The sequence below is a fragment of the Adiantum capillus-veneris genome, chromosome 24, assembly GCF_014529385.1.
Source record: "Adiantum capillus-veneris isolate H3 chromosome 24, ASM1452938v2, whole genome shotgun sequence".
NCBI classification, from domain to species: Eukaryota; Viridiplantae; Streptophyta; class Polypodiopsida; order Polypodiales; family Pteridaceae; genus Adiantum; species Adiantum capillus-veneris.
In genome coordinates, this window is record NC_140954.1 from 1,577,534 (window position 1) to 1,693,618 (window position 116,085).

The following is a 116,085-nucleotide window of genomic DNA, read 5'->3' on the forward strand; positions in this document are numbered from 1 at the left end:
TTGGGTAGGTCGATTTCAGTCTCCAAAGCACTCTATTCCTTAGGGCGTGCTCTATCTATCCCTATGGTCAAAAATTAGTTTAGATGCATGTATGGTGCGTATGGAGTGAAAATAGCTCATAGATGGGCAAGTTTAATAACACACCTCATCACGAGAAACTTACGTAAAAAGAGAGAGCTTTCACTACGAGCGTGTTGGTATGCTCGGTTTCACAATGCAACAGTGCACGCGGGAGACATGAGCAATCGAATGAAACAAAGAACTCACAGTACTCGGCTACAACGTACACTCAGCTTCATTATCCAAAGAACTTGGGTCAAAAGTTATAAAAAATGGTTTTTATACCTTAGCCAAGGTATAAACATGGATTCCTAGCTAAGTGGGCTCAATGATAAGGCCCAAAAATTGCACATAATTACAAATTTGCAAGCCCTTGGCCCCTTCACACTCTTTGATATTCAATGATAATACAACAGCTTTGGACTTTTACGAGATTTCTCATTAATACAGGAAGTTGTGATACAATCTGTGGGACGGGTGTCTAACCTCACTCCTATCTTATTGCAGACGTAGTGAGAACCACGAATAAATTGTCAATCCATGGGATGAAGCTGACTCGACTAGTGCATAGAGGCTACAAGAGGTTGTCAATCTCTCAAAAAACAACAAATAACTCGCATCTAACTCAAGCTACACTCAAGTGACTGAAATCACCAAAAGCTAGTCGCTCATCGACAAGAAAATCACATCCATTACAACATCAAATGACACCCAAACGATACGAAACTTCTAAGACAAGTATATAAGACCTAAGCACACATGCTTATGGTCTCAAATCCCACTTTAGATCAAGTGTAAAAATCGCAATTATTAACAGTAGTGGATTTTTGACCTAGTCGTTTTTGACCCAGAATGCACCTAAATGCTTAGCAATGATGCGCCAATACCCCACCTATACTTAGTTTTTGATTTTGAAGTCTGAATTCCTACTTATGAAGAGATTAGGCCACGGGTCGACGACGCCAAAAGCTACGAAATACTGTGAACTGCTTACGTCAATGTGTAGAGCTCTTACCTGTGGTTGCAATGCAACAAACAATACTGCAATGCGACAACCGGAGAGGGAGTAGAAAGCACGAGAAGGAGAGAAGTGAGCACCGTTAGCTCACGCTGTGTATTTCATTATCCAAAAACTTGGAATTAACTTACAAAAATTGGCTTTTATACCTTAGCCAAGGTTTTTGGTGGTCAAAACTAATAATCTGGGAGCTCTAAGTAAAGATGGGTATTGACAGGTTGATACAATCTGGAAGCTTGTAGCCCCGGCTCATCAATTACAAAGTATATCCAGAAAATAAGAGTTACAATATTCTCGATTCATCAAAATAATAAGTGTTTTTGCAAAGAGAGCTCCAAAAAATGGTATCCTGGTTATCCGGGTTAGCTTGCTACTAACATTCCCCCCTTCCTTGCCTGTGTTGTCCCTTGACATAATTTTATGGACTGAAATAGTCTTTGGGTTGACGGTTGGCAAGGTGGTCTTTAAGTGCCTGTAAAGCCTTTTCGTATCTGATCTTTCTCTCTTTATCTGGCACCTACAAAAATTGCATAGTGACTCTCTTTTTAAGCTCAACTGTGGAGTAGCCTACAAATCTTGAAGTCAGGTTGCTGATCACTGGCCCAAATATCTTTGTTTGCCAAGTGAAGAACCCTGTGTAGAATGCTTCCTCAAACGCCAACATATTATGTGAAGGTAAGAACATGCATCGGGCGTAGAAGCCATAGAGGACTTCTTCGGAAGGTTGACCACTGAGATCGTAGCATAAACCTTTATTGCCCTCGAGGAATGACATCCACGGGGCGCTTGCTTGCTCTGGCTCATGAAATACTTCAATGCAGGTGAGCAGCATTCTGTAGATCTTGCATAGCATAGCACATGAAAGATCAGGTAGACTTTTGAAGAATGACATGGTGCCCGTTAGGGTTTTCACCATGTATTCTTCTAATTGCGATTCCTTTTCTGGAGCTGGCAATCTTGGGTGGTTAGCCAGGTTGGCCGCTTCTTTGTTATTGCTTCATGTGCTTACCAAGTCCTTACTCTTGGTACAGGACAAAAAGTGGGATCCTTTTGAAGTGCCACAGGTGCTCTTGTGAACAGAATCAGGTATCTTGGATTCTTGTTCAACCAGCTCAGTCTCCACTTGGGGTGGTCTTCATCTGCGCCTTCTACTTGCATGTCTTTGTAAAGCCTCTCTTTGACTTGGAGCAACTCCACCTTTATCAAAGGATATGGCAGGGATTGCCGATGCCATTGCACATTGATTTGATTGGGAGTGAGTTGAGTAACATTGATAGAGTGAAGAACTCTCAACTCCCAATCCATCGTTGCTTTCTACAACTCATCTGTCGCTTGTGTAATCTTTTCTTTGATTGGTACTTCATCTGCTTCGGTTAATGGTACTTTGAAATCCTCTTTGCCACCTAGCCCTTCTACTGGCTGTGTTTCCATCTTAGCAAAAGAAACTGAGGGAATATCTATCTGTGGTTGTTCTAAAGATCCTGCTTCTTCATGCATTTTTGGCCGTCCATCTCTCAGCAGATGGTTGACTCTTTTAAGCTCGGCTATTTTTTTAACAGCTCTTCTTCTCCTTGCACCCACGTTAAAGCCAGTTCTCTGCGTTGAGACTGCTCCAGCTTTAGCTCTAGCTCGAGGTCTTTGTTCTTTTTCTCAAGTGCTTTGTACACTTCATCTGTATCTCTGATCGAGGCAACTGCGGGATTTTCTCTAATCTATCGCAAGAAGGTTGCCTGATCATTGATCCTCTTCTCTAAATATTATAGGGAGGCGTTTACTACATCTAACTGCACTTGAATCTTCTAAACTAATAGAGTAGGTACACTCCTAGAAAACAAAGTGACTATCCTCCATTGCTTCTTTATCAACCAAATCCGAATATGTCGCTGTAGCTCTCACATCTTGAAAATCTTTATGGCTTTCTAAACTCCTCCATGAGATTCAACTTTCCTATCCTATATTAGAAGATTTCATCCTCCTCTACTGTGATAACTAATTTGTGATAAATCTTGTGATAAATCTTTATGGCTTTCTAAACTCCTCCATGAGATTCAACTTTCCTATCCTATATTAGAAGATTTCATCCTCCTCTACTGTGATAACTAATTTGTGATAAATCTTGCTGCTTCCTCAAGCTTCTCCACCAAACTCAAGCAGTAGTTTTGTGTAGTCAAGATAAGCTACCACTCTCTTAAGGGGTTGGTGGCAAACAAATTTCTAAAGATGAAATATGTTCCTTTTACTCAAAATTGGGCACATTTTCTTATTAAATCGGTCTCTGTGCAACACAAATAGCCTCATGTCATCATTTGTCCCTTGTACCAAATACCTCATCGAAGGGGCATTCTCAATAATGTTATGTTCTTCAATGTGTCGTGCACCGTTAAGGGGGGATGTGAAATGTTTTATCCTTTTCAGTACAATTGTGAATGACCCTACCAACTAGCCTCGATCATGGGTCAATGATTCAAGACTCCCCAAACACCACCTCCTACCTCCTATTGTATAAATAGCCCTCATAACAATTCATTCCATATGTACAAGTTTTTCTCTCATTAGTATTGAGTTGCAGTTTTATTCTCCTGGATTCAAGATCTCGGCCAGATTATTATAGATATATCTTTTTGTTAAGGAGGTCTTCAGAGAATTATGGCGGATCAGTAAAGAGTTGAACTCAACTCACTTCATCCTTAACAGGGTTTCGAACCTATCAGCAGCTCGTTGTGCTTCAGCCTTTTCTTCCTGCATGGTCTGCATCTCAGACTCTACCTTGGCTAGCTTATTTTGTAACTGTTGAATGGTCCTATCTGAGTGAGCTTCAAGGAGAGAGTGGTGCAAGTTTTGGGCTGCTCTCCCTTGCTCCAACTTTTCAATGTGCTCCTCAGTCTCCCTCAATTTAGCTTTTACCTTAATTATTTCATCTTCTGACCCTGTAACATTCAGCATTTGTCCCATACAATTGATAATAGTATTCCATGATGACTGAATGAATATTGAACAATTATCATTAATTGTTGCTGGGTCAAGATCAATTGTCTCATAGGCTGTGACAGGAGCCATATAAGGTAATGCAGCATAATCAGATTTCTGTAAATGGGAGACGTCCCTTGAGTGGATGAGTTTGCAGCTGCTGTAACCTGTCTTTCTTGGTCAAGTTCAAGGCTTCTTCACCATATGGGATGGAAACTCGGCCCAGTGGATTTGGAGAAGCTGGGCCTTTGCCCTTATCAACTTGGTCTGCTGATTTCTCAGGACTAGCCTTTTTTGTCTGATCTTGGCCAATACTGGTGGTTACTGAAATCTACCCTGCTGATTGGTTGATTCCGCAAGTGGTTTGGTCAGTTTGTTGTTCAGTCTGGCTAACTAGAGTCTTTTCAGTAGACATTGTTTTGACTTGACTTTCCAGCTGCTTCAAGAGAGCACTGCTCTTAGTCAGTGTCGTCCTTGGCTTCTTTGAACTGCCAGGTTCATCTTGTTTAGTCTTCCTTTTCAGTCCAGTAGGAGTTAACTGGCTTTCTGGCTCTTCATCATCAGATGACAAGTCGATATTTTTTGATAGTGGAAACAGCTTCTGACTCCAAGCCATTCTCACCTGATCATGGGTGTCTGGAGCAGTTGCCCAGTACAGAAACTGCCAAACATACCAAGCCTTGAATACACTTTGAGATTTCAGCTTGGCAGTTTGCTGAAGCACATTGTGCGACAATATCTGGCAAAGGTTGATAGAAACTTTGGAATCCAGTCTTTTTGCTAAAAGCATGGAAAACAGTTTCTCTGACACGTATGTCGGGTTATTCTTTAAACTCATAGCTTTAGCCACAAATTGATAAGTAGCGGGAGCTTCCAGTCCTGTAAATTGGAATCCCTTGCGCACTGGCTTTCCTTTTCCTCTTAGCAGCATCATCATCCTTCAAAACTGCACTGATCTGCTGTGTAGTTGCCACAGAGGGTTTAGGCCCGTTTGGCATACGAAATCCAAAAGCAATGCTTTTTGGTGTGACAGACACCTTCTGGCCATAAATCACAGCACTGCCATCTTCAACATTGAAAGAGTCCAAGACTTGCCTTATGATGGCTGTGTCGAACTCAATCCTTGTGGCTTGCAGAACCACACGCAAGTCCCACAGTTGGAGTAGAGCCATAGCTTACTCAGTAAACACATAACACTGAATTTTGTTGTACGGGATGAGTGGAAGAGTTGCCTTTGTAGCCGTAATAAGAGCTTGGGTTTCATCGATAGTGTCCTGCATCTTTTCTGACAGTTTTCTCCTACCCATGCACCGTGAAGATGATGAAACTGTTGGGGTATAAAGCCCAATGTGGTCGCCCAGGTAAGTGGGCGGGCCGCCAGGTATGTACACATGTTCTTTTGTAAAAACCTAATAAGAACTCACTATGCTCTACACATTACAGTAGAGCGAGTTCACCATATCATCGTGCTCTTCTTCTCGCACTCTCTCTCGCGTCGCACTTCCGCTCGTACTCCTTCAACTGGTATTAGAGCTCAGATCGAGGCTCGGGGCAGCACTACAGGAGGCTAGAGTCACAAGCTCAGATTGGAGTGAAATTCGACAGACGAAGACACGACCCCAAATCTTGTGGGGTCATCTGAGGTCATCTCGGCCACCGTTTGGCTTTGACAATGGTCTGCGCAGGCCATTTTCGACTACGTGGTCTCAGCGGGTGTAGATCCGACTCTGCAAATTTGGGGTTTTTGGCCTACGACTGCAGGTGCTGAGGATATCGACACTCCCAGAGTGTTGATTTGTGGCTGTCTACACATCGAAGGACGGCTCACAGTTCTTGGAGGCGTGTCACATACGACACGGGTGCATCTACACACAGACTGTAGGCGACATCCACTAGTTCATCAGGTAGCTTGTGTTTGCTGCTTGATATTCCAGATTTCATCCTGACATTGCAGGTACTTCCACATGGGATGTATTGTCAGAGATGATGTATGTCTGTTGAGGGTTTGCTGGCTGTGAGTCACGCAGCAAACAACCGCCGCAGCGGTTACAGCATACAGTGGGAAATTTGTGGATGTATGACTTTGTGGGAAGTCTATGTACTGTCACATTTACTGCAGCCTTTGTTGAGGGTCGAGTGAGGTTTTATTGAGCTGGGGGATTCTCGAATGTTGAGATCCTTTCGGTGATACAGGTCTTGGAGCGATCCCTCGAGCACCCTTAGATAGGCAGCTAGGATGTATTGACTGTGAGTTAGACAGTTGGGATTGCATCTTTGCTTTACTGCCGTTGAGGCATTGTCGCAGTCTATGCTTACAGGACAGTGACAGGACAGTCAGAGACAGTACAGGTGCAGGACAGGTTTACCCGCAGCTTATAGTGTCAGAGAGACAATGTTTTTTGAGCTGTTTTTTGGTCTGTTTTTAGTACACCAGAGCCATTTTACAAAGGAGACTCTGCCAAAATTTCTGCAGAATCTGAAGCTTTTTTGGTTCATTTGACAGGTTGATATTGGTTCAGAGGTCAATTTACAGGGGAAACTCTGCCGAATTTTTCCCAGAAAAGTAAACTACTGTGAAGCGTAGCTATGGCTGGATCACAGGACACTGCTCTTTACAATATCAAGAAGCTGGATGGAACCAATTTCCCATTGTGGAAGAAGCAGATTTGGCACGTGTTGGTACAAAAGAAGCAGATAAAACCTATAAAGCTCAAGGGGATAAAACCAGAAGATATGGACGAAGATGAATGGAGCGAAATGGATGAATTGGCACTTTCTACCATTATGCTGACTTTGGCAGAAAGCGTTTACTTCAATGTAGCAGACGAGATGTCGTCTTATCAAGCATGGTTAAAGCTGAGTGATCTTTATGAGAAGCAGAGTGCAGCTTCACAGGTATACTGGCTTAAGAAGCTTGTTGACTTGAAGATGAAAGAAGGGACACCTATGTCCAATCATCTGAATGAATTCAACACAATCTATAGTCAGTTGTCAGCTCAAGGTGTCAAGTTTGATGAACCTGTTAGAGCTATGTTCCTGTTGATCACACTGCCGGAAAGTTCGGACACTTTTCGCACAGCTTTGAGTAATTCTGCACCTCCAGATGGTTTGAACATAGCAGGTGTAGAAGGAAGTCTGCTTACTGAAGAAACCAATAGAAAGACAATGGAAAAAGGCAAAGGAACAGCCTTAGTTGTCAGGGGAAGGACCAAAGAAAAGTACAAAGGTGGAAAGAGGAATCAGTCTCGTAGCAAGTCCCGCAGTGCTAAAGGCAAGAGTGACATAGAATGCTACCATTGTGGCAAGAAGGGTCACATGAAAAGAGACTGCAGAGAATGGAAAGCAGAAAAAGGCAAAGAGAAAGCTGAAGACCATAGTGAGAAGAACAAGTCCTCAGTGAAGATTCATGAAATAAATGTGACAAACATTGTTGCAGAGGATGACAGTCTAGTGTCAGGAGACATCTACTTCTTGAAGAATACAATGGACTCAGCTCTTCTTACAGCATCTGATGGAAATGCACTAAGTGACTGGATTATAGACTCAGGGGCATCACTTCATGTGTCTCAGAACAAGGAGTGGTTTACCTCTTATGTGACCACTAAAGATCATGTTCGGCTAGGCAATGGGCAGACATGTGAGATCTTAGGTGTTGGAGATGTTCAATTGAAGTTTCAGAATGGCTCTTCTTTCACGCTGAAGAATGTGAGACATGTTCCCGCAATTACAAAGAGCTTGATCAGCACAGGTTTACTTGATGATGCTGGCTACGTCACCACTTTTGGACAGAACATGTGGAAGATATCCAAGGGTTCTATGACAGTAGCACATGGAGTAAAGTCTGGAGGATTTTACATGATTTCTGTATCAAATGTCTCTAAAAATGTAATCAATGTAACCGAGAAGCCGAACGTTTCTTTGTGGCATAGCCGGTTAGGACATATGTCCAAGAAGGGAATGGAAATCTTGTCTCGTTCTGGTTATTTGCCTGGCTTTTCATTTAATGATTTTGAATTCTGTGAACATTGTCTGTATGGTAAGCAAACACAACAGCCACATAAGCATAGAAGCAGTAGAAGAGATACACAGTTGGCACTTGTTCATAGTGATTTGTGTGGACCTATGCCTAACCTATCTCTAGGGGGAGCTTCTTACTTTATGACATTTATAGATGATTACTCGAGGAAAGTATGGGTTTACTTTCTCAAGCACAAGGATGAAGCGTTTAGTGTTTTCAAAACGTTTGTGACACTTGTGGAGAATCAGAGTGGCAAGAAGCTTAAATGCTTACGCACTGACAATGGTGGAGAGTATGTTTCAAAGGCCTTTCAGGACTTTTGTGAGTCAAAAGGTATAAAACGTGAACTTACTGCTCCTTACAATCCTCCTCAAAATGGTGTTGCTGAGAGGATGAATAGGACCATACAAGAGAAGGTCAGAAGTATGTTGTCTAATGCACAGCTGCCAAATGGGTTTTGGGCTGAAGCTGTATCAATAGCTGTTCATCTTGTAAATAGATCTCCTAGCAAGGTTTTGCAGAAGGATTCAGTGCCAGAGATGGTATGGTCAGGCAAAATGCCCTCATACAAGCATCTCAGAGTCTTTGGCTGTGAGGCATATACTCACGTTCCAAAGGAATTTAGGAACAAACTTGAGCCAAAGAGTAGAAAGTGCATCTTTCTAGGCTATGGTAATTCTGGTGAGATGGGGTACAGACTTTGGGATCCCGAATCTAGAAAGGTTGTCCGCAGCAATGATGTTCACTTTAATGAATCCAAATATCATTCTAAACCAGAGAGGGTTGAGGAGATTAGAAGAGTTGTCTTCCAAGAAGATGGACCTGCACGTGCAAGTCATAATGTCAAGGCTCAAGAGGAGCAAGGACAGGATAGAGTGGAACCACAGGTTGTGGCTGAGCCTGAGCCACCTATTGTGCGTAGATCTGGACGTGTCACGTGACCTCCTGATAGGTTTGTTCCATCTATGAACTATGTCATGTTGACTGATTGCAATGAGCCTTCATGTTACAAGGAAGCAGTGCAAATGAAGGACTCCGGGAATTGGCAATTGGCCATGCAGTCAGAGATGACAGCTCTACATAAAAACCAGACATGGAAGCTAGTTAAATTACCACGGGGCAAAAAGGCTCTACCTCGTAAATGGGTTTACAGGTATAAGATCACCGCTCATGATAGTCAGCCAAAGTACAAAGCAAGGCTTGTTGCCAAGGGCTTTAAGCAAGAACAAGGCATTGACTTTGATGAAGTCTTCTCTCCGGTGGTCAAGATGACTACATTGAGATGCTTTCTTGCATTGGTTGCCATATTAGATTTGGTGTTGCACCAAATGGATGTCAAGACATCGTTCTTGCATGGTGATTTAGATGTGGAAATTTACATGCAGCAGCCAGAAGGGTTTGTTGAGAAAGGCAAGGAAGATTGGGTATGCCAGTTGTTAAAGAGTCTTTATGGCTTAAAACAATCACCGAGGGCATGGTACCATAAATTCCACAAGTTTATGCTTTCTCAAGGCTACAAACGTAGTGAGTTCGATCACTCTCTATATACAAAGAAGGCTAAGGATGGCAGTTGGCTGATCCTTATTTTGTATGTGGATGACATGTTGATTGCTGGCAAGCACTTGGAAGAAATTTCAGCTTTGAAGTCAAAGATGGCAAAATCGTTTGACATGAAAGACATGGGTGAGGCAAGTCATATACTTGGTATGCGCATTGAGAGAGACAGATCAAAGAAGTTGATTTGGTTATCTCAAACAGAGTATATTGACAAGGTTTTGCAACGTTTCAATATGGAGAAGGGAAAGGCATTGAGTGTTCCATTGCAACCATATGTGAAACTTAGCAAACAAGATTGTCCTGTGTCTAAGGAAGAACAGGCTGAAATGGATAAGATTCCATATGCGTTTGCAGTGGGTAGTTTGATGTATGCAATGATTGCTACTCGCCCAGACATTGCATTTGCAGTGGGAGTAGTAAGTCGATACATGTCAAACCCAGGCAAGAAACATTGGGAGGCAGTGAAAGGAATATTGAGATACCTGAAAGCTACAAAGAGTATGCGTATATGCTATGGGAGTCAGGAGCTAAGTGTAAAGGGTTTTACAGACTCAGATTATGCAGGTGACTTAGACAACCGAAGGTCTACGTCAGGGTATGTCTTTACATTGGCTGGTGGAGCAGTATCATGGCGTTCTAGATTACAAGATTGTGTTACTCAGTCTACTACAGAGGCTGAATATGTTGCAGCATCAGAGGCATGCAAAGAATCAATTTGGCTTAATCGACTAGTAACAGATTTGGGAATCAAAGAAGAGATGCCTGTGTTATATTGTGATAGTCAAAGTGCTATACAATTGGCTCGCAATCCAGTTTATCACTCAAAGACAAAGCATGTGGATGTGAAGTATCATTTCATCAGGGAAATGCTCAAGGATAAGCAACTTCAGCTTGTCAAAGTTCACACCACAGAAAATCCTGTTGATCTACTTACAAAAGGACTTCCCTCAGAGAGCTTTGCGCATTTTCGCAAGCAGTTAGGTGTAGGGTAGTACATCACTTCTCTACATCTCTTGTACATTAGCTTGTGTAGTAGCTTCTCTCACACTTAAAGTACCACATTGGACTTTAAGTGGGAGGTTGTTGGGGTATAAAGCCCAATGTGGTCGCCCAGGTAAGTGGGCGGGCCGCCAGGTATGTACACATGTTCTTTTGTAAAAACCTAATAAGAACTCACTATGCTCTACACATTACAGTAGAGCGAGTTCACCATATCATCGTGCTCTTCTTCTCGCACTCTCTCTCGCGTCGCACTTCCGCTCGTACTCCTTCAGAAACAGGTGAAGAAGAAGATGACTTACTTGATTCTTCAAAACCGTACCAAGGTGTGGCTGACAAAGCCATACGACAATCCATGGTCTCCTCAGAGGATGAGGTTTGCGGCTGCAATGAAGATAATTCAGAGCTTGGCGATGGCGAGTGGACAACAGGAGGTAATCATCGTGCAGGAGATTTGCAAGGAAAAATGCCTACTCGCCTTATTGTTATACGTGTTCGCACCATAAAAGCTCCACCACTTACCGTTCCTAGACTTCTGTGCATCGCAACTGACGTGGCAAACATGCATTGGACAAGACTTTCACCCGTCATTGAAATGATTTCCACTGATATTCCATCTGACCATTGGTCCCTGAAATCAGATAACTGTGTCCCCATTGTTCTGGTCCTGGTATAAGTCTGGCTTGGTCGCGCTGATACTGGTCTGAAACTGGTTCTGAAACTGGAACTGGCTGCACATGAAAAAGCCCCAAGATAGCTGATTCTGGAATTGCTTGGTCTTCAGCGCCCAGATCCTCAGTACTCTGTTCCTGGCAAGGCTCTCTAACTTCTGAATAGTAGAGCTTGATTTTAGCTCCACTATACACCCCTGGCAATAGTAATCCAGATAGGTCTTTCAGTCTTACCGTGCCATTGGAGAAAACCCAGTCCACTTGAAATGGTCCTGCCCAGGCTATCTTTAGATTCAGCTTCTTAGGACCCAATCTGGACTAATATAGGAGTACCAGATTCCCTTTCTGAAATTCTCAGACCTTAATCATTTGGTCATGCCAGTGTTTCCTTCTTTGCTGAACAATCTCCTATTCCAGCATAGCCCGTTGTCTGAGTTCATCTAACTGGGTAAGCTCCTCCAGTTGCTTCTTAAGATTGTGATTAAAATCTAACCCATATTCTATAGCCATTCTGAGACTCGGAATAACAAACTCCATAGGGACAACAGCTTCAGTGCCATATACCATTCGGAATGGTGTTAATCCTGTAGTGTCCAGTATGCCCATAAAGCAGTCTGAAGCTTCAAATCCCACCAGTCCGGCTTTTTCCGCACAATTTTAATGAGAATAGTCTTGTTACTGCTTTCGGCCTGTACATTGCATCTAGGATAATAAGGTGTGGATTTCCAATGCTTGATTGAAAGCATATCCAGAAGGATCTCGATAGTGTCATTGATGAAGTGTGTCCCTTGGTTCGACACAATCTCCACAGGACATCCATAGCGACAGACAATATTCTCAAATAAAAATCTTGCAGTGGATTTGGTTGTGTTGTTAGGAAGAGCCTTAGCTTCTACCCACTTGGTTACATAGCAGGTAGCCATCACTATATACCTATTTTTCCTGGGAGTAACCTTCTTGAAAGGTCCCATAAAAACCCCATTTCATGAAAACACCCAGTGGCTATACTGGTGTTAAGGGAGTCATGTCTGCAGTTGTGGGTCTACCCATTCTTTGGCATATGTCACAAGTTTTACAAAAGCTTCTGACATCAGATATCAATGTTTGCCACCATAAACCAGCCTGCAAAATCTTCTTGTAAGTAACATTAGTAGAAAAGTGCCCATCAGACTCTCCATTATGCGCCTCTGAGATAACTTGCATTCTCCCCTCCATAGACACACATCGGCGAAGAATACCATCAACACCTAATCGGTAGAGTGAGCCCCCGATGATGGTGAACTTTAAGCTTTTGATGACGAGAGCCTTCTTCTGGTGTTGCTTCTAGTCATCTGGGAAGCCACCCTGAGAAAGAAACTGATATACTTCATATAATTCAGGATCAACTGGTTCTGCCGCTTCCAGCTGAAATAATTCAGCATCCACTGGTTCGTCTCTTGAAAACACTTCAGAAAAGCCCTCCATACTCCTAGAGAGAAAATCAGTGCCACAGTGATTCTTACCAGGTTTATGGAAAATCCAAAATTCAAATTCCATAAGGAACATCATCCACCGTATTAATCTGCCTTGAATAACGACTTTATTAATCAAGAATAAGAGAGCCCGATGATTCACATAGAAATGAAACAATTTGCCTAGAAAATAATGCCTGAATTTTGTAGCACTGAAAACCATCCCTAGAGCTTCTTGTTCAGTGGTTGTATAACCTTGTTCAACCTGACTGAATCTACGATTGGCGAAGTAGACAGGATAGTCAGTCCTTCCATCTAGCTGGGCTAGTATCGCCCCCATCGCCAGCCCCGAAGCATCCACATGTACATGGAAGATAACATCCCAATTTGGTTGCCGAAGGACGGGTTTACTGATAATGGCATTTTTTAAGTTCTGAAAACTTTCCTCACACTCAGCAATCCAATTAAACTTGCCGGTTTTCTTTGTGAGCTCATACAGTGGTAAAGCTTGGGAGGCAAATTTATGCACAAAACTTCTGTAAAAATTAATATATCCCAAGAAAGAACTTAACTCAGATGCATTCCTGGGCGCCTTGGCCTGCTGAACACAGTGGATCTTGCCGTTGGCCATTTCTATTCCATTGCGGGATACTACATGTCCCAGTAGCTGTCCTTTCCAGACTAGGAAAACATATTTAAATGGATTTAGACAAATCCGCTTCTCCTGACAGCGCTTAAAAACCATTTCCAGGAATAGTAAATGATGTTCCTCATCTGAATATACAATGAAATCGTCCATGAATATGGCGAAGAACCGATGAAGAAACTCATTGAATTTCTCCATCATACATTGTCGAAAAGTGGCTGGTGCATTGCATAGGCCAAATGGCATTACCAAATACATAAATGCTCCCCACTCTGTAATGAAAGTGGTCTTCCCCCGGTTCTTAGGAGCAATTTGTAATTGGTTGTAGCCACTATATCCATCCATAAAACTGTACATCTCATACCCTGCAATCTCATCAAGCAACATATCTGTGAAAGGTAATGGAAATGGATCCTTGATGGTTTGAGCATTAAGTTTCCTATAATCCACACATACTCTCAAGTTCCCATTCTTTTTAAGAACAAATACAATAGGAAACAACAAATCGCTACTGGCTACTTCAGTGATGAACCCAACTTTGAGAAGGTTGTCAATCTCTTCCTTGAACTTCTTAGCATAATTGGGATTCATTCGGTACTGCTGCAGTCTTACTGGCCTAGCATCTGGCTTCAGTGGTATCCTGTGCTGATAGACCTCTGGATCCACCCCTTTCAGATCGGTGTGTTCCCAGGCAAAAACATCTTTGTAATGCTGGAACCTTTTGCGTGCTTTCTCCTTCATTGTTGGGTTGAGATGTTTGATAACTTTGATAATTCTTGGGTTGTCTTCAGAGCCTAAATTCCATTCCTCGATCTCTTGGTCATCTGGGAGTAACCAGTTAGGCCCGCCGCCTTTTCTCTTAGTTGGCTCTTCAGCATAAGCCCAAGACGGCCCCTTGAATTCCAAATCACTGTTCTGATTTGTCGTGTCCTGCCCAGAATGTGCTGGCTCATCTAGCGTATTGGATTCAATTGATCCTTCCGGCCGTCCAGTTAACTGAACTGATTGTTCTCCTGAATTGAGTTCAGTAAACTAGTCTGGAAACTGCTTCTTCTGTTTGTCAGCTTGCTCCTTGTTCAGTAGAACTGCATTGAGATCAATTTCTGCTAAGGGAAAAATATTTAGAGCTGCTAACATCCTTTCAATCTTCTTGATCTTATACTTCTGGCATAGTTCTTTAGGTCTCAGCTCCTTTCTCCAGCTTCTAGTATTGTTTTTCTGAATCTGGATTCTGCCCACTGGCCCCTTGTAGAGTTAGAGTTTGATAAGCATAGTCGTGAACAGCTTGTGCCGTTCGCAACCATGGGCACCCTAGTAGCATTCCATATGCCCCTTGCACATCGAGAACTAGGAAACTGGTTTTGAACTTCTCCTTGCCCAATCGTATCGGCATATTTTTTATCATACCAATAGCTTGCACTACTCGATGATTTGCCATCCGCACTTTGAAAGGTGTTGGCTTCAAATTTGTATTGCCCATCCTCTGCTGAAGATGTACGCCCATGATGTTTACTCCTGCTCCTCCATCGAAGATGACACTCGAAAGTGGTTCCCATTGTTTTTGAACTTTGTAATCTATCTGAATTAGCGGCACTTCATCATCTCGGACAGCCGTCAAGTCAACTGTCCTGGCCTCTGCCTCAGCCTTCCTTCACTGTCTGATGAATTTCGTTGCTTCAGGCAAAGTTCTTCTAATTTCTTCCAACTCCACAATGAGTTTCTGGATTCTATCACAGATTTTGACATGAATTTCCTCTTTCTCCTGGTCAGAGTGGTTGTCGGAGCGCGAAGAACTGGTCATATCTTCACAATGCCATTCCTTCATTGTAGTGCTTTTAGTTCCTCTATCAACCCCCAACTCTTCAATCATCCCTTGTACTGCAACCAGCATGGTCTTAGGTATGCGAGGCTTTGATTGATCTGTCTCAGTAGATTGGGCGGGTATCTTTTGAATGACTCGTGCTTCAGAACTTTCTTGCTGCTCTGGCAGCTTCTTGGCTAAATCCTCTGTGATTTTCGCCGCTAGTTCTCTCTGCTCCTGCCATTCATCAACCACCATTTCTTTACCCTTGGCCTTCCATACCTCTCTCTATTGAGTCCATTTGCTGCTTTCAGTCGTTTGAATGGTTTTTCAGGAATCTCTAGGATTTCCTCAATCACTACTCCTTTGCTTCGTGTAACTGCTCGTACTGGAACTGGCTCTGTTACCTTCTTCTCAATAGCCGCAGTCCCAGGTGTGTCTGGACATTGAGCCACAAAATGCCCATACTTTCCACAAGTATAGAAATTCAGACTTCGGCTCTGGAAGTTACCACGCCCTCGGCCCCGGCCAGTACCCGCTTGGTATCTACCGCGCCCTGGACCAGTACCACTCTTACTGGTTCGGCATTGATATATGCCACTACTGACAAATCTTTGCCCTTTTTGAAATGATGAATCCTAATGCCACAATTATTCCATAAATGGCCATAGGCTTTACAATAAGTACACTGTGGACACTCGTTGGAAACATGGTCCTTAGATTTACATTTTGAACACCAAGTCTCCATTCATCTCACTGGTTGTTTGGTTTGGCTAATCTCAGCAATTTGCCGAGCCATCTCTTCAATCTTTCTAGCCCAAGACCCTTTTTAGGCTTATCCTTGGTATTCTCATTGGAGCTACTCTCAGAACTACTAGAAACTCCACTTGAATCAGAGTTATCAGTAGAAGAATTGCTACTACTGGACCTCCTCTTCTTATGACCTTTTTCCTTCTTAGCTTGTTGTTCTAGCTTCAGGGCTCCCTGCACCAAATCATTGAATTTCTTCGTCGGTGCTGGCACCTCTTGCTCCCTAAGCTTCTTGCTGTGAAATCCATTCAAGAACCATGCTCGCAGTTGCTTTTCTGATGGTGGTTCCTACAGCTGCCTTGCCCGCTCCTTGATTTTCTCAACATAGCTTCAGACTGACAATTTCCTCTGCTTAATCTTATCCAGCTCACAAAGAATATCCTCATCACCTCTGTTGTCAGAATATTCCAGTGTGAAGGCTTTAAGTAGTTTATTATAGGATCTAAGCTGGCAAGCCGGGTAATGGTAGTACCACTTCCTCGCTGCCTCCTTCAGCGTTTGCGGAAAGTATTCACCACAGTCATCCTCATCAATATTTTTCAGCTCTGCATACTGCTCAAAAGCTTGGATATGAACATCCGGATTATCCTTCTTACCTCCTTTGAATACTGGAAAAGAGATTTTCAACAAGGATGTGTAATCATGCCGATCACCGTTGGTCCTTCCGCTTCTCATCTTAGAGTCTGGATGCTGCTTTGGAGTTTTCTTACAGTTGTCAGTATCTGCATCCCATTTAATATCTGCTTCTGTCGCCGTTTCTGTGTCCTCCTTGGCTTGTCTACTGGAAGTATGGCGACTGCCTTTGGCACCCTCGTCCCCCTACCTAGACTAAGAACTTTTAGCCTTGCGTGCTTCCCTTTCTGCCCTTCTGCGTCTGGACTGACTGGAATGCTGTGAGTCATGTGCCTCATCAGCCTGATTGTGCTCCTCCTCAGCCTCAATGTCAGTCACCAGCTCATGCTTGGGGTCAGAGTCTCTTTCTGACTCCTCAGGAATAGGGTGAACACGGTAGGATGGTTTCCGGCCACGACTGGTTTTGGGTGCCATTGCTGCAGCTGAGAACTTCCAACTGGGAGATGAGTTTTCTAGTCAACGAGCAATAGCTCTAGCCACCGTGATCGCCAAAATGGAATTGGAACTGATCTCTTTAGTTAGCTGATTCCAGTGCTAGAAGTTTACAGCTACTGGTGATGTGTTAGTTCAAATACTAGACTGGACAAGGAAATAGAAACTGAACTGGAATACATCTACTGAAATGAGAACCAGACTGAAGTACTGAGAATGATGTTCAGATTCAGATTCAGACTCAGAGAGAATGAGTACAAAGTATGTATGACTGGAATATACTATACTGCTGTATTTGGGATTACAGATGAAAGATTATAATGAAGAGGATGTAGCTCAAGAACAACTTAGGGCTAAGGATTATGAATCAAAAGCTTAACAGAGGTACAGCCGACAAATGACTCAATTCATTCCCGCAACGTATGCCAACCCGATTACAATGTAATAGGTCCTATTTATATGCTTTGGAAATTACTGTGGTAACTACCGTGGTATTTACTGACTGATCCACTGTTCATCTCACAGAAACCGGTTCCCACCCAATGAGACTGTCTCAGCCATTACAGAGAGTGCAACGACACACTCAGCAAAGGGTATGCAATTTTGGCAATGCTTGATCATCAAACTCACCAAACAAATTTGCAAGAGACCCATACATAGGGGCAGATTTTTGATACATTAGCCACACCCACTATGAAATATAAGACAATTGTTTGAGCATTGAGACTCACAACCTTAGGGTGGACATATATTGAGAGGCCATAAGTTATGAAACACCACCCACGCTAGTGGAGTCCTTATTCTAAATGTATGGTTCATTCAACACACATGGCTTTGATATTGAACAACTACCACCTTTCCAATATGATCGTGACATGCTTCATTCAAATAATGAGACTAATTTGTTTTTTTACAAGATCTCTAACATATTTACATCAAAGAGACATGGATTGCCCCGAAATAGCATTTCATGTCAATGTCGTACTACAATGATCACTTTTGAAGGAATCTATGAAATAATCCCATACAAAGACTAGGCTACATGGATGTATAAAAGCCACATGGTGGTAAACTAGCGATTGGATAACTCAGAGTGTCACCAGGAATGTCACCAGATGGATTAGAGATTGAGCATATCCGAGTAGCTAGGAATTGAAGATATGAGAGGATTTGTGGAGCATGTGCATCAAAGGCAAAGATTGACGAGAACTATTTATGAAGAAGGACAACTTATGAAAGAATACAAAGATGATACTCTAATTTTTTCACAAGTCCACCTACATTAAAAGAGCTAATGGAGTGAATGGATTGTTAGGAAATAAGACGTAGCTAAATAGATAATTGGGTAGATTACTTAATGGAGAGAGACAGATTTATATACACGAGATTATAGAGTAGAGAGAGAGAGAGAGAGAGAGAGTACACACGATATACGTGGTTCACCCAATGTGGGCTACGTCCACGGGAAAGCAGCCACTCAATGGCTTTAGTACTTCAAAAGAAGAAGTAGTTTACAAAGGGATTATACCCTTAATGGAGCTCTCGCCTTGCTTCACTCTCACCACCTCACACTCACCTTGTTGCATCAACTTCACACTATATGAAATGTGTGTAGAAATGGCCTCTTTTTATAGGCCAAAAGGGCTGCCCTCTCTTATGAGAGAGAGCCATGTGTAGCCGCCCTTGTGCGAATAAGTCCAAATCGGACCCTCCAATCCGCCCATGTGTGGCCGCCCTTGAAAAGACAAGTCCGCTTTTGAATTCGGCCACCGGCCATTGACTTCCGACCACCAGCCACCGGCCATTGACTTCCGACCACTGGCCATCGGCCATTGACTACCGGCCACCGGCCAACCGACCGGTTGTTTTCCGACCACTTTCCGGCCGCCGTCCGGCCATAATATTCCGGCGAAAAAAAAAGTCTCGGGGGTCTCCGCCCCCGAGGCCTTTAAAGTTGCCCATGATTCTTGTCTGTGAAAATTTTGGTTTCCGGTGAGTGATTTTCCTTCACGCACGATGGCTTCTCCTTATAATGGGGGCCTTACAAATGTGCGCTTTTACCACAGAAAATTACAAGGGTAAATCAGGCTCCATACTTAACAATCTCCCACTTGGAGACTGATCTCCAAACCAAACATGTGACTGCTTTCCATTCTGGCTTCTTATCCTTGAATGCTGATTGAAGATGAGCAAAAGCTCAACTTCTCCTTGTTCACCACCTTTGTAAACATGTCTGCAGGATTTTCACTTGTATGCACCTTTCCTAGCTTTAGTTGTCCCTCTTCCAAAAGAGTGCGTATGAAGTGATATCTCACCTCAATGTGCTTTGTCCTTGAATGAAAGGCTGAGTTCTTCGCAAGATGGATAGCGCTTTGGCTATCACTGTACAAGACACAATTGTCTTGTTTGAATCCAAGCTCTTCTAAGAATCTGAGAAGCCACAGAATTTCTTTGCTTGCCTCCATCATTGCTACATACTCTGCTTCCATGGTAGAAAGTGAAACCACTTTTTGCAGCTTTGAAGCCCAGCTTACTGTTGTGCCTCCAACCGTGAAAACTTAGCCAGTAGTGCTCCTTCGAGTATCTTTGTCACCTGCCATATCTGCATCAGCATACCCTTCTAGAAAAATATCAGTTCCTCCAAAATACAAAGCATTTGTTGTTGTCCCTTTTAGATACCTAAGTATCCACTTCACAGCTTGCCAATGCTCTTTACCTGGGTTGTCCATGAACCTACTCACAACTCCCACTGCATGTGCAATGTCTGGCCTTGTCCAGACCATAGCATACATTAGAGAACCTACCGCTGCAGCATATGGAACTTTAGACATATAGGCTATCTCCTCTTGTGTCTTTGGACACATATCCTTCGTTAGTTTAAAATGACCAGCCAAAGGTGTAGAAACTGGTTTTGCATTTTGCATTGCAAACCTTTCTAGTACCTTCTTGATGTAATCTTCTTGAGATAGCTTTATTGTCTTCTTCGTCCTGTCCCTTGATATTTTCATACCAAGTATCCTCTTTGCAGCACCTAAATCTTTCATTGAAAAAAATTTGGACAGCTCCTCTTTTAGGTCTTTGATGTCCTACATGTTAGCACTTGCAATCAACATGTCATCAACATACAACATTAGGATGATGAATTTCCCATCTCCCAAATTCACCGTGTAGACGTAGTGATCCGAGTTGCATCTTGTGAATCCATGATCCAACATCCATTGATCAAACTTCAAGTACCATTGTCTTGATGCTTGCTTTAAACCATACAAGCTCTTCTTTAATCTGCAAACCATTTTCTCCTTACCTTTTACTTCATACCCCTTTGGTTGAAGCATGTAGATTTTCTCCTCTAAGTCACCGTGAGGGAATGCCGTATTTACATCCATTTACTCGAGATTTAGATCATGAGCAGCCACAAGGCTTAAGACAAGCCTAATTGAGTTCATTTTTACAACAGGAGAAAATATTTCATTGAAGTCAATACCTTTCTTTTGAGAAAAACCTTTTACCACAAGCCTAGACTTGTACCTTTTCTTCCCACCTTCTTCTTCCTTTAGCTTGTACACCCATTTGTTTTGAAGTGCCCGCTTACCTTTAGGCAACTCAACCAACTCCCATGTTTGGTTGCGATGTAGTGAGTCCATCTCCACTTGCATGCTCTTCGTCCATTGTTCTTTGGATTCATGTTGCATAGCTTCTTCGTATGATTCCGGCTCTCCAGAATCTGAGATCAAGAGATGGTTGAAGGAAGGAACAAACCTTTCTGGAGGTCTACTTGCTCTTGTAGATCTTCGGGGAATAGGTTGAGGCTCCTCATTTGGTTGACGTTGTTGCACATTGTCACCGTTTGCAGTCCTTGAGTCTTCACCGTCCTCAAGCTCCATGTACTCATCACCTATTTCTTTTGTTTGTTTTCTTTCCAAGTAATCTTTGTACATATTTTGTTCGTTAAAAATTACATCCCTACTCCTTAAGATTTTACCATCTTCAGGATTCCATAGGCGATACCCAAAGTCTCCTTCTCCATAGCCAATGAAGAAACACTTTTTGGACTTTGCATCTAGCTTTGATCTTAGGCTTCTATCTATGTGCATGAAAGCCTCACACCCAAACACTTTGAGAAATGCATAATTCACCGGTTTACCTGTCCATGCCTCTTCTGGAACAATGCCGTTGAGGGTGACCGATTGATTAAGTACACAGACGTACTTACAGCTTCCGCCCAAAGCTCAAGCGGTAGGCCTGCATGTAGCCGCATGCTTCGTGCTCGTTCCATGATTGTCCTGTTCATCCTTTCCGAAATCCCATTTTGTTGAGGTGTCCTTGGGGTTGTCCTTTGCCTCCGAATGCCATTGCTAGCACAAAAGCTTTGAAAAGCTTGGCTGCAATATTCGCCTCCATTGTCGGATCTAAGGCATTTAACCTTGGTACCTGTTTCATTTTCCACAAAGGCTTTCCACCTTTGAAATATGGAAAATACATCGGATTTATTCTTCATGACATAAACCCATGTTTTTCTAGTCGCATCGTCTATGAATGTTACATAGTACAATGAGCCACCAAGTGATGGTGTACTTGCAGGACCCCAAACATCAGAATGAACCAACTCAAGTTTTTTATTTTTTCTTTCATTTCCTGATTTTTGAAATTTTACCCTCTTTTGTTTACCATAAACACAATCTTCACAGAACTCTAAGTCCACTTCTTTCAAACCTGGTAGAAGCTTCTTTGTTTGAAGGATTTGCATTCCTTTGGCACTCATATGCCCAAGTCGGTAGTGCCACACCGCACTGTCAACTTCTGTAGTTGCTGCACAAGCTGAAGGTTGCGTGCTAACAGTACACAAGTAAAGTGTACCGACTTTTTCACCCTTGGCAACCACCAAAGATCCCTTTGAGATCTTCCACCGTTTGTTTCCGAATGGAATGTTGTGACCTTCATCGTCCAATTGTCCTGTAGAGATAAAATTTTTGCGAAGAGAAGGAACATGCCTAACATCTTTAAGCTTCCATTCATTTCCGTTAGTAGTTTTGACAGAAACTGTACCTTTGCCGACAATCTCACAAGCTTCATCATCTCCCAAGTATACATACCCAAAATTACCTTTGGTGTAGTTTTGGAAATGTTGCTTGTGTGGTGTCGCATGGAATGAAGCCCTGGAATCTACTATCCAGGAATTAGACACATTGTCTAATGAGAGAATTAGAGCATCTTGCTCTACTTTACCTGCCACATTGGCCTCCGATGTTGGCTTGTTGTCTTGAGACTCTGTCTCCTTCTTCTTCTTGGACCAGCAATCCTTCTTGACGTGGCCCTTCTTGCCGCAGTTCCAACATTCAAGAACTGACTTTGTGTGTGACTTGCTCCGCCTTGAGCGATCACGACCCTTTTGGTTTTTGAACCTCTCCTTAAGCCTTCCTCTTGTTTCCACTGATAGTGCAGCACTTGATGATTCTCCTGTGCTTCTCCTTCGCATTTCCTCGCTTAGGAGAACACCCACAACATCATCAAACTTAAGAGTATTTGTGCCAGAGATAGAATTACTTACAGCCATCACAAGGTTGTCCCAACTATCCGGTAGAGATGATAGTATAAGGAGAGCTCGCACTTTGTCATCAAAATTGATTTTCACTGATCAAAGTTGACTTATGTTTGTGTTAAAGTCATTTAGGTGTTCTGCAACGGAACCATTCTCTGCCATCTTTAGATTGAACAAGCGCTTCATAAGAAATACCTTATTGGATGTCGATGGTTTCTCGTAGAAGTCGTCAAGTGACTTCATGAAGTCCTCCGTGGTATTCATCTCCGAAACATTGAAGGCCACCGTTGATGCCAAGCTTAACCGGATTGTTCCTAGTGCCTTTCGATCAAGGACAATCCATGCTTCATCTGCCATTGTTGCGGGCTTCTTCGCAAGACCGCCTAGTGGCAAATAGAGGTCCTTCTGGTAGAGATAGTTTTCAATCTGCATCTTCCAATGTTGGTAGTTTTTTCGTTGAACTTCTCAATCTTGAGCTTCCCTTCCTCCGCCATAACTCCCACTCAATTCAAGGAATCCTTTCCTTGAGATAATTTAGCTACGAGCAAACCTTGCTCTGATACCAGTTGTTAGGAAATAAGACGTAGCTAAATAGATAATTGAGTAGATTACTTAATGGAGAGAGACAGATTTATATACACGAGATTATAGAGTAGAGAGAGAGAGAGAGAGTACACACGATATACGTGGTTCACCCAATGTGGGCTACGTCCACGGGAAAGCAGCCACTCAATGGCTTTAGTACTTCAAAAGAAGAAGTAGTTTACAAAGGGATTATACCCTTAATGGAGCTCCCGCCTTGCTTCACTCCACCACCTCACACTCACCTTGTTGCATCAACTTCACACTATATGAAATGTGTGTAGAAATGGCCTCCTTTTATAGGCCAAAAGGGCTGCCCTCTCTTATGAGAGAGAGCCATGTGTAGCCGCCCTTGTGCGAATAAGTCCAAATCGGACCCTCCAATCCACCCATGTGTGGCCGCCCTTGAGAAGACAAGTCCGCTTTTGAATTCGGCCACCGGCCATTGAATTCAACCACCGGCCACCGGCCATTGACTTCCGACCACCGGCCATCGGCCATTGACTACCGGCCACCGGCCAACCGACCGGTTGTTTTCGGACCACTTTCCGGCCGCCGTCCGGCCATAATATTCCGGCGAAAAAGAATATTCCAGTGAAAAAAAAAGTCTCGGGGGCGGCCTTTAAAGTTACCCCTGATTCTTGTTCGTGAAAATTTTGGTTTCCGGTGAGTGATTTTCCTTCACGCACGATGGCTTCTCCTCATAATGGGGGCCTTACAAATGTGTGCTTTTACCACAGAAAATTACAAGGGTAAATCAGGCTCCATACTTAACATGGATCAGAGGCAATTTGGCCTCTTTCTACTCGAGATATAAAGACAAAGAGAGTCGCTCCTCTGGCCACCCATTACTTCAAGTAGAGGACGGCACTTTTAGCTCACACACTGATTTTATAGAGCCATTCTTGCACTCCCTCCCACTACTAAGAGATGCCATCCCCGAGGAGGAAAGGAAGGTATCATGCAAAAATCTCTCTCCCCCCTCCCCCCCCCCCCCGCCACCCTACAAGGCTTGGAGAGCCTAGAAAGACACAACCAAGAAGAGTACTCTCAACCTACAGTTGCACAATGAGATGCAATTTTATGCACGCTAGTTGGGGATCCTATCTTTCAAGATGAGGACCTCACACAAATATAGATAGAGCATAGATGGTCATGCATGCTACAAGTCCTACATGACCACAAAGAAGAAAAGGTCTATTTACAAGGATGGACAGATAATCATTGCCCAGGGAATCGGCCATGAAAAACTTATTGTACCAGGTAAAAACAAAGAAGGGGAGTTATTCGACAATTTAGATAAGCGTATAAGTTAGGGTAGGCCCCAAATAGTTATCCCTTCTAAACTTATAAGAAGGGGGAGTGGGTATAAGTATCACTTGAGGGGTGAGAGAGAAAGGGGAAGAAAAAGCGGTAGAGACATATTGGAAGGAGATGAAAATATATTTTTCCTATGAAATCTATTACTAACAATAACATAAATCTCATTTGCATATACAGATAGATATTTTTATGAATATATAAAATGCTTCCATTGCTAGAAAAATTCTTGTAATCTCCATCTAAGTGATCAATAGGAAGTTAGTCTTTCATATTAAAAGACCTAAACCCATTTCACATTAATCAATCAAGTTTACCCATACTCACATGCTACCATCATAGATTACATAACGAGTAATTCTTCTTTTTTGTTCTCTCATATGTTGTTAGGGTTGTTTAAGTATCAGGTATAAGGGGAATCTCAATATATTGACATAAACTATGCTACAAAAAACACAAAAGAGATACTAGACCACACATTTAGGCATAGCGTGTTTTCAAAGAGCCATCCAAAGCACTATATGTAAGATAGGGGTCTAATAAATTTTTTTGATGTAACTCTCATAAGCATAAGGAGGGGGTTGATAATGTAAATCAGGGTTTTCTAAGACTCTCCGCTCGCAAGTGACATGCCTTTTTCTATAAAGATTGGTTCCCTCGAGCATCATTGATGGCTAGCCCATGGACTAGCGGTTTGGGGCCTATGGGACACACACTAGCCAAGCGGCAAAGATACATATTATAGTCTAGAGTTACAAGGGATCATTATCGCCACAAAGTAGACGATTAGAGCATGCGATGGAGGGGAGGGACATCATATTATCAACAAACACACTAAAATATGGAGAGAAGTGTACCTTGAGTGGAGGGTTACCAGTGGGAGTCAGCATACCGAAGGACTACACATTTGTAAGCGCATTTTGAGAACCCCATTTTTGCACATATTGTACATATGAGAGTGATATGAAATGATATAAAAGGTTGTGGGACTTCTTTTGTTGGTCTTTTTAGGTTGCTGTAGCAAGCACATACATGTGCAAGGCAAGGTGTCAGCTAGTTGGTTACTTTATATTCCCAAATATGTGTTTTTGAGGTGCTTCTTGTATATAAGTAAAATTTAAATTATAAGGGAGTGGGCGGCCTATATTATGGCTAGGTTTCTCAGGTTTCTACTTGTTGGGTCTCCCTCGTGCTTTCTCATTCCAACTTTTTTCCTGGACTAGTCTTCTCTATGCGTATTCGCTCTACGGTAGCCTTCTCTTCATGCTAATTTTGCATATAGTTGCATGAAATTTTGAATTTATTCATTATCAACACTTTTGTTGGAGAGATTGTAGAGGTAGTTTCAAGATTTAAATCACCCCTTTTGGACTTGTGATCTAGAAGATATGCTATGTTTCCCACAATATATAGGATATGGTAGCATGCAAGTAATTTGGTGTAGACAAAGTTGTGCAAAGCCTACATGTTTTGTTGGGTATGTACAACTTGAAATTGTGGTTTAAAAGAGGAGATTGATGAAGGCAAAATCTCCCTTCCTCAAGTAAATTGGTTGGCGTGTGTCGTAATTCTATGTCTTTACATGTGCTCCCTAGTTTCTATGGTCTTTTGGGTGGAGGTTTGTCAGTAAATACCTAGATGATCATTGGTATTTGGTGTTGTGGGTTGTTGAAAGTTCTTTTGATGTGTTCTTGGTGTTGAGTTGATGTGTTGATCACTCTTGGGGAGACATTGTTGTAGAGGTGTCCCAGCTTTTGTTTGCCTAACAAAGTTAGAGCACTTCGAGAGGGTCTAGTGGATTGGGAATACTTTTTTTGGTGAGAGCTCCAGGGACACCTTAGAGTAGTGTATCAGGACCTAGAGGCTAGAGACATATGGATTCGTATATAGCTCACACATGATATGATCATTTACATGCCCTTATGTTACCTCTTATGCCAGCACAAAGGAGAGTCCACATGAGGAGGAGGTGATGAGAACATCACTATATGCATGTCTGTGAAATGTGATATGTATTACGCTACATTATGAGAGGTCTTCCTTGTAGGGGGCTTCAACACCCACACACAAATCCGAGGCTGCAAAGATGCTAAGCCTGCAGAGCCAGCATATGTGGGGATAATTTGCACATCAAAGGACTAAGGTCCAAACATGTCCCACTATGGAGATTACTTACTAGAGCTAGGATCATGTAAGAGTCTTAGTATTTGTAATGGGATGACACAGTAGCCTAATTCATGGGGACTAGAAGAGTCTTAGTATTTGTAATGGGATGACACAATAGCCTAATTCATTGGGATTGGCATGCTTCCCACATGGCCCCATCGGTAGCGATTATCCACTATGGAGATTACTTACTAGAGCTAGGATCATGTAAGAGTCTTAGTATTTGTAATGGGATGACACAATGGCCTAATTCATGGGGACTGACATGCTTCCCACATGGAGGAAATATACAGACAAGAGGCACAATGGTGGATTATCTTATAGGTTCATTAGAGGCATCACACATACTAACCTCATTCTCTATTACCCCATGTCCCATTGGTATCGACTATACACACTTGACTTTCTCACTGGGTGGCACACAATGACACCAACACCTCATACATCAAGCACACACACTACCATCTACTTCACACATGACATGACTATCATATACACTAGAAACTTACATGATGGACTTCTACTCATGGACCCATTGGCACCTACGGTCACCACACAAGTGGCCTTAATGCTCCATATACCTGCAATGCATACCTTCCACCATTGAGGCCATTCTAGGGAGCCTACTAGATCTATTACTATGCCCATAACAAATGCTATGACAATGAGTGTAGAGCCCTACACTCATGCCTCTGCATACAAAGAGCTTTGGGATTATCATAAAGAGGGGGGAAGGAAAGAGATGGGGACACTCACCCATAACAAATGCTATGACAATGAGTATAGAGCCCTACACTCATGCCTCCGCCTACAAAGAGTTTTGGGGATTATCATAGAGAGGGGGGAAGGAAAGAGATGGGGACACTCACCCACTATCGGAGGACTTTTGCAAAGACACAAGCGCTGGAGATATATCACTTGTTCTTGAATAGAGATAGCTCCATTTGATGGAGGAGATTTAGGGAGCCATGGACCACAACACCCATCACTAACCTACATACTTGGCACACATATGCTGAGGGATTGTACCATGTTCCCGAGTGGCCACCCATACTCAAGGAGACACCTCAAAAACATTTAGTGTATAACGTGCGTTCACAAGAACATATTTTTAATTCATGGAACTTGGCATACGTTCATGTATGACATGGGGCATTTCTACATAAAATGAGCAACTGTTTGGAAGAGTTCGATGCCCAAGAGGTATGTCAGAGGCCATTGCTAACACTATAGGTGTTAAGCAAGGTGCCCATTCTCTCACGCATTGTTTGGATTATACATAGATGAGTAGCCAACTCCATTCACGTGGTGGAGGCGACAAATTCAATTTGGTAGTACTCTAGTCCATATTACCTTGTATCATCTTATATTGACTTCCAACTCTTCAGGAGGATTGCAAAAACATCTATATGTGGTAAATGAATTTTGTAAACAAGGTCATGATATTTCACACCTTGAGACAAGGCAGGAGCTAGACTACATTCACTCTACAAGTGGTCATGTGGAGGCGGTCACTTCATATGTATACCTTGAGGTCTCGGCCACCACATTGGTTCATTATGGGATCAATAGCTAAGGCTAGGCTGATATGTGGATATGTTACATCGCTATGTTAGAGAGGCAATGCCACCAAACACTTTTTGACACTCTAGTCACACCCACATTGATGTACAGAGCTGTCGTATGGGCACCAAGCCTAGCCACAATTTTGGTGGACACAGAGAATGACCACACTTTGGCGGACAGATAGAATCAAATTTGTGCTTCTACTCTGTAGATAGCCTTCACATGTAGCCCTCTTGAACATATATATCACGAGTGCTCCCAACATATCTCAAGTGTATAAGATACTTAGCAACGAACACAGCTAACTACTCAAAATTCCCAGTTTTGCTTATTCCAAGTTTACATATATAATCCACAGATGTTCAATTTGAAGTATTTTGAAAAGCTTGAATGATCATGGAATTCAGTGGTGTTATCATCATAGTGCTTTAAAACCTTCTATGCAAAAATCCTTTGAACAGCCTCACCTTCCAGGTTAGCTGATAGCTAGGCCCTGACATTGACTAAACTTGAACAATGCCTCCTCCTCCATAAATTTTTTTGAGAAAAAAAACTTTAAATCTGGTCTCCCTAGATGTTTTCAGTTATTCTTGCAAGATGAGCCAATCTTGGCGTCTCAAAACATTCACAAGATAGGGTACAGCTTAATATTGAGTTGCAAGGATTGTTACCACCTCTACCTCTTACTGATAGTACTCACCATAAAAGGCATGAACCATTTTATGACAGATCTACAGTTTTCATGGAATGCAAAAGTCTTCACTGAACAGTTTCAATCACTATGCAACTTCAGTAAAAGCTCTCCTCCACATGCTTCGAATTACAGCTTCTGTGGGTGCATTGTATGTGCATCCATTTCCATAATTAACAAGGAGTGTTCAAGACCCTCTTCTACTCCCGTAGCTCCTCAAATTTGCAGGTTTCTCATGTGCTACACCGATCATCTTTCGTTGACAACAAAGATTTTGTCATGATGAATGAACAATAAGTGTATTGTGCACTCTGAATCCTTTTGCCTTACAAAAAGATTGGAAGAAAGTCTGTGGCTGATAACTAATTCAACCTCCTCCTTGAGACCTCCTTATTAGAAGGCGAAGAGATGGAAAGCCTAGAGCAACTGTCTGCCAGAACCAGCCTTTGGAATTTGCAGGATCCACTTTCCTTGCCAGTAGCCAAGCATACAAACCCTCTCCGAGATGGGCGATGCATGCAAGTACGAAAACTGCCTGAACCACCTTCTGACTTCTAAATATAAACAGTGCAACTCGTCTAATCCACTCAAAGATGCCCATGTAAGGAGGGGGCAAGAATGCGCAGCAAAACGTTAGAATCATGCCTCCAATAATAGCTATCCAAATAAAAAGCTCCGGTGATCTCAACTCTTTGATCTGCTTCATTCTCCAAAATTCCAGAGTGCGTTGTAACCCCTCCTTTGGCCCTACATATGGCACATAGCCTAGCTGTTGTCTTGCCTTCAAAATAGAAAAATTATGTGTGATGCCAACCTGCAACAAACAATATGTAACACTTGATGTTCCTCTCTCTAGACAAAACCCTCAGTATGCTGTAACTTTCACAGCGATTTACAAACACCTAAATTCATGCAGCATTCGTAACCCAAAGCTCCAGAAAGATATTCAGTTTCAAAAACTCTTCAATTCAACCATTAAGTCAAAAAAAGGTGTATGACATGAGATAGGAAGCGTTTTCTGCATGACACACCTAACTAGTCACTCATTGCTTGCAAGAATGATGGCATAATGATGCAAGCCGAATATCCACAATAGGTTTGAGTGGGAAACATGCAAGGAATGTTAACAACAAATGACAAGTCATTTGAATCATCGCTGACTATGTCAGTTTAAGGCATTTAACCATAACAACGGCTAGTTTTGGTCTGTGGCTAGCAGAAAGAGCAGACATAAGGAATAGACATCAAGCTCCTTTCAGCCACAAGAAATATGGCCTCACCCCAGTACCTTAGGGGCTAGCAGCACATGGATCATGCCTTTATCACAAGGGTTGGCACCCGTAGCACCAGCCCACACTTGCCTCATCCACATGGGCTCAATGTGCCACGTGGAGATGCTACTACAACATGAAGCCAAGCCATAGACTAGGAGAGCCTAGGGGATTATGTTCCATGAGCCTGTTTGCAGGAACTACATTTCCAGACATTTCCCTTAATTAAGGTAGAACCCCTACCTAATCCTCTTTGCAGAAATAATTTAAAAAGGGGCAGTCGGCCAACCGACGGCGGTAGTAAGTCGCCCAAATTAGTAGTATGGGTATTGGTGGTCATGTACCAGCCAGACTCATGAGGCATGATGTGTGCGAGCATGCCCATGTCTTAGCTGGTGTGACACTTCGTGCAGGTCCAACTAAGATACTTGGCACAGTCAATTTCCAGTGAGTTCCTAACAGATTTACTCAGGTCAGATAACCCCTCAAATCTGGTATAAAAGGATCCTTTGGGATATCATTTTCCACAAGACACAAGGAAGAACCTCAAGCGAGGGGCACTCTCTCTCCTTCATCTCTGGCATTAGCAGCCCAACCCCTTGGTAGCATTTGAGGAGGAGATAATCGGCCTATCACAGCCAGCACAAGTGTGTTGGTAGCCTGCTATCAGATCCGATTGCAACCATCCACACCACCCTAAGCAGCCCATCAATAGGGGAAGACCATCCCTGATCAGCCTACTGTTGAGATCGTTCTCTCAGCCAAACCTCTTACAGCATCAGTGTTTATACTGACGCTGGACAGCCCTCTGATCTGCAAGCCTGTAGCCCTTCTTCTATCCAGCCGGCAGCATCAAAATCAGCCCCTTGAGTCTGCATCCTGGCAGCAGGCCATCAGCCCCGGGTAGGAGGAGCTTTCAAGGAGTCCATCAAGCAAGCCATTTTGGCACACAAGAATGAGACGGATAGTGCCCTCGTCATCCTTAATAGGGCCCTATCGGAGGAGATCATGGCTCTAGAGGCAGATTGTACCTCTCTCCAAAGCAAGGAGGAGGCACGAGAGAAGAAATCGACAAACTAGAGGAAGAGTTGAAGGACATGCGTTCCCAGGCCAAGCTTCATAGCAGAAGAGTTGAATACTAAAGATCGCCCTTGATACACCACAGGCTTATTACTGCCAATTAACACTTTGCATAAAAGATAAATACTAATCTTTGGTAGCATAGTAGATGTGTAGAGATATGTTTAAATTTTAACTTGAAAGACTAAGAGAGACAGATTAGAGAGATAGAGAGAGAAGATTGAAAGTTACACAGCGTTGACCGGAACGGCCGGGCCCCTTAATAAGAAAATGTTTATTCCTCCAGAATAACAACTGTATAGGCCATGTGTGGGAGCGTGTAAGAACTCCTAGATCCTTCGATTCTTGACCAACTGGTGAAAAATTTCCATGCAGCTAAGCAGTTGAGCTTTAAACAACCCGTCCTCTTCTTGAAGAGTTGTAGAAACTTTTTCTATGCCATGTGGGGAAGATCCCTCTTCAATATTCTGGTCTCTCTTTTCTGCCATAATGACATGCTTTGTGTTGCTTTCACCCACAACCATCCATGTTGCACTTTTTGAAGAAAAAGTAAATGTCCCGTCAATGGAACCATATAACCAGCCTATACATAATAGAGGCGGTACCATTTCAATTACCTGTTAATTTTTACACAAAAGGATTGAGAAAAAGAGAGAACACATATACGTCCAACAACTAGAATGTCATTGCGCACGAAAACCGACACCCTGTAGGCCCCAAAGACTAGTGCCCCTTTCGGTATTTCTTTATTCAATTGAAAACAAACAATCCAAACACTTAAACCAAACGCAAACGATCCAAACACTGAGACCAAACGCCCACCACGCTGTCCAAATTTGTCAAGGGCTGAAGTTGCAGGTTTTCGACCAGATTTCGGTAACATAACGTCCCCGAAATCTCTGTTGGTCGAAAGTACAAGTCTAGAACGGATTCCCTTGCTTTCCGGTAAGCTGTAGGTAAATTTCAGCACGCTGAAATTTCCTGTTTTGGACGCCGACAGGTGCCTAAACTCCTGTATAGCCACCCCAACGCTTCTCCGAAGCTTCCTAGGTGTTCTCTTGCACTTTAGGTGCAAAACCCGAAACCTGCAAATAAACGCAGCAAGCTGAAATTCCCTGTTTTGGATCTCCCGCACGCAATGGGAGACTTCCCCTTTGATTTGCTTTGATTTGGACGAGTTTTCACACAAGAAAACTCTCCTGTTTCACAAATTGTCGCAATGGAACAGTGCGTACATGTGGGGGATTAGTAATTAGCTAATCTGGTACCTGTTCAGAAGGCTCTTGCCTTGGCAAACGCACATAAAACCCACAAGACTGTACATAGTCATTTGAGGAGCCCAACTAGTGGGGCATTCCCATATGTGTAAGGGAGAGAGAAATGCACGAGAGGGAGAAGACGAACTTTGCAGTAACACTGTGAGCTTGAAAATCCACTCACAAAACTGAAAAATCAGTCCCCACTCTCATATTTGGGCGTCCCCAAACTAGGAGAGAGCTTCTGAAACACGTTGTTCTCCTACTGACATGTGTCCAATATGCCCCTTATGCTTCAATTTCCTAACCCCTTCCAACTTATGAAGTTGTCAGTGACTTGCCGCGTAGCCCAAATTCCATTTAGGCGCACACATGCTTCCATACTCATCAGAATTCAGTGCTAACTGGCCTCACCTCTCGCCGACTAACTGACCTAGATTCCCGATGTGAGAAACCCTTATGGTTGTAGTTGTTTCACACTGGCCATGCAATGTCCACTTGCACCTTTTCAAGGGTTTTGGGGAAAACAAATATATAAAAATATGTGATACGTATTTTAGATAAGGCAACAAGAAAAATACACCTCCTACTTGAAATACTGCAAGCAACCTCGCTTGCATGCCAACAATACATGTTGATATTACATATACTCTATGATGGGAATGAAAAATATACATGCTTCTGGAAATGTAGCGTTGGACGATTAAATAATCTCACCGACCTAGCTACCACACATATATCCAACATAGAAGTCTTCTGGTGTGCTCTCAAGTACAAACTTCTCCATTCGAATTCTATGCGGAAAGAGTAGATAACAATTGCTTAACTACTGCTTTGAGCATCATGAATCATGCTCTCATATTGCCCATAGAGTTACATCCAGTCACTGTGCCTTTCATTCAAAAGGCTTCAAGATAGAGTTGCAATAACTCAGGTGAATCAACCAATTCAGATTCTTCCATCCATTTGGCATCCAATGATGGATAGCTCTTGAACTTCACCAAGTAGCGTCTTGCAATCTTTCCTCTAACCTTCCTTTCCTCATGTACCAATATTTGTTCAGGAACAAGAATCTCATCCAATTCTTTCACTTCGGGCTGTTCCTCATCAAGCATATTCTTTGGCACATCACCAACAAAGGGCCTTAGAAGCCTCACATGAAAAGCATTATGTACTTCTAGCCTTCTGGTAGCTTTAGCCTGTAAGCTACATCGCTTATCTTATCCGAAATGTAAAAAGGACCATAGTATCACATATTGAGCTTTGGAAACAAACGTTCCTTGCCTTTTCTTCTCCTTAACGTGGCCTTTTCAAAGCGCAAAAGTACCCAAATATCAAGTGAAAATACGGTGACAATCAATAACTTTCTTTTGCTTAGCTTGAGTTTTCTCAAGAGCTATCTTTATCTTCTTGTATGTTTCATCCATATCTTGCACATACTTGTCTGCCTCAGATATCTTGTCCTTAGTCTGCAAAATAGGTGGGGCTTTTTTCCCTCCTTCCACTATCTCAAATGGTGCCTTGCTTGCTGATGCATGCACGGTGTTATTGTAAGCATATTCAACCAATGGTAGATGGTGTTCCCAAGTTGCCTTGTGCTCTGACACATAACATTTGAGCAGATCTAGGATAGTAGAAATTGCCTCTTCTGACTGTCCATCAATTTGCGGATAAAATGAAGATGAGAACTTTAAGAGTAGTGTGTAATGTGCAGCGGAAGTGATTGATGGTGTATGCTCAGGATGAGTGACCACTGCGTATTCAATGTTCCTTTTACTTAAGGGGAAAGAGAGCCCCCTTAACTTAATGAGAGATTGTGCAATGGACCAAAACAAGAGAGGACGGAAACTGTGAGAGGAAGAGCTATGAGTGAAAGAGAGAAGATCCACACCAAATGGGGTCCCAAACCCCCCTCCAAGGGCCCCCTCTCTATTGCTAGAGAGGTATTTGCTTTAGATTGCACAAAGTCTAGTACAATGTTTCAAAATGCTAAGATGCTTGATGACGACGAGGCTAATGGGCTAAAATCTGAAAACACTAGTGATGCCTTAGGGCTGAAAACTAAATCGCTGAACTTAGGCTGAAATTTACACTTGATGTGCTGACGACGACGACGACGGCGATGCTTGGTAGAGGTGCTCATATGACGAGGCTATGGCTGAATGCAAAAGCGCTAAGAATGCCGATGACGATGGGCTGAATATGGCGAGGATCTGCTACGGAGTATGGGCGTGTGAGGCTAAGGATGAAAAACGCTGGACTGCTGGGTACTAAAACCCTAAAGCCAACCTGTAGACGCCTATTTATGCAACCCTTGGGGCACCAACATCAGGCAGAGGAGCAGAGCAAAAGTGCCTCTCAAGTACCCAGCAGTCCAACGTTTTTGCAGTCCTGCAGCAGCATTTTCAGTCAGTGAAAATGCCATCAGCCTTAGCCTCACAGAACCCACATTCGTACTCCACAGCAGATCCTCGCCGGCCCATTGTCATCGGCATCATTAGCGCTTTTGCATTCAGCCATAGCCTCGCCGTACAAGCACCTCTACCAAACATCTCCATCACCGTCGCCATCATTGTCGTTGTCGTCACTGCAAGTGCAGATTTCACCCTAAGTTCAGCGACTCAGTTTTCAACCCTCAGCCATCACTAGCGTTTTCAGATTTCAGCCCATTAGCCTCGTCATCGTCGTCAAGCATCTCAGCATTTAGAACCATTACACCGGAATTTGTGCAACCTAAAGCAAATACCTCTCTAGCAATAGAGAAAGGGGCCCTTGGAGGGGGGTTTGGGACCCCAACTAGTGTCAATCTTCTCTCTCTCTCTCTCTCTCTCTCTCTCTCTCTCTCTCTCTATATATATATATATATATATATATATATATATATATATATATATATATATATATATATATATATATATATATATATATATAGATATATATAACTCACAACACTTTCTCTCACAGTTTTCCATTCTCTCTTGTTTTGGTCCATTGCACAATCTCTAATTAAGTTAAGGGGGGCTCTCTCTCCTCTTCAGTAAAAGGAACATTGAGTACGCACTGAGCACTCATCCTGAGCATACACCATCATTCACTTCCGTTGCACATTACATAGTGCCCATGTTCTCAAACAATGCTTTCTAGAAAAGACTCGTCATATGTCACTAACAATTGACTAAGGCATTCCATGATACTAGATATTGTTCATAAATATCTCAACCATGTGCTATGGCTATATCTCCTTTCTGACAAAAATGAAATGAGCCTGCTTATTGAACCTGCAAATGATAGTCCAAATCCATCATTACTTGTTTGCGTTCTTGGAAGATCAAAGATAAAGTCCATGGCTATGCTTTCCCATGGCCTATTAGAAATCGGCAATGATTGCAACAGTCTTGGTTGCTTTGGCTTGCCAAATTTCACCTTCTGAAATCTTACAAATGTGTCAATATCCTGGCGTAAGGTTGGCCAATAAAAGAATGCCTCAATTGCTTTCACTATCGCATCAATTCCACGATGCCCATCATATGGTGGAGCATGACCTTTGGCCGTAACTGTTTAGCAACGTATAACTTTCCATGCATCATAAGAAAGTCACTCTTACGCGTATAGTATTCATGATGTTGCCTATCAACAAGTTGACCATAAATTCTTGCAAAATCTCGATCTTCAGCATAGTGTGTCTTCATTTCGTCTAATTCACAATGGTACGGAATTGACAAAATTTGGGGCTTTCGCGACAACGAATCAGCAGCCACATTCTTTTTGCCTTCTACATCTACATGCACAGACAAGATGTTTGCCCATCGCATGTGTTTCTCCGGTAACTTCGTTTGTATAAGAAAGTATCGCAAGGTTTGATAATCTGTTTGGACAACAAAATCAGCCCCTAGCAAATGGTGTTTCCAACTAGTGAGATTGTGAACTACTGCCAACAATTATTTCTTCGGCCTTCAAGAGAATTCGGCTTAAACCTCCTATAATCAAAACATAAGCCTGGATGTCATGTACGGATTTCAAATCTGGCCATGACTTGATTGCTTCCATTTTAGTAGGATCCATACGTACCCCATCCTTTGAAACAATGTGCCCAAGAAAGTGAATGTCTTCCAAAAAGACTTCACTCTTCTTTGCATTAATTAGTAGCTTATTCCTGCGTAGCTCATTGAAAATTGTGGTTAAATGATCCCTATGCTTCTTTTAGACTTTGAAAAGGCAATCATGTCATCAAAGAATGTACCCCCACGAAGTTTCTATGTGTTCTAAATATTATGTCCATCATTCTATTGAACGTGGCAGGAGCATTTGTGAGACAGAATGGCATGACAAGAAACTCATAAAGATCAAATGTTGTCCTGAAAGCAGTCTTACGGACATCTTCTGGCCTAATGTGTATCTGATAATACCCACTCTTTAGATGTGTCTTATCTTTATCTAAAGTAGACAAATCAGATACAACTTCATGTACTTCTGCAAAGATCAAGTACATAGAAAGATGATTCTTTATTACATATGAAATAGAAGAAGCACAAACAACTGGAATAGACTCGCCTTTAAGCTTTACATCAAGGAAATGAGTCTTTTCTTTGTGTACAAGGGTAATTTTTTTGTTGTAAGTATCCACCATAGCATCCAACTTGTAACACCATGGGATACCCAATTACAAATCACAACCCTCAAGTGGCATAATGTGAAAATGGGAGTAACAAGCTTTGAATGACCTGGACAGGCCAAACTTGCTTCACCCATCATACCTATCTCCTCTGCACGAAAGCGCAACTTAGATGCTAATTCTGGTGATATGAAATTTGCGCGGGCTCCAAGATCAAGGAAAACCCAGGAAAACCAATATTGCTTGGCTCTTAACTTTGCCCCAAGCTTTGCATAATTCCATGGCATTTGTGTTTGGCCGATCACCAACCAAATCTGGGATAAGTCCTACACTGGGCTTTGGCTTCTTCCCTTTATGCTCTCACTTGTCATTCTTTTTTTTTTTTACTTCCTTTGTGGGCATTCATTTGCAAAATGTCTCTCTTGTTCACAAATGAAGCATTTCTTGGCCTCTCTCAAAGCTTTCCTTTCATCAAAAGATTTGTCACAAAAATCCCTTTTCTATCCTTGTCCTCGCCCAAAAGAAGGTTTAAATTGCTTCATGGACGCATCAACTACATCAGTGGAGGGTTTCTTTGTGGGAGGCACATAAGGCTTTGTTGCAATATTGCTCTTAAATGAAAACTGTTTGCCTTGGGGCCCTCTCTTGTTGCCATTAAATCCATCTGAATTTCCTTTCAACAAATAATTGGCCATTGTTCCATCCTCAATCAACTACGCCATATTCATGACATTTGTCTTTGTACACTAGTCCCTAATTCCATTGGGCAATCCACAACAGTACTTCTCAATCTGTACTGATAATGGCACAAACCTATAGGAGCTTACTAGACACAGTGTGCCTAGAACTGCTCCTCTTCACGGTTCGCAGAGTTTTCCACATTCAACTCGTGCCATGTTGTCATCACATCCACTTCAAAAGTGTTTGTAACCTATGCAAGTGCAAACAGTTGCTTGAATTGGACCCATGTTGTACGTGCTTGACCTTGATTTCCATAGTGCGGTCCACCATTGAAGCACATTTCCTGTGGCACCCTTGCATATCTTCAAAGACTCTATGAGGTTTCCTCCCACATAAGCTACATCAAACTGTTGTACGAAGGTCAAAGCCTTCAATTGGTGCTTTGTTCCCTTAAAGTTTCAAACTTCACTGCCTGCGCACCTTCCTTGTAATCCTTAGGTTGACTCAACGGAGTCAAATTGTCATAAACACGTGCTCATAAAAGTGGTGCTCCAAAATTGACCATTCTGACACTTGCATGACCTGCTTTAACTGTCATATCTACCTTTTCGGCATATGGTTGTGAAAACCCAGCCATACGAAATTGTGTTCCAGGAATTCGAAAATGACCATAGGTACCCTGAAAACTTGGTTGGACACCTATGTTCCCATACATAGGTTAAACATGCATGTTTGCCTTGTCCCAAACACATTTCTTGACATATAACCCTGCAAGCCTATGGAAGGTCCAGCCGTAGCTTGAAACACTGAACCACCTCCAAAATAGCGGGGTATGAAGTAGGTAATGGAAGGATCCGATGCATAGTCTACTCATTGCTCCCTTGACCATTCACAAACGGTTTCAATCCTGGTAAAGCAAATTGCTTTGGATCAATAGACACCACTGGTTCCTCAATCACATAGGCTTTCTTTCGAGCATCAAGAGACCCTTCTGCATGGGAAATCTCCCTTCCTTGCAACGGCTCATACATGCCCTATGTCGGAGCTTGTAAGCCCTATGTAGGAGCCTATAAGAACTCCTAGATCCTTCAATTCTTGACCAGCTCTACTGAAAAACTTCCATGTAGCTAAGTAGCTGAGCTTTAAACAACCTGTCCTCTTCTTGAAGAGTTGTAGGAACTTTCTCTGTGCCATGGTAGGAAGATCCCTCTTCAATTATCTCGTCTCTCTTCTCTGGTATAATGACATGCTTTGTGTTGCTTTCACCCGCAACAATCCACGCTGCACTTTTTGAAGAAAAAGTGGCCATCCCGTTGATGGAACCATATGACCGGCCTCTACATAGTAGAGGGCGGTACTATTTCAATTAACTGTTAATTTTCACACAAAGGATTGAGAAGAAGAGAGAACACAAATGCGTCCAGCAACTAGGATGTCACTGACTGACATCCTGTCGGCCCCAAAGACTGGCACCCTTTCGGTATCTTCAATTAAAACAAACCACCCAGACACTTAGACCAAACTCCCACCAAGCGGTCCAAACCTGTCAAGGGCTGAAATTGCAGGTTTACGACCCAATTTCGGCAATGTAACGGCTCCAAAATCTTTGTAGGTCAAAAGAACAAGAACGGATTCCATTGCATTTTAGAAGCTTTCCGGTGAGCTGTAGGTAGGTTTCAGCACACTGAAATCTCCTGTTTTGGTCACTGACATGTGCCCGAACTCCTGTATAGCCACCCCAAGGCTTCCCCGAAGCTTCCCCGGTGTTATCTTGCAGTTTAGGTGCGAAACCCTAAACCTGCAAATAAACACAGCAAGCTGAAATTCCCTGTTTTGGATCGTTTTGAGCCGAGCAAACACGTCTATGCGTGTCTCAGGAGCTCCCACACGCAATGGGACACTTCCCCTTTGATTCGATGAGTTTTCACATGAAAAAACTCATTGATTTCGCAATCTTTCGCGATGCAACTGTGCGTACATGTTTGGAATTGCAATTAGCTAATCCGGTTCCTGTTCAGAAGGCTCTTGCCTTGGCAAACGTGCATAAAACCCACAAGACTATACATAGTCATCTGAGGAGCCCAACTAGTGGGACATTACCATATGTGTAAGGGGGAGAGAGACACACGAGAGTGGAATCATTGCACTACATGAGACAAGGGAGAAGATGTCACAAAGTGATGACGTGGCGGACAGCAGAAACCCTAATTTCTGCCAGAAACCCTAAAATTCCTGCAACCCTAATTTTTGCCAAAAACCCTAAATTCCGGAAATCGCGGAGGCGGATTATTAAAAAAAAAATTTAAAAAATTTGGAAAATGATGAGCGACGCAAATTTTGCTTTTGCTTTTTTTTTTATAAAAAAGAGAAAAGACTCTCTAAGAGAGCGAGAGAACTGATGCTTTTGATTTTAAAAGCTTTTGGGGCTCTGCTTTTGGGCATCCCTTGTAACCTTTAAATTAGTGGTGAGGGCCTCACTTCTCAGAGCATATGGACGCAGAGTCTGAGAGTGAAACCCTAACCGCTCTCTTGTACTTTGATGATTGATTAATATAAAAAGAAAAACCGAAAGGGGCGCCAGTCTTTGGGGCCAATATCTCTAGGCACGGAACTCCGCCAGGCCAGTGCAAATCTATTGTGATCTGTGAATTGTTTTGAAGTGGTTATTTGGTGCTGTCGCGGTTGATTCTTGACTTGGAGTGTCCAAGTCTGTTACAGTGGTATCAGAGCACGGCCGATTTCTCTTCTACAGGAAATCCGATCCCCGAATTTTTTTCCACGACACCTATGCCTTCAAGCAATGACCAGTTGACTCCCTCTGCATCTGGAGATGCGGGCTGGGATCACAACGAAGATTCAGGCAGAGAGTATGGCCCGCCTTGGCCTACTTAGGCGGAGCGGCGAGAGATAGAGCGTCGCCAGTTGATCAGCGATGCAACAAAGATGATGCTCAATTTTTCCAAGGACCCGAAGATGGCAAAATATATGAACCAGACCTCTTTGAAAGAGGTACAGATGGAGTGGCAGAGAACCACAACACCACTCCCGAAACCCGCTCTCAAGAAACCTTCTGCCTCCAAGAAATATACGGAGAAGGAACTGGAGAACGTGGTTGATGCACGGATTGCTCAGCTTTTTGACACGCAAAAGAAAGCCAAAAAGCACGGCAAAAAGCAGAAGAAAGGCACTGACTTCCCGGGATATTTGGGTCGTCGCTCGACATTTGACAAGGCAAAGAAATTGAAGAAGCGCGTCAAGTTTGAAGACCTACCCAGTTCTTCTTCTTCTTCTTCTGACAGTTCTTCTAGCTCCTCAGATTCGACCGAAGAATACAGAAAAGGTAAAAAGCGAAGCAAGAAGCAACGCTTTGGAAAGGACAAGAGAAAGGCAAAGAAGGCTAAATCTCGCCCAGAGACTGACAGTTCTACTGAGGACTCGTCTACAGACAGCTCAGATTCCGATGACGGAAAGTTTTATGCGAAGAAGAAGAATTTTTACAAAGCCAACCAGTATGCCTTTCTCGAAGATAAAAAGAAAGTCCGAGAGTTTAAGGAAAGTGGCCACTCGATCAAGTTTCATACTTTTCAGGATACTCAGATGCTTCGAAGGCTTTGTCTTTTATACAACAGTTTGACATCGCTTTCGCGGGAGGACGCTATTCAGAGCACTCCAAGATTCGGAGAGCTGTCTCTTACTTTAAGGTGAATGCTTGTACTTGGTGGTCCACGCTTCTTTTAAACAAGACTGTGCCAGTTACATGGCTGAAATTCAAGAGGCTTTTTATTTCTTCTTGGTTGACTCAAGAGTTTGAGCGAGATATACGAGCTGCTTGGAACCATCTCCGGATGACCAAGAGCGATACAGTGAATTCTTATTGTGAAAGATTCTGGAGCTCTTTTCTACCCGCCTCTTCATTCAAGAAGATCTCGTTCAGAGAACAGATTGAGCGGTTTACATTGGGTCTACCTACAGAGATCCGAAATCATTGCTTGGAACAGAAGTCGGCTTCTATTCAGGAGTTGATGAGTCATGCGAAGCGGGGCTTTGCCATTCACTCTGGCAGTTTGACCTACCCCACAGATAAGGCCATGACACAACGAGCCGAACAGACTTCAGGGAATGAAAATAGAAAGAAAAAGAGCAAGCCAGAGAAAAAGGATGCACAACCCAAGCTTACTCCTGAGGAGAGAGCTCGCTTCATCAGAGAGGGGAAGTGCTTTGGATGCGGGAAACATGGACATATTTCCGCGAAGTGCCCTGATAAGGCACAGAAAGAACAGAGTGATAAAGACGACGACAGGTCACCGCGGCATTGCTACCACCATGAAAGGGGTAGAGAGATATTTCTTTTGGCGGAGACTCAAGAAGGATGTGGAAGAGTTTGTGCACAGTTGCTTGGTATGCCAGAAGGTCAAGTTTGACAGGCATAAGGCACAGGGATTGTTACAGCCTTTACCCATACCCACCCGCCCCTGGGAAAATATTGAAATGGAGTTCATTTTTTTTTATCTCTTGAGAATACAGAATGATCACGATGATTTTCTGATTACATGGCACGCCTGAGACGATTGTCTCCGACAGAGACCCCAGATTTATGAGTTTGTTTTGGAAGGCAATTTGGGAGAACATTGGCACGCGGTTGCAGTTCTCGTCATCGTTCCACTTGTAGACTGACGGGAATCTGAGATTGCCAATTCAGTGATTTTAGATTTATTGAAGTCTTGTATCTCGCATCAGAAGACTCAATGGGAAAAGAACTTACCTTTGGTGGAATTTGCCTACAATAACACGATACACTCTTCAACGGGGAAGATGCCATGTGAGATTGTTGAAACTGCTGCGAAGGTTCCATCCTTCCTGAGCACGAAAGATTAGAAATTTGAAGCGGATGAATATTCGCGAGATTTGGATACGGCTTTTGCCAAGGTTCGCGAGACTTTGCAGGAGTCTCAAGAACGACAGAAAAAGGCAGCGGATCGCCATCGTCGCGACTGGAAACTGAAGGAGGATGATTGGGTGCTCTTACTTTTGAGAAGGCATGCCTAAGAAAGAAACAGGGAAAGGAGAGGCTTTTTCCAAAGCTTAGTATGTGATACTACGGACCTTTCCAGATTACTGACAAGATAAATGATGTCTCCTTCCGATTGAAACTGCCAGATACTTGGAGGATTCACAATGCATTGCATGTGAGTCTCTTGAACCCTGTTAAGGGTGATGTGCCTGATGATGGGGAGCCTGATGAGCAACCCAAAGTGGAAGAAAACGAGGAGATCCTTGTTCCTGAACAGATTTTGGCACATAATGATACGAAGAAAGGTAAAGTCCGAAGGCCGTTCTTGGTTAAGTTCAAGAACTATCCTGCATTGGATGCGAAGTGGATGGAGGAGCAGGATCTAGCAGATACTCCTCAGATTGTGAAACTTTACCTCGATGCTTTTGGTTTAGCATAGTCTACTCCAAACGGAACCCAGAAACTCAGCTTGGCCGAAGATCTGGTGCAGTGGGATGCACAAGAGGGGAGTTACTCCGCTCCTTTGTCAACAGATGCCTCGATTTTGATACTAAAGTCACTGATGTCTCTTTGAGCTTCAGGGATACTGAGAGCTGACAGTATTTTGTTGGATGACTTTATGAAATGGAATTCCTAATTATGATACTGATTTGTTCTTGACTTCTTGTGAGTGCAGGAACTGGTAGACGAAATGACTGCAGCATTTTGGTCTACTTGATCTCGAATAGACATGGTTGCAATAGGGGTTAGTCAATCGGACATCGATGAGGTAACAGGGGACGCCCTTTTTCGGGCTTCCCGTCCCCACTTGCCGTCCCGCTCTCTTTTTTACACTAAAAATCCATTTCAGCCCCGTCCCCCGTCCCCTGTTCCCCCGTCCCGGAATGCGTCCCTTGTAACTATGCCCGATTGGACCTAGATGTGATTGCTAGCTACATTGCCGATAAATCATGGTCTAAGATCCGAATGAATGTTGAATGTCATGTGATGTCCTGTGATGTCGTGTGATGTGACTGTCGATTTTGTACATGTGCTAGATGTGTGTTCCTAGTACGAAGGTACTAACAGTCAGTGTCTGCTAAGACAATTTATGGCTTTTGTCGGTTTTGCAGGCGTAATCGCGGTCGATTACAATGCTTTCAAGAGGGGGGTATGTCACAAAGTGATGACGTGGCGGACAGCAAAAACCCTAATTTCTGCCAGAAACCCTAAAATTCCTGCAAACCCTATTTTTTGCCAAAAACCCTAAATTCCGAAAATCGCGGAGGCGGATTATTAAAAAAAATAATTAAAAAATTTGGAAAATGATGAGCGACGCAAATTTTGCTTTTGCTTTTTTTTTTATAAAAAAGAGAAAAGACTCTCTAAGAGAGAGAGAGAACTGATGCTTTTGATTTTAAAAGCTTTTGGGGCTCTGCTTTTGGGCATCCCTTGTAACCTTTAAATTAGTGGTGAGGGCCTCACTTCTCAGAGCATCTGGACGCAGAGTCTGAGTTGAAACCCTAACCGCTCTCTTGTACTTTGATGATTGATTAATATAAAAAGAAATACCGAAAGGGGCGCCAGTCTTTGGGGCCAATATCTGTAGGCACGGAACTCCGCCGGGCCAGTGCAAATCTATTGTGATCTGTGAATTGTTTTGAAGTGGTTATTTGGTGCTGTCGCGGTTGATTCTTGACTTGGAGTGTCCAAGTCTGTTACAGAAGACAAGCTTTTCATTAAAGCTGTGAACCTGAAAATCCACTCACAAAACTGAAAATCAGCCCCCACTCTCATATTTGGGCATCCCCAAGTTGGGAGAGAGCTTCTAGAGTGTGTGTTGACCACCACATTGTTCTCCTACTAGCATGTGTCCACTATGCCCCTTAGGGTTCAATTTCCTAACCTCTCCCAAATTATGAAGTTAACAGTAGCTTGCCACGTGGCCCAAGTTTTCTTTAGGTGCACACATGCTTCCATACTCATCAGGATTCAGTGCTAATTGGCCCCACCAGTCCCCGACTGACCGACCTAGATTCCCAATGTAAGAAACCCATTTGGCTGCAACCGTTTCACATTGGCCATGTGTCACCTGACACATCTAACCCAATGTGTACGTGGACAAACTACTTCATGACAAGGGTTCAATTCAGTTCAGTCAGTCTAGAATAGGAAGTGTAGTGGCACTTTTGTGAATCTGTTCGCAGACCGTACATGTCCAGACACTTAGATTAGATGCATATCCTCTGGTTGCACATAGCATGATCATCAGGTTACAGTCACAACCCATAATAGGCATTTTTACAATGCATAGACCTATTTTCCCTATTTTTGACATTTTTCACTTATTATTTTTAAGTGACTTTTGTTGGGAACTGGGTAGGGCAAATTGCCTAAGCCAATATATAAGAGAACCCAGCGCTAGCACTTTCTGGCAGAAGAGGCAACAGGAACCAAGGTTCAACAGGCATCTTCTCAGCAAGACCACCCCCCCCCCCCCTCCCCCCCTCCCCTGCGTGTCAACCTCGTGTTTTCAGCCTACAGACAGCCCAGCGTTTAAGCATGCAATTCAGCCCTTGGCGTTTTTGCATTGCAGATCAGGAAATCCACAGCCAGGCACAGCAGATCCACATCAAGACACAACAGACTCCCTAGCGTTAGCAGAATTCCACAACAGAGCCCAAATCAGCCCTAGCGTTTTTGCATCAGCCGGACACCTCAGCATTTTTGTAGATCTTCGCGACAGAATCAGCCCATAGACAAGCGTTTTCAGTTTTCAACAGTCAGCTACGGCAGAAGAGGTCCACCTCGCAGATCTCACCTTCCCGCAACAGATCCTTGCCGCACGGTAAGATCCAGCGTAGTTTACAGCTTCAACACGGAAATGCAGATTTCAGCATCTGTGTTTTCAGCGCGTCGTCGTCGCATCGTCATCATTGACATCATCACCGACATAGAGTCAGAATTCAGCAGATAAAGATTTGCAAATTTCAACCATTAGTATTTTCAGATTTCAGCCCGTCTCATCGTCGTCCTCATCATCGTTGACATCGTCCGCAAGTCCAAGCATTGTAGAGATTTGTGCAATCAATAGTAGACCCCTCTTCCATAGAGAGTGGGGCCTTCGGAGGAGGGTTTGACAACATTCTGGTATCGTATTCTTCTCTCTCTATCTCTTAGTCTCAATACTTTCATTCACAGTGTTCACCACTATGTTTGTGTCCATTGCACTCTCACTAAAGGAACAAAAGGCTCTCCCTTCCGTAAGCAAAAGAAAACCTTGAGCACAGTTCGGATCACTCATTTTGAGCAAAGTTCAATTCTCATTTCCGCTGCACCTAATGTCACCAGGAGGTGTATTTTTCCTGTTGCCTTCCGTAAATAAGTATTAGATATATTTATTTTATTTTTACTTGTTTGTCCCAAAACCCTTGAAAAGGTGCAAGTGGACATTGCATGGCCAGTGTGAAATGGCTGCAACCAAATGGGTTTCTCACATCGGGGAATTAGGTCGGTCAGATAGGGACTGCCCAAGCCAGTTAGCACTGAATTCTGATGAGTATGGAAGCTCGTGTGCACCAAACTGGAATTTGGGCCACTCGTCAAGTCACTGCAACTTTATAAGTTGAAAGGGGCCAGTAAATTAACCCACATTGTAGATCTTGGTCAAATGGTAGTCTTCAATGATGGTCAGGAGACCGATAGGGACGCCAAGGAAGCATCTCCTAAAATTTAGGGAACTGCTATTTTTGACCGGAAAATGTGTTCGCGTCATTAGCTCTGGAAAGACAAGGGGAACATTTTATTGCTCTGTTGCCGAGTCAACTGACGCACTAGTTGAGATATTTTTAGCAGGGAAAGCCCAAACTCGAAAACTGGGCGACGTGTCAGCCTGTGAGTGAGAGATTCTGCCACTCTGGGAGGCAAAAACGAGCTGCATATCAACAAAGGGGGCGCCATTTTCAGCCTCAGGTGGATTGTAGCAGGTACAGAAGCTATGGAATGCTTACCTTGCCCTCTATGCACAGTATGGTGACGGGAGTGATGCCCCGCACGCTACATACTGCTCTCTTTCTCCCCTACGTACAGTATGTTATGCCCCACTAGTGGGCTTCTCATTTGACCTATGTACAGTTCTGGGGGTTTATGCGCGTTTGCCAAGGCAAGAGCCTTCTGAACAGGAACCAGATTAGCTAGTTGCTAATCCCCCACAGGTACGCACAGTTCCATCACGAAAGATTGCGAGTTTGGAGAGCTTCCAGATATCGAGGGAATCCGTCCTAGACAGGTGTTTTTGACCTACAGGGGTTTTTGCGCCGTTATGCTGTCGAAATCCGATCGAAAACCTGCGTTTTCAGCCCTCGCCAGGTTTGGACAGCTTTGTGAAAGCTTGTGCTAAGTGGTCGGATCGTCTACCTTAATTTGAATAAAGAAATACCGAAAGGGGCGCCAGTCTTTGGGGCCTACAGGGTGTCAGTCTCGTGTGCGCAGTGACATTCTAGTCGTTGGACGCAACTGTGTTCTCTTCCCTTCTCAGTGCTCTGTGTAAAGTTAACAGGTAATTGAAATAGTACCGCCCTCTACGTTGTACGGGCCGGTTATATGGTTCCATCGACGGGATAGTCACTTTTTCTTCAAAAAGTGCAGCGTGGATTGTTGTGGGTGAAAGCAACACAGAGCTTGTGGATATGGCAGAGAAGAGAGACCAAGTACCTGAAGAGGGATCTTCCTCACATGGCACAGAGAAAATTCCTTCAACTCTTCAAGAAGAGGACAGGTTGTTTAGAACTCAACTGCGTTGTTGCATGGACATGTTTCAGCAGTTGGTTAACAACCCAAGGATGCAGAAATTCTTACACGCTCCGACACAGGGTTTTCAGCCTCCTACACAGGGCATGACTGAGCCGTTGCAGGAAAAGGAGATTTCCAATGCGCAGAGGACTCATGATGCTCGAGGGAAAGCCCATGTGGTTGAGCAACTAGCGGTGTCCAATGATCCAAAGTAACTTGCTTTAGCTGGACAGGAACCGTTTGTGAATGGTCAAGGGAGCAATGAACAGGCTATGCGTCAGACCCTTCCATTACCTAATACTTATCCTGGTTATTTTGGAGGTGGTTCAGTGTTTCAAGCTATGGCTGGACCTTCCACAGGTTATATGCCAGGGAATGTGTTCAGGACAATGCAAACACGCATGGGTAACCCTATGTACGCGAACATGGGTGTCCAACCAGGTTTTCAGGGTGCCTATGGTCAGTTTCGAGTGCCTGGAACACAATTTGGTATGGCTGGTTTTTCGCAGCCATACGTACAAAATGCAGATATGACAGGGAAAACAGTTGAAGCAAGTGCTGGAATGAACACTCATGGAGCACCACTGTTACAGGCACCTGTTTATGATAATGTGGCTCCTTTGAGTCAGCCTAAGGATTACAAGGAAGGTTGGCAGGGAGTGAAGTTCCAAACTTTCAGAGGAACTGAGGACCAATTGAAGGCTTTGACCTTCATACAACAGTTCGATGCAGCTTATGCTGGAGGAAACTTCACGGAATCTTCAAAGATATGCAAGGCTGCCACTTTCTTGAAAGGGAATGCGCTCCAATAGTGGACCGCATTGTTGAACCAGGGTCAAGCCCCAACAACGTGGGTCCAATTCAAACAGCTTTTTGCGACTGCATGGTTGACAAACACTTTTGAAGTGGATGTGATGACAGAATGGCACGAGTTGAATGCTAAACAGTGTGCGAATTTGGAAGAGTACAATAAACAGTTTTGGGCCGCACTGTTGCCAGTCACCTCTTACAGGTTTGTGCCATTGTCAGAACAGATTCAGAAGTACTGTTGCGGAGAGTGGCCAGCAATCTGTCGAAGGGAGATTCCGATGGATTTAATAGCCACAAGAAAGGGTCCTAGGGCAAACAGTTTTCAGCCAAGGGCAATGTTGCAGCAAAGCCTTCTGAGCCTCCCACAAAGAAGCCCTCCACTGAAGAAGCTGATACGTCCAAGAAGCAGTCTAAGTCTTCTTCGGGACGAGGACAAGGACAAAAGAGGCATTTTTCTGGCAAAACTTTTGAAGAACGGAAAGCTCTTAGAGAGGCCAAGAAATGCTACATTTGTGAACAGGAAGGACACTTTGCAAATGAGTGCCCACAGGATAAGGATGACAAGTCAGACCATAAAGGGAAGAAGCCAAAGCCGAGAGCAGGACTTGTTCCAGATTTGGTTGGAGATCAGCCAAACACAGATGCCACGGAGCTGTGCAGAGCTTGGGGCAAAGTTAGAGACCAGACAGTGCTGGTTTTCTTTGATCCAGGAGCCCGTGCAAATTTCATATCACCAGAATTGGCATCAAAGTTGGGCATTCGTGCAGAGGAGATGGGTATGACAGGGGAAGCAGGTTTGGCATGCCCAGGACATTCAGAGCCTGTTACTCCCATTCTGGGAAAGCTTCGTCTGCAAATTCAGAGCTATGTGGATGCGGAAGAATTTCATATTATGCCGCTTGAGGGCTGTGATGTGTTATTGGGTATCCCATGGTGTTAGAGGTTGCATGCTATGGTGGATACTTACAACAAAAAGATTACCCTTGTACATAGAGGAAAGACTCATGTCCTTGATGTAAAGCTTAAAGGCGAGTCTGTTCCAGTTGTTTCTGCTGCTGCTATTTCATCTGTAATAAAGAATCATCTTTCTGTGTACTTGATCTTTGCAAAAGAAGTACCTCAAGTTGTATCTAATTTGTCTACCTTAGATAAAGACAGGTCAACTTTTTTGAGTGGTTTCAGTGATTGTTTTTTGGACTCTTTGCCAGGGGAGTTACCTCCTGAGAGACCTGAGGATCATACTATATATCTTGTGCCAGGTTCTAGTCCACCGAATAGACCACCATACAGGGTTAGTGCAGCCAAGCAGAAAGAGATTATGGGTCAGGTCAACGAGCTTTTAGAGAAGGGGCTGATTCAGCCCAGTTCATCCCCTTTTTGTTCGCCTGTACTCTTAGTGCAGAAGAAGGATGGTTCATGGCGCATGTGCATTGACTATCACACCTTGAATAAGAATACCATCAAGAACAGGTTCCCCATACCGAGGATAGATGACATTCTTGATCGGCTTGAGGGAGCGTCATTGTTTACAAGAATAGACCTAAAGAGCGGGTATCATCAGATACGCATTAGACCAGAAGATGTCCATAAGACTGCGTTCAGGACAACATTTGGACTCTATGAGTTTCTTGTCATGCCATTTGGTCTCACAAATGCTCCTGCCACATTTAATAGAATGATGGACAGAATTTTTAGACCACATAGAAACTTCGTGGGTACCTTCTTTGATGACATGATTGTCTACTCAAAGTCTGAAGAGGAGCATAGGGATCACTTGACTGCAATTTTCAATGAGTTACGTAAGAACAGGCTACTCATTAATGCGAAGAAGAGTGAATTCTTTTTGCAAGAGATTCACTTCCTTGGACACATTGTTTCAAAGGATGGGGTACGCATGGATCCCGCTAAAGTGGAAGCAATTAGGTCATGGCCAGACTTGAAGTCCGTACATGACATTCGAAGCTTTCTAGGCTTATGTTCCTATTACAGGAGGTTCATCCGAAATTTTGCTGAGATTGCTTCTCCACTCCATGCACTGCAAGGAAAAGGAGTTACTTTCAAGTGGACAGCCAAGGAAATTTTAGCGTTCAAACACTTGAAAGAGAAGCTGACTTCAGATCCGGTAATTATTTTGCCAGATCTTTCTAAACCTTTTGTGGTTCAATGTGATGCGTGTGGCCATAGTCTTGGTGCAGTTTTAATGCAGAATGGCCGAGTAGTCGCATATGAGAGCAGAATTCTTTTGAAGACTGAAAGGAACTTGCAAGTCTATGAGAAAGAATTGCTGGCAGTAATTCATGCTCTCACTAGTTGGAAACACTATTTGCTAGGGGCTGATTTTGTTGTCCAAACGGATCATCAAACCTTGCGATATTTTCTTACACAGACGAAGTTGACTGAGAAGCACATGCGATGGGCAAACATCTTGTCAATGTTCCATTTTTAGATTGTGCATGTGCAAGGGAAAAAGAACGTGGTGGCTGATGCGTTGTCACGAAAGCCCCAAATTTCAGCAGTGTCAATTCCGTACCATTGTGAACTAGACGAAATGAAGACACAATATGCTGAAGATTCAGATTTTGCAAGGATCTATGACCACCTTGTTGATGGGCAACATCATGAGCACTATATGCTTAAGAATGACTTTCTCATGATGCATGGAAAGTTATGCGTTACTAAACAGTTACGGCCAAAGATTTTGATGGAAAGTCATGCTCCACCTTATGCTGGGCATCGTGGAATTGATGCGACAGTGAAAGGGGTTGAGGCATTCTTCTATTGGCCAGCTTTGCGTCAAGATGTTGACATTTTTGTAAGATCATGCTTAGTATGCCAAAAAGTCAAATTTGACAGACAAAAGCAACCGGGATTGTTGCAGCCATTGCCGATCCCTAATAGGCCATGGGAAAGTATAGCAATGGACTTTATCTTTGATCTTCCAAGGACGCAAACAGGAAATGATGGGATTTGGACTATCATTTGTAGGTTCAGTAAGCAGGCCCATTTCATTCCTGTTAGGAAGAAGATAAAGCCAGAACACATGGTCAAGATATTCATGAGCAATATCTTTAAATATCATGGGATGCCTCAGTCAATTGTCAATGACAGGGATCCACGTATGACGAGTCTTTTCTGGAAGGCATTGTTTGAGAACATGGGCACTACGCTCAAGTTCTCTTCTTCGTTTCATCCGCAAACTGATGGACAGTCAGAAGAGGCAAATTCTACTGTCTTGGACCTACTCAAATGTTATGTCTCAGAGCACAAGGCAACTTGGGAACACCATCTCCCATTGGTTGAATATGCTTACAATAACACTGTGCATACATCAACAGGTAAGGCACCATTTGAGATAGTGGAAGAAGAAAAGAACGTCCCACCCATTTTGCAGACTAAGGACAAGATATTTGAGGCAGACAAGTATGTGCAAGATATGGATGAAACATACAGGAAGATAAAGATTGCTCTTGAGAAGACTCAAGCTAAGCAAAAGAAAGTTGTTGATCGTCACAGTCGTGAACTTGTATTTTCACTTGGTGATTGGGTACTTTTGCGCTTTGAAAAGGTGAGGTTAAGGAAAAGGAAAGGCAAGGAACGCTTGTTTCCTAAGCTCAGTATGCGATATTATGGTCCTTTTCAGATTTCAGAAAAGATCAACGATGTAGCTTACAGGTTAAAGCTACCAAAAGGCTGGAAAATACATAATGCTTTTCATGTCAGCCTTCTAAGGCCCTTTGTTGGTGATGTGCCAGAGAATATGCTTGATGAGGAACAACCCGAAGTGGAAGAATTGGATGAAATCCTTGTTCCTGAACAGATATTGGCACATAAAGAAAGAAAGGTTAGAGGAAAGGTTGCAAGACGCTATTTGGTGAAGTTCAAGAACTATCCATCATTAGATGCCAAATGGATGGAAGAGTCTGAATTGCTTGATTCACCTCAACTATTGCAATTGTATCTTGAAGCCTTTCAAATGGAACCCACAGTGACTTGATCCAGCCTTTTTGGAGCAAGGCAAGAGTATGGTTCATGATGCTCAAGAGAGTAGTTAAGCAATTGTATCTACTCTTTCCATACAGAATTTAGCTAGAGAAGTTTGTGCTCAAGAGTACACTAGAAGACTTCTATACTTGATATATGTGTCGTAGCCAGGTTGGTGGGATTGTTTAATCGTCCAACGCTACATTTCCGGAAGCATGTATATCTTGGATTCCCATCATAGAATATATGCGATATCAGGAGATATCTGCATGTATTATTGGCATGCAAGCGAGGTCGCTTGCAGTATTTCAAGGGTGGGGTGTGTCACCAGGAGGTGTATTTTTCCTGTTGCCTTCCGTAAATAAGTATTAGATATATTTATTTTATTTTTACTTGTTTGTCCCAAAACCCTTGAAAAGGTGCAAGTGGACATTGCATGGCCAGTGTGAAATGGTTGCAGTCAAATGGGTTTCTCACATCGGGGATTTAGGTCGGTCAGCCAGGGACTGCCCGAGCCAGTTAGCATTGAATTCTGATGAGTATGGAAGCTCGTGTGCGCCAAACTGGAATTTGGGCCACTCGTCAAGTCACTGCAACTTAATAAGTTGAAAGGGGCCAGTAAATTAACCCACATTGTAGATGTTGGTCAAATGGTAGTCTTCAATGATGGTCAGGAGACCGATAGGGACACCATGGAAGCATCTCCTAAAATTTAGGGAACTGCTATTTTTGACCGGAAAATGCGTTCGCGTCATTAGCTCTGGAATGACAAGGGGAACATTTTATTGCTCTGTTGCCAAGTCAACTGACGCACCAGTTGAGATATTTTAGCAGGGAAAGCCCAAACTCGGAAACTGGGCGACGTGTCAGCCTGTGAGCGATTCTGCCACTCTGGGAGGCAAAAACGAGCTGCATATCAACAAAGGGGGCGCCATTTTCAGCCTCAGGTGGATTGTAGCAGGTATAGAAGCTATGGAATGCTTACCTTGCCCTCTATGCACAGTATGGTGACGGGAGTGATGCCCCGCACGCTACATACTGCTCTCTTTCTCCCCTACGTACAGTATGTTATGCCCCACTAGTGGGCTTCTCATTTGACCTATGTACAGTTCTGGGGTTTTATGCGCGTTTGCCAAGGCAAGAGCCTTCTGAACAGGAACCGGATTAGCTAATTGCTAATCCCCCACAGGTACGCACAGTTCCATCGCGAAAGATTGCGAGTTTGGAGAGTTTTCTCACGTGAAAACTCGTCCAATTCACAGGGGAACTGTCCCATTGCTTGCGGGAGCCCTTGGGACACGCGTAGGCGTGTTCGCTCCGCTAAAAACGATTCGAAACAGGGAATTACAGCCTACTGTGTTTTTCTGCAGGTTTAGGGTTTCGCACCTAAACTGCAAGGGAACATCGGGGGAGCCTCGTGAGAGCCTTGGGATGCGTGTATAGGCTTTTGGGCTCCCGGCAGTGAAAAACAGAGAATTACAGCCCGCTGAATTTCTGTGACAGCTCACCAAAAAGCTTCCAGATATTGAGGGAATCCGTCCTAGACAGGTGTTTTTGACCTACAGGGGTTTTTGCGCCGTTATGCTGTCGAAATCCGATCGAAAACCTGCGTTTTCAGCCCTTGCCAGGTTTGGACAGCTTTGTGAAAGCTTGTGCTAAGTGGTCGGATCGTCTACCTTAATTTGAATAAAGAAATACCGAAAGGGGCGCCAGTCTTTGGGGCCTACAAGGTGTCGGTCTCGTGTGCGCAGTGACATTCTAGTCGCTGGACGCAACTGTGTTGTCTTCCCTTCTCAGTGCTCTGTGTAAAGTTAACAGGTAATTGAAATAGTACCACCCTCTACGTTGTACGGGCCGGTTATACCTAACATTGGTATTAGAGCTTTGGCAGTGTTTTGTATCACTCAAGGAAAGAACCAAATAATTCTTTTTTCTTGTTGCGGTCGCACGTAATCCAAGACCTCTTGGGCGTGTCCATTCCTAATCATGTTTTTGAAGAGTGACAGGAAACCCAAAAAAGAAGAGCTTGTCCAGCCTCCCCTTGTTTCTCTTTTCACTCATTGAGAGCGGAGCGTGCACTTAGCGGCCAGCCAATCAATGTGAGGTGGGAAAAAGCAACCTTAGTGTGAGCGCAAGGCCGCCAAGGGGTGTGCCCACAGGGAAGAGTATAGCTCGGGTGAAGAGAAGATCCTTCTCTAACCCAGATTACAAGCAAAAGAAGAACCTCACGAACCTCAAGAACCTCAAGACTCAAGACCCTCAAGAACCCCAAGAAACCAAGACCCACAAGAACCCAAGTTCCTCGTGAACTTAAGAACCCAAGACTTCAGTGGATGGTCATCACCCGGAGTGGAATGGATACTTCGCATGAGAGTGATGAGCATGAAAGTGGCGAAGAAGAATTTTCCCCACCAGGAGGTGTTTCTGACCCTCTCCCTTCGATTGCACTAACTCCTATGGAGGCTTTCGACAATATGATGATGGACATGAAGTTAGAAAGTGACGAAAGAATGGAAGCCATAGAGCGTAAATACGAAGACAGAATGGCAACCATAGCGCGTGAGCGCGAAGCAAGAGAAGCAAAATTTCATCGCGAGAACAAAGCAAGATTGCAAGAGATGTTGCAACTCTTTTCTCAAGTGCAGACACAGATGCAAGAGATTCGGGAAAAGGAGACTCTCTCAGTCTCTTCTTCTCTCAAGCATAACACGCAGGATTTGCATGATAATGATAAGCATGATGCTTTGGATAATGATGAGCATGATGATGTGAATGACAATGACAAGCATGATGAATTGCATGATAATGATTGGCATGATGATTTGCATGATCAAGATGTGATTTCTCATGAGCATGATGATTTGCATGATAAAGATGTGATTGTTACAAAGATGATGGTTTAGTTGATACTTTTTTGAGTGAAGCTAACCTCGTTGCAGATTCGATTAATCACCAATAACTGATCTTGACTCTCAAGTCGAGGTCCAAAGAACCCCCACAACAAGTATTATGTGTTCGAATGATTAGTCAGCACGCATTGTTCGAGTGTTTCATTCGTGATGCTTTCTTGTATTTTAGTCACCGTCCTTATGTGATCCCTTTCCACAGGCATGCCATATTGTACGATGAGCATGATTCACTCATGAATGAGCACCGATGTATGCGGATTTCTCATGAAAAGAAGACATTTTTGCACCCAAGGAATTCACATTCCATGTCTCTTCCTTGGCATGACACAGTATCCGAAAGAGCACAAGAAGGATTGAGCATCAAGCATCGATGTTTCCATTGTGTTTTGCCACAATTGATAGATTTACATCATAAAGACAAGTTTCGACCCCATTGTTTGCGTGTGTTTGATGAACGGTTTGGCGCTCCGTCTCTTTGTTCATCTACATTGCATGCACAGTCTTTGGAGAAGACTAGAATTTTTCCAGTTACTTTACGTGGAATGGGTATGTTCATGTTTTTGTGTTGGAAGTGGTTTCAAGAATTTTCCCCCTCGGAGATTCTTGAAGAAGGTGGACCTATGTCCACAGAAGAAGTGGAAGCATTGAAGGAGACTCAAAAGACTTTGTGACGCTTTCGGCGCGGCCCAAAGAAGCAAGCGTTGCAGACCTTTATGAAGTTCAAGTACCGCACGACCCACACATCAGAGTGGGCCAGCGAAGAGTCCTTCCCAGGATTCCAGATGTTATTGGCGATCTCCCTCGACACCATACAGTTTGGTACCAGTGTCACAAGGACGTGGCAATTGCTAACCTTAGTTGTTGGTTTCTTTCCAATGATTTTTGTTTTATTTTTGAGACCCTCTTTTTGAAGTTGCAAATGGTCGGACATTGTATAGCCAATGTGAACGGTAGTTTCACCCGCAGACGGGAAGTTGGTCGGCACTGGAACTTGTAAAGTAAAAGGATGTCTAGGCTCAGTTCAAGATCATGTAGGTCCCCCCGTCGCACTTAGCAAGTTGGTGGATACTAGGAAGTGAACTCAACGAAGGCATAAAGTTAAGGTGGGATCACCAACAGAAAGTATCCGACAGTTGGGCCACATTGCACTTTTGGATGCGGTCCCAATGAGGATAGATGGTCAGATGACCAGTGGGAGCCCAATGGAAGCATCTCCTAAAAATTAGGGAACTGCTACTTTGGGCCGTGAAATGTGTTCGCGTCATTACCTTCGGTATAACAAGGGAAACATTTTATTACTCTGCTGCAAAGTCAACTGATGCACCAGTTGAGAGATTTTTAAGCAGGAAGCCCAATGCGGGGAAATTGCATGTATGAGTGCCAAGTGGCACTTTTTGGTCAATTTACCAAGTTTGGGAGAAGAGAACTCGTAACTGACTATTTGGAGCAATTTTGGAGGCTGATAACACTGATTTTCAGCCATTTCTCTCCATTTTTTAGCTTCCCATGACTTCACCTAGGACATAGGAGCTCATTTTTAGCATTGGAAGGCGTCAGATGCATGTTTATAGGGCTGTTTTGCTGCGTTTTCAGCGATACGCAGGTTTTGGAAGCCATGAAAATCTTCCCCTTTTTGCATCTATTTGTTCACAGATGCATTACAGGTTAAGGGCAGCAGAGGAGGCGCTCGATTTATGCTGGGGAGATGCTTCATTGAGAACTTGTTACAGGTTAAGAGCTATGGAGTACTTGCTTTTCTCTCTATGTACAGTGTGGTGCTAGGAGTGATGACCTCCACACTACACACTGCTCTACGTGCAGTTATGTGATGCCCCACAAGAGGGCTCTTCATTTGACTAATGTACAACTGTGTGGTTTCATGCTTCAGTGTTGAGGCAAGAGCCTCCTTGAGCAGGAACAGGGGTAGCTAACTGCTACTCCAAAGCACGCACCGGTGAGGGTCATAACCTCGTCGTACAAGTGCATATTCAGCGCTGTGTATGCGCAAAAAATTGACTTTTTTTCAGCCATACGGACGCCAAAACCCTTGGGAATCGTGCCCCACTGGCAAAGAACAGTCCGGTGACTGTTTACGTCAGTGCAAGTGAGGTCCAGCAGGGGAATTGATTTTGCGCAAGTTTTGGGGCGGTTATGCTGCCGAAATTTGCCCAAATCCGGTAGTATCTAGCGGGATACAGGTAAAGGATTCCCAAGACTCTACCTTGTAATTTACCCTCTCAAAGTATAAAGAAATACCGAAAGGGGCGCCAATTTTGGGGCCTACAGGTTGTCGGTGTCTGCTCGGGGCATTCTAGCTTCCGAGCCGTGTGTGTATTCAAGTGTTAATTCCCGTTGCAGGTTTCCTTTGCAAAGTGCTATGTGTGTGTGTGTCTAAAGTAAAGAATTTCGGGTGAAAGCCAAAGCCCACCGCCCCACCACGGGCAGGTTTCAACGAAGGCATAAAGTTAAGGTGGGATCACCAACAGAAAGTCTCCGATAGTTGGGCCACATTGCACTTTTGGATGCGGTCCCAATGAGGATAGATGGTCAAATGACCAGTGGGAGCCCAACGGAAGCATCTCCTAAAAATTAGGGAACTGCTATTTTGGGCTGTGAAATGTGTTCGCGTCATTACCTTCGGTATGACAAGGGGAACATTTTATTACTTTGCTGCAAAGTCAACTAATGTACCAGTTGAGAGATTTTTAAGCAGGAAGCCCAATGCGGGGAAATTGCATGTATGAGTGCCAAGTGGCACTTTTTGGTCAATTTACCAAGTTTGGGAGAAGAGAACTCGGAACTGACTTTTTAGAGCAGTTTTGGATGCTGATAACACTGATTTTCAGCCATTTCTCTCCATTTTTGAGCTTCCCATGACTTCACCTAGGACATAGGAGCTCATTTTCAGCATTGAAAGGCGTCATATGCATGTTTACAGGGCTGTTTTGCTGCGTTTTCAGCGATAGACAAGTTTTGGCAGCCATGAAAATCTTCCCCTTTTTGCATCTATTGTTCACAGATGCATTACAGGTTAAGGGCAGAAGAGGAGGCGCTCGATTTATGTTGGGGGGATGCTTCATTGAGAACCTGTCACAGGTTAAGAGCTATGGAGTGCTTTCTTTCCCCCTTATGTACAGTGCGGTGCCAGGAGTGATGCCCTGCACGCTACGCATTGCTCTCTCTCTCCCCTACGAGCAGTATGTTATGCGCCACTAGTGGGCTTTTCATTTGACCAATGTACAGTTATGTGGGTTCATGCACGATTGCCGAGGAAAGAGCCTCTTGCACAGGTACTGGATTAGATAGCGGCTAATCCCTCGCAAGTACAAGTGAATTCAGAGAGGTTTCACGTAAGAAATCTCGTCCGATTCAAAGGGCAAGTAGCCCTACAGGTGCGGGAGCTCGAGGTTTTGCTACAGATGCGACCGGCACGCGAAATGGAGCCCAAAACAGGGAATTACAGCCTGCTGTGTATTTTTACACGTTTAGGGTTTTGGCCCTAAACGGACCCTAATACCCCCAGGAGGTTCGGGGACGCGAGGGGACCGCTGTACGGGTGAACTGGCGCATTTTCGGGGCAGAAAACAGAGAATTCAGCGTGCTGCAGATTCTCGCCAGGTTTTGCAAAGTGTCCATACGCGTCAGGAAAGTCACCTATGCGTGGGGATACTGACTGTGAAGCATCCTAGTACAGTTATGCTGCCGAAATCGGGCCAAAACAGGTGTTTCTTAGCCTAGATTGTGCGGTGCAGCTCGTAGGAGATCACAGGTTTTATTCCCTCTGTTAAAGAATAAAGAAATACCGAAAGGGGCGCCAATTTTGGGGCCTACAGGTTGTCGGCGTCTGCTCCGGGCATTCTAGCTTCCGAGCCATGTGTGTATTCAAGTGTTAATTCCCGTCGCAAGTTTCCTTTGCAAAGTGCTCTGTGTGTGTGTTTAAAGTAAAGAATTTCGGGTGAAAGCCAAAGCATGCCGCCCCATGAGCTGGTTTCAAGGTTCCATTGCCGGGATATCAATCACTTTTTCCTCAAGAAGTGAGCCTCGGTTGTTTTGGGTAAAGACACAGAGTGCAGGACGCGGGATTACACTATGGCCAACAAAGGAAAGGGCATTATGGAAGAGGGTTCCTCTTCAAAGGACAGAGAGGAAATTCCCATGTACGCCCTGCTAAAAAGTGGTCAAATTAGGGCTGATTTTTTGCTGCGTTTTTAGGGTTTGCAAGTATGAACCAAGATGAGATAGGGAGAGGTCTCACGGTGGTAGATTGGCCACTAGATCTCCTGCGGGAGTGATGTGGGTCTGCCAGGTGACACGCTGCTTGCCGATTCTCTGAGGCGATTGCTTGGATTCTATGACGCATTGGTAAATCTTGAAATTTGCGCTTGCTTGGTCGTGGGTGGTACGTCACAATGTTGTGGAATTATGCTCGTTTGCAGAGGCAAGAGCCTCTTGCACATGTAAAAGTTAAGGGACAGGTTGCAAGATGCTATGTGGTGAAGTTCAAGAACTATCCACCTATGGATGCAAAGTGGATGGAAGAGCATGAACTGTCAGAGTCACCAAATGTATTGCAGCTTTACCTTGAGGCCTTTGGGTTACAGCCTACTTATGCCCCAACCCAACATGTGCAAAGGAGGGTTAATGATAGAGCTAGCACATCAAATGTACATATGAATTCAGTGTAATAGATGGAAATGACAAAAGTATGAAGGTCTCATTAAGTCATTTGTATCTATGTGTTACGATCTTTCTTGCGGATACATGTGATGATAAAAGAGTGCTAACAACACAAGATCATCAGTGGCATGTATTTATGGTATGCAATCGAGGACGTTTGCGATTTCAAGAGGGGGGTATGTCACGAGGACGTGGCAATTGCTAACCTTAGTTGTTGGTTTCTTTCCAATGATTTCTGTTTTATTTTTGAGACCCTCTTTTTGAAGTTGCAAATGGTCGGACATTGTATGGCCAATGTGAACGGTAGTTTCATCCGCAGATGGGAAGTTGGTCGGCACTGGAACTTGTAAAGTAAAAGGATGTCTAGGCTCAGTTCAAGATCATGTAGGTCCCTGTAACAGACTTGGACACTCCAAGTCAAGAATCAACCGCGACAGCACCAAATAACCACTTCAAAACAATTCACAGATCACAATAGATTTGCACTGGCCCGGCGGAGTTCCGTGCCTAGAGATATTGGTCCCAAAGACTGGCGCCCCTTTCGGTATTTCTTTTTATATTAATCAAATCAAAGTACAAGAGAGTGGCTAGGGTTTCACTCTCAGACTCCGCATCCAGATGCTCTGAGAAGTGAAGCCCTCTCCACATATTTCAAGGTACAAGGGATGTCCAAAAGCTTTTAAAATCAAAAGCAGATTCTCTCTCTCTCTCTCAATGAGAGTCAGTAAAAAGCAAGTTCTCTTTTTCTCTTTCTTTCTCCCAAATCAAAGCGAAAAGCTGAGATTTGCGTCGCTCAAAATTTCCCTTTTTTTTTTTTTTTTAAATTATATTCCGCCTCCGCGATTTCCGGAAATTAGGGTTTTTGGCAAAAATTAGGGTTTGCAGGAATTTTAGGGTTTCTGGCAAAAATTAGGGTTTCTGTTGTCCGCCACGTCATCCCTTTGTGACATACCCCCCTCTTGAAAGCATTGTAATCGACCGCGATTACGCCTGCTGTAACCGGCCTGTAAACTTCAAAAAGGGCGGTAGACTTTACTTCAAACCTTGATTTAGCTTTCACCCATTATTAGTCGTCTATTCTACCTGTGCTATAATGACACAAGAGAGGGGAATGGGATACAGATGCTAGAATGCATCTGTATGCGAGTCAGACACCAGATTGGCCCCTAAATAGGCGCCCCTTTCGGTATTTCTTTATTCCTTAAAAGAGGGAATAAAAGTTGTGGTTCCCTTTAAGCTGCCCCGCACAATCTTGGCTGAATTTCAACTGTTCTAGCCTGATTTCGGCAGCATAACTGTACTAGGACCCTTCACAGTCAGTATTCCCACGCATTGGATGACTTTCCCGACGCATATGGACACTTTGCAAAACCTGGCGAGAATCTGCAGTACGCTGAATTCTCTGTTTTCTGCCCCGAAAATGTGCTAGATCACCTGTACAGCGGTCCCCTTGCGTCCCTGAACCTCATGGGGGTATTAGGGTCCGTTTAGGGCCGAAACCCTAAACGTGCAAAAATACACAGCAGGCTGTAATTCACTGTTTTGGGCTCCGTTTCGCGTGCCGATCGCATCCGTAGCAAGTCCTCGAGCTCCCGCACCTGTAGGGCTACTTGCCCTTTGAATCGGACGGGATTTCGCACGTGAAACCTCTCCGAATTCACCTGTACCTGCGGGGCATTAGCCGCTAGCTAATCCAGTACCTGTGCAAGAGGCTCTTGCTTCGGCAATCGCGCATGAACCCACATAACTGTACATTGGTCAAATGAAAAGCCCACTAGAGGGGCATAACCATAAAGAATAGGGGAGAGAGAGAGCAATGAGAGGTGTGCAGGTCATGACATCCCGCACCTCACTGTACATAGAGGGTAAGCCAGCACTCCATTGAAGCTCTCCCACCTGTGACAGCACTCAAAAACGAGCTCACAGCTGAAAATCACGTTTTTGCCTTCTCTTTAAGTAGTAAACTGGCCTCAGAGTGCCAAGTGTCACTCATTTGTGCTTTTTCTCGCTTTAGACCCTCGGGTCTAAAAATATCTCACCTGCAGCCTCTGTTGACTTGGCCACAGAGTAACAAAATAATCCCCATATCAAACTGCACGTAATGACGCGAAGACATTTTGCCGTCCAAAAATAGCAATCCCTAAAAGTTAGGAGTTTCTGCCATTACATTCTTCTAGGTCATCTAACCCTCTTTGTACATTGCAGTCACACCCAGAACTGAAATGTAGCCTATGTAGCAAAGGATTCCGCTTTGGTTGGCCAATGACCCCACTTTGGCTAACCATAGTCCTTGTCCAACCTTAGTGCTCTTTAGCCCTCAGGCCTGGACTCTCTCTGAACAGTTCCACACTGGCTATGCAATGCAAGGCAGTTAGATTTCCAGAGGGATGTTTCCAAAAGGTAAAACAAACGAAATTCCCCAAAAAAAGAGAAAATAAACAAAAATGAAATTGCCACTGGCTGGTGACACCTGCAAAACCGTCAAAAGCCATAAACCGTTTTAGCAGACACTGACTGTTAGTACCTACGTACTAGGAACACACATCTAGCACATGCACAAAATCGACAGTCACATCACAGGTCATCACAAGACATCACATGACATTCAACATTCATTCGGATCTTAGACCATGATTTATCGGCAATGTAGCTAGCAATCACATCTAGGTCCAATCGGGACCTCATCGATGTCCGATTGACTAACCCCTATTGCAACCATGTCTATTCGAGATCAATCAGACCAAAATGCTGCATTCATTTCGTCTATCAATTCCTGCACTCACAAGAAGTCAAGAACAAATCAGTATCGTAATCAGAAATTCCATTTCATAAAGTCATCAGCAGAATACTGTCAGCTCTCAGTATCCCTAAAGCTCAAAGAGACATCAGTGACTTTAGTATCAAAATCAAGGCATCTCTTGACAAAGGAGCGGAGTGACTCCCCTCTTGTGCATCCCACTGCACCAGATCTCCGGCCAAGCTGAATTATGGGTTCTGTTTGCAGTAGACTATGCTAAACCAAAACATCGAGGTAAAGTTTCACAATCCGAGGAGTATCTCCTAGGTCCTCCTCCTCCATCCACTTCGCATCAAATGCAGGAAAGTTCTTGAACTTAACCAAGAACCCGCCTTCGGACTTTACGCTTCTTCGTATCGTTATGTGCCAAAATCTGGTCAGGAACAAGGATCTCCTCGTTTTCTTCCACTTTGGGTTATTCATCAGGCTCCCCTTCATCAAGCACATCACCCTTAACAGGTTTCAAGAGACTCACAAGCAATGCATTGTGAATCCTCCAAGTATCTGGCAGTTTCAATCGGAAGGAGACATCATTTATCTTGTCAGTGATCTGGAAAGGTCCGTAGTATCGCATACTAAGCTTTGGAAAAAGCCTTTCCTTTCCCCTTTTCTTTCGTAGGTGTGCCTTCTCAAAAGTAAGAGCACCCAATCATCCTCCTTCAGTTTCAAGTCGTGACGATGGCGATCCGCTGCCTTTTTCTGTCATTCTTGAGACTTCTGCAAAGTCTCGCGAACCTTGGCAAAAGCCGTATCCAAATCTCGCGAATATTCATCCGCTTCCAATATCTAATCTTTCGTGCTCAGGAAGGATGGAACCTTCGCAGCACTTTCAACAATCTCACATGGCGTCTTCCCCGTCGAAGAGTGTATCGTGTTACTGTAGGCAAATTCCACCAAAGGTAAGTTCTTTTCCCATTGAGTCTTCTGATCCGAGATACAAGACTTCAATAAATCTAAAATCACTGAATTGGCAATCTCAAATTGTCCGTGAGTCTGCAAGTGGAACGATGACGAGAACTGCAACCGCGTGCCAATGTTCTCCCAAATTGCCTTCCAAAACAAACTCATAAATCTGGGGTCTCTGTCGGAGACAATCATCTCGGACGTGCCATGTATCAGAAAATCATTGTGATCTTTCTGTGTTCTCGGGAGATCAAAAATGAAATCCATTGCAATACTTTCCTAGGGGTGGGTGGGTACGGGTAAAGGCTGTAACAATCCCTGTGCCTTATGCCTGTCAAACTTGACCTTCTTGCATACCAAGCAACTGCGCACAAACTCTTCCACATCCTTCTTGAGTCTCCGCCAAAAGAAATATCTCTCTACCCCTTTCATGGTGGTAGCAATGCCGCGGTGACCCGTAAAAAGTAGACAGTAGCATTCAGTCATAACCTTATCCCTCAACGGCTGTGTAACGCACAACATAGTCTTTTTCATCAAGTAGCCTTCCCGAAGGGAGTATCCACCTACTGTCTCCCCATCTCGTATCCGTGTGAAAATATCTGCAAAATTTGTATCTGTGGCACACTGATCGACCATATCCTCGAAGCTCCTATGTTGTATCACGGAAATAGCCAGAACCAACGGTTTCCGAGACAAAGCATCTGCCACCACATTCTTCTGTCCCTGCACATGGACAATCTGGAAGTGGAACTGTGACAAGATGTTCGCCCACCGCATCTGCTTTTCCGAAAGCTGCTTTTGTGACAAGAAGTAGCGCAAACTCTGATGGTCTGTAAAGACAGTAAAATCCGCTCCGAGTAGGTAATGCCGCCACTGAGTAAGAGCATGGATAACCGCCAAAAGCTCTTTCTCATAGATCTGTGCTGTCATCTCCGACCTAGAGAACAAACGGCTCTCGTAAGCTATGACATGGCCTTCTTGCATCAAGACCACACCCAGACTACAACCACAAGCATCACAATATACTTCAAATGACTTCTGCAAGTCCAGCAAAGTCAAAATAGGTCCCGTAGTCAATTTCTCTTTCAGTGTCTGAAAGGCAGTCACCTCTGTGGGTCCCCACGAAAAAGGTACTCCTTTCTGTATCAAGGTATGCAAAGGGGAAGCAACCTCTGCAAACTTTCGTATGAACCGCCTGTAGTACGAACACAATCCCAAGAAGCTTCTAACTTCATGGACATTCCTCAAATCGGGCCAATCACGGATAGTCTCTATCTTGGCCGGGTCCATTTGCACTCCTGCTGCTGACACAATGTGTCCCAAAAAGTGTATCTCTGGTAGGAAAAATTCACTTTTCTTTGCATTAATCACTAACTTGTGATCTCGTAATGCCTGAAAGACTTGAAGCAGATGATCTCTGTGTTCTGCCTCATTCTTGGAGAAAACAATGATGTCGTCAAAGAAAGTGCCAACAAATAGCCTGTAATCTCGAAAAATCCTATCCATCATCCGGTTAAATGTCGCAAGAGCATTGGTTAAGCCAAAAGGTATCACCAAAAACTCAAATAACCCAAAAGTCGTCCGAAAAGCTGTCTTGTAGACATCTCTTGGCGCTATCCTGATCTAATGATATCCACTCTTCAAGTCAATCCTGCTAAAGCACGAGGATCCCTGTAACCTGTCAAGTATATCATAGATTCTAGGAATCGGAAATCTGTTCTTGATGGTGATTTCGTTGAGAGTGCTATAATCGATGCACATTCTCCAAGATCCGTCTTTCTTCAAAACCAACAACACTGGAGAGCAATACGGTGAAGTACTAGGCTGGACAAGACCCTTTTCCAAGAGATCTTTCATTGGGTTCATAATCTTTTCATTCTGTACTCGGCTCACACGATAAGGTGGCCGATTCGGTGGCGTGCTTCCAGGTATCAGATCAATGGTTTGATCTTCAGGCCCTCTGAAAAGCAATCGGCATGAGTGTGGAGAAAAATCTTGGCGTTCTTTTGATCAGGTCAAAACATATTCAACCTTTATCCATCGTTCAGTTCTCTTCTAAAAGAATGAGTAAGAAATTGAAGTTCATCAAGTACAATCTCTAAGCCCTTCATTTATCAAAGTCGCTTTCTCGGCCCGGTAGTCAACCACGGCGTAGTTCTTGTGGTACCAAGGGATCCTGAGTAGAACGTCACGTGCGTGCCCTGAACACCCCTGTCATTGCAAACAAAGTTTGCCAATGCTCCGTCTAATGGTAACATCCCATCCGGGTGCCAGTCGAACTACCTCCGCCTGTGGCGTCAGTCTGTCGGGCGTAATTCCAAATCGAGCCGCCAATTCCAAGTGAAAAGAAGTTGGCCTTGGCTCCTTCAAAAGAGCTTCCTGATCCTTCACTTTGCCCCAAAAAGCGACAAAGTTTGTACTTTCATTCATTAGATTCGATGCAGGTCCCACGCCATGTGGTACCAGTTCTGTTTTTCTATCTGCCTTTTCTACCACGTTCCTGAGCTGCTCTTGAACTCTCAGGCCGGTCGTCGTCTTTATCATGCTGTTCTTTCTGTGTCTTTTTAGGGCACTTCGCGGAGATATGTCCCTGTTCCCCGCATCCAAAGCACTTCCCCTCTCTGATGAAGCGAGCTCTCTCCTCAGGAGTAAGCTTGGGTCGTGCATCCTTTTTTCTCTGGGTTGCTCTTTTTCTTTCTACTTTCATTCCCAAAAGTCTGTTCGGCTCGTTGTGTCATGGCCTCATCTGTGGGGTAGGTCAGACTGCCAGAGTGAATGGCAAAGCCCCGCTTCGCATGACTCATCAACTCCTGAATAGAAGCCGACTTCTGTTCCGAGCAGTGATCTCGGATCTCTGTAGGTAGACCCAAGGTAAACCGCTCAATCTGTTCTCTGAACGAGATCTTCTTGAATGAAGAGGCGGGTAGAAAAGAGCTCCAGAATCTTTCACAATAAACATTGATTGTATCTTTCTTGGTCATCCGAAGATGGTTCCAAGCAGCTCGTATATCTCGCTCAAACTCTTGAGTCAACCAAGAAGAAATAAAAAGCCTCTTAAATTTCAGCCATTTAACTTGCGCAGTCTTGTTTAAAAGAAGCGTGGACCACCAAGTACGAGCATTCCCCTTAGAGTAAGAGGCAGCTCTCCGAATCTTGGAGTGCTCTGAATAGCGTCCTCCCGCGAAAGCGATATCAAACTGTTGTATAAAAGACAAAGCCTTCGAAGCATCTGAGTATCCTGAAAAAGTATCAAACTTGATCGAGTGGCCACCTTCCTTTAACTCATGGACTTTCTTGCTTTCATCTTCGAGAAAGTCATACTGGTTGGCTTTGTAAAAATTCTTCTTGTTCGCATAAAACTTTCCGTCATCGGAATCTGAGCTGTCTGTAGACGAGTCCTCAGTAGAACTGTCAATCTCTGGGCGAGATGTAGCCTTCTTTGCCATTATCTTGCCCTTTCCGAAGCTTTGTTTCTTGCTTCGCTTTTTGCTTTTCCTGTCTTCTTCGCTCGAGTCTGAAGAGCTAGAAGAACTGTAAGAAGAAGAAGAAGAAGAAGAACTGGGTAGGCCTTCAAACTTGACGCGCTTCTTCAGTTTCTTTGCCTTGTCGAATGTCGACCGACGACCCAAATATCCCGGGAAGTCAGTGCCTTTCTTCTGCTTTTTGCCGTGCTTTTTGTCCTTCTTTTGCACGTCCAAAAGCTGAGCAATCCGTGCATCAGCCACGTTCTCCAGTTCCTTCTCCGTATATTTCTTGGAGGCAGAAGGTTTCTTGAGAGCGGGTATTGGGAGTGGTGTTGTGGTTCTCTGCCACTCCATCTGTACCTCTTCCAAAGAGGTCTGGTTCATATATTTTGTCATCTTCGGATCCTTGGTAAAATTGAGCATCATCTTTGTTGCATCGCCAATCAATTGACGATGCTCCATCTCTCTTTGCTCCGCTTGAGTAGGCCGAGGCGGGCCATACTCTCTGTCTGAATCTTCGTTGTGATCCCAGCCCGCATCTCCAGATGGAGAGGGAGTCGACTGATTATTGCCTGAAGCCATAGGTGCTGCGGAAAAAAAAATTCAGGGATCGGATTTCCCGTAGAAGAGAAATCGGCCGTGCTCTGATACCACTGTAACAGACTTGGACACTCCAAGTCAAGAATCAACCGCGACAGCACCAAATAACCACTTCAAAACAATTCACAGATCACAATAGATTTGCACTGGCCCGGCGGAGTTCCGTGCCTAGAGATATTGGCCCCAAAGACTGGCACCCCTTTCGGTATTTCTTTTTATATTAATCAAATCAAAGTACAAGAGAGTGGCTAGGGTTTCACTCTCAGACTCCGCGTCCAGATGCTCTGAGAAGTGAAGCCCTCTCCACATATTTAAAGGTACAAGGGATGCCCAGAAGCAGAGCCCCAAAAGCTTTTAAAATCAAAAGCAGATTCTCTCTCTCTCAATGAGAGTCAGTAAAAAGCAAGTTCTCTTTTTCTCTTTCTTTCTCCCAAATCAAAGCGAAAAGTTGAGATTTGCGTCGCTCAAAATTTCCCAAAAAAAAAAAAAATAATAATAATAATAATATTCCGTCTCTGCGATTTCCGAAAATTAGGGTTTTTGGCAGAAATTAGGGTTTGCAGGAATTTTAGGGTTTCTTGCAAAAATTAGGGTTTTTGATGTCCGCCACGTCAGCACTTTGTGACAGTCCCCCCGTCGCACTTAGCAAGTTGGTGGATACTAGGAAGTCAACTCAACGAAGGCATAAAGTTAAGGTGGGATCACCAACAGAAAGTATCCGACAGTTAGGCAACATTGCACTTTTGGATGCGGTCCCAATGAGGATAGATGGTCAGATGACCAGTGGGAGCCCAACAGAAGCATCTCCTAGAAAATTAGGGAACTGCTATTTTGGGCCGTGAAATGTGTTCGCGTCATTACCTTCGGTATGACAAGGGGAACATTTTATTGCTCTGCTGCAAAGTCAACTAATGCACCAGTTGAGAGATTTTTAAGCAGGAAGCCCAATGCGGGGAAATTGCATGTATGAGTGCCAAGTGGCACTTTTTGGTCAATTTACCAAGTTTGGGAGAAGAGAACTCGTAACTGACTTTTTGGAGCAATTTTGGAGGCTGATAACACTGATTTTCAGCCATTTCTCTCCAGTTTCTAGCTTCCCATGACTTCACCTAGGACATAGGAGCTTATTTTCAGCATTGGAAGGCGTCAGATGCATGTTTACAGGGCTGTTTTGCTGCGTTATCAGCGATACGCAGGTTTTGGGGGGATGCTTCATTGAGAACCTGTCACAGGTTAAGAGCTATGGAGTGCTTTCTTTCCCCCTTATGTACAGTGCGGTGCCAGGAGTGATGCCCTGCACGCTACGCACTGCTCTCTCTCTCCCTTATGAGCAGTATGTTATGCCCGACTAGTGGGCTTTTCATTTGACCAATGTACAGTTATGTGGGTTCATGCGCGATTGCCGAGGCAAGAGCCTCTTGCACAGGTACTGGATTAGCTAGCGGCTAATCCCTCGCAGGTACAGGTGAATTCGGAGAGGTTTCAAGTCAGAAATCTCGTCCGATTCAAAGGGCAAGTAGCCCTACAGGTGCGGGAGCTCGAGGTTTTGCTATAGATGCGACCGGCACGCGAAATGGAGCCCAAAACAGGGAATTACAGGCTGCTGTGTATTTTTGCAGGTTTAGGGTTTCGGCCCTAAACAGACCCTAATACCCCCAAGAGATTCGGGGACGCGAGGGACCGCTGTAGGGTGAACTGGCGCATTTTCGGGGCAGAAAACAAAGAATTCAGCGTGCTGCAGATTCTCGCCAAGTTTTGCAAAGAGTCCATATGCGTCGGGAAAGTCACCTATTGCGTGGGGATACTGACTGTGAAGCGTCCTAATACAGTTATGTTGCCGAAATCGGGCCAGAACAGGTGTTTCTTAGCCTAGATTGTGCGGGGCAGCTCGTAGGAGATCACAAGTTTTATTCCCTCTGTTAAAGAATAAAGAAATACCAAAAGGGGCGCCAATTTTGGGGCCTACAGGTTGTCGGCGTCTGCTCGGGGCATTCTAGCAGCCGAGCCATGTGTGTATTCAAGTGTTAATTCCCGTCGCAGGTTTCCTTTGCAAAGTGCTCTGTGTATGTGTTTAAAGTAAAGAATCTCGGGTGACAGCCAAAGCCTACCACCCCACGAGCCGGTTTCAACCAGTACCTCACTTTGAAAAGGAGGGGATGTCACGTGACACATCTAACCCTACGTGTACGTGGACAAGCTACTTCATAACAAGGGTTCAGTTCGGTTCAGTCAGTCTAGAATAGGAAGTGTACTGGCACTTTTGTGAGTCTGTTCACAGACCTTGCATGTCCAGACACTTAGATTAGATGCATAACCTCTGGTTGCACATAGCATGATCATCAGATTACAGTCAGAACCCATCAGAAGCATTTTCAGAGTGCATAATTTTTTTTCCCTATTTTTGACATTTTTCACTTATTATTTTTAAGTGACTTTTGTTGGGAACTGGGTAGGGAAAATTGCCTAAGCGAATATATAAGAGAACCCAACGCTAGCACTTTCTGGTAGAAGAGGGAGCAGGAACCAAGGTTTAATAGGCATCTTTTCAGCAAGCCCCCCCCCCCCCCCTCCCCCCCCCGGGCGTGTCAACCTCGTGTTTTCAGCCTACAGACAGCCCAGCGTTTTTGCATGCAATTCAGCCCCTTGCGTTTCTGCATTGCAGATCAGCAAATCCACACCAAGACACAACAGACTCCCTAGCGTTAGCAGATTTCCACAGCAGAGCCCAAATCAGCCCTAGTGTTTTTGCATCGGCCTGACACCTCAACATTTTTGTAGATCTTCGGACAGAATCAGCCCATAGACCAGCGTTTTCAGTTTTCAGCAGTCAGATACCGCAGAAGAAGTCCCGAACCTCGAAGATCTCACCTTCCCGCAGCAGATCCTCGCCGCACGGTCAGATCCAGCGTAGTTTACAGTTTCAGCACGGAAAACACAGACTTCAACATCTGTGTTTTCAACGCGTCGTCGTCGCATCGTCGTCATCGACATCGTCACCCACATAGAGTCAGAATTCAGCAGTTAAAGATGTGCAGATTTCAACCATTAGCATTTTCAGATTTCAGCCCGTCTCATCGTCGTCCTCATCATCATTGACATCGTCGGCAAGTCCAAGCATTGTAGAGATTTGTGCAATCAACAGTAGACCGCTCTCGCCATAGAGAGTGGGGCCTTCGGAGGAGGGTTTGACAACATTCTGGTGTCATATTCTTCTCTCTCTATCTCTCAGTCTCAGTACCTTCATTCACAGTGTTCACCACTTTGTTTGTGTCCATTGCGCTCTCCCACTAAAGGAACGGAAGGCTCTCCCTTCCGTAAGTAAAAGGAAACCTTGAGCACAGTTCGGATCACTCATCTTGAGCAAAGTTCAACTCTCATTTCCGTTGCACCTAACACCATGCAATGACCAATTGCACCTTTTCAAGGGTTTCGAGGAAAACAAGCAAAAATAAAATAAATAAAATAGTACCTTCATTCACAGTGTTCACCACTTTGTTTGTGTCCATTGTGCTCTCCCACTAAAGGAACGGAAGGCTCTCCCTTCCGTAAGTAAAAGGAAACCTTGAGCACAGTTCGGATCACTCATCTTGAGCAAAGTTCAACTCTCATTTCCGTTGCACCTAACACCATGCAATGACCAATTGCACCTTTTCAAGGGTTTCAAGGAAAACAAGCAAAAATAAAATAAATAAAATTATATAATACGTATTAAGAGAAGGCAACAAGAAAAATACACCTCCTGGTGACACATCAAGCATTCTTCTTTGACACTTCCGAGGAGGCGTTGAGAGAGTTAGACTCCAGAGAGATGGGGCTCTCCAAGACCTCAAACGATGCTGAGGAGTTTATTGAATATGGGAGATACCCGATTGAGATGGGCGCAACACATGGATTGGCTGTTTTGAATGGCCTGGATAGATACAACTTTTAAAGCAGCTTCACTTGCTTCCTTCATAGACATGGTGCTAGCACTCTAGATTATGTTTTGGCTCCCACATCAATTATACCATGCATTCACCAAGACTTATCAATCTCGCCTAGGCTTGTTGAAGTGGCTCTAGATCATACTCATATATCTTTTTAGTAGATTTTACTTACACTATTGGTGGCTTTCATCACACAGCACATCGCCATCTGAGATACCACTTTTGCAGAGAGAGAGAGATGGAGTGTATCTAGCAAAGCTGTATAGTCTTCTAGCACTGGAGAACCCCCATAGACCCCTGTCAAGCTCACCTAGATATTAGCAGAAATGATACACACAATGACAGCCATACGCTCTTAGCTTACTAGGAGACCATGGTCTAGTAGCATGCCTCAAAATAGTTGGTATGATGATGAGTTCGAGAGATAAATGCCCGGCTACAAAGAGATGTGGCTTTAAGAGGCATCACATGGTAGTCACTTATATTATTCTTATGCCTTATACGGCAAAAGAAGAGAGCCTCACCCTGGAACGGGGGAACGACAAGGGGTCCGGAATGGGAACGGCGCAAAACGGGAGGCATAAAAACACCCAAATAATGCAATTTTTAGCGTTATGTGTTTGAACTTTGAATACAAGTAGTATTAGAGTCCTTTGACTCTAATACTCACAAAAAACATGATTTGAAGACCATTCCACCTTATTATGGCTTGATTGCATCATGTGGTGATGCGCGGTCATAGTACATTCACAACAGACACAGTGCATGCTTGAGATAGAGAGCTTCACTTCTTGAGACCAAGGGAGAGAGCTTGAAGCCTTGAAACTGTTGAGGGCAAGCCCAAGAGAGAGAGCTTGAGAGCTTGAGGCCTGAGCGCGAGGGTAGAGCTTGAGAGCAAGGAAGAGAGAGAGCCTTGAGGCTTGTTGCATTTGTGAAGGAAAGGGGTGAGGGGGAAGCAATTTATAAGGAAACACACACACCCAAAGTCTGCCCCTTTATGCTTCTTACCATTGCTGCCGTTCCGGGCCGTTCCCCCCTGCTGTTCCGGTAATGCCTGGTCTCTCGAAACGCCTTGCCGTTCTGGGCACCTGCAACCGGCCGAAACGCCGTTCAAAGTTCCATGCCTTGGTAGGGGCGTTCCCCGGTAACTATGGCTTTCTTAGCTCAGCTTGAGAGAGAGATTTATCAGATGCTCTTGAGCCAGGACTCTAGAGAGGCTTGGCGACTCTTTAGAGAGCACTCGTCCTCTCCAGTCATTACCTCTACAAAGACATGGACAAAATATGCATCCTTTCTATACACAGTAGCAAAGCAGTTACCATTGCCAGACCCCCTAGAGCAATATTCTCGCACTTCTACTTCCTTTACAATAGAGAAGGTGAGGCGAGCCATCGCCAGATTGCACACAAGGAGGACATAGGATCATGATGGTATAGTGGCAAAGCATTTCATACATGCTAGAGATCATATTGATGGATTTTTTGCCTTCATGTTCAATAGGGCCATGTATGAGGGGTTTCCTAAGACTTCAAGTACATCTGGATTGTACCACTACTCAAGTCTGGAGATCCGAACCTGCCAACTAACTATCACACTATCATGATTAGCCACTTATTGTGTTAGTTCCTTACCAGATCCATCCTCCACACATGACATGACACAAGCCATACTCACGAATAAACGAGCGTATAGAACGAACATCAAGCTCACCTCCCAACCATAGAGACAACATGGGCTCACCCCCAAACCTGGGAGCCTACACCAAACGGGCTAACCTCTACCACAAGGCCTCATGTCCCATACCACCAAGCCCACATCGATACACGTGTGAACGTAGAGCTGCCAAGGACCTAGAGTATAAGTGTGGTGATTATACAAGAATCAAGATAGCTCACTTATGAGCCTAGGGTCCTATTCATAGGATTCCTTAACCGCCCTAACCATAGGGCTATGTTCACACTTTGTCGGACATAGCTCACACGCCCATCTTGATGTCTAAAGAAGTAAGACTTGACTCCTTATTCTTAATTATTATCCTCAACAATATCCTCTGCTATAAAACCGGGGAAACGACTCTTCAACGATTTACGGATTTTGAGTAGCACTAGACCCAAGATGATGCTTCCACTTGATCAATTACTCGGGGTAGAAAGTCTTGCAAGACTTTTTGACCCTTTGATCAAGAACCAATTTGGGCTCAAGTGTAATATAACAAGTGGCATCTTCCAGACTCTGAATTTCCTCCAAAGGTAGGACTTGTTCATCCTGTCCCAACCACTCCTTCAAGCGGCTTACGTGCAACACGATGAAGAGTAATACCAGAGGATTGGATCCAATTTGTAGGATACGCCACTGACTTTCTTGATAATATGGAATGGTCCACAATATCACGAAGATAATTTCGAGCGAGGATCATCTCGAAATCCTTTGGTACCTTTAGGTACCCATATCCCCTCTTGGAGGTCACAAGGCTCTTGATGTTGGTTAGCATAAAAGATAGCCCAAGTCTTTATGCTTTCCCTAGCGAACACGAGCATTTCTTGTATGTTGTACAAGAAATTGGCTAAGGGTTGCATCTTAATACCTTCAATTCCATTGGTGGTTTCGTCTCATAATTGTATATAAGCATGAATGGGCTATAACTAGTAGCCGAGTTCAAATTCAATCTACGGAAGATAACATTCCCAATTAGATTGACGGCAGGAGTAGCATACCCTCGATGGTTTGGTTGGTGCTTTTATCTACCCATCAATCTCAGGGTGATCTAAGAACGACATAGCTAAGCTAGTCTCCAATTTCTGCAAGACTGTTTGCCAGAAATCTATCAAAAGTTAATGACGTGCAATGCTCCTTGGCCAACTTTGGATTCACCAATCGAGGGGCATAAGCCTTATAAAAGAGACTGCATGAAAAAGATAAAGAGATATATATATTAAAATATTGACGTGGCTATACGGATCTGTCAGCACATTTTGTGGAAGTTCCTGATGATGTGGCACATTGTACAGACAACTCGCGAAATGCGGAAGCAGCCCTAAGGACATACGCTTTTCATATCAAATGCTATTGGGGTGTAGAAGCTAATAATGTGTATGGTTGTAGGCCAAGGGCTTTTGAATAAGTGCCTTGAGGTCTCACTTTGGCAATCCAATGTGCGGAAACAGAAAACGAGTCCCTCGGCAATTGTAACTTTGTGCCTTGGGGTCTCACTTTGGCATTCCAATGTGTAGAAGCAGAGGCAGAGTCCCTCGACAATTGTAACTTTGTGAAGCAATAAAGAAAGAAATATCGAAAGGGGTGCCAGACTTTCAAGCCACTGCATCTCGCAACGGAACTCCACCGCTTCATGTGGACTCTAATCTCTCTCTCTCTCTCTCTCTCTCTCTCTCTCTCTCTCTCTCTCTCTCTCTCTCTCTCTCTCTCTCTCTCTCTCTCTCTCTCTCTCTCTCTCTCTCTCTCTCTCTCTCTCTCTCTCACACACATTTCACGCCTTTCACCTTTCACACCTATCAGCTTAGTTTAGGATTTAGGATGTAGACTAAACTCATTCGGCAAGATCTTATCCAGCTTGATAGCAGGATCTCCATATATATATATATATATATGGAGATTACTAGACTCATTCGGCAGGATCTTATCCAGCTTGATAGCAGGAGGACATGGATAGAGCCATCACGGGAGTTGGGTACAAACAGGGCTTTCTATAGAGAGCATCTTCTCCGACTCACGACGGACGGATTTGTCACACGGCCCAGCTACATGGACACACATCTATCTCATGGGTTACGATGTGCCATAGGCCAGATCCGCACATCTTCACACCAGCTTGGGATTGAGACAGGTAGATTCAGAGGCATACCAGCAGACAGTAGGATATGTCAGTTATGCAATACAGAGCCAGAGACAGAGTTTCACTACATATGTCACTGCACAGTCTATTATGAGATACGGGGACGCTTTCATTGTTTATTCAGAGATGGTTTTGACTCGTTAGATAGAGTCATGAGATATCAGGATCAGAGATGTCTCGGATTATTTCTACTTGAGATACAGAGACATAGAGACTCTCTATTGAGAAGGCATAGACAGAGACAGCCCCAGAGACGCATCTCAGAATTCTTCAGTCTGAGTACCACAGAGGCAGAGGGGACACCACCATCACAGAGCTCGGCTCCCACCCATACACACACCAGCGGTACTCTCATTGACCGAGCTATAGAGTTGGGGAGATCGAGACGACTGCGACCGAGGAGGGGAACCACGCAGCACCGGCGGAGATTGCGGCAGAGGATTCTACATATATACATATATATATATATATATATATATATATATATATATATATATATATATATATATATATATATATATATATATATATATATATATATATGTTTGTTAGGTTGTTGCAGTTTCTCACGTGTTCCTATTGATTTCTTACTTGGAGTGTCTAAGCTTGTTACAGTGGTGTCACAGACTAGATGATTTTTCTTCTACAGAGGATCCGTTCTATCTTTTGTAGCACACATGGGTTCTAGCCTTGATTCTAACAGAGAAGACATTGGTCCACCGACTATCCGACTATGGGAAGACGAAGAGCACTTCAATCCCCGTGAGGGAACGGGGAGAACCAAGAAGTTTCCAACGAGAGCAAGCCTCCTTCTGAGGAATCGGGAGAAAACCATGGCAAGTTTCCCGAGGGGGAAAAGGAGTACAAGCGTCAACTCCAGATTGACACTTGCGCAAAACAAATGATCAAGAACTCCAAGGACCCAAAATATGTGAAGTACGTGAAGAACCATCCGCCATGAGTTTTCATTCTTGATGGCAAGATGCCATCCACTCACCTCTCAAGTCGGTCATGAAGACTAAAGCAAAGCTAGGTGCAGAAAGCAAAAACTGTACTTGCAAGAAGAATTTGACGAAGCTCTTGAGCAGAAGATCAGGTAAATGATGAAATCCAAAAAGCACTCCAAAGAAAAGCAAGTATGAGGATGTTCCTGGTTCATCGGGTTGGAAATCGACTCTCAAGGCGGCTATTGGATTAAGAAGCGTCTTCATTTCAACGACGATTCTAGATGAAAAAAGGCGAAAGAAGCAAAGAAAGACCAAGAAAAGCACATCCAATAAGAAGTCTAGAAAGCACAAAAAGCAATCTAGCCACTCAGAGGAGGAGACCTCATCCTCTTCCAACAATTCAGACAGTGATACCCACACTTTTGGTACCGTTTATGGTAAGAAGCAGAATCACATGTTGAGAGCCACTCAGTACGACAACTTCGAGAAAAAGAAAAAAAAGACTAAAGAGTTTCGGTAGTAAAGGATTCCCATCAAGCTCTACTCACATACAACAATTTGACTCCGTTTTTTCCGGGGATAACTTTTCTGAAGCCTCCAAAGTACGAAAGGCGGCATCTTTTCTAAAGGGCAATGCTGAGCCATGGTGGTCAACCCTGCTCCTAAACAAAAAAGCTCCAAAAAAGTGGGTAACATTCAAGAAACTGTTCACTTTGGCATGGTTGAACAGGACGTCATCACTGCTTGGAACCACATGAGGATAAAGAAAGACGATACCTTGGCTACGTATTGTCACAATTTTGGAATACCTCTTTGCCGGTTACTTCTTCTCGAAAGATTCTTTTCTAGGGCAAGTGGAGCGATTTGGTTGCGGATTGCCTAAACAGATTCAACTATTTCAAGCAAAAATCCAAGAGCATTTAGAAGCTCATGGAGCACACAAATGAGGCATTCTCCATGCATTCAGGCTCCTTGACTTACCCAACACACGAGCCAGTGTCCAAGTCCACGGGGAAGGAGTCTTCCAAGGGGAAGAAGAAGGACAAAGAGTAGAAGAAGAAATACACAAGGGCCAAATTAACAAAAGAAGAGTGTGCTCAATACTTCATAGAGGGCAAGTGGTATCGCTATGGTGAACAAGAGCACATCTTCGCGAAGTGTCCAAAGAAAAAAACAAAGCAATTATCTGATGGTCAATAAGAGAGTTCCAAAGATGCACAATGATGTGCCGTGGGACATGGAACCAGAACAACAACTATCAGGTCCTAGCGCACAAGAAAAAGAGAGAAAAGGTTAAGCTCCTCCACGGATAATTTGGTCAAGGGCAAGAACTATCCAGCTCTCGATGTGAAGTGGGGGTAGGAGGACTTTGTAGATTCTCCTCTGTACTAGAGGTGCACCTTGAGGCTTTTGTTTTGTGTATCTATTCCATAAGTGCATGTTGAATCAGCGGGTTGAATCTCGCGTAACGGGGGTGCTGCACAAGACAAGAGCCACTCCACTTCTTTGTCTTGCCTAGATTGATAAAGTCGTTGAACAAGGTGGGTGTGAGGTGGTGAGAGTGAAGCAAGGCGGGAGCTCCAAAAGGGTATAATCTCTTTGTAATCTACTTCTTGTTTTGAAGTACTAAAGCCATTGAGTGGTTGCTTTCCCGTGGACATATAGCCCGCATTGGGTGAACCACATATATCGTGTGTGATCTCTCTCTCTCTCTACTCTATAATCTCTCGTGTGTGAAAATTATCTCTCCCCATTAAGTAATCTACTCAATTATCTACTTAGCTACGTCTTATTTCCTAACACGCAGATCGAGAGACCACATGTATATATGATCTCCTGCCTCTTTCCAGGCAAGCACACAGTGCCACACGACATCATCAAGGCAGAGCTTCCCCCCCCCCCCCCCCCCCCCCCCCCGACAGTGGAGGGTCTCTTTCAGATGATTTGCTTTATCCAAAGAGTGAGGGAGCTCCCGACCGACAGACTCACACGACGAGCATTTGAGTAAGCCATACAAATAGTAGAATCTGGATATGATAGAGCTTGGTACACATAGGTTAGAGCATGGTTCGGAGCACATGCTCCGGCAGATCTCTGGCAGACAGACTTGGATCACATCTCCCCTTTAGTGGAAGATGTCACACTAAAAAAATCATTTCCTTACCATACTGGAGGACGGGTTCATACAGCGACCACGATACATGGACATTTACATGCCACACGGCTCACGAGTGGCGATTGGTCAGCTCAATGTATCATCACACAGGCTAGAGATAGAGGTGGGGCGCGCTCATGCCATTCCTAGGGAGGAGAGAGTCTGCAGAGTATGCAGAGAGGAGGTGGAGAGTGAGGAGCACTTTGTTTGCAAATGCAGAGCTTACGATGATATTAGAGGTAGATACGAGTCACTTCTCAGAGGGCAGCCTACCCTCTGCAGATCATGCACTCTCGAGATCAGAGACAGTTTGGGGTGCTACTTTTTGCTGGAGATACAGAGGCACAGAGACACACTTCTACAACCACCTACAGAGACGTGGGGGGGGGGGGGGGGGGGGGGGGGGGGGGAGAGACGATCGCAGCTTGCAGATTTTTTCCAAAGGACCACACGCCCTCCACTCCCAGATCCACTGAGGGGAGTGACTCTCCAGCAGGCTGAGACGAGCCGGACCAAACGACGCCCACGTGTTACTGGATGCCAAGCCCCACGCCTCCACCGCAGATAGATTGAGGAGATCCAGACCCGAGCATGTCGAGCTACTGAGCAGAGACGAGCCCAAATGATGGCTCACACAGTTGTATCATCCGAGAAGCTCTTGCTCATGATCCTCCCATGTACTACATTTTACACCCTCCTATTGGCACGGGATGGAGCTAGCTAGCTTGATGCATTTGCATGGTTTACCAACTGAGCATACCAACATGCACATACCCCTTGTACTAGAGCTCCATCCCCCCCCCCCCCCCCCCACAGATCCCATCACAAACCAAGGCTTTCATCCTTATCCTTACTTTGTATCAGTTTGGATTGTTTTGTCTTTTCCAATAGATGAAGGACATACACACATGTATATTTGAATTGTCTCATAGGCCAACTTCGGCCTTACATAGGCGTTAAAAAATCTTTCTTTCTCTCTCTAATCAGAGTGAAAGGCAGTGCCAACATCTGTCTCCAGACACCTTGTTTATACTGCATAAGCTGCTAGGCATTGCGTATCATCAAGCTTTTATCGCTTTCCAGCTCTTGCACAGAATTCTACTGCAAAAACAAAAACAGATTACCTTGTGAACCTCTGCAGGTAGAATGGGAGGTTGTGGAAGCCAGGCTTTGTCCAGCCATGGGTACATCAAGCCGTATAAACCCCAAAATATCCATGCAAACATCATTGCAGATTTGACACTTAATTGACGGCAGGGAAGCTGATAGCCCAGACCCTCCATCAGAGGCTGCATAAACTTGAAACTGTTGACAGCAGCACCTGCCAAAAAGCAGAAAACCAAATAATTATAACTTTAGGATTCTGAAGCTCATTAACTGCCAGGCATTGGCCATCTGTTGAATTTATTATTTACACTTATTTGCAATCCTACACATACACAACAAAAATACTCAAACGCTGGTGTCAAGGAACACCAGCAGCTCCTTGATAGACCCTTATCCTCAGTCTTGTTGCATCAGGAGGTTTCAAGTCGGACTGGTCATATGATGTCATAAGACCATCAGTTGAAGCAGCGTTACCAAAAAAAAAAACATCTCGCCTGGATTCTGAGCTTGCCTTGAAGAAATCTGGTGAAATGTTTTAGTTGTAAAGACAGGCAAATCCTTCACATTTTGACCAAGGAGAGTTTGTAAGTGTGCCCTTTTTCTCTCTGGTCAGATAAAAAGCTTTTGGCAAGCCATGATTTGAGCTACATAATATCAAGCTCATTGCTTCTACCTGTTAAATATCTGATATAAGATTTTAAAGGGCCGCATACAAGAAAGACTCTTAGAAGTTGGCCTTACAAGCTCCATGACAGACCCATCTAATGAAGATACCCCCTGCAAAAAAGAACCTCCCCAAATCTCATCCATGTTAAAATAATAATTATACAAAGCTGACCAGCCACCACAGTCTATCCCATGTGAAACAACACCTTTCGCTCGCTCAAGGCGCAACCTTTGAAAATTCCTTTACTTCAACTCCAGCATCTTTCCTTATCCCAGGGCTTAGCCATCATGGCACAAACTTCTTCAACTTCCTACATCAGCATCCATCTCTTTATCTCACCTGCCTTTAGCCCACGTGATCATCATCAGCATCTTCAAGGAACGTACAAATAGGTGTCACCAAGACTGAACTTGCAAAAATAGTACGACCATCTCTTTACCTCACCTTGCCTTTAACCCACGTGATCATCATCAGCATCTTCAAGGAACGTACAAATAGGTGTCCAAGACTGAACTTGCAAAAATAGTACGACTTTGGAACAAATCAGAAGAAACTGACACGTGTTTACAATTGCTGAGTCTATCTTGATGCAGAAAGCGAACTTCATGAGAAACATGCGACTTGTGACAGACATGTCGTTTCACAAGAGTATATGAGACTTCTGAATTCAAATGTATACCTCACATCCTTTAAATAGCTTAGGCACAACAAATCAAGGGCTAATTGGCAACTCTTCATTTTTGCTTTTAAACAAGTATGACAAATGGATTATAATGAACAAAAATATGTATCTCTACATTCAGACTTAAATTCAATCCTACACAGAATCTATTGTTTATCAAATAGCACTTAGGATTATCAAATTTCATTCTCAAAATCCATTAATCTATGTTAACCTTTGTAGTGATTGTTTGTGATGCCTCTTTTGCTCGAACATCAAGAGTCTTCTCTAATGGATTATTTAAATTTTATCTTCCATTCCTAAATTTGAAAAGTCTAGTGAATATTTCCTTACCAAGGCTCATCAAATGTCAGATACATTTATTTTCTAAAAAAGGCAGCTAAAACTTGCAATGCACCATTCTTTTTAACAATTTTAAAGAGGGATATCACAGAACCACCAAAACCACTTTATATCAAAAACAACTTCATGTAGAAGGATAAAAGTTACTGGCAACAATGTTGCAACTGCAAAAGCTTTTGAAGAACAGCTAGGTCCCTGAACATATGCTATGCCCACAGCCACCAGGTCTACGAAATGAGCATGAAAATGCTTTCTCACTTTGGGAAGGCTAGATTTACAAAAGCTCCAACAGCTTCATCAAGCCTTTTTGGTTCATCCTTCCATTTAATCATGTAATCGGCATATAAAATAATGCAGTACCTACCCAATTGTTCTCTAGTCTCCCTCATCTCTCCTTGATAGAGACAAGGTGTCATTGCTTTTTGTCTCTTGCTGGCTCTAAGGGTCTCTGCTCTTTGAAGGGTAACTCCATGCAGCCTGCTGTGTGCCTGCCGGAGGTGGGGTGGATCTCTGAAAGAATTCCGTGATCTGTATCTCACACTCTCTCCCGGTACAGTCTAGGCCTAAACAGACCTCAGATCTCTCTGTGTCGCTGAATCTCCAGTATAAACCTCCCTAGCAAATGCCAAACTGGACTTTGCTGAATCTAAGAGTTGGCAGAGGGAGCGTTGTTCTCTGAACAAGGTGGAATATCTCCCTCCAATGGCAGTGTAGGCCCTTGTCACAACTGAATGATGTGGCATGACCTCAACTCAACCTGAAGAGAGTCGTTGTCGACCCAAACCTGACCAAAATCTGGCCGTACAGCCCTGGAAAGCGTAACAAGATTTGCACTGTGATCTGCAGCGAGAAGTCCATGTGCTGACATGGCATCCATACGGCCGTGCTGGCATGGCATCTGGGCAATGGAGAGCTTTTGGCGCCATTTACTGAAAGCATCGACTTTGGAAGAGCTTAGGATTAGTTTTAAAAACAGTTGAGTTTTGTGCATATATAGGCAAATGCCAGATTTGCCCTACCTGCTACAAAACCCCACGATTCCAGATAAATGGCCTAAAATGCTAAATACATGAACTCACTAAAAGTGACCTGGCACACATATTTAGTAGCAAAAATGCAGAAGACTCGAGACTATGACCTCGGGAAACCCTAGGAACAGGGCCCCCGCCTCATGCCAACCTACCGGGTGAGCAACTGTGAAGTGCACCACCGTGAACAGGTATGTCTACCTCAAGTACGGTCGGGCACAACCTCAAAACAGCCCTCACACCCTAATCTGCTCTTGGGAGATACTGGAGCTACAACCATTCAAGAATCTGAACTCTAACAAGCTCTTCCACATCGGTAGGATACTCAGACTTAGGTTTGTTAGCATAGAAGAATTCCCATTACGGTACTCAGACTTTTGTGTGTCCACATAGAAGATTTTGAAGTCGCATCTTTACGGTACTCAGTCTCAGGTCTCTTCGTATAGTAGATTTTCAAACGAGTCAAACAATATTCCAACTAGATCCAAACAAGTTCAATTCCAAACAAGTTAAGACAATAATACCCAAACAAGATCTGACAAGTTCAAGCAGTACCCAAACAATATTCTCAAACAGGTTTTCAATCAATGATCAAATGAACAATCCTCTTTGTATCTATGGGAGTGGATATCCATCTACCATGCTTCCTAATGCTTGTAAATTTTCCTCGATCCCGCTACTTGTTATCTGCAAACAAATAACAAGAGCATCCAAAAACATCTATTAAACACATGCTGAAAATTTCTGTAAAACCCTAAATTTATGCGGAAACTCTAATTTTTTGAAGTTGTTGCAATAAAAAAGCTGTTTGTGTCGATGCGTGGGGCTTGTCAAGAGGATCAACTTTGCCTTTTGCACGGCTAAAGAGATATTGAAAGGTCTTTGAAACAAAAAAAAGCGTCAAAAAACATGCTTTTTGGGCTTTTCGGACCAAAAACGAGCATCTTCTTCTTCTCCTCTTTGTGTTGTCGTTTCTTTCTTCCAACTCCATAGCTTCGAGTTGTATGCTGATGTAGGATCAGTTTGCTTGTTGGAAAGCAAACGGCTGACACTTTGATACCACTATAAGTGAAAGGGCACCACGTTCTGTCGGAAGATAACAATTGGAACAAACGGCTGGCACTTTAATACCACTATAAGTGAGAGGGCACTACGTGCCGTCGGAAGATAACAATTGAAACAAACCCTAGTACTTGAACACTTGAGCTGAAAAGAGAATATCACACTTGAGACGAGACTAAAACCGTTAAGATATTTCTTTATTTATCGATCTCAATTGATATAACCACCTGGAACACTTGTCCAGACTTTGCAACTGCACAAGACTTAGAATGACTACCCGAAGGCCTCTATTTATAGGCACTTGGCCTCTTGCTTTTACAAAGTGCAGAGATCCAGCGTTTGGGCACACACTCTCTCTAGTGTTTTGCACTTTGCTAGTGTATTTATCGATCTCAATTGATATAACCACCTCGAGCACTTGTCCAGACTTTGCAACTGCACAAGACTTAGAATGACTACCCGAAGGCCTTTATTTATAGGCACTTGGCCTCTTGCTTTAAGTGCAGAGATCCAGCGTTTGGGCACGCACACTCTCTCTCTAGTGTTTTGCACTTTGCTAGTGTTTTGTGTGTGCGCCACATTCTCTCTCTAGCGTTTTCTCTCGCCTCCATCGATCTCTTTCGCTAGCTTTTTCCCCCCAGCGATCCCTCTTCCTATAGCTAGCGCTCCCTCATCCTTGCCGTGTGCACACCTCTCGGGTTGGCATTGCGTGCCGTGAGTTCCCGTGCCTGTTCGATGGGCAATACATGCTAGGAGCTTGACGACAAGGAGATCCATCGCAATAGATACGAGATCTATTGGCTGCCCGGTACGAAGAGGAGGTTTGCTCGAAATTGCAGACAAGTTCATCACCCGATTCACCCTTTTCTGGTGCACCTTTGACATGGTATCAGAGCCACGGCGTGCTCTTGAATCGGATCAGTGATTTGTGCCAATTTTTGGTGCTGATTTGTCGTGACGAAAAGAGACGCACTCTTTTGGGGCTGATTTCGACTTGTAGTGGGCAGATTTGCAGATCTTCTGTTCTACCTTGACCTAGCCTTATCACATGCCTAAGTTCTCCAACACAATGGAGAAGAGTGCCAACAGACGACCATCACGTACTCTGACAACCAGAGTTGTATAGCTATTGCGAGGAACCCGGTGTTCCATGCTCGGACCAAGCATATAGAGATGCAGTACCATTTTGTTCATGAGAAGACAAAGGATGGCTCTATCCGACTAGAGTACATCCCGACTTCGGATAACCCTGCTCATATCTTCAACAAACCTCTTCCATAGGCGACATTATCCTCGCATGCCAGCTCCATTAGACTTGTTTCACGTCCGGGAGCTGAGAGGCACTATGTATGCGTCTACCTGATGGCATCTCTTTCATCCTCTAAATGAGGCAAACTGTCTGGAAAATAGCCTCAACTAGCATGGGTGACGTAGCTAACTCCTCTCTAATAATGTAGTGTGGTATTGAGGACTTGTTGCGGAACAAGTGTGATATCATACATATGCGTGGTCTCTCAATCTGTGTCCATGAGGTGGCTGATATTTCAAGGGCCCATACTGCTGCAGCATACATCAAAGCTGGGGTGTCAGGTGACCAAAGTGTCGAAGAGCCACCCCTTGGTGCGGGGCTCTTGAAAGTGTGTGCCTGGTGACATCTCCTCTCTAGCATGGCCAAAGCCCATATCCTCTATTGAGCTTGCTGCCCATAGCCGCATGTGCTATTATGAAGCGCTTGAGTGGGTTGGCAAAGGAGACTCCCAAGTATACATAAGACTCCACCAGCTCTACATGTCCACCTACAGCCAAAAAGACCACCACACTCCGGACTGCCTTGGAAGTATAAAAGATCATGACTTGGTTTTCCCAAGGTTCACTGTCAGCCCTCTTGGTGTACAAAAATCGTCAAGACCCTCAAGGTGTCGTAGTAAGCCCTCTTGTGACTCAGAAATCGAAGCAACGTCGTCATCGTAAAGCATGAAATGTATTGGGGTACCTCCAAGATCTGCACCCTTGCCACCAACTCGTAGTATGAAATCTAAGATTTCATCAATGTAGTGTCGAAGAGGGTCGGGGAGAGTGGGCATCCTTGCTTCAGACCAATGGTGCTTGGTAATAGAGTTTAATAAATCTCTAGGGCATCGTACCCTCTCTCTCACTTAATTAGATAAAGCATACATAGCCCAGGTCATCTATGAAGGTATACCCAAGCTTTGAAGGTGCTCAAAGAGCCTCTCATGTGGAGCTCTATCAAATGCTTTGCGGACGTCCACAAAGCAACAATGTAGTCTCTTCTTCCGCACTTTTGCCCCATCAATGAGGCAACACAGAACGAAGTTGTGATCTATAGTAGAGAAGGCTCATCTGACACCTGCCTAGCTGAGGGCTCTGAGTGTCTCCCTCTCTGCATATGAGCTGAGCTCTGCCTCAAGTACTGCTCCATAGAGTTCGTCCATGGTGTGGCAAACCATGATGGTCCTGTAGTTCATGGGTCCAAGGTGTCACCGGACTTGTGGATAGGCACAATGGTGTCTAGTCCACTTCTCCGGGAATCCCTCCGCTTGTTGAAGGTGTGCAATCGACGGGGCTATGCTGTTGGCTGTGTAAATGAGGTGCTCACTCTGTATTCGTGTATAATCAGCAAGTCTACTGTGATGTAGTTGGAGTATGGCTCATGTTTCCGTACTTGTGGTGAAGAAAGTGGAGATGGTAGGTTGTGGCTCGAGTGGCTCTAGGATAAGAGGCTACCTAGCTACCTCATACAACCTCTCTGCATTGTAAAACACCCCCCCCCCCCCCCCCCCCCCCCGTTTGCAACTCCATGTGGCATGCATGTCAAACCTCCAGATATAGACCAAAGTGCCGTCCCTACAAGGAGACGGTGCCCAGTTTGAGTAAATGGCGTCCATAGGCAGTGGGGTGGGTTGTGTCTCCCGAGACTCAGATGAGGTCCTCCTCCTCTGTATTATGTAGTATTTCTGGGTCCTCAAAACCATAGGTCTCTCCATGGTGGCTGCATGTCCGGGCATTGCCCATGAGGAAACTTCTCCGACTCCATAATCCCCTCCATCAAGCATGTGTACGAGAGAGAGAGAGAGAGAGAGGGGGGGGGGGGGGGGGGGGGGGGGGGGGGGGGTTTGAAAAATGAAAATCATTGAGTTTCTAGCGCACATCATTGCACACAATATGCTTCCTAGTCCAATCAACATGAGACCTACATGTTTTACAGCAGTCAAAACTTTCAAACAAAACACTATTATGCAGACTGTTACTGCATCAAGGCAACATGCACAAACAACTTGCAGCGTCAAAGCTCATCATCAGAAAATGCAACATCACATTGCTGACAAAACATCACTCACAACAGCTTATGCAAGGGGAATTTCATCTTACCATCAGAAATAAAATATGCCTGTCCACAAGCAGGTGCACGTTGTCTGCCTGGTATATCATCAATCAAACCCATGCTTGCGAGTAATAGTGCTTGGACAAGATTATCTACATACAACCAGTCTGTCTTGACCTCAGCACCACCAATATAATACATAAAAATTCCTTTCTGAGCCAAGTTCAAAAATCTGGGCACATGATACTCCTCATGGGGTCCATAAACAGCAGCCGGACGAATTGCACAAGTATGCAGTTTGTAACCATCTTTCGACCTGCAACAAATTATATTACAAGAAAGTGTCTAGTCAGAAGGCAGTGAGATCCTCCAGCATGCCTATCCTCGCAACCCTGAATAACTAATCTACTTATATTACAGGGAACCTTCCCTTACAACATTAGAATGGCCTCAAGCATGAAAAATAATTACTTTAAGAGTCGGCCGTTACTCTTCAAGACTAGCTGTTCAGCCAAAGCTTTGCAACGGCCATATGAATCGAGATGCGTTTCTGCTGGAAAATAACCCATATTCTCATCCCCATTCACAATTTGTTGTCCTCCAAACACAACATTGTAGCTACTTGTAAAAACGAGCCTCTTGACTCCACATTTGACACAACTATCCAAAACATTGCAAGTCCCAATAAGGTTGACTTCGTCAATCCGGCGTGCCTGGAGCATTTCCTTCCCAGAGATGCCATAAGAAGCAAGATGGAAAACACAATCTGCCCCACGAAGGGCCTTATCCGTTTCATTCTTCTGCTTAATGTCGCCTGCACCATACAAACAAAACAGAATCTCAAACTCTTGAACCACACTGCAACACTAAGATGCATGCTAAAAGGAGAATCGCGTCAATGCAGTCACAAAGGTACATAAACACTATATATCTACAATCATATGATGTACATGTAGCAAGCTGCTATTAGCTTAAATACAGTGTCACCAGGTAGCATGTTAAAACATATGGCTCTTAGAATATGCATGTACACATTCGCAAGATCTAGACTTCTCATTAAGTCGTGAAACCACAACATGACAGAGAATAGGGAGAACTCAAAAAACAAGCACAGCACCAACATTGACACAAAAGGAATATGTGCAGAGCCTTTGGTTTGTGGCATGCTATGTGGATCCACTTTGCCATCAAACTCAAACTCTTATAAATCAATTTATTTAACTGGCTGAATACAAAAACTAAACTCCTAATATGCAATTCATTTATTGCACGAGATGCCAAAGTTCCAAAATCTATTACAAGAGACACTAAACTTCCAGATTATTAGGGTTAGTTGCATGTGTATCAACTCAAGGTCCATTAAGGCACAATGACAACAAGTTGACAAGAGTGCAAACTTACTAAGATTCCCTCATTATCTTAGACACCTTGAAATTCCTCGCATCAACCTTACCACATTTTACCCCCTGTATCCCAATCAGTGAGAAGATTTCACAATCAGCACACATAACAATTGAACGCAATCTAGATGTGTCCTTCGAAGGTTTCTGCTACAAGTGGGCATCGACAAGATTGTGCGATAGCACTTATGGTGTGTTCAAGTTGAAAGATGCTTGCTTCAGGCACCAATTGAAAGCACCCAACTGAGCGAAAATACAACTAGCAATTCAAGGCTTTCATATTCTTGTAACATGCACTGAAATGAAATACCTGATGTCAATGCCTGGATCCAGTCGATCTTTCGGTATGGTACTTGTAATGGAAACTTGTTTTTTGAGATTTTTCATCATTTTTGCTGAGGGTAATGGCGGCTTGTTTTTATAGGTTTTTGTTCATGTTTCCTGAGTTTCAGACTATAGTAGGGTCATCATTTTTCTGAGAACGTCATCTGTATCAAAAACCGTTGTGCGAAGTGCGGCTATGGAGTTGTGCTTTGCAAAGTGAGACAATAAAAGCAAGTCGAAGAGAACTTACCCTCTCAAGAGAGTTACCTGAAATGCATTGCAAATCTTCCAAGTATCTGGCAACTTCGGTCGAAGGGACACATCATTGATCTTTTCAGAAATCTAGAGAGGCCCACAATATCTCATCCTTAGCTTTGGAAAAAGCCTCTCCTTACCCTTCTTCTTTCTAAGGCGCCCCTTCTCAAATCTAAGAAGCACCCAATCACCCTCAACAATTCCAAATGGTGCCTTCCACACCGAAGTGTCAACAGTGTTGTTATATGCAAACTCCACCAATGGTAAATACTTCTCCCACTGAAACTTATTTTTAAAGATATAGCACTTGTGAACAAGTCTAAAACCACTAAGTTGGTAATCTCTCACTATCCATAAGTCTTGAGGATGAAATGAAGAAGAGAATTTGAGCATAGTACCCACATTCTCACACACTTCTCTCCAAAACAAAATGGTAAATTGAGGGTCTCTATCTGACACGACAGACTTAGCATCCCATGCCGCCAAAAGATGTCCGAGACAAAGAGCTTTGCCAAATGTTCGGACTTCGTTGTGTTCTTCACTAATGCAAAATGAGCTTGTTTGTTGAATCTATCCACAACAGTCGAAATACTATCATGCCCACTCAGAGTTGTGGGAACATCAAAGATGAAGTCCATTGCCATACTCTCCCATGGTCGATTTGGAAGTAATAAATGTTGTAGGAGTCTTGTGACTTTGTGATTGTCATACTTCACTTTCTAACATATTAAACAAGTACAGATAAACCCATCCACATCCTTTATCATCAGATTTTGCATATGAGCCTATCAATCACAGAAAGATTACATATGTTGTCTTTCCAATCAAAGAATTACACAATTCGACATGTCTTCTTATGTTTACGAAACCATGATTGATTAGACAAGCTTCTATCCCGAAGTGGGGAAGTGTGAATGGCCATTGACATGCTTGAAAAGCATAAAGGACTATATCCTTTACCTTATTGGAAGGGAGAAATGGATACAAGTGTATGGAACGGATGGCAACTACCTTAGGCACACACATAGTAAAACATGTATGATGATTTGCATTGACCGTTGTTTTGAGAATGCTTGAGCATGAGGTATTCTATTGGGAAAGAGATTTCATTTGATTCCCATTTTGATTTTTTTATTATCCGTTTTTCGCCGATTCTAGAATGCTGTTTAAGTTTCTAGTCAAGGGCTAGAAGAATATAAAAGGATTATCCAAAAGAAGAGAAGTGTCAATACACTTGTTACATGTCTAAGGACACTTGTCAAAGACAAAAAACAATTCACTTTTTCTTTAAAAAAGGCAAGACACTTGTGCCATTGAGACATGTAAGGACACTCATCAAAGATAATTTATCTTTTTAGACAAGTGGCAAGTGATACTGCTACCACATAACCTTCTTATTCAAGAGCCAAGTTCATCTATAGAAACAGCCCCTTTTCCCTCATTTTGGAGATTACCTCACTGCTGACATTACTCTCTAAATCTAAGCCCAAGAAGCCTCTACACTACCATCACCATTGCCCTCTACATGCTACCTCTCTCTCTCCCTTTAATTCTACATGTTACCCCTCTTTCTCTCTCTTAAGCGCTACATGTGACCTCTCTCTTCCATTCAAGCTTTATGTGAGGAAGAAGACATTGGAGGAGGTGCTGCCGAAGTGATTGCATAAAGGAGAACGCATGAGGAAGCCATTGCTGATTTCTTCATCAAAGGACATCACTCTTCCGCATTCGACGTGCAAGAGAAGACACCAGATGGGTGACCGCCTTTGGGGTGGCACATAGGCGGTCCATACAATTGTAATTCTGAAGGATAAACATATTCTTGTGAAGAGGCCCAACCGTTCTAGGTCAGCAGTGTGTCACTCTCAATCTTCTCTCTCTATCTCTCTAATTTGTCTCTCAAGTTATCCATATCTCTCAAGCTCTAACCGGAGATTAGTATTTAGCATTTCTGCACACTGTTCATTGGCAATAATAAGTATGTGGTGTGTCAAGGGTGAGTTTCATCCTTCTTGAGTTGTGGCCAATAGAAATATCTCTCAAACACCCTTATGTGTTTCCTCCATGCCCTTGTGCCCAACAAAAGGAGGATTGTGACACTCCGTCAACACCTTTTACTACAAACCACCTGTCACACACAGCACGGTCTTTCGCATCAAAAACCCTTCCTTGAGAGAACAGCCACACACCGTCTCCCCACTCTATACACTATCGAAGATCTCGACAAAATCCGCGTCTGTAGCATACTTCTCCCACATCGCAACAAAATCCAAATGATGCATTGAAGTGAAAAAGGATATTTGTGGCTTGCAAGACAACGCATCTGCCACCACATTCATCTTTCCCTACAAGTATACGATCTAAAAATGAAATGGCAATACAATGTCGTCCATCTCATGTGTTTTTTTTGAGAGGTAGCTTTGTCAAATCAGCTCACTTTCAATTGAGAGCATAGACAAAGTTTCTGTCACAAACAGGAGCGCATAACAATATAAAATACATTCGGATAAATAGGATTTATCACTTATTACTGAAGCCAGAGGATATAGAGAGAAATAAATAGAGAGAGAGAGATAGAGAGTGAAAAGATCGACACAGTACTGGGGACCAGAAGATGGGCTGGCCCCCCCCCCCCCCCCGTAATAGTATCTTTCTTACAGAGGAGAAGTCTATACAAGCACTTGAACCGAACGTATTACCACGTTCGTTCTAGAATAAGACTTGATGGTTGCCGGAAGCCTCAGCTTTCGATTCCTAGGGCAAAACCCTATTCCAAGGAACTTCCGTTCCTTATTCCAATTCCTCGAGAATCAAGGTTCTCGCCTCTGGATCTCACTTCCAGACTCAGGCCATGGCATCCCTGCAACTCTTTTCCAACTCTCTTTCCACAGTCATCTTCCCGCAGAACAACTCTGCTTTCCCGGACACGAAGTCCTTACTTGGGAATCCCAACTTCCGGATCACAACTTGAGAGACTACCTCTCTCCGATCCGTGGATCTACTTCCCAAACTCGAGTACGAAACCCCTTGGCTGTTCTGGCTCTAGTTTCTCATAGCGCTTTTCTCCTGCAGAGGCTCATACCTTTCTCTGCTCCTACTCCCTCACTAAGAGGAAGTACACCTGCAAACAAATACTCAAAGATCATAACATGAAAATCGTTACCTTCAAAGTCTCGACGCTCGAAACGCAACTCGATTCTCGAAAAGCAATTCCCCGAAAGAGATCTCTACATAGAAAATTCCTCTCTTCCAATCCTACACACAAAAGAGGTGTGTTCTCGGGTTCCTTCTCGTAAATCAGCCCCGTCTACGACATTTATGGGCTGAAAACAGAGAAAAACAGCAGCTTGTCGCGATGGAAACACGCTCCGTAGGCACTTCTTCGCGAGGGAACTCACGCACCGGGTCTTGGCGACATCGGTTACACTTGGAATAGCCATGGGTGAACTCTGCAGCAGCATCTCCTTCTTGTAAAGACTGATCCTTCCCTCTGAGTGAGGGCATGAGATGCTTTTATAGCTCCCGGCCACGGGCACGAATAGCTGCTCGCGTAGAGATCGCGGCCGTTTTTTCTTTTTTTTCTTTTTTTCTTTTTTTTTTTGTAGACGTTGTTTCGCCAGAAAAAAAGAGAGAGAGAAAACGCTGGCTGATCTGTTGCCTTATTTATCGGATAGCTACCCACTTAGCCCACTTATTAAGTGGGCAGTCGGTCACCTTTAAAAATGGTAGTCAGGCAATGATTTCATGAGAAATTCCTTTTATGGTAGCTTAACTACAAGGTCTTCTAGATATAGTCTCTAGTCAGCCCTCGAACATGAATACTTGGCTCTCGCCATTAAACAACTTAATTGACCACAGAAAATTAAGAAGCTTAACCATGGTATTAATATTCGATCTCTAGTGCCTTTCGACCGTCAAATTAGCGACCCCAGACTTGTTTAATTTTTTACCTTTACATCTATTTATGCATTTGATTACATTGCAATTTAATGTTCATTGCTGACAAATTGTTTGAAATTCTTTTACCAATCAATTTGTCTACCTAAAACTGCATATGCTTTTTAATCACTTATGAGAATGCAATTACTGTGCCAATGTTGTTTGATTTTGCAGTGACTGAAGAAGGCTAAGGACATTCATCTCAAATGCTCTTCCACCTCGATGAACGAGCTTCAACTCAATAGCTTCCGAAGACGAAATCTACATCAGGAAGGGGGGCATGTTAACCCTCACGGCTCACGGACACCCCATCACCTACGACGGACGTGTATTATATATTTGGTAGAATCAAGTACCGGGCTTGTCGGACCAATAGGAAAAGGATAAGAGTGATCGCCGATGAGAGGCGCACTATAACTGGGACATTCGAGGGATTAGTTGGCTAAGCATGGGCGCCCAAGTGTGAATGGGGTGAGCTCATATAAAAGCCAACTAAACCTAAAATTCACTCATTCTCTCATTTGTGCAATAGAAGAGTGCTCTTGCTCCATCTCCATCTTCTTCTTCTTCACCTCCTTGTGTGTGTGTGTATGTGAGAGAGAGAGAGAGAGAGAGAGAGAGAGAGTGCGATCGAGCATTGCGACGGCACGACGGCGGTGAAACGGTTGAGCGTGACGTAGCGACGTCTCCTTCTTCTTCGCGGCGAGGAATCCTCCACGGCAGGAGCATAGAGCGGTGAGTGACACACCATTGCCCTCTTTTGAGCTTACTAGTTAAGCTAGTTGTGTGCTTGGAGCAGTCTATGGCTCGCACACAGTGTTAGGCAAGGCCCTTGCTTCGACAGTGCGGCAAGGAGCGCACACCTCCAAATGTGGCGTACACAAGCTAGGGCAGCCACGTGGATCCACTCCTTTTACTTTTTCCGTTGCCTCTTTTACATCCTTAGCCCTGAGCAATCCGTCTCGAAAGGAGGTGTCCAAAAATTTCTTTAGAGTACGACCAACCGATGGAAAATAATTGATGGAAAGAAGGAGCAACAAGAGGAAAAAGTTGACTTAGAACATTAATCTTTGTCCTAAAGATCCACTTTGTTGAAAGCAGATTACACAATTGATCATCTAGAAGCATACAACATTGTCTTGACATGAACTAAGCATGCGGTTTTAACAACAACAAAAAACTCACAAAAGTAGCAATCTGTCCAACAAAACAAGCACCACAAAGGGGTGAAATACATCCAAAAAAGCGACACAGAGTTGTGCCAAATGTTGCACAAAAGAATATACCAGGATGAATCATGAATCCAAGATAAGCCCGAATTTTCCCTTAATGAAAAGTGCAAGGTATAGACTCGTGGTAGTCACCCACAAGACAATATAACCATCAGCCCCATCGTGCATAGTATTGACTAACTACTACGACATCCCCACTAACATCGTCAGTGCCAAATAGTAGGTGTAGATTAGGCACCAAAATATGCTCCCACACCACACACACACACGAGCATACATCAACACAAAGATCTGCGTACTGAGTTTCTGCCATAACTCGAGAGATGCAGGGCAGACTCAGCCATAATGAAGCCTAGCACTAAAAGAAGCATTAAATAGGAAAAATTAGACAATGAGGTAGTTGATAGGGCATACACACTACAGAAGATAGAAAGAATTAGCACAATATCAACTGGTCGTAACTCGGACAAAAACTGCACATTGCACCAAAGAAGTTGATGCATCGGTTGATATTAAAAAAAAAATCGGCAATGCTAGGTTAAGAGAAAAAATTAGCTAAAGAAATAAAATCTACGAGAATGAGAAAATTAGTTAGAGAGGATTAGAGATGCAAGGCTAAGGTTGAGAGGGTAATCGGGTCTTCCACGCCAAGAGAAATGTGTATCCATAGTGAGGTAGGAGACACTCAAAAGTGAGGTAGGAGACCTTTGAGTGTTGGTTGGAACCCCAATATTGGTGTTTCATTTCCAAGCTCTCTTCATCTAGCCCATTAAGAAAAGAAGAAATCCAAGTTCAAGCGTGCTTGTGAGTCAGGTGAAAACAATTATGAGTTCTCTTATTTGTCTGTGATAAGATGGCTTCCTTGGACTTATTGCTGCTATAGCCACTCCTCGGCACAATACCACTTCACGATGTCAACCGCCATGATAATACTGGAAGAACATCCACATCTTTGACAACTCGTGCCCACTTGGAATATCCCCCTTCTCGCAGGGGTGGCGTCAGACAAGAAGAATGGTGCTTACACCATTTATTCCATAATGGACTGCTGTGTCATGACTTCATCCGTACAGCTGTATTCTCTTGTTCACCAAACTCTGCTTCTTCTTGGCCCATCACTGGAAATACCGATTCATAATGGAGCATTTGTGTTGCTGAGTAGCCCTCTTTCCGTGCTATACATTAGACCAACTAATCTAGTTGTTGTAACCTCGTTACATCTGCAGGAAAGATTTAGAGAAAAAAAGAAAAAGTGGGTTTCGGAGGAGCTTGCCTTTGATACAAACTACACGTTTCTTCAAAAGCGCTGGAAGTAAGGGGGAGGAGGCACGGCAGTCCAAAGCACGTACTTCCTGTGCGCCGCGCTCTACAAGCTCCAAGCAGAGAGCAGCTCCCACGGAGGAGAGGCCATCTGTCACTACAAACACTTGCCCTTCTATGCCTTCGTGTTCTGAAAGGAGTACCATCTTGTTGCCAAGAATGATCCAGACGAGCCTATATGGAATCAGCCTGCTCGACGTGCACTATTATGAAATGAATGGAAGGGCCTGAACCAGACGATGGCGCTGCGTTTTTGCTGATCGCATAATGAGACCATCTTCCTGTGCTTTGCAGAATGAAATTAAAGAGGACTAGGGTAGAGGGGCCAGTATAGGGACACTTAACTTGGGAGGGATGTGGGGAGCTTGAAATTTGTGAAATTTTTGGGTTTAGGGTGCTAGCCAGGATCGCTATGAGTAGGTCAACAAGTGCAGGTGAGATGGTGACATGGAAGTGAAGGTTAGTGCGTTTTTAAAGGGGTTTTGTAAATTGTGTGTAACAAATTTTGGGCTAAGAGGGGAGGGGAACCTACCTCTGGCACGTGCCACTCTTGAATTCTTTTTGTGGTAGTAACTGCCTAGAGAGTGGATGGTAACTGCCAAGAAAGTGGCTCATAGGTTGTGAGTAATAATCCACTCTAGCCTCTTTAGCAAGCCACCCACAGGTCTACACGTGGAAGCCCTATCCCCGAATGTGATCCTATGTAAACCCCCCCTCTCCGCCACCCACCACCACATGCCCATCAGCAGTAGGGTTGCAACTTGCATGTTGCTGGCACATTGTGAGATAGAGAAGCTCATAGGGAGAGGGAGAGTGAGAGTGAGAAATCGGGGGGGCGATTGCAACAGAGACGGCGGCCTCGTTGTCTTCAGCAGCAGCGTCTTCGCCCTCTGAGGCGGCAGGGAAGACAGCATGGTCCATTGTTGAGCAATGCTCTTCCAGTGAAGCAGTTTCGGCCTCAAATCATCGTACAAATCGTTATCAAGGCTGCAGCTGGACGCAGAATAGGAAGAGGTGCGAAACAAGCTCTTCATCAGCCCAAACTGAAATGGGGATTTCGGACTACTGTTAATCATGACCGCCTTGTCCCCCATCTTGCAAATCACGGTGTGCTGCAGGGGTTTCACGGGGGCATAGGGGCACCAAGGTATTGGGAGCCGCCACCAGGTGCCAAGCTGGCAACCATGGTGGAAGGGCTAATGTGCTCAGCAGAGGCAGTGGTCATGGACAGAGACGATTTTGGGAGAGGGTAAGATAGTGGGTTATCATAATGCCTACCCCCTGCTGCATAGATGTATGTGGCAGTTGTTGCAGATGGCGGATAGACGGATGGAAAGCGGGGAGATTCAATGTCATTACCATCAAAGTTTGATGTGCGGGGTGTTGTCATTACCATCAAAGTTTGATGTGCGGGATGACAGCAGCCATTGAAGACGGCATTGATAGCAGCCATTGAAGACGGCATTGACAGCAGCCATTGAAGACGACATTGACAGCAGCCACTGTCTTCTGACATATCAATTGTGGTTTTCTGACATTCTGAGAGATCAATTGCAAGTATAGCAAATCCTCAAAAAGCTCTGGACTAGGTGAGAACTATTCTTTTGCTCACTCAGTAATCATGATGTTGTCTTCAGCAAATATATAATCACCTTTAAATGAGTTAATAAATGTTTAATTTAACCTTAAAATTAATGTCCAGACAAGACATGGCATGTTGATTCTTGATGTGACTTAAACATGCAAACTTGCAGCTCACCTGCATTAATCCAGACAAGAAAAGCTTATGTAGGAAAGATTACATGGCTGTAATTTGGGAGTCACAAAATGTGTTGATACATCCAAAATTGCAAATTGCAAAAAGTCCAAAAATGTGTTGTGTAGGCCAGACAAAAACATTTTGGGTCGCGAAAGCCGATAGGACAAAAAGTAAGGAAGTAAACATGTTTATACAATGGTAAATTAGTTACTAGTTTTTTGAACTTGCCTTGATAATTTTAGCTTCTCCATTCTATGCTTTCGTGCCAATGCATGGTATGGTTGGTCGATGTGTAGTGGCCTCAAGTACAGAGCTTCAAATGAGCCCTTCTCCCAAAGGATAGAGCGCAATTTGGCTTCAAAATATTGTTGTTGTGCCTCCCAATCTTTCCTTGAAAGCTTTGCTTGACGGGCATCAATTCTTCGTTGTTGTGCAGCCTCCTTGTCAGCTATGGATTGTTGTCGTTTCTTTTCTTTCTCTATGCGCTTTTCCTCCTTTGCTTTGGCTATCTCTTCTTTCTTTGCATTCTTTGCCTTCATGTTCTCAATATACTGAGTGGATGTGAGAATTAAACTGTTCGTGTAATCGACAAATGCTTCTCTATTTGCTTGTCTTACGCTCACTTCTGACATTGGGACGCGTAGAAGATCGATAATCCGACTATTTTCTTGCAAAGCTCTTTCTGAATCCCTTGTAAGAGGATTGAAGTTTTCATTTACAAACTGCTGTCCATCGTGCTCTACTTGGGGTTGTATTGGTGCTGGCGGGTGTCTTGACAAACATGCTTGGAGATTCTGACTATCAACTTCATTTCTGTGATTGATTGTAGTAAACACATGAGGTTCTCCCAATATTTCATTAGGTCCTACTAAAATGTCGACGTAATCTAAAACATCATCAGCTTCCAAAAGGTTTGTGAAACTCATCTCATGGGCTGCTGCATTGTGTTGAAAATGAAGAAGTTCCTTCTTGCTGATGCTGAGTTGCCATACTATTTAGAGCTAGAATTGCTTCATCCTCATTGGCTGCATCCATCTGTGTGTTTGGCACTTGAGAAATGTCCTCATCATTTGCAGTTGTTGTGTCCTCCACCATTGTGATGTGATTACATGGCATGTTGTCAAACTTTACTGCAGATGGATCCAGCGGCCATGTGCCTGTTGCCCTAAATCCCGCCTTGATATTGGCCTCGGTAAAAGAAGAGCATATAGCCTTTGCCACAATACCTGCTAGCTCAGATTTTGTAGCTTGCCTGGATGCTGTCTTTTGTTGCCATATATCTCTTTCTTTCCGGAATTGAACCTTAAGAGATTTGAATACAGACACATCAAATGGTTGTAACTTATGTGATGTATGGGCAGGTAAAGCGATGATGTCAATACCTTTTTCATGTGCCTTAGCTACCACCTCTAGGGAGACATGACTCCCATGGCCATCAAGTATCAGAAGATGCCTATGTTCTTTGCCTATTGTTTTCTCAATTGCTTTCTCATAGTGCTCGATCCATGCTTGAAAGAGTTCCCCAGTCATCCATGCCTTTCTTTGTACAGCCATGGCTGCTTCCTCTTCGCAATTCTGGATGTAATCGCTGACAATTCGGCTCCCTTTGAAAATGTAGTACCCTGGAATAGCTTGCCATGCTGCGTTGACACAACATAATACCTTCATCCACTCTCTAGAGTCGCATGTAATACCATAGACAGCCTTCGTGCCCTTTCTTGCCAATATCTTCATGCCCTTGTCTCTTGAACCTTGAAAACCCGTCTCATCTGCATTCCAAATATTTGAAGGTGGGTAATTGTGTTCTGCATACAACTTTGAAAGATTGTCGTGAAGTGTTTTTACTATCTCGGGTATGAACCTGCTTGCCCTTGATTGATCTAAACTTTCTGAGACTCTGAAAACTAGGTTTGGGTGCCGCCTTCGAAACGCATCCCACCAACTCTTTCCTGGGATTCCATTGGAGAAGAGTGTGTGTCTTGTTTGGCACATTTCAGCCACTTTAAGCTTGACATCTGTAACAGAAACTCCATGTCCTGAGTCACATTTCAAGAAAATCCATTTCAATAATGCACTCTCTTCTTCTTATGTGAGCGTTGTTGTTGGCCCTTTCTTCTTCTTTTGCGTTCTTCCCTCTTCCCAGTTAGCAATTGCTGATCTACTTATTCCAAATTGAAGGGAGCATTTGTATAAAGAGACGCCCTCTTCTCTAGCTTGTAGAGCCTTTGCCATATCAAGCTATGTCCATGTGAGCTTCGTGTGTTTCTTTGTTTGCTTTGATACGTGTGGAGAATCTTCGGTTATCTTAGGTTGGGGTTGGACGGTTGTGGTAGGTGAAGGAAGCTTGGGTTTTGGGAAGGTAGGCGAGCAAGAGGAGGGGTTCTTCGTGTCCTGGTGGTTTGCCAACTTTGCCTGGGACAATGTTCTCTTAAAGAAACCTTCATTGATTGGCTGTCTGCAATCAGCTTGTGTATCTTGCAGGCCCTTCCACCACTGTTAGGAGCTGGCTTTGCCCTCCTCTTTCCCATGGTCACTCTGCATGCATCGATTACAAAAACTAGATTAGTTATGAATTTTAAGCTTATTAAAGAGGTCTTAGAGCATGAGTTTAGATAGCATTAGCTAGTTCTTACCTGCAACTACTACTACTCCTTTATATCTTCCAAGAGATGAGAGTACTGCTTGACTGAAAATTTCTTCTTGGGGACTTGGTTTGTTGTCTTCTCTGGGCTGGCTGATCGCTTTTGGAGATGCGTGGTTGATGTGCTATTCTTAGAGCTACAGATTTTGCCCTTCTTGAGAGCTTTGTAGAACAACAAAGGTAGTACGTGCACCCTGCCGCAACAACAAACCCGACCACCGTTCTTGTGTAGCAAAACCTCTGTGCATAACAAACCGTCAAGCTGTGGATATCTCCCTAACAAGCATGACTTACACTTACAGGGGGCAAGAGTTGCCATGGGTTGAAATGAGTATCTGTGATGTGTGATGGGGTATGAATATTCTCGTGTGGAGGAGTCTGTTTGCTGAAAGTTATTAGTGAATTTGGCCTATTGGAGGTTGTGAAGCAATAAGGCTGTGGCTTTTTTCTGTAAAAAACCCAATGTATTTATGTCTTATGGGAGTAACCAATTCTGGCGGGCAAACCTTTTGTTTGTTGCAAATAGAATTTCTTAAAAATCTACTTTGAATCTGAGATTGTATCTAGGTGAGCGTTAATAGAGGAATGCGATTGGCTGTTTGTATTTTTGTGTGACCTATTGTATATTTTACGCATGATCACAAAATGAAATTTTTTGTTTGTTCTGTTACTCATAACTGTGCGTGTTGTTTATTGAAGACAGGTGTCATGATTACTGAGACTGTGCTTGTGTGATGATGAGCAGGTATGAGTCTTTATTGAGGAGTGGGAGCGCCAGGTAGAGAGCACGCGTGGGCGTTTTGGCCCATGTTCGTTAACCATCTAGAAGCAGCCTTCCGCGTATTCTGTTTCCTGATGGGAGCCAGCTGGGAGTCGAAAGTTCCCTCCAAATTGTTTTTCCTCCACGTTGTAAAATCATCCCACCATGGATAATACTTTGTATTTAATATAAGCGTTTTCCGGCTTTTAAAAGTGTCTCTCTTTTGGGACCCTGCTTTTTACCGGCCCCCTTACCCTATGTCAATCCACATTCGTATTGCATTAGATTGCTACCTGAGGACTAACGGTCGTGATGGGATCTACGGCACAAAGGCAGAGACGCTCCCTCCATCCGATGAAGAAAACAAATTTTGTGACATCGAGAGAGTAGACTCGGCAAGGATAAGTAAAAGTAAACTCTTCAATGGAATGCACCCACGCGTCCAGTTAAGGCATTGGGTTGCCACATCACCCTTCCAAGATCGAATCTAGGGGCGATCTGCCACTGGAATTTTTTAAATGCCATCGAGTCTCCTCCAGATCCGGATATCCTTCAGATTTACAAACTCGGTTCTCCACTGTTGATTCCATGACGGGGTCTACCCCGTGCCACTTAATGCCGAATTTGAGCTCCTCATGCCTATTTTTAGCTTAATGGTGCAAGCAATTGTAGCAAGTTATTCATGTAGTTGAATGATGTGGAATGGTGCAAATTTGCAATCCACTTTGGGATACATGTGGTACATTGTTGGTCACTAAGGAATACCTATGTTGGGAGGATAGTCCCTTTTAGTCATGTCAAACCGAACATTACTCAAACATGTTAGAGACATTTTTACAATGGTAGTCAAACTTGATAGGAATCATCTATAAAGCCATCTCATTAAAACTTCACAAGGGTGCAATTGTATTTGAATTTTGTGTTGTAGGTTTATTTTAAACGTTTATGATTATTCATTGCAAGAATGGAAAATTTGAGACTTTATAATTGTCAAAAACCTTGCAAGCTTGGATTTATTTTTTGTTGTTGATGGCTCCAATAATAGTAGAAGCTTTTTGCATCACAATTTCATTATAGATTTATATTTGGTGCCATCATTGTACTTGTAGAGTCACAACGAGCAAAAAGGGCTGAAGAGTCCAAGAGAGTCAAGTGGGCCACCCGAGATTTGGATATTTTGCAAGTTTTGGAAGCCTAAGAGGCAAATTGCACTAACTAGTGGATGTGGATTGGTAGTCTAAGAGGCAAATTGCACTAACTAGTGGATGTGGATTGGTAGTTATCTTGATAGGAAATAATTTATCGACAATTCTTTACCTCCCCATTCTTATAATTCTACATAGAAAGCTTAGGGATATAGTGGACATGGAACAGTTACATCACTTTCTTTTTTTCAAACCTCAGTTATTCTATAAAAAAATTTAAATCTCATTTTTATGGGAAGTGTCCACCCTATTGTGAACCCTGAAGGAGGATTCTATGCAAGTATAACAACTACTTTTGCCATTTCATTGTGCTAACTTTGAGACAAGAGGTGGAGCTCCCACAAGCTTTGCACTCATCTCCTTCTCAAGCCTTCCATGCCTATAGAATATAGTAACTCAAAGATTATTCTTCACCTTTGTCTCTATCCTCTACTTTTCTTGAATGCATGCAAAATTTGTGATTGAATGATTTGTGTGTGCGCACGTGCACACGTGCGCGCACGTGTTTAATGGTTAATCTCCAAGTTTGCTCGTGATGTTTCCTTGCCTATGCTCAATCTTGTGAGTATAAATGTGTTCATGCCCTAGGGATTGACCACTAGAAACTTACTGTACCACTTAAGTGCAAGAGAGCACGTATAAGTTAAGAGTAGGCCCCTACTATTTAACCCCTCAACCCGTAAAATGGGGGGGGGGGGGGGGGGGGGGGGGGCGGGGGGGGCAATGGAAGGGAATTGTTGTGTCTCCTAATAATGGATGCCCAAGTGAGGAACATCCTTGTTCTTCAACTACTTACTGAACAAATAGGCGTGTAGATGTAATAGGTGTCAATACCACTTTGTATTGGGTCCAAATTGTTTTGTGAGTGACTAATCAACTTCTGAGTGCTTAAAGCTAGAAAGAGATAGCAAGATGAGGAGCTTGTTAAAGAATAGTTTCAATGGCCTCACCATAGCATCTTCTCCGGCACCAAGTTAGTTTGTTTGTATGTTTGTTTGTTGCTTCATCATTCTTGTGCTAACATATGGTCATCTATAAAACTATTGTTAATCACAATGTTTTTGAATATTATTTTCTCTCCCTCCCTCCCTTTCTTCCTCCCTCCCTCCTCTATCTCTCTCTCCATCCGTAGGATGTTTTTTGTTGCCCCCAATCACATGAAATTAGATCGAATCCAATCGCCTTTACCATAACTTAAGCTCAAAAGTGGTAGAGTGGAAGCCGCTACTCAGAAAGTTCTTCCTCTTGAGGGCGACCAGAGACCTCCCCCACGCCCTCTCTCTCTCTCTCTCTCTCTCTCTCTCTCTCTCTCTCTCTCTCTCTCTCTCTCTCTGTGGGTGCCCTGCTTGCACCTTGTGCCTGCCAAATTCCATAAAAAATACCCCCTTATCGTGACCACCTCCAACATGCTCCACTCTCGCAAAAGCCAGAGAAAAAGATTCTGCACGTCTGCAAATTGGCCAGCCCTGTGGAGAAGAGAGAAAGGCAGTGACTCTTCGCGTTGACGACAACACTGGTTAACTTTCGGGGTGCTTGCCTCCGTGTAGGTGCAGGTGACCGGCACAGCCTGTCACGATGAATTTGGAGGGCGCTGCACTTTGATCAACATCATCTGCTGCTCACACAGTAGGTTCACGACAGTGAGTTTAGGTGAGGTGGTAGAGCAACAGATTTTTGAGACGTGGGGCGATAGGTTCAATGCTGCATGAGCACCACGTTGAATAACCTTTTGGTCAACGGGGACTTGGCCACCCCAAGGGCCAAGGTGACTCACCGGTGATCCATAGCTCTCCTCGCTCGTGTTCTAAGAGCGCCTTCTCATAGGCAGGAAAGGACTGCAGCTCTACGAAAGGGCCTTTTAAACCTTCAAAAATCAATTGGCGTGCCCATACAAAACAAGCGAACTGGCACAAGAAGCTGTAGAGAGGGAGAAGGCACTGGTTGCAACCGAACAGTTAAAAAACAGGGCTAAATATGGCTCGTGCAGTAGGTGGAGCGTTAAGATGAACTGGAGGTAGCCCGTTAAGTTGTGCAAATGCGATTGTAGAGGGTGGTTCAAGCACCCTCCAGTTTAGAGGCACTTTTCGGTCCAGTAGTGTTTTTGGATGGAGTATGGGTATGACGTTTCAACTCAGTTGCACTTTTAGGAGCAGTTTTATCAGGGCTATGAGAAGGCGCTCTAACTGCCACTTGCCAAGTCTTCAGAGATTCTCATTGAAAAGAAATGACTAGCTGTAACGATGTCCACTTGGAAGCAAACCTACCTATATGTCCCAGTTGGTATTACGGGTCCCCTTTTTGGAGAGCAGTTCGGGACCCTCCACCTCTCCTCGGCTGCTCGATGCTAGCTCAATTTCATAGTCCGAGGCCTCGAGGGCTCCGAGCCGACGAGAGGCCCCCGGTGTGGGAAGGCCCTTTAGTGGAGAGGGACGTTGAGGACTCGATTGGGGCTGCTACGTGAGAGCGCCCTCTTGTGGTTTTAAGAAGGGTTGGTAATGAGGCCGGATGTGAAAGCGCCCTAAAGTGTCTTAGGGGATTAAGGCCCAAAGGCATGCATAAGCGATCATTAACGAACCTGCGGGTTCGCAGACGTGACACAGAGACCTTCGGGTCCATACGCAGGGAAATAGGCGATACAGCGGGCTGCGGGCTCTTGAGCCATCGCGCCCATCCTTCATCTGGACGTCCCGTCGAGGGCTGGCTGCTTTACCTCCACAGCGCGAGGTCTGATCAGGCCGTGAGCTACCCACTGAGGAGCCGCGAGCAGGTAAACAGGTTGCAGGAAGAAACAGCAGGGCTTGGTGCGTGGGTCCTTGCTCACCATACCAGCAGGCCGCCTACGAGGGGCTGGACTCGCTTTATCCCAGCGTGGGATTGCCTTCAGGCCGCGGGCTGCCCTGTGTGGAGCCGCGAGCTATTATCGGACAGTTGCTCATCCAGGAGCCGGGAGCAGCCCGAGCCCTATTTGCTTGCATTTTTCAGCACCCGCATACGGGTTGTGGCCACCTTTTGCAGACGCCCGCAACGGGCTGTGGTACTGTGTAGGTGTGCCCAGAACAGGGGCTGTTTTGTCTCAATCACCTGGACTCCGCAGAGCCAGGATGCTTAACTCTCATTGAGTTTGTGGATATAGGCAGCAGGCTTTTTGGCTGAGGAGTTGTCTCCTGATTTTTGGACATGTATTCGGGTTGTGAAGCTCTGTCGAGCTAGACCTCTCCTGCCAGTAATCTACTGATGCGTTGAGACCTGGAGTAGACTCCGAGGATCGAGGGATTGTGGATCCCTCTCTCTATTTGTGGTACTTACCTATCATTCGGGTGTTGCCGGCCACTATAGACCCGGCCATAGTGTTGCTCTCGGGCTTGAGAAGCGCTCGTGTACTGATCATTCCTGGAGGATTGTGGATTCCCTTTGTATGAGACAAGGGGCCCTAACAGTTGGAGCCTTCGCCAAGTCTTCAGAGATTCTCATTGAAAAGAAATGAGAGGTAGGTGGTACCCATTCTTGGAAATGTTTTATTAAGAGGAATCGAGCAAGATCCGCTCGCAAGGGGTAGGCAAGGCGACGCACGATGCATGACTAGCTGTAACATCAGACTAGCTGTAACGATGTTCAGTTGGAAGCAAACCTACCTATTTGTCCCAATTGGAGCCTGCATGTTCCGCTTCACAAGCAAGCAGCCCCCCCCCCCCCCCACCCCACCCAACGGTCTCACCTCTGACAGAGACTCCTGCTACTGCTCTAGATGTCTGCTTCAAGCCAATCAGAGCGATTGGTCCCTACGTCCCCCTCAGTTCTGCTGCTTGCTCTTCTTAAGGAAGTTCTTGCTGGCCAAGGAGCCGCGACAATGATAGAGCGAGCGAGAGACCCAGACAAGGAGATTATCCATGTGCGTGAGGTCCTTTCTCTTCTTAGGAAGTTCTTGCTGGCCAAGGAGCCGCGACAATGATAGAGAGAGCGAGAGACCCGATTATCCATGTGAGTGAGGCTCAAGAGAGGTGACAATGAAACTTCGTAAAATATCACCACCCAGACAAAAATCCATTTTTTCCCTTCTTTTCTCTACCTACGTGTCAAACCAACAAGGTTCTCTTTCACCTTTCAACTCGAAGATAAAAAAAAAGTAATCTCTAAAATGAAAAGAATATAACTCTTACGCGGAAGCAATCACATCACATTTCCTTCAAGGCCAAAAGCATCTTGCTAGATTCTTTGTAAAACAAATGGGTCCATGCAATATAGCGCGAATCCTTTTCCAAGCGCCTTGTCTTGTGCGCATGGACACACACACACACACACACACACACAAACCAGCAGTCCACCAGAGATTTTGTTGTCCATGTGTTGTCTTCGTTGTTGAGCTCCTCCACATTTCTGCACCTCCTTTGTGTTGCCATGCAAAAATTCCCCCCTCCACACCTCATCCAGTGATGTCGGCATCTTTTGCGCTACATCCAAAATCCCCTCGCCCCCCTCCCCCAGACCTCTTCAAGTGTTGTCGGCGTCCTCTGCGCTGCATTTGCTTGCTTTCTTGAGAAGGGCACCTTTTTTAGCTTGATTTCTTACATCTTTAGCATGCTCCTGTGCAAGCGACTTGCACTTTCCAATCCTCCACACAAAATTAGGAGGCTCAATTTTTCAAGTAGATCTTCCATAATACTCAAGTATATGTGACGTAAAAGCAACAGGTCATGCATCTCAAATGGAGGTGCACTCCATCCATACCTTTTCAATTGCATTTTACTCTACCTCCGCATACCTCCCGCCCTTGTGGAAGGTTCATCTCCGAAGTTTAGAGAGAGAGAGAGAGAGAGAGAGAGAGAGAGAGAGAGAGAGAGATAGATAGATAGAATTATCGTCCGTGGAGGTCAAATATGACCTATGGGACCGAAAAGCAAAACGTTACATCTCAGTTAAGGATTGAGGGTCCAGCGAGAGGTGAACAAAAGGGGAAGATAGGATAAACAGAATCAAAATCAAAAACCGTAAGGGGGAGAGAGAGAGGGGGAAGCCATTTTGGGAGTTCGAAACTCCTGGATAATGGCTTTACCTCCTCGATAGACTGCCCATTTTCCTGCCACGCGCGCTTCTCGTACCTTTTGTAGTTCTACCTTCTTGTGTTTGAGTTGGGTGGGTGTGAGGTCTTCTGCAAACCAGATTTTAGTGTCCTTGAGGAGCCTTGATTGCTCAAGGATTTTGATTCGGTCCGCCTTGGTTTTGAAAGTGAAGATCGCATGGTTGGTGCGTTGCTCATGTGTAAGGAAGGTGATTGTGGCTGGGTCCCACTCTATCATGGGGGTTGTTGCTTGGATGCGAGTAAAGCACTCCTGGAACTTGAGGTCTCCCTCTCTTTTCCAATCACTTGGAAGCCCGCCAATGCGAACATTGAGGGTGAGGTTCTCTTGCCGTTGTTGTTCGCGTAGCGTGGATGCCACGCGATCGTCAACTTTGTGGAGAATGACCTCCTGTACTTTATTTTTGACCGCCTTGGTGAGGGTGGTTTCTACTTCTTCTTTTGTTTTGTTGATCTTGGCTTCCAGCTGTTCCGTTTCTTCCTTCTTGTAGTTCTCCATTGCAGTGAGCCGAGTCTCGATCGCTACGAGCCTTTGTTTCAGCTCGTCATTTTCCTTGCGGAGTCTTTCGACTTCATTCTGAAGTCGGATGGTGCTGTCCATTTTGGGAGGCGTTGCCACAATCCTTGCAAAGGTGGCCTTGCTGCGGGATGAAGCTCGGGTAGCCATGACTGTTGTTCGGGGTTGCACTGGTGGAAATGGGGCCAACCAACAAAAGCTTACTGTCGTGGGTGGGCTTCGGCTAGGGGTAACCGACAAAAAGCGAGCTTCCTGTCGTGGGTGGGCTTCGGCTAGGAGATAACAGACAGTGAAACCATGGCTGAATGTCGCCGCGAGCTTTTGCAGTGGTGGGAAAGCACCACTCTCTCAGGTTGCAACTTAACACTCAAATGGGGCTACTGGCGGAGGAACACCAGGCCGCGAGGGCGAGAAGTCGGGGTCAAGGCGGTGCTGTACAGAGAAGGCGAGAGCTGTGCGGGCTGTGCAGGGAATGTCGAGTTGTGCAAGGGCGACGATGAGAACTCTGTGGGAGGTGAGACGCAGCGTGAGCAGACAGGTCGTGGAGCTTGTTTGCAGGCAGTCTTGGAGGCTCGACGCCCCTCCACAGGCTGCCCTTGATCCTGGGAGGGACACAGGGGTGTGTTGAGCTTAGGGTTTCGCTGTGTTGAGCCGACGAGAGAGAGAGAGAGAGAGAGAGAGAGAGAGAGAGAGAGAGAGAGAGAGAGAGAGAGAGAGAGAGAAGTGGAAAGAGACAGACAAATATCTCGGCTGAGAGAGAAGAAGAGAATTTTAATGTCGTAGGAAACTATCCCAAGAGATAAGAGACCTTAAAAATCTATCCGACGAGGAGAGTTAAACTCAAGACCTCCTATTTAAGAGGGAAATGGCATAACCAATCTACCATACTTGGGTGACACCTGAGAGAGTGTCATAATAATCAATATCTAATTCTCCTAAATGATTTTCTCATGTTAAACTGATCATTTAATATGGGAAAGTGCCAGGGGAGAAAAAGCTAGAATATTGGTTAAGTTAGCAGACCTGCCACAGTAGGGATCCAAAGGAGGGAAAATAGGGATCCAAAGGGGGGGGGGGGGGGGGGGTATCTGCAAAAGAGCTATGTGCAACAATGGGCTCCAAAGACCTTAGGGTTCAGCCCATTAAGACTTCCAAAATGCTAAGGTTCCAAAATTCAAAGGTTGTGTCCAAAGGTCAAAAGCCTAGGGAAATTGGATGCTTGGTGTGTGTCCCAAAAGTCTTCAATCATCCCTACATAGGAGGGGGCGAGCCCTAGAAGTAGGAGATGAGAGAGAAACACACACACACACACACACACAAGCTCCCTTTACACAAAGGGAATGAGGGACACATGTCAGCTCCCTAGCCCAGATGCCCACAAGGTGTACTCAGTTCCTATTGGATGGCCTTGGAGGTGGACCAATGAGAATTAAGCTAGAGTAAATCTAGTTTAATTAATTTAAAAACACTTAATAAAAGAACCAATAAGAATTAAGCTCTCCAAAAGACTATTGGACAGTCTTCCAAGGGGTCCAATGAGCATTCAGCAGCCCAATGTCTTGCCTGATTTCTATTGGCCAGGAGGCAAAGGGGTCCAATGAGAGTTTAGTTGAATTAAATAATTACCTAAAGCTCTCACAAAAAGGGAAAGGGGGACACATGTCAGAAGACTATCACTTATGCTGCTTAATTTTCATTGTCTAGGCCTGCGGAGGTCAATGAGGTGAGAGGATGAGCAAATAGCAAGAGGGGTCTACCAAGAGAGAGAGGGGGCTGATTTTTGCAAGGCATTATCACACACACACTCACACAATCTCATGTGCAAAGCAAAGAATACTCTCTCTCCTTCTCAAGCTTTAATGGAAAGCTTACCACCTACTCCAAGCTTTAATGGAAAGCTTACCACCTACTCCAAGCTTGTGAGAAGGAAGGCCTACACCAACAACTCTTGGCTCTGTGACACAAATCCAACCAAGAGCCAAACTTCAATGCATGATCATCTCCTCTACCATGCTAATTACTAAGCTAAGCTATGCTAATATGAGTGATTATGTGAGGAGATGTACATCTTTCTTGTAAGAATACTCCTTCTTCCTCTCAATCTACTCTCATACCCCGCTAGCTCTCACCATCTTCGAAGGTGTGTGAGGTCTTGGGTCTGAGACCGTGAGGGAATTGATGTTGTGTTTGATAAGTGTTTTGCTTAGTGCATGAAGTTTCCATCTTCATTGCACTAGCTAGTATTGAAGGAACACAAAGAATTGTATTGTAAAATGTCTCTCTAGGGAGAAACCATAATACAAAGCCTTTTGGAGGGGGACCAGCTCCATGTAAATCCGGTCCTCGACTGTTGTCAATTGCTTAATTTCTCTCTCTTTTGAAGTATTGTTCATGCTATCTAACTAGGCGTTATACTTATTGTTGCTCTCTCCACCCAAGCACTCTTGTTATTCTCATTAGGAAGCTATTCTAATGAAATGCTCACTATGTTCATGCTATTTTCCGCTACATAATAGACGATTAAATGTTAGAGAGAGAGAGAGAGAGAGAGAGAGAGAGAGAGAGAGAGAGAGAAGTGGGAGGAAGGCATTTTTCGTAACCGAAGAAAATTCGGGTAAACTTGAAATTCTCTTCTTAACCCCTTGTTGGGAATCGATTTGAGAGGCGACCATAGTATGGTGTATGACCGCCGATATGGTATTAGGCCTTTGTGAGTTAATATACTCGGCCTTCTCTTCAGAAATACCCGCACATATTTGTTGCTCTTGCTCCCCAAAGTCTATCTTTTTGTAGATAGTGGCTTTGAGAAATAAATCCCAAAACTTATCTACATACTTTTGGATAGACTCGTAGGGAGAGAGTTTCAAGTTTTGCCATTCTGTGAGGACATTTTCTTGAGCGTTGCTTGCCAAAAACTGTTTTATGATGGAGGCTCTTAAAGCCTTCCATGTCTTTGGAGCTTTTCTTTGGGCTCGTAGGCTATCCCACCATTGTCGAGCGGAATTTTGGTAATGCATAGATACTTGACGTAGTTTAGAGGACTCTGTGAAGCCCGCATCACCAAAGGCCGCATCAAGCTGTTGGATGAAGGCCAAGACCTTGTCCATAGCACCAAAGGTGCCAGATAGGCAAGAAAAGTGGTGTTCTTCTCTCCCTCTTTGAACTTCTTTAGCTTCTTGCACCTTCTCCATACCGGATAGAACTTGCGATGGCCTTTCCTATGGGGCTCTTTGAGAGAAGAGCCGCTACCTTCATTGGAATATGAGGAAGTTGATGAAGATGGAGAAGAGGGTGACCTCTTTCTCTCCTTTTCCTTTCTTTGGTACCTCTCTTCCCTTTTGTGATAACGAGGAGGAGGACTTTGCAGTGATCTTTCCTTCTTGGGGGAAGTTGGAGATCGTTGAGGTTGCCGTCTTCTTGGAGCCATATCTTTGGAAGTATTGGAAGACTCACTTCCTTCTCCTCCTCTTGGTGAAGGATCTAAAGTAGAGACTTTATCTTTCTTCTTGGATGGAGGTAAGCCCGCTAGTAAACATTTAAGCGCTTCGTATGGGTTCTCCCCTTCTCTCGCTGTAGAGAGCCCTCTCTTGGAAATCTCATGCAGAGACTTCTCAGGTGCTCTCTCTTTTGGGGGAGTTTGGAGAATCCCATAACTATGAAGTTGTTGGAAAACTTCACCTTGTAGGAATGGGTTTTCCATAGCTTGTTGCAGCTTAGAAACAAGACATTTGATAAACATGGGAGCATCATCATAAGCACTTTCATGTGCAAAATCAAAGTTATCAATGTTCATTCTACTCTCTTGATTATTGTTTGCCATGTTAACAGAATTTATGTATGTACTTAGATTATGCTTTGGCAATTCAAAACCTTAGTTGCCACTCCTCTTAGCCTTTGAAAATCGGCTCTTAAGTATCTACACCCACGGCTCAAAGTGGTTAATTATAGAGAGTAGAGGAGTAGGTCTAACATAGCAGAATTGCCAAGGGCTAGCTCCTTTCGGACTTCTTATGGCTCAATAATGGTAAAGCCGTAGGCAAGTTTAAAAAGACTCCATTATTAAGTCCAAAGCTCCCGAGGTGTGCACCATCCCCCACATAGTGGGCTTAACAAAACCGATATGAGATCCCAGTTCCACTTACCCTATTATAATTAACAACATCAACCATTTATAGGCTACTTAAGGACCCCTCTTCTTAAACAAGAAAAGAGAAACCAAATGCTCTGATACCAATGTAATGGGAATGGCCTATGAACTTAGAGAATAGCGGAAGTAAGAGAATTAGAGTGAGCAATTTTGAGAACATAGAGGGTGAACTTAATTGGTAGTAGCAACTCTATCATAACACTTAATTAACTAGGCATGAACAATACTTTTACAAGAGAGAGAGTGTAGAGAATATGACAACAGTTGAGGACCGGATTTATGTGGAGCCGGTCCCCCCTCCAAAAGGCATTTGTATTATAGATTCTCTCATTAAGAGAGACTTGGTACAATACAATCTTTGTGTTCCTTGAGACCTCCTTGGCAATATGAAGATGGAAGGTTCACACACCAAGATTTTGCATAATTTCAACAATCAATCTTAGCTTGGAAACAATCAAGAACTTGTGAACACCATTAATCTTTGTGTTCCCTAAATCATTTGAGTGCATGAAGATGTATACTTTTATGCATCAACTTGTGCTTAAAGCAATAATTAATCTACCTTGCAATACAATTAATCTACTTGCAATAAACCATTAGCCTTCTTGCAATAAGCATAACATGCACTTGTAGAAAGCATTAACTATCCCAAGCCTCAGTCCCAAGACCTCAAACACCTTCGAAGGTGGAGAGAGCTAGCAAGGAATGAGGGTAGGGAAGAGGAAGAAGAAACATTTCGTAGGAGAAAGAATTAGTTCCTCACTTATCATACTCTTGTTGCTAGCATACATAATAGCATAGTAATGAAGAAGAAGGAGATGGCAAGCTTAAGCATTGAAGCATGGATCTTGGTTGGATTTGCACTCCATAGCCAAGAGTGTTGGTGTAGGCTCTCAACCTCTACTTGCTTGGAGAAGGAGAGGGAGCTCTTGCACTTTTCATAGTACACCATGAGAGTGTTTGTGAGTGTGTGTGGGTGAGTATACCCCCTAAGCAACCCCCTAGCTTGCCTGGGTCGACCCCCCCTTGTAGCTCATGCTTGAAGCTCATTGGACCCCTCCAGGCCTAGCCAATCACAAGCAGGAGCCATTACAAGCAACAGGGGTAGCCTTGGGACAAGTGTCCCCCTTTCCCCTTTGAGAGAGAGGACTTGATAAATGCAAAATCAATTAATTAAATATCCTAAATTATCATTGGACCCCTTGGGTTGCCAACCAATAGGCTTCAGGCACACCATGAGGGCAACATGGGGAGGAACTTGACAAGTGTCCTTGCTTTTTCTTCAAGCTTGGGCTTCCCTTGTGTGTGTGTGTGTGTGTGTGTGTGTGTGTGTGTGTGTGTGTGTGTTCTCTCTCATCCCCCCCCTTGTAGGCTCGCCCCCCTCCTTGTAGGGATCTTTTTGACTTTGGATGAGCAAGCCCCTTAGTCATCAAGCATGACAAAGCACTTGAACTAGGGGGTGTTCCCACAAGCATCTCAGGCAAGCATCTCAAGGCACCTCAAGCACCTTAATCATGTAGCAAGTGAAGCACCTCAAGCACCTCAAGCATCTTAATCAAGCATGTCAAGCACATCAAGCACGACAAGCATCTCGAGCTTAGGCCGGGTTCCCACCTCAAGCTCAGCCCTAGCTTGCCTAAGGTCAAAGGACTTTTACACACATTATTGGAGGTCTTCAATGAAGCTAACCCTAAGGTCTTATGCTCCATTGGTTAGCCTTGCTCTTTGATAGACCATCTCTCATTTGGGACCCTTAACCATTGGCCCCGTGTTGAGATAGATCTATAAGCACATGTCTATATCTTAACCCTTGTTTCCGTGTATTCTCCCACATTAAGTGATCACTTTAATATGAGAAAATCATTTGGGTTGGATAGATATTAATTTTTATGACAACATAAGGAGTCCTTAGTAAAGCGTTGGATTTTTGGTGCAATTCTGGACCATTAGATAAAGCTTGCAGATTAGTCACATGGCAAAATAGTTTTTTTTTAGTATTTCTTCTAGGTATTTGTGAGAGGTGTTGACATTCGTGTACGTCTCTCTTGAAAGAGGGCCATTTAATATTGATACCTTTTATGATTTTGCAATACATTGTAATATAAATAAGTCATTGTTACACTTGTTTCCAGAAAGTGTAATACTCTATTGTGACAAAATAATAATAATGCTAGTGTCACTTTCTCATTTTCTCTCTAAAAAAGAACCCTCGTATGATTAAATTCCTCCCAATAGCATTATGTAAGCCATAGTGAACTTTCATCTTGTTTTTTTCGCCTACTAAAGGTCTTAGTGCACTATGGGTGAAGGTCGTTTAATTTTCATTGGTTGACAAGTGTCCCCAACGAGGCTTAAAAGTCTTGTGAATGAAAAGATATCAGAGTCTTTTAAATGTTATTCATGATTGGTATGCTCTGTTATGGCCAGGTGAGATAGTGAAGCCTGATCAAATTGTGAGACATCTTGGTTATCCGTTGGCTTGGTCGGTTAACAATGCGAAATTGTTGCAATGGGTCGAGAATAAATTGAGATTTAAATTGCAGTATTGGAAATTGTCTACCTGGCCGCTACATGTAAGACTCAGAATACTGCAAGCTATTTTGGTGTCATACATGCGATTTTTCCCACCACTATTGCATTGGCCACCTTGTCGTCTTCGGGATTTCATGTCTCGGATTCTAGAGCACTTTTGGTCCACTTCCTCTCACAAAAAGGCTTGCGATTGCTTGCGATGGATAAGCTCTGTACTTCAAAACGTTGTGGTGGTATGAATATCCTTCATTTGTGTTCTCGTGTTACAACAAGGAAGGCTACTTTGTTGTTTGTTAATTGAGCAAAAATAGCCTTGGACGCAGATGCTTACGTTTTTGTGCTCTCATGCGGTTTCTACGTCCGCCTTCGGCCATTGGCAGTCATCGTATTGGGATGTGGTTTTTGGTAAAGTTGAAGCTACAATTCTGAGATGTCCCTTAATTGCTTCCAGTCTAGTGGCGGATTGGAAGGTGGTCACGACAGAATTGTTGTGGAATGTTAGAGATGAGGTCTGTGGAAATTCACTTCGACTGGAGAGTTTGCATTCGAGTAGAGTTTTTGCTCGGACTCTTGTTCAACGCTCTCCTAGACAGGCCTACTTTCTCTCCCACAAAGGTATTGAAAAGATAGTAGACGTCATAGACGATGAAGGACGGGTGCTCTCGTTCAGACAGGGTACTCTTACCTTTGGACTTGGGTTACACTACAAACGCATGTGGGACATTATTAAGGAGTTGGTCGATTCTGTATCTCCCATCCCACCGCTAGATTTTGTATCTCCCATCCCGCCGCTAGATTCTGTATCTCCCATCCCGCCGCTAGTTGAAAACAATCGAATTTGTGATTGGCTCTATGCTGGTTCTTCGCTTGGTTCGATATAGGCAAAGAAAGTGTACTATCGTTTGCAGTCGTCCTCCTGGGTCCAAGAACACTGTAACAAGGTATGGAATATGAATAAGAGTGTTACTTGGTGGCGGAGTAAAGTTACGAGAGTGTGGCATGCTAAGCTACCTCTCAAGGAGCGATTGTTTATGTAGAGATGTATTGTTGGGGTTCTCCCCGCTGGCAAAAACTACTGCGCTCTAGGAGATTGGCCTCTTCGCGATACGTTTGTTGTGGTGCAGGCATTGAGAATATATCACATCTTCTGTGGTCCTGTTCTCATACGCAATAGTTTGTGGATAGCATCTCTTCAGCTCTTCCTCGCGTTACTCTGGATCACAATTTGGTAAATGTTTTTGGATCTTTGGAGTGTTTCCGCCTTTGCTTCGGCCATATGCATACTTTTTCGGTTGGGTTAGCTTCTAGGTACTATGGAACGTGTGGAAAGCACAGAATTCCCTCCTATTTCAGCAGATTCAAGTGGAATATGTTTCTTTCTTCAAGATATCTCTTAGACAGTCTCTTCAAGTTGCCTATGACTTGGATGAGCTCCCTATTATCCATTACCAGCTCTACTTTGATTGTTTTTGAGCTACAACTTGTAATACTTTCTATGGGTTTTCCTCGTTTTGAGGTTCCCCACTTGTAATTCAATCTAGCATTACAAAAAAAAAAGTGTTATAGTGCCACAAATTGCACACCATGGCGTCCGGTTGGGACACTCTTATCTCATGTGTCCTTCCTTCAAGCAAGTTGTGCACCATGTGCCACGACCTGTACATCGGACCATGCATGCCTGTGAAGGCCACACCACCCGCTCCTCTCTAAGTGTCTGGGCCATTTGCGCATGAGGTAATGCCAAAGCTATAGCTGGGTGGCTGATGCCGCTTGGCGCAAAAGGAGCTAATGCTTCGGCGGTGGTGAGGGTAGTACCATAGGGGTTGTCTTGGAAGCACGCAGCTTCTCTGCTTGTGCGACGCGTTCTACTAAGGCGTCTAATGTCATATTTGTTAAAGCCATGCCTATGTGGGGAGTGTTATTATCCAAAACTTGAATGAAAATTTTGTAGAGTGTCAGATCTCCACCTGCCTCCAATTGGTTTGCTAGCTTCTTGTCCTCCATGGCATATACATACACTGACCTTCCTTGCCGACTGTTGTTCAGGGTATTTATGAGGTATCCCACCATTGGTTGCTGTGCCGATACATATTGAGGAACTCTCTTTTCACCACTGGATAGG

The 116,085-nt window shown here is 44.0% G+C and overlaps 1 protein-coding gene across 2 annotated transcripts; it reads right to left on the reverse strand.

Moving 5' to 3' along the window:
* Nucleotides 1–28,869: 28,869 nt before the first annotated feature.
* On the reverse strand, nucleotides 28,870–95,647 carry LOC147425823 (uncharacterized). Of its 2 annotated transcripts, XR_015186115.1 has the most exons (6): nucleotides 95,282–95,647; nucleotides 87,330–87,672; nucleotides 86,906–87,174; nucleotides 79,752–79,948; nucleotides 31,510–31,895; nucleotides 29,601–29,741 (listed from the first exon to the last, which is right to left on the reverse strand). XR_015186115.1 is itself a non-coding variant. In XM_086497947.1 (5 exons), the coding sequence occupies exons 1-5, from the start codon at nucleotides 95,472–95,474 to the stop codon at nucleotides 29,295–29,297; spliced, it is 1,449 nt and encodes a 482-aa protein (XP_086354073.1). In that variant the 5' UTR covers nucleotides 95,475–95,637; the 3' UTR covers nucleotides 28,870–29,294. The 2 variants fall into 2 exon arrangements, 1 of the variants encoding a protein (XP_086354073.1); XM_086497947.1 differs by lacking the exon at nucleotides 31,510–31,895 and having other exon boundaries at nucleotides 28,870–29,741; nucleotides 95,282–95,637.
* Nucleotides 95,648–116,085: the final 20,438 nt, after the last annotated feature.

Bases quoted from the DNA above. Each gene is read 5' to 3' on its own strand.
- LOC147425823 (XM_086497947.1), bottom strand. From the start codon at position 95,474: ATGGTACTCCTTTCAGAACACGAAGGCATAGAAGGGCAAGTGTTTGTA. The intron at 87,673-95,281 runs GCAAGCTCCTCC...TGTATGGTGCAG, and splicing joins ACGTGTAGTTTGTATCAAAG to GCGACATTAAGCAGAAGAAT. The intron at 29,742-79,751 runs GTAATCTGTTTT...TGTTTGTTGCAG, and splicing joins TACCTGCAGAGGTTCACAAG to GTTGGCATCACACATAATTT.